Here is a 144179-nt window from a genome sequence, read left to right on the forward strand (position 1 = left end):
CCCCCGCTGTCCGTTAACTCCGCCAAGATGCTGCTCCAGGTGGTAGAGAGGATGAAGGCTCCCTTGTCTCTGTTCATGGTTTTTATGCCTCGCTTGCAGATCTCAATGGCCTCTCTGATCCAGCGCTGTTGTTTGTTCTCTTCGGTGCCGATGACCCTGCCCTTCTCCCGGTCCATGATGTGGTTTTCCCTTTTGCAGTGGTCAGTGATTGCTGATTTGTAATGTTCATGTTGTGCTTGTTCTTTTACTGCTCCGATTTTTCATTTTTTTGACAGGTAAGTCACACCCTCATGGAACATCAGCTGATAAAGACGGGTCTCAAGACACCATCATGCGACACTCTGAAGAAGGCGAAAGACTCGCCGAAACATGTCAGGTAAAAAATTTTACCGAAAACATAATTGTCTGCTTTTAATGAATCTGTCAAATATCAATAATAAGAAGACAAAATGAACCTAATACAAATAAATGAATGCTTAATAACTCCCCTGCACATGCTCCTAAAAATCCAAACATTCACCTGTAAATAAAATGTCCCGACCTGAAGACATCTTAATGTTATTATTTTGTTATACACACAGCGCCGCCAAGTGGAATCAAAAATTTGTTTTTATTTTAATTTTCACGTACTGCACGGTGCCCTTTTGACGAATCCGACTGAAAATTAGTCAGAAAAGACTCAAGACAATGATCTTACTCTCTGCCGAGTTTTGTGACGTTTTGGCAAAAGGCGTGGCAATTACGGTGCTGAAAAGTCCGATTGTACTTTGTGGCAACAAAAGCTCCGGCAACATGACTCAGATGATCCTATCTTCTCGAAGTTGTACACATTTGAGGATACTTCAGCCCTGAAGACATCTACCAACTTATTTTTCATCGTAGTAGTAGCGCCACCAACTGGTAAAAGCTAATACAAGTTATTTTCTTGGATGTTTTTCTCCGTGCAACTCAACAAGGTCGCCCTCATATATGCTCGGAGGACTGTTTCGGCCATGAGGATGTCACAATACGAAATTCATCCTTTTTCGTGAAAAGTTGTGGGAGTGGCATTGCACTTTTTGGCAATAAAACAACGCTGATTATGAGGTTCTAAATATGAACGACAACTCGTGAAACTTGACACACACATCAGGCAGAGCAAATTTATCAATATTTTATACGTTAGTTGTGCAGCTTTTTTGAAATGGCTCGCCATGGCCCTCGAGAAATGTTCAAAAAAGCAGCCCTGGTTGAGTGTTTCACCTCGCTTTTTGTAAATTTTATGGAGTACAGTGAACCCTCGGTTATCGCGGTTAATGGGGACCGAGACCACCCGCGGAAACTGAAAATCCGCGAAGTAGCGGCGCACCTTCAAAAATGCTTAAAAGAAAATACAATATATATATAATAAATATATATATATATATATATATATATATGTATATATATTTATATATATATGTATATATATATATATATATATATGTATATATATATACGGGGAGAGAGAGAGAGAGAGAGAGTGAAATTCATGTTATAACAAAAAAAACAAATTATTATTAAAACGTATTATTTTTTTATTCCCCAGCCATTCTTTTTGTATTTATTTAATTACTCCGACTTTTACCTGCTGGTACGCCGTCCGGTGTTCCCTGTGAAATGAAAGGTGGCATTCTTTATTTATTTATTTATTTATTCATTTATTCATTCATAACTGACAGCTTCGCGCTCCGTTCGTGCCCGGGCGGAAGAGGTGTTCCAATTCGGCTTAACTGTGACACACGCCCGCCCTCCTCCCCCGGAGCTTCCATTCGGTTAAACTTAGGGGCCGCTTGGCACCGCCCGTGCCCGGGGAAGGTGCTCCTCTTCGGCTTACTGTGACGCGAGCATGCCCGCCTCCTCCGGAGCTTCAATTCGGTTAAACTTAGGGGCCGCTTGGAACCGCCCGTGCCCGGCGAAGGTGCTCCTCTTCGGCTTACTGTGACGCGAGCATGCCCTCCTCCTCCAGAGCTTCCATTCGGTTAAACTTAGGGGCCGCTTGGCACCGCCCGTGCCCGGGGACGGTGCTCCTCTACGGCTTAACTGCCACGCACGCCGGCCGGAGCCCTGGTACGGTCCGAACCGCGCGAAACGTCGCCACCGATCGTGTCCGGGGGAACGTGCTCTTCTTCGTCCACTCTCCTCTTCGCCCACGCTCTTCTTCGGCGCACGCCGGCCGTCTAACCGCTCCAGCGCCCGTCGTGCCGCTCGGCGAAACTACAATGCCCCCGAATATTTTTTAGACCCGCGAAGAACTGAACCCGCGAAAGGTGAACCGCGAAGTAGCGAGGGTTCACTGTATGTATAAGACCAAGACCTACAAAAAAGTCTCTTGGAGCAATGAGCTAGGTTTTACAGGAAGTCGGCCATTTTGAATTTACTTAAAAGGGGCGGGTCACCACAATGGACTTTGTGTAGAAATTATTATTGGGGCCCGAGCAGCGACCGCGGCGAGGTCCCTATTGTTTATGTAGAAATTATTATTAGGGCCCGAGCAGCAACCGCTACGAGGTCCCCATTGTTTTTGTGGAAATTATTATTATTATTATTATTAGGGCCCGAGCAGTGACCGCTGCGAGGTCCCTATCGTTTTTCTAGAAATTGTTATTAGGGCCCGAGCTGCGACGGCTGCGAAGTCCCTAATGTTTTTGTAGAAAATATTATTACTTTTATTATTATTATTATTATTATTATTAGGGCCTGAGCAGCGACCGCTGCGAAGTCGCTATTGTTTTTGTTGAAATTATTATTATTATTATTTTTCCGATTGTTCGATCGCATTTTTGACCCCCGAAACATGCACAAAAACTCACCAAACTTGGCAGTCTCATCGGGCATGGCGAAAAATTTGATATTTTAACGTCTAATATGAACAGGAAGTGAGTTATGAATTTTTGAAAGTCCGACTTTTGCCCTTTTTTGCATGTTTACAGGGGTCATTCTTTTGCACCCTGATCCTAAAGGCTTCATCTGATTGCCTTAAAATTCTGTCTGTAGCATCTTAAGACCTGGGACAAACACTGGGGCTAAAATCTTTTGTTTCCGAAATACTATATGACGGGGGCGGGGCTTCAAAGTTTTCACTTAAGATTTCCTTCGCCGCAATGGACAAAATGCTTAATAACTCTCATGCACATGCTGCTAAAAATCCAAAACTTCACATGTACATAAAGAGTCGGTACCTGAAGACATCTATATGTTTATATTCTGTTATACACCTTGCGCCAATCAATATCATTTTTTACATTTTGACGTACTGCACGGTGCCCTTTTAACGAATCCGATTGAAAATTGGCTAGAAAAGACTCAAGACATTGATCTTACGCTATCCCTATTTTTGTGACTTTCCTTCGAAGGGCGTGGCTATTGCGGTGCCGCAGAGTCTGATTATTCTCCGTGGCAACAAAAGTTCCTGCAAAATGATTCAGATGATCCATCTTCTCGAAATTTTTCACATTTGAGGATATTCAGGCCCTGAAGACGGCTGCCAACTTATTTTTGATCGCAGTGGTAGCGCCACCAACTGGTTAAAACAAATACAAATTATTTTCGTTGATGTTTTTCTCCGGGCAGGTTCACAAAATCTACCTTATATTTGCTCGGATGAGTGTTTAGGCCTTGAGGATGTCACAATACGAAAGTCTTTCGCCTTCTTCAGAGTGTCACATGATGGTGTATTGTGACCCGTCTTTATCAGCTGATGTTCAATGAGGGCGTGACTTACCTGTCACAAGAATGAAGGCAAGTCACACCCCCCGCTGTCCGTTCACTCCGCCAAGATGCTGCTCCAGGTGGTCGAGAGGATAAAGGCTCCCTTGTCTCTGTTCATGGTTTTTATGCCTCGCTTGCAGATCTCAATGGCCTCTCTGATCCAGCGCTGTTGTTTGTTCTCTTCGGTGCGGATGACCCTGCCCTTCTCCCGGTCCATGATGTGGTTTTCCCTTTTGCAGTGGTCAGTGATTGCTGATTTGTAATGTTCATGTTGTGCTTATTCTTTTACTGCTCTGATTTTTAATTTTTTTGACAGGTAAGTCACACCCTCATGGAACATCAGCTGATAAAGACGGGTCTCAAGACACCATCATGCGACACTCTGAAGAAGGCGAAAGACTCGCCGAAACATGTCAGGTAAAAAATTTACCTAAAACATAATTGTCTGCTTTTAATGAATCAGTCAAATATCAATAATAAGAAGACAAAATGAACCTAATACAAATAAATGAATGCTTAATAACTCCCCTGCACATGCTCCTAAAAATCCAAACCTTCACCTGTAAATAAAATGTCCCGACCTGAAGACATCTTAATGTTATTATTTTGTTATACACACAGCGCCGCCAAGTGGAATCAAAAATTTGTTTTTATTTTAATTTTCACGTACTGCACGGTGCCCTTTTGACGAATCCGACTGAAAATTAGTCAGAAAAGACTCAAGACAATGATCTTACTCTCTGCCGAATTTGTGACGTTTTGGCAAAAGGCGTGGCTATTACGGTGCTGAAAAGTCCGATTGTACTTTGTGGCAACAAAAGCTCCGGCAACATGACTCAGATGATCCTATCTTCTCGAAGTTGTACACATTTGAGGATACTTCAGCCCTGAAGACATCTACCAACTTATTTTTCATCGTAGTAGTAGCGCCACCAACTGGTAAAAGCTAATACAAGTTATTTTCTTGGATGTTTTTCTCCGTGCAACTCAACAAGGTCGCCCTCATATATGCTCGGAGGACTGTTTCGGCCATGAGGATGTCACAATACGAAATTCATCCTTTTTCGTGAAAAGTTGTGGGAGTGGCATTGCACGGTTCGGCAATAAAACAACGCTGATTATGAGGTTCTAAATATGAACGACAACTCGTGAAACTTGACACACACATCAGGCAGAGCAAATTTATCAATATTTTATACGTTAGTTGTGCAGCTTTTTTGAAATGGCTCGCCATGGCCCTCGAGAAATGTTCAAAAAAGCAGCCCTGGTTGAGTGTTTCACCTCGCTTTTTGTAAATTTTATGGAGTACAGTGAACCCTCGGTTATCGCGGTTAATGGGGACCGAGACCACCCGCAAAAACTGAAAATCCGCGAAGTAGCGGCGCACCTTCAAAAATGCTTAAAAAAATATACAATATATATAATAAATATATAAATATTTATATTTATATATATATATATATATATATACGGGGAGAGAGAGAGAGAGAGAGAGTGAAATTCATGTTATAACAAAAAAACCAAATTATTATTAAAACGTATTTTTTTTTTATTCCCCAGCCATTCTTTTTGTATTTATTTAATTACTCCGACTTTAACCTGATGGTACGCCGTCCGGTGTGCCCTGTGAAAAAAAGGTGGCATTCTTTATTTATTTATTCTTTCATAACGGACAGCCTCGCGCTCCGCTCGTGCCCGGGCGGAAGAGGTGCTCCAATTCGGCTTAACTGTGACACACGCCCGACCTCCTCCCCCGGAACTTCCATTCGGTTAAACTTAGGGGCCGCTTGGCACCGCCCGTGCCCGGGGAAGGTGCTCCTCTTCGGCTTACTGTGACGCGAGCATGCCCTCCTCCTCCGGAGCTTCCATTCAGTTAAACGTAGGGGCCGCTTGGAACCGCCCGTGCCCGGGGAAGGTGCTCCTCTTCGGCTTACTGTGACGCGAGCATGCCCTCCTCCTCCGGAGCTTCCATTCGGTTAAACTTAGGGGCCGCTTGGAACCGCCCGTGCCCGGGGAAGGTGCTCCTCTTCGGCTTACTGTGACGCGAGCATGCCCTCCTCCTCCGGAGCTTCCATTTGGTTAAACTTAGGGGTCGCTTGGCACCGCCCGTGCCCGGGGAAGTGTTAAAGAAATTTAAGTTTGTATGTTCATCTGTTAGTTTTGTTGTTTAGTTTGTCATCTTAGCAAGTTTCAAACTATAACTAATCTTACAGGCCCCCTTTGTTGCACATGCATTCGTATCTTTCTGGCCTCTAATTAAACTTTCGACAGCTACGGGTGCCAGGTACGGCCTCATCGCGAATGTGACTCCCCAACGCCAGAACCCTTTTCTGTAAACACCTCCCTTGGGGTGTTGATGACCCCTTTAACCCTTCGTAGATAATGTTGGGGCCCGAGGCCTCTTAAGGCTGTAACTTATGCATTTAGGGAGGTCCAACACAAGGCTTGGTATTTCTAAAGCAACAATATCGTCATGGCCATAAAATAAGTTCAACATGTTAAGCCTTGTGAAAATACACTACACAGGTCAAATGAAGTTCAGAGTGAACATGCTCCCTTTTGCTGTTAGAATAAGCAGAAGTATGAACAAAAGGTGTCTTGTAAGCTGAAACCGTTAGAATAGGCAGGAAGAGGGTGGGCAAGTGGGATGGAGTCAAATGTCAAGTTTTCCATTCTGTATGTATTGCATATTCAAATTGCTTATGCTGATGCAAATAAAAACCATGTGTGCAGTCGAACACGCTGGCTTCGCCTCGGAGTTCGAGGGCTGCCCAGCGCGGAAATGACAGACAATCTTGGCTGGTTGATTCATTTGTTCAGGCTTGTTTTGATAGAAACATCCTTAACATTACTTGGTCCTTCGAATGCCGGATGAAAACGTGTGATCTGCGGTGGACGATTGACGACGACTGAAAACGGCGCCATCGTGAAAAGTCCTCTCTTCCAGGAGGCCGGTCCTCGGCCATCCTCCACCGGAGAGAACACAGACTTCATCCATGAACCGCGAGTGTCTCGACCAGCGGAGAGATTGTCACAGGTCAGTGGTTGTATACAACAGATAGTAAAAAACTTTTTGGGGTTTTTGAAGGATAGTAGGGTTTCAGGGAGTTCCTTTACCCGAAGAGATAGTACATCTTAGCTTAGCTATTTTCTGGAAGAAATACAGATTTAACTTTGCTATTTTGGAAGACTTGTTGGAAGACTCGGACAGTACAGAATTAACTGTTGTTTATTCTGGAAGGCAGATTAAGGCATTCCTTGTCTGGTAGAGAGTACAAGTGTAGTTGATTATATCTGCTCGGATAGTACAGAATTAACTGTTGTTTTTTCTGGAAGACAGATTTAGGGGTCCTTATTTCTGGTAGAGTACAGATGTAATTATTACTATATTTGGAAGTGATAGTACAACGTTTGTTATTTATAGAAGACGAAAATAGTTTATCTATTTTCACAGACACAGAACTGATCAATCTGTGAGTGTGTATGTGTATTGTATGAATGTCCAACGTTTGAGAAATCTAAAACTGACCGAGGGTTGTGAGTAAAAACACCCAGGAATACCCGCTCCAAATTGGGAGTAGAAGCTTGGTATTCAACCCAAAGTCAGGCAATTTGAATTTTTCTCAACACTGAGGAACCATAACTAGACACCATAACAATTAAGACTGTCAGAAATGGCGGCAGAATTGATGAAGGAAGTTAACTGTCAACTTTCCGAATTTGAAATAAAGGAAAAATGTAGGTTAGTTGAAATTGAAAAATATTGATTAGCTTCTCGTTTGTAGCTGTTCAATGTTGAGAACTGTGTGTGTTGTTTTGTGGGCCCGTGTATATGTCTGAGTCTGACTATGTGTGTGTGTGAGAACAAAGAAGAGAAAGGGTGGGGGTTGAGTCAGTGAGCTGGAGTGTGTGCGATTGGGGATTACTAATACCACTTGGTATTTTATCCCATGTAATACAGTAGGATTATAAACAGCAGACTGTTGTGGATGTAATAGACAAGAAATCTCCACCTGAAAAAGTTGAAGTGAGAATTGCCACAACAGGAAAATTGAGTTGCTGTCCTACTGATGAGAAACCAGTTTTTAGAACACCCTAGGTGTTGACAAACTGGTCCAATTTTCTAAAATTGGGGTATTGGGTAGTATAGTAAAGTCCAGGGAAACTTTGCAGTGTAGAGATTGGAAGTTAATAAGAAAAGAAAAGGAATGTGTAAAGAAAGAAAAAGAATGTGTAGAAAAGGGAAAGGAACAATTAATGTTCCATAGAAAGGATTGATGAAGTCCAAATGATAGGGCAAGTGAGAAAGGTGTCATAGGCAGATTTGCAAGTGGAAAACTGTATAGAGTAACAGAATTAGAACCTATGTGGTTGAGGGATGTAAGACACTGAGTTGGTTGCATGAATTGAAAGAGAGAAGTAGGTGTTATGAAAGATGGAATGAAGGTTTTGAAAGTGAACATGAGGAATCTTTGCAAAAGCATAGGTGTTTCCTGATTTTGAATTTTAAGTGGTGTCAAACCTGAGGTGCGGGGGCAGAATTTGGTTCTCTAACTGAGAGGCAAGGTAGGTTGAGAAGGAAAAGCGTAAGTGAAATAGGATGAGCGGAAAGTTAAGAGGGGGTTGGAGATGACTGAGAGGTAAAGTAGGTTGGGCAGATGCCAGAAGGAAAGCGTAAGTGAATTGGAACGAGCGGAAAGTTTAGGGGGAAGGAGCTGTTGCCATTGGCTTGAGATTGCCTGCTCGTAAATTGGCAGGGAGGAGTGGCCAGTAAACTGGAGCCTTTGGTAGGGGGCGTAACCCCTGGCAGCTTGGTTGCCTGGGGACCGCGTGATTGGCGTATGAACAGTGAGGCCCCCCCCCTCCCTTCTTTTTCTGCTGTGAGCGTCTAGGATAGGCTTGCACACGAGGGCGGCCAAGGAGAAGACGAGTAATTTACATAATGAATGAAGGGTTTGAGAACTTGTTTTAAGGAAGTGTACGATTGGGAAAATGAATGACTAGGCCGGGACCCCAGTGGGGCTTCGGACTGCGAGTTGATGTCCAAACCTCTGGATTCCCCCTCTGACAGTGACAACAGTGAGGACATTGAGGAAGATATTAAACATATGTTTGACCTCGAGAATTACTTAATGCGTCATCAAACTGAACCGATGAGATGCAGCTGTTAAAAAAGGAAGTCACATATTTAGGCCGCATTTTGACTGAAAAGGGGCGCATTTTTGGTGACAAGCAAAAAGAAGGCGTTGCCCGAGCCCTAAAACCAATAACAAAGAAGTAAATGATGTCCCTTATAGGTGTACGCAATTATTGCCAGGCATGGATTGCAAAGTACTTAGAAATCACACGACTATTGCTGGACATCATTTATGACAAGCCAATGACATTTGAGGAAAAAAAAAATGTTTGAACACTTGAGGTTGACAAGCTTTTGAACTTGTCAAGTGTGAACTCATTGATTAAGATGTATTAGCACTACCAAATTACTATGAGCCATTTGAGCAAACAGTGACTGCAAAAAATGGTTTCATGACCTTGTGTGGCTGCAGACGCGCAGGGCTCATGAAATCACTTGCATATTAGTCACAACAATTGGATCAAGCAGCCTTCACCCACCACATTCACATTGCACGGCGACCTAATTGTCACATTACACTGATAAGGTGCGCTCAGCCCAGCGTCACTTTTTCCCGCACCAGTAGAAGGCACACCACACGACTGTGGAAGCCGAGTCCAAATTACCACCAAACAGCGACCTGACCTCTTGGACACCTTTCTCCCGACTGGAGAGTCAGTTTTTTGACGGCCGCAAAGGGGTGGGAATTTTTTTTTTAACAAAGCATTTTGTTTCAAGGGATATTAAAATCTGTATGTGCAGGACAAGCAGCAGAAACTTCTGTGCTGATCCAGAATTGTAAGATGTTTTCTAAAAAACATTTTACAATTTGGACTGACTGCCAAGATATATGTTTATGTGTTCTGTCGACATTGGGCAAACGGCGTTTTAAAAAATCACAAAAGATGAAAGAAAAGTTGTGCATAAAGCACGTCTAAATAAGTATTTGTAAATGCAAAATTTTCTGAACAGAAAATGAAACGATTACAATTGAATACTGCCTCGCAGACAATGCAGCAAGGGGTAATGCACACACACACACACACACACACGCAGCAAATCAACTTGACAATTTGATCTCACGCCAGGGAAAAATACACCACTAATTGAATGCACACATTGGGAGAAAAAAGGTGCAAACATTGCTGAGGAGTAGAGGAGTAACATGAGTGACACATGTGTGTCAACAGGGGGAAGTATGATATGAAATTGTTCCCACATATAGACTTTTCAACAAAAAACTTTTTTTTAGACAAAGTGTTAGTTGTTTGGGTTGCAATATTGTTTGGTTATAATTAATGTGTTTTCAAAATGGATTACGTTGTTTCCAACAACACATGATGATGTTAAAACAGTTGGAAAAAGTGTTGTGTAATCGAATTATCCTGACATTTGGAATTTCAAGAGTGATTTAAAGTGAAAATGATGCATTTTGTGAATAATGTTTGTAACAAGTGGGACAGTTGTTGCAAAATTGACTCAAAGCGTCATTTTGCATACAGTCTGCAGGACTTGTGGAACGCACGAATGGAACTGACTTATCAAGACAAAGAAAAAAAAAAGAGACAATGGCCAGACTGTGTTTCAATCACAGCAATGAGGATAGTGCCAGCCGAAGGAAGGACACTATCCCCTTTTTATCCTATATGGCCTCACACATAGACTCTCAGGTTCATCAGAACCACCAGCGACTGGCACATCTGTCCCAGTCCACATGAAAGACATGTTTGACCACAATTACTGGCCAGTGTGTTTTGATCCACAGATAAACCACGTCCATGTGGGAGACCAACTCTTCCTCAAGGTGCTGAAACGACCTCGTTGGGACAGTGAACGCTGGGACGGCCCTCATCAGGTGATTGCAGTGACCCCGACGGCAGCAAAGGTCGAGGGGCGTGGCGGCTGGAACCATCAGTCGCAGTGCAAGCTTCTCCGGTCCCTGCTGAAGGCTGAGCGACGCAAGTCCCTTGGAGAGGATCTCCACCACGTACACTCCAATGTACCAACAAAAGACCACAGTTGGAAAGAGGGTTTTCCGTGGCAAACACACCCCTCTCGGAAGGATGGAGCAAGCCGCCGAACAGCAACTGGGCACTGCCCTGTCGACCAGATGCATCATCTACTTCCTTGCAGGGCTGTGCCTGGTCAGCGCACAACCTCGAGACCAGGACAACGTCAAACGCAGACGAGTTGCACAGGCGCAGACTGCTGACTACACGCACATCAAATAAAACCTGCAGCCTCTGAAAAAACGCTCAAGGTCACTGATTCATGTAACTTGCATCACAGAAAAGAGTTGCAGTTGTGAATGTTTGATGTTCCGGGTTTATTTTGTACATACATGTATTGGACCAAAAACTGCATTAGCTTTGCTTTATTATCTTTTAATTGTTATTATTTTTTTGGGCTTCTCGTTCGGGGCATGGGTTTCTACCCTTTTCTCCAAGAATTTTTGAGTTTTTGGGTAGTTTTTCTCCCCCCTCAAGCGACAGCCTTTGATGATGAGATTTGAAACTTGATAAACAGGAGGGATATGTTAAAGAAATTTAAGTTTGTATGTTCATCTGTTAGTTTTGTTGTTTAGTTTGTCATCTTAGCAAGTTTCAAACTATAACTAATCTTACAGGCCCCCTTTGTTGCACATGCATTCGTATCTTTCTGGCCTCTAATTAAACTTTCGACAGCTACGGGTGCCAGGTACGGCCTCCTCGCGAATGTGACTCCCCAACGCCAGAACCCTTTTCTGTAAACACCTCCCTTGGGGTGTTGATGACCTCTTTAACCCTTCGTAGATAATGTTGGGGCCCGAGGCCTCTTAAGGCTGTAACTTCTGCATTTAGGGAGGTCCAACACAAGGCTTGGTATTTCTAAAGCAACAATATCGTCATGGCCATAAAATAAGTTCAACACGTTAAGCCTTGTGAAAATACACTACACAGGTCAAATGAAGTTCAGAGTGAACTTTTGCTGTTAGAATAAGCAGAAGTATGAACAAAAGGTGTCTTGTAAGCTGAAACCGTTAGAATAGGCAGGAAGAGGGTGGGCAAGTGGGATGGAGTCAAATGTCAAGTTTTCCATTCTGTATGTATTGCATATTCAAATTGCTTATGCTGATGCAAATAAAAACCATGTGTGCAGTCGAACACGCTGGCTTCGCCTCGGAGTTCGAGGGCTGCCCCGCGCGTAAATGACAGACAATCTTGGCTGGTTGATTCATTTGTTCAGGCTTGTTTTGATAGAAACATCCTTAACAGGAAGGTGCTCCTCTACGGCTTAACTGCCACGCACGCCGGCCGGAGCTCTGGTACGGTCCGAACCGCGCGAAACGTCGCCACCGATCGTGTCCGGGGGAACGTGCTCTTCTTCGTCCACTCTCCTCTTCGCCCACGCTCTTCTTCGGCGCACGCCGGCCGTCTAACCGCTCCAGCGCCCTGTCGTGCCGCTCGGCGAAACTACAATGCCCCCGAATATTTTTTAGACCCGCGAAGCACTGAACCCACGAAAGGTGAACCGCGAAGTAGCGAGGGTTCACTGTATGTATAAGACCAAGACCTACAAAAAAGTCTCTTGGAGCAATGAGCTAGGTTTTACAGGAAGTCGGCCACTTTGAATTTACTTAAAAGGGGGCGGGTCACCACAATGGACTTTGTGTAGAAATTATTATTGGGGCCCGAGCAGCGACCGCGGCAAGGTCCCTATTGTTTTTGTAGAAATTATTATTAGGGCCCGAGCAGCGACCGCTACGAGGTCCCCATTGTTTTTGTGGAAATCATTATTATTTTTATTATTATTATTAGGGCCCGAGCAGTGGCCGCTGCGATGTCCCTATTGTTTTTCTAGAAATTGTTATTAGGGCCCGAGCTGCGACGGCGGCGAGGTCCCTATTGTTTTTGTAGAAATTATTATTAGGGCCCGAGCAGCAACCGCTACGAGGTCCCCATTAACCGCGATAACCGAGGGTTCACTGTATTACTCTTACTCGATCTTGGCGCCGCTTTTGACACTTGATCATAACATATTATTAAAACGCCTTGAAACTTGTGTTGGCATTTCAGGTTCAGCGCTTTCTTGGATTAATTCGTATCTGTCGGAGCCGACGCACCGTGTAATTCATGGCAATGCGTCTTCTGATCTTTGTAAGATCACACGCGGAGTTCCGCAGGGATTGGTACTAGATGCTACCGCTTGGTGATATTATACGGAAATATCACATTAGTTTTCATTGTTATGCTGATGATACGCAATTATACATGCCGTTGGATATAACGAATCCGTGTGATTGCTATAAATTAGAGGCATGCCTTGCCGAAATTAAACTATGAATGTCTTTCAATTTTTTGCGTCTTAACTCAGATAAAACCGAGATGCTGATCATTGGACCAGCGCGTCATCTGTACCTTTTTCAAAGACACCACTATGAGTATCGATAAATTGCCCAAAAGGATTCAACAAAAAATCTCGGTCTTATATTTGACACAACTATGTCGTTTCAAATGCACATTAAAAATATTACCGTATTTTTGGACCCATAAGGCGCACTTTAAAGTCCGGAAAGCCGTCCAAAAAAGCCAGGGCGCCCTTTGAGGTGGAGCGCCCATTGCGTCGACCAAGTGCGCCGCTGGGCTGACGGCGAACATCAACTGCCTGCACACCGCTTATATAGAGAGAAGGCGGGTGTGGCTTACGACAAGCAGGGGGGCGTGAGAGGGGATCGATGGGTGTGGACAACAGGCGGACGTGAGAGGGGAGATGGGTGTGAATGACAACAGGCGGGAGAGGGGAGACAAAACAACACAAAGGCACGCCCCCAGTGCAAAGCAGCGCGATGCCCCTATCGTCGCTGTTGGTCTGTGACTCCATGCGTGCCCATCTGACAGCCGCTGTGAAAAGTCAAGTCACGCATATGAACTCAGAGCTTGCCATCATCCCGGGAGGCTTGACAAAGGAACTCCAACCACTCGACTTAAGTATAAACAGAGCGTTCAAAGTGAAGTTGCGTGCTGCGTGGGAGCGATGGATGGCGGAGGGCGAACACAGCTTCACAAAGGCTGGGAGACAGCGAAGAGCAAGTTATGCCACAATTTGCGAGTGGATTGTAGCTGCTTGGACGAACGTGTCTGCTAGCTCTATTGCAAGAGCTTTCGCGAAAGCCGGCATTACATCCGGGGAGACGCTCAGCAGCGACACAGACTCGGACAATGACGAGAGGGAACCTGGCGTGTTTGAGGGAGAATTTGCCCAACTATTTCTGTCTGATACGGAAGACGATGATTTTGAAGGATTTGTGGATGACTGATAACTCTTAATGTGAGTACCTTGTTAAATAAAATACAACCAAACGCAGTTTTGCTCCTGTTGCCGTTTTTTCAAAACAGCTAGCCATGCTATCGTCTGTTTTAGTGTGCATGCATGTAAACTAAGGTAATGTATGGTAGGCTGGGAGGCAGAATTTTGCTGGGCCTACACTTTTATGCTTTTCAGTTGATTTGGGATGATAGTTTTAGTTTTGATGTAACACCGTGACCGCACATCGTTTGTTGACAAGTGACTTGCTCACACCGGCATTGTGTCGGCATCCCACCTGAGGGGCTGCGCCGCAGCGAGACGGCGAAGCAGCGAGATGGCGAGGCAGACTGATAATGACTCGTGTTGTTTATCTTGGATACAGAAGACAAGGACTTGGTGCATTTTTGGATGAGGACAACTTCAGCACGTTGTTAAAAGCTAAAATAAAGTACCACTGAACTCCCGCTGCCATTTTAAAAACACGCTAGCGCGACTGAGCAGCCAGCGAGACTGCTCGATTGGTCGGTTGTGTTAGCGCCCGATGAGTCGGCGCGTTCTATCTATGTAACAAATACAGAAATAGCGCCCCCAACAGGTGTTGCGCCCTTTGACACGGCGCGTCTTTTGAGTCCAAAAATACGGTACTAGAACTGCATTTGTTCATCTGCGTAACATTGCTAAAATTCGCCCAATTCTATCAACCTGTGATGCAAAAATCTTAATCCATGCGTTTGTTACGTCTCGCCTCGACTATTGTAACGTTTTGCTCTCGGGTCTCCCCATGTCTAGTATTAAAAGTTAGTTCAAAATGCAGCAGCTAGACTCTTGACTAGAACGAGAAAGTTTGATCATATTACCCCGATACTTGCCAATTTGAATTGGCTTCCGGTCCACTTGAGATGTGATTTTAAAGTTCTGCTACTTGCCTATAAAATATTGCATGGCTTAGCACCTTCCTATCTCGTTGACCTCGTGGTACCATATGTTCCGTCCCGAAACCTTCGCTCACAAAATGCTGGTCTTTTAGTGATCCCGCGAGCCAAAAAGAAGTCCACAGGTTCTAGAGCGTTCTCTATTCGGGCACCAATGCTTTGGAATGTACTACCCTCAGGTATTAGAGGCGCCACCTCAGTAGAAATGTTCAAAACACTATTAAAGACGCATTTATACTCTTGTGCATTTAGTTGAACTATTTGTTGGCCTGTTTACTGCCGCTTTTTCTCTTATCTTCTCTTTTCTGCCCCCTTTTCCCCGGCTGGGGGATTAGGTGACGGTCACCCACTAGGAAGTTTAAGGCATTGACAAACTGGGCATGCACCTGTTCCAGTGATGTCGTCTTCCTGCAGCGCGACATTTATTTATATACTTTAGCATCTAATTTAATTATTTGTTGGCCTGTTTACTGCGGCTTCTCCTCTTTTCTGCCCCCTCTTCCCCTGCTTGGGAATTAGGTGATGGTGACCTGCTATGAAGATTACGGCACTGACCAACCGGGGAGGGACCTTCTCTGCCGAAGTCGTCTTCATGCAGCACCTCTTCTGATTTCCCTATATTTCAGCACTTCGTTGAACTACTTGTTGGCCTGTTTACTATTTCTGTTCTTTTTTTTCTGTTCCCAATTCCACGGCTTGGGAATTAGGTGATGGTGATTCACTTGGAAGTGGCTGTTCTGAATTTACCCCAAACTGACTATTTCAAGATCAAAGGCTCAACCTCGGATATGCTGCCATGGCGATTACGGTCCTTGATGAGGACCCACTCCACTAAAGTCATCTTCCTGCAGCACTTCATTTAATTGACTCTCACATTATCTCATCTAACATTGTATAGCATCATTGTATGTGTCAAATGTTGCCCACTTGGCATCCAAAGCAGCCTGGTCATCCTGGAAGGGGGTTTCCCCCCCATCTGTGGTCCCTTCTCAAGTTTTCTCACTTTTCCCCCAATGGGGTTTTGAGTTTTTCCTTGCCCTCCTGGGGGTTAAGATCAGTGGATGTTGATTGTGGTTATGTAAAGCCCTTTGAGACTGTCTGTGATTAAGGGCTATACACATAAAATTGACTTGACTCGACTTGGACCAGAATAGAAGTGGATGAGGGAAAAAGGGAGGGGCGGTGTTGACTGATATTGTGCAGATGGAAGTAGGCTGACCGGGTTGTGTTATTATGCTTATGGAAAGATAGAGTGCTGTCAAGGATGACACCCAGACTCTTGACCTGAGGGGATGGGAAAACAATGGAGGGGCCAACAGGAATGGGAAAACTGCCAACTTTGGATTGTATTGATTTTGTACTGAAAAGAATAACTTCTGTTTTGTCGCTGTTAAGCCTCATGAAATTATTAGAAAACCAGTCATTGATTTCAGATAGACAGGAGGTGACGGAGGTGGGAGGGAGTGATATGCTGGGTTTGCAGGAGAACTAGAGCTGGGTGTCATCCGCGAAGCAATGGAAAGCGATATTGAATTTTCGGAAAATGCTGCCAAGGGGAAGGAGGTATATGATAAATAATAGGGGGGCCAGGACCGAGCCTTGGGGCAAACCTGAGGTGACTGGGAGGGACTTTGATGAGAAATATTTAAGCTGGATGAACTGAGTGCGGTCTTTGAAGTATGAATGGAACCAGTTGAGGGCGGTGTGGGTGATGCCGATGGAAGAAAGTCTTTTGAGAAGGATGGTGTGTGAGATGGTGTCAAAGGCCGCAGTCAGGTTAAGAAGGATGACAATGGAGAATGAATCTGAGTCAGCTGCAATGAGGAGAGCAGAGGTGACCTTGAGTAGAGTTGATTCAGTGCTGTGAAGTGCACGGAAACCGGACTGAAAGGGTTATTGCAGGTGAGATGAGAGTGGAGTTGAGTGGCGACTACATTATCTAGGACTTTTGAAATGAATGGTAGGTAGGAAATAGGGCGGAGGTTCAGGAAATAGTACTGAGCGGCTTTTTCTTAATCTCATGAGAAAATGTACTTGGGCAAGCACAGTCGAAAAGAGTCGTGCGTTATCTCAGCCCAGCCTCACATTCTTCCCCCGGCACGGGTCTACGTCCAAGGGAAGGTCCTCTCCAGATTAATCATTGTCTGGATGGTTGATTCCCAGCTGGTCCCCAAGACTGGTATTCCACGGCTGGCCTTCTCCGGCGGGCAGTCTCTCCGTCTCTTCTGCTGGTATTCCCCTGTAATCTTGTCAGTGTGCATGTATGTGTGCTCCAAAATCAAATTATGTCTTTCAGAATGTGTTTTTGCAATGGCGTCCCCTTGAACCCTCCAATCAATCAATCAAATTTTATTTATAAGAGCACTTTTCATACATAAAATGCGGCTCAAAGTGCTGTACAATAAAAACATCCAAATTACAACGAAAAACTAAAACCCATTCCACCCACTCAACATAAACACAAGACACATCCACATACACGCCTGAACTCGCACACACACAGAACACTCGCATTCACACAACTTAATAAACCATCTTAGTAGAAAGACAGGGTAAGGCACAGAGAAACCATATGAGAAAATGTACCCAGGGTAGGTCATCCGCGCTGAGAGGGATGACGGCTCACGCCCACAGGGAGCTGCGCCAACACACAGACCCCTAGCCCAGACTGACCGGGGTAGACCCTACACATAGTGCAGAGGGCCCCGGTCCGCCGGGCCTAAGGAGCCTCCGGGATGAAGCCCCCTGTGAGAAGGCCAGCCACACCTCCCAGCGCGGAGGCCCCCCTTGAGGAAACACTGGAGCTAAAATATATAAAAGAAAATGATAATGCTAAACAAAAAAGAAGCTAAAAATTAAAGGACAATAATATAAAAAGACGAAGCTAAAATATATAAGAAAAATTATGATACTAAAAGACAGAGAAGAAGCTAAAAATTAAAAGACAATAATATAAAACGACGCAGCTAAAATATATAAGAAAAATGATGATACTAAAAGACAAAGAAGCTAAAAAAAATTAAAGACAATGATAATATATAAAATGACAATCCTGAATTAAAAGACTAAGATAAATTATTTAAAAGCCAAACAAAAAAGGTGAGTCTTGAGCAGGGGTGGGCAATTATTTTTTCCATGGGGCCACATAAGAAACATTAAATATTGTGGAGGGCCGGGCCAAAAGGCTGAACTCAATTCTGCATAATATTAATTGTATTTCTTTTTTAAAAAGCAGTAAATAGCACTGTTTTGACAAGCTGGCATTAAAGTTAAGCAATGAAACTAAATACCAAATAAACTGAAAAAATGAGGTTGCCTTACAAAAATGTATTCATTCAAATTTCTCAACACAATGGTAGACATAATATTAACATTTTTTACTATTTGTGACTCATATTAGTAAACATATTCTGTCACATTCACTTCAAAACACATTTTGAGTTCCATATACTGTTGGATAGTTGTGTAAAGGTTCTGAGCATTTTAAAGACATCACAATATTGTCTTTTTGCACCAAACATTAAGCAAGATACAACATATTGACTGTCACTGAACTGTGATTTTGAGAAAAAGTGTCCCAGTTCATTGTTATCTGGTGCCGTTTTTATATTTCTCTGCATGTTTCGTCTGGTAATGCCGACTCAAATTGTAGTCCTTCAACACGGCGATCTGCTCCCCGCAAACTAAACACACAGCTTTACCTCTAACTTCAGTAAATAAATACTTCGCTGTCCAATTTTTGTTGAAAATTCTACATTCGGCATCTACCTTTCTTTTTGTAGCCTGAGCGGACATTTTTGAGGACGAACGTTGTCTTGTTGTGATTCAATCGCGCGCATGTCTTGATAAACGCATTACGTCATTATGTGCGACGCACATTGTGCGGGAATAAAAAAAAAAAACAATTTCAGAATAAAAGCAGTGCAGCTTTCGCCCATGAATGAGGTGAAATTAAAAAGTATGTTTATTTTGAAATTTCCAATTAACCTTCCACTCGCGGTCAGAGTCAACCAAAGGTATGTGGCCCGGGCCATACAATGCCCAGGTCTGTCATACGGGCCAGTCAGTGCCACCCGGCGGGCCGGATGTGGCCCGCGGGCCGTGCAATGCCCAGGTCTGGTCTTGAGCCTCCTTTTAAAGATATCAACAGTCTCTGCGGACCTGATGTCCTCCGGCAGGCTATTCCATCGACGAGGACCAGAATGGCTGAATGCAGCCTCGCCATGTGTTCCAGTCCTCACCCGAGGAATAATTAACAGGCCGGTGCCAGAGGACCTCAGGGTCCGCGAGGATGGCCCAAGACCGTTAAGGCATTTAAAAACTAATTGAAGAACCTTAAAATCAATCCTGAAACACACGGGGAGCCAATGCAGCGATTTTAAAACTAAATCCAGTGCCCAATTTGGTATGTTTGCATCTCTATGTCCTATGTGGAGAATGTGCTTTGTCATATTTGTCCATGAAGTGCTGTCTGGCTTGTCATCAGTTTGTAATGTGCAGACTGAATATGTATGATGTGAATGTGAGTGTAGGTCATGAAAATACTATGTTCACACATTTATAAACTAAGTAATATAACTTTAGCATGTGAAAATAATATCATAAATCAGTAAAGACCATGACTACAATCAGTCATTCCTATGCGTAGTAGAATTAGAATTAGAATTAGAAATCCCTTTATTGTCATTGTACTCAAGTGTGCAACGAGATTAGAAGGCTCCCCTCTCCAGTGCAATACAACAATAAGACAGACAAATATATAAATTAGATTAATAAATAAGAGAGTGCAATGGAATTTAGTACAGAATAGGGTATATAAAAACACATCACGATGCTGTTCTGCAAGGTAAGGGTGTTCTCGTGTGTGTGTGAGAGTTCAGAATGGAGATGGCTCTCGGAAAGCAACTGTTTCTCAGTCTATTGGTCCTCGATTTGATGCATCTGTAGCGCCTGCCAGAGGGCAACAGGTCGAACAGGTGTGAGTTTGGGTGGGTATTGTCTTTGACGATGTTGAGAGCCCTTCTGAGGCACCGGGCGGTGTAGATGTCCGACAGTGAGGGGAGAGGGCAGCCAATAATCCTTTGCGCTGTTTTGACTGTCCTCTGGAGCCTCACTCTGTCGGCCTCAGTGCAGCCGCTGTACCAGGTGGAGACACAGTACGTCAACAGGCTCTCAATGGACGAGTGGTAGAAGGCTAGCAGCAGCTTCCTGTCCAGGTTGAATTTCCTGAGGACTCTCAGGAAGTGCAGACGCTGGTGGACCTTCTTTACCACTGCTGTGGTGTTGTGAGTCCAAGAAAGGTCGTCGGAGATCTGTACTCCCAGGAACTTGAACGTGTGGACCCTCTCCACACACACGCCTTCGATGCAGAGGGGGGGCGGCACCGTCTTGTTCCTCCTGAAGTCGACGACAATCTCCTTTGTTTTTGCAGTGTTAAGGTGCAGTCTGTTGTCCTTGCACCAAGCTGTCAGTCTCTTTACCTCCTCTCTGTAGGCTGTCTCGTCACCTTCCGAGATCAGACCGACCACTGTCGCGTCGTCAGCAAACTTGACGATGGTGTTGTTGCCATGGGCCGGGCTGCAGTCGTAGGTGTAGAGGGCGTATAGGAGAGGGCTCAGCACGCATCCTTGAGGGGAACCGGTGCTCAGCATGCAGGTGGAGGACGTGTAGGGGCCGAGCAACACAGTCTGGGGTCTGTTGGTCAGAAAGTCCTTAATCCAGATGCGTGTGAGGGCAGGGAGGCCGAGAATGTCAAGTTTGGCGACGTGGATGTCTGGGATGATTGTGTTGAATGCCAAGCTGTAGTCCACAAAGAGCATCCTTGCATAGCTCTGCTGTTGTTCCAGGTGGCCCAGCACAACATGCAGAGCAGTGTTGATGGCGTCCTCAGTGGATCTGTTAGCCCAGTATGCAAACTGGTAGGGGTCCAGAGTGGGAGGAAGGCAGTCCCTGATGTGCTGGAGAACCAGCCTCTCGAAGCACTTCATGATGACTGGTGTGAGAGCAACAGGACGGTAGTCATTCAGGTGGACGGCTGGTGACTTTTTGGGGACAGGAATAATGATGGAAGTTTTCAAGCAGGAGGGGATGACTGCTTGAGCCAGGGAGCGGTTGAAGATCCTGCAGAATACATGTGACAGTTGGTGGGCACATGTTTTGAGGACCTTGCCTGGTATTCCGTCGGGTCCAGTAGCTTTCCTGGGGTTAACAGCCAGGAGCGCGCGCCTCACATCGTGTTCCTCTACGGTGAGTGGGGGGGAGTTGGAGCATGAAGTGCGGGGGTGTGACGGTTGGGGCGAGTCAAAGCGAGCAAAGAAGCAGTTAAGCTCCTCTGCCAGCGATGCACTCGGGTCTGCAGAGGTCGTGCTGCTGCCACGGAAGTTGGTGATGCTCCGTAGACCCTGCCACACCTCCCGTGGTCTGTTACTGGCAAGGTGGGCCTCCAGCCTCCCCTTGTAGGTTGCCTTGGCTAGCTTGATGCCTTTGCTCAGGTCAGCACGAGCCACCCTGTACTGGGCTTTGTCGCCTGACCTGAAGGCAGCGTCACGGGCCTTGAGGAGAGAGCGAACCCTGCTGGACATCCAGGGCTTCGCATTTGGGAAGGTCCGTATAGTCCTGTGTAGGGACACAGTTTCCATGCAGAACTTGATGTAGTCCACTACACAATGTGTGTAGACATCAAGGTCCTGATGATCAAAGAGGCCCCAGTTTGTGTCTTGAAAGCAGTCCTGTAATTCACTCATGGCGCCGTCACGCCAGGTTTTCACAGTCTTTGTGGTGGGCCTGAATCTGCGCCTGAGAGGGATGTATGCAGGTGCGAGCTGCAAGGACAGGTGGTCTGACTGGCCGAGGGGGGCGAGTGGGAGGGCCCTGTATGCGTGCTTGATGTTCGAGTACACATGGTCGAGAGTGTTGTCTCCCCTCGTTGGGCACTTGACATGCTGGTGAAACTCTGGGAGTACAGTCTTTAAATTGGCCTTATTAAAGTCTCCCGCTACTACGTGAACGCCATCAGGGTGAGCCCACTGATGTTTATTGATGACGCACGCGAGTAGCGAGAGCGCTGTGCTAGTGCTAGCGTCGGGAGGGATGTAAACAGCTGTGACAATCACGACCGTTAGCTCCCTCGGGAGAAAATAAGGCCGGCATTTAACGGACATGAACTCGATGTCGGGGGAAGAGTGCTTCTCGACGATCGTGCTATCGCCGCACCAGTTCTCATGCACGTAAACACAGAGCCACCCCGCCCCGTCTCTTACCGGTGTCCCTTGTCCGATCCGCGCGATGTAGCGAGCGCCCGGCCAGCTGGATGCTAGCATCGGGGACGTCTGCGTGCAGCCAGGATTCCGTGACGACGATCACACTGCTGTCTCGCACATAGCGGTTTCCCAGGATTTGTAATCCCAGGTCGTCGATTTTGTGGACCACGGATCTGGCGTTGGTGAGGTACAGACTCGGCAGTGGTTGCCTATGGGGCTGCCGTCGCAGCCGTTGCAAGACACCGGACCTGCAGCCCCGCTTCTGCTTCCTCTCTCTGCGTCGCCTGCGCCGCCTCCCGGTCCCGATGACAAGCCACGGTGAGCCGGGCAGCCTCGCCAGTTCGTCCGGAATTTTGCGATCATAGCATATTCAGTAAATATAAACCTGCTAAATTAAATAATTGACATTCTGTCCCATAAATGTTTAAAATGCCGGTAATTGCCATACAATCCTTCAAGGGTCGACGAGCGATGTTCGGGAGGAGGAGCAGTGGTGGTGGTGCGTTTCCCTCGGGCATGTGTCGGTAAATCCAGCGGAGTTCAGCGGCAGTGGATTGAAGTTGTCCTGACACAGGTTGATGACATGACAGGAACAGGCAGAAGTGCGAGAAGCAGACTGGCCTGCGGGTCCACATGGCAGACAGGTGCTAACTTTGATAGGTAAGCTAAACTTTAGCCACAGTAGACGCGTCAGCGACTATGCAATCGGTGGGTGGCATTCATGAGAATCGGGATCGCTCAACATACAGATAATAATAAATAAAATCACTGTAACTGGAGGGATTGTAAACTGCTAAAGCAGGTACAACAAGCGGATCCAAAAAATTTCTGAGAGTTACCGGTGAGCAGTGGCAGCCAAACGTGCCAGCGTCCACTCAACCGGGAGTTGATTCAATATTCACAATATTTTATTATTTTGTCGTACAGTTGTTTAAAAATGGCTCGCTATCGCCCCCTAGAAAAAAAAAAACAACAAAAAAAAACAGCCCCATATCTCTGTTTCACCAAACTGAAAATTTGATGAAGTGTGTACAAAGCCAAGACCTAATAAAAAGTCTCATGGAGCCGTATGCTAAATTGAACAGGAAGTCGGCCATTCTAAATTTATCAGAATCCGAAATCCTTTTATTGTCATTGTACAGTGTGCAACAAGATTAGGGAGCTCCCCTCTCCAGTGCAATACAACAATAATTTAATCAAATATATAAATTAGATAAATAAGAGAATAAATATTGTGATGGAAAATAGTATGAAATTGGAGAAATACAACACAATACGTCGCTGTTCAGCAAGGTAAGGGTGGTCGTGTGTGTGTGCATGTGTGTGAGAGTTCAGAATGGTGATGGCTCTCGGAAAGAAAATGTTTTTCAGTCTATTAGTCTTTGATTTGATGCACCTGTAGTGCCTGCCAACAAATTTACTTCAAACATTGACGAGGCTTTGAAAACAAAAGCTGCTCTAACTTTAACTACAAGCAAATTCCTCTTGAAGATTCCTCACGTTATTTCTCGGAAATATTTCACATTTCCAACGTGCCAGTACCCCAACGTTGTCCGGGTGGCGAGGGCTCTTTATAGCTGCTCGCAGCTCTAGTTTTTAATTAATTTTTTTAAATCAATGGTGATGACAGTGAAATATGTCTTGTCTGGTATCATGATAGCTAGAGGATATTTTGTCATGATATTTTAGTCAGGCCTGATAACAGTGATGTATGCTGATTTAAGGCTACTTTTATTTTGAAATGCCGTATCACATTTTGGTGGGACCGCATTTGATGGACAACTGGGGTTGTCTTGTGTCCCCCAAAATGGTTCTGATATCACGATAGCTCGAGGGTATTTTGAAATGATTATTTTAAAATCAGTGTTGATGACAATGAAATGTGCATATTTCAGGTGGGTTTTTTTTTTATTGTGAAATTACACATCAGATTTTGATGGGACCATTTTTGATGAACAGCTGGGGTCGTCTAGTGTCCAACAAAACTAGTCTGGTATTACGACAGCTCCAGCTCTTTTATTTTAAAATGCCTCCTTACATTTTGATGGGACTACTTTTGGTGGAAAGCTGTGTTGTCTTGTGTCCTCCAAACCTGGTTTGGTATTACCATAGCTAGAGGATATTTTTTAATGAAATTTTAAAGTCAGGCATGATGACAGTGAAATGTGCAGATTTCAGGCAACTTTTAGTTTGAAATTACAAATTAGATTTCGATGGGACCACTTTTTATGGACAGCTGGGGTAGTCTCGTGTCCCACAAAACTGGTCTGGTATCACGATAGCTCGAGCTATTTTTTTTTTAACTCAGTGGTGATGACCGTGAAATAAGCGAATTTCAGGCTACTTTTATTTTGAAGTGCCACATCACATTTTGATGTGACCACTTTTGGTGGACAGCTGGTGTGGTCTAGTATCCCCAATCCTGGTTTGGTATCACGATAGTTTGAGGATATTTTTTAAAGATTTTTCTTTTAAATCAGTGTTGATCACAGTGCATATTTCAGGTGATTTTTTTATTTTTAAATGCCACATCAAATTTTGAAGTGACCACTTTTTGTGGACAACTGGGGTGGTCTGGTGTCCCGCAGAACTTGTCTGGTATCACGATAGCTTGAGGATTTTGTAATGATTTTAATTTTTTTAATCATTGGTGACGACAGACAAATAAGCAAATTTTCACGCTTTTATTTTTAAATATCCCATCAGATTTTGATGGGACCACATTTGTTTTTACGGTTCCGTCACCACGCGAGTGGCTACCTGCTAAAGCAGCACGGCTCACTATTTGAGCCTTTTTCGCGTGTTTTTTCCTTTACCCAGTTTTATTTATTTTACCTCATCGCAGCAATGGACATCCAAATTGCGGTGGTTTTATTGCTGCTGGGGGCTGTTTTTTGCGTGATCGTGTCCGGAGATGTCACTGGGAGCTACGGATCAATCGTTTACACAAGAGATCAGCTGTTAGCACTTCGTGCTAACCCCGTGCCGACTCCCGGAGCGAGACCCGATATCCCCCACGAGTTGAGGAGGAAGAGACGGGGGATGTCGCGCGGGGGCGAAACGCCAGGCAAAGAGGAGGCGTGACCACCCCGTCCTCCTGTCCGTTTTTATGGGAAATGTTAGATACCTTCCCAAGAAAATGGACGCGGCACGAGAGGAACTTCCAATGAGCTAGCTTGCTGATGTTCACGGATTCATGGCTAACAGACCTAACGCCGGACACCGTCGTGGAATTTGACGGCTTCCAAATACTACTTGCGGACAGGACACTGGAAAGCGGTAAGAGGAAAGAGGAGGGCTGGCTGTGTTTGTTAATGATAGATAGTGTAACCCTAGGCACATCACAGCTAAGGAGCAACTTTCCAGTCGGGACAATGAGCTGCTAGCTGTTAGCATGCGTCCATACTTGACAAGCATCGCGAGTTAACAAGGACGTGCACGTAACAGGTGCGTGAGTAAACTGCTTAAAACTTTGATCGTCATTCAGCTGACCTACAAATTGAGACGCTACAGTCAGTTTGACGTTTTTGTTTGCTTGATTGTGGATTGACATGGAGGAACAAGACAGTGGAAAGCGGACATTAAAAATGACGGAGAAAAGCTGTAGAAGATCACAAGCCTAAACGGATGCAGGCACGCAGGTGCAAATTTGCTCAATTGACCTCCATGCAACGTCAAATTGAACAATTGATGGAGGATGATGCAAATGTTGACGCTGTAAAAAACTGAGCTTCGTGTTTGCTTTAGCGGCATGGAGCAAGAATTTGTGGACCTCAATTCCGGTGTGCAAAATTTAAAGACTGAAGAGGATTTTGCCGATGACCAAAATAACTGGTTTGATCCAAAAAATGTAATTAATGGAAATGTGAGCAATGGAAGAAGGACGTTTTGAAACGTGCAGAGGAAGGATGCAATAAACAAATATCACCTGATGATAGTAGATCTGCATCAACTAACTACACCCATAGAAGTAGAAGTAAAGAATCTAACAGACAGAAGCTCACTTCTGTCAACGTCTTCAATTAAATTAAAGGCTCAAATGGAACGAGCATGTTTAAAGGCAAAGGCTGCTGATTTACAACAAAGGTTGGCACTTGAGCAAGAAGAAGCTGCAATTAAGGCAAAGAAGCAAATGCATGCAATGCAAACGGCACTCCCTGAGTCTGATGCTAAATTGGATGTCTTGAGAAGATATGAAAATACCCAGGAGGATGGTATCCACATTCCTGATGAGTGTGTTACAATTTAAACAAGGAAAAACATTCAATTACCATCACAGCCTATCAGAGCAACAAGCAGTGTTGACCTGAAATGCTCCCACTTCGACTATTCCAATGGCTAGATTTCCACATCAGACAGAAAGTAGAGAACAACAGGGACATGTGCTTGATGGCCTTTGCCAAGCAATCTCACAGCAAGCCAGTGTCGCAGAATACTTAGCAAAGAGTCAAAAAGCATCGCTACTTCCCGAACTTTCCATTCCTACGTTTAAAGGCGACCCTCTGCATTATAAAACCTGTATAGGTGCCATTGAACATGGGATTGAAGGCCGTACAAGTGATAACCGTGATCATCTTCAATTTTAGCTGCAGTATACTAGTGAACAACCACATGAGTTGGTGAAGAGCTGCATCCATATGGAACCTCTGACAGGATATACCAAAGCAAAACAAATCTTGAAGGAGTTTTATGGTGATGACTTCATGATAGCAGAAGCATATTTAAAGGAAGCCATGGATTGGCCAACAATCAAGTCTGAAGATGGTGTTGCACTTCAGTCTTTCACATTATTCCTTATGGGCTGTTTGAACATAATGGCAGATGTTAATTACATGGAGGACTTGGACAACATGGCTAATATAAAGGCATTGGCAAACAAACTTCCATACAGACTTATAGAATCTTGGAGAAAATTTGCCTGCAATCTCCAAGAAAGAACAAATAGAAGAGTGAAGTTTAAGGATTTTGTTGACTTTGTTGACAAGCACGAAAGATTCTATAAAACAGAAAACAAAATCACAACACACAGAAACACCAAAATCAAAGAAAGTCTTCACAACAGTCATTGTGCCCGCCAAGATGGAAAACAACAAAACCACCACGCCAAAGGCAGAACCTGTTTCAGTGGATGCTATTGCCAAACCATGTGCTAATTGTAATGGAGAGCAACAGTCTCACAATTTGTAAGGAATTTAGGAGAAAGCATCACAAGGATAAGATTGACTTCTTGAGGAGCAAGGGTCTGTGTTTTGCATGTTTGATGCACGGTCGCATTAGCAGTTGCTGGAAACAAAAGCTTCAATGTCAAGAATGCTCTAGACTGCATCCTACAGCACTACACATTGTCCATAAACTTCTGCAAAGAAACAGCCTAAGACGATTGTGAATAGCAGTACCTATTAAGCGCCCTCGTACAAACAACAGAAACCTGGGGTGTCACTGGGGCCTGTAAATAGGACTGCATCCTTTCAATAATTCCGGGATGGGTCAAGGCACAAAAAGGAACCAAGACAGTGACGACTTACTGTCCGGTTTAAAAATGCCCTGACGCCTTTTTTTAGACTGAAATAACTTACTAAAGTTTTCGTTTTGTGCCATTCAGAATGGGAGAGGGAGCCAGGAGGCGAAACAGCCGTCTTGCCAGTTCAATCCCGCACACCCTCTGACTCTCACCCTCCGTTCTGCCTTTTTATTGAAACTAACTCATCAATAACTAATCACCAGAAGACAGAAAAGCATCAACAACTAATCACCAAGAGACAGAAAACATCAATAACTCACGGTATAAAGGTCAGTTTAACTAAAGCATCAATAACTAATCACCAGGGACTCCAGCAGGCAGAAAATCATAACCCAAGGTCAGTTTAACTAAACACATCTTCAGGATACGGTGTCTGTGTGTGTGTGTGTTAAAATAACAAGTAAGTGTCTCTGTGTGTGTTAAACATTAATGAGTGTATAAAAACATGATTATGAATACACAAACTGATTACCTATCCTCATCCCATTTTACATTTCCCCCCTGTTGTGGATTTAAAAATCATGTCCTTACGGCTTTAAGACAGATCATCATAATGAAATCATACAACAGTGTGATCATCAGTGGAGGAGCGAAAACCTCACATTAGGGAAAAATTCCCCTCCTCCCTTCCGGCGTAGAATGAGATCCTCATAATTTGATGACCATCAGGGAATAAAACTTGTCCCTGGGGTGACTTGGTGGAGGCCCTTGCCTCGTTGTAGGAGAGGACAGCCGTCCTTACCTCCCGGATCTTCGTGTATGGTGTGTGTGTGTGTGCACGTGTGTGGACAGGGGCAAGAAGTCCATGTGTTTTTACGTTTTAGTGTCCAGTTTGAGTTCGTCATTCTCAACATTAATCAGGTTGTAACGGTACATTTGGGCAACAAACCTACGATTAACCATCATCTTTGTCATAAAAATAATGCAACATGAACAGACTAAACATAACAAAATGAAAACTATAATTATCCCTATATATTGTTTTTTTAAATTCTTCATAGTGGTCATAACATCAATAATTGTTTCATTTTTATTAAAAATTTAAATGCAGTAATGTACTCCAATCAAGGCTGATATTCCTTTGTTATGTACGTCATTAATTTCCAAACAATATCTAATCTTTTTGTTCTGTGGCTTCAACATATTTATCATCTCATCAATATTAGCACCACAGAGTACTGAGTTTCGAGATCCTCACAATAGTCGTTCTCAAAATGATATATTTTTTTATCAATTTAGCTTTGTTAAGGTAAGATATTTTATTGACAATCTAACATTAATATGCAAAGAACATGTACATTAGTACGAAATGTAAAAAAAAATTGTGGTGGGGGGGGTGCGAATTGTTTTCTTCTTGGTAGGGGGGGCATGACAGGAAATAATTGAGAACCACTGGTCTAGTCACACACCAGCTCGGGTTCATTCCCTACCAGAGAAATGACATTCCATGTCCCCAGAGCTAGGCGCTTTATGTTGCCGGGGATTGGACTGCCTTTGACTGCCTCCTAGCTCAAAGGAAACCCAAATTCTTTGGTCCCGCCCACTGGTAGTGAGCCGAAGCCCTTGTATTAAATAATAAATAAATACATAAAATAAAAAAATTAATAAATTTAAAAAACGGACCGATCCACTGCTTGGGTTAGTTTGACCCACCTTGAGATCCGTTCCCACTCAGTGACAGTGTCTACAAGCCACTGCCACCAGGCCAGTGAACCGACGTCCAGGCAGTGACAAAAAACGTGATCAAATTACATTGCTCATCATAAGGTGTTTGTGAGACGCTCTTTGTATGTTTCCTCAATTAAGACCTGTTTTCCATTGGTGTATTTGAAAAAAGTGGTGAACCTGTTAAATTCACTACAAAACGTTAAGAAGATGAAAGTAATGTTTGAAGGAATATTATTTTTCTATCGACATGCCGGCGGGCGGGCACAGATAGAGAGTGATAAAGCAGCACCACCCGCGCGGGGCGTGCTGACGAAAAGGCAAGCGCTCCTCCTCTCATCGCTTCCTTATTAAGACAGAAAAAAGACGCTGTTGAATTTGACCTATTCGCAGTTCGAGCAGGTGCTTAACGCTGGAGAATATCACCACTTCGAAGTTCGAACTGCTGTTGAAACGGAGAGGTAAGTGTTTTTCGTTTGTTTTTATTCAAAACATGCCTCGAGTGCATTTGTTCATGGTTAGAGATAGTTGTGTGGAAAACACTATACAAAGTAGCACCATGGATGTGGGCCTACAACACTGGCCTAGCAAACATGTGCTCCTACATCGACATAATTGACGAGCTCCAGTTAAGCATTGAATAATTATAAAACGTCATGGTGCTTTTACTCATTTAAAGAACTAAACCGACGCGTATTTTCATCCGGTGGTCAGGTTTGCATTGAATGTGAGCACGAGGGACGCTAGCTTGTTGCGTTAGCTTTGCGGAGCTAACAGCTTGCACTTTTGTTATAGAACAACAGAATGCAAGTACCATGATAATTTCTGTCATTAATTTTTGTGTAAGACACGATGTTCACTGGTTAATTACATGATTCTTAAAGCAAAGGTTACTGTGAATGCAATTTTGGTAAGATTTTTGTAGTCACACTGCATAAATCTGTCTGTCTGTTGTTTAAACTTCAATATAAACTATTATGGTTGAAATCATTAATTGGGATGGAGGGATTGATATTTTTTTAATTTATAATTTATTTTTCTTACACTGATATTGTTAAAACTCCATTTAGCCTATAGTATTAATAATTCTCAACACAAAACTGTCTTTTTTCTTTATAGAATAAACAATGCCTTCCCTGAGATGCAGGAAGTCCCCAAAGCAGGATACTATTGAACATGCAGTCAAGGGTCTGGACAAGACTGCAGAGTTAGAAGCGAAGTATATAAACTCATTTAAAGGTATGATGTTAACGCTTTTGCTAAGATATATTATTGTTTTCTGATAACCAAGCTGACATCGTTTTTTAAGTGGTTATTTTACATTAAGAGTGTCTTGACCTTTTCTTTTGTCAGTTTCAAGTTATTTCAGTGAGCGTGAAACCTGATGGTAGGAGTTCTACCTAAATTAAGGCTGTACTTGATGACGCCCTCCGGCATTTTTATACCACAATAGACCAGTGAACAAGTCCGATATTGATAGTCTAGTGTAAAGCACGTTATACGTCACAGAGATCACGTGACGCGATCCAATATGACTGTGTATACAGTGTATGTCATTGTTATGAAACTAAATAATCTTAAAGTTTTTTTTTTACGTAACCAGGTGCCATTGACATTTGTACTTTCAGTCCTAATACATACTGGCTAATGCAATGCTGGAAAATGAATTTTGGCTGGTCTGTTCCTTTAAAATCATAAAGAAGGGCTCTGCTCTATCCCTCACAAGAAGCAATGTTTCAAACCACCCTACATTAGTATAGTGGCCCAAATGAATATGATGACTCCTTATTTGTGTGCTTAAAAATATGACGAAGCTATCTTGATTTCCCTGTTAACTAGGTCGAGGAGTATTTACCAAGGCCCCTTTCAGGAAAGACGACTTTATTCTTTATTATGGAGTACAGAGGAAAATTGATAGATTCTGATAAATCTCAACGCAGGAAGATGGATGGAAGAGGCACTGTCTTTTTGTTTGACTTCCGCCGGCAAGAAAAAACTTGGAGGTGAGGCAAAGATTGAGATGTTATCTTATTTTTGTTTTTATTTAAAAAAATAAACACATACTCATCCCATAAGTGTTAGGGGAAAAATCATTCTCTAAGCAAAAATGTATACCGTATTTTCGCACCCAAAAGACGCGCCGTGTCAAAGGGCGCAACACCTGTTGAGGCCGCTATTTCTGTCTTTGTAACATATACTGGACGCACCGCCTGACAAGACGATAGCACAGCTGCTGTTAGCATAGCATGAACTTGGCAGAGCTGCCCACACTGACACAGCCGATAGCAGCCTACTATGCCCCAATAACATGAGCAATCACCCCATTGTTGCAGCAGACGCCAAGTCTCTATTGACAATAGCTGACAATGGCTCAGGCCAATATTAGGTGCATTGGCAATAGCCTACAAAGCAACGTCAGGGGAGGGACTTGGCTGCTCACCACACTCCTTAGAGTCACGGTTTCAAAAAAAAATAAAAAACTCATCATACAAGCAAACAATGAAACATAGAAATAAGATTAACACAAACATGTATCTCTCATGCCATCAATATACCCAAAAAAAATGAAAATAATACAAAAGCCACTCAGCCTTAGCTAATTCAAGCAATGCATTCTGGGAGCAGAGACCCACAATCCCATAGCTGTTTAGAGAGATTTGCATGGCTGTTTAAAGAGATGTGCTGTTATGCTTTGGACTTTTTGTCTGTTGTCTAAACCTGGGACGTTTCTTGCTTGCAATAACATAAATGATAAGACAGACTAAAACATTGTGGACAGCTGCCCTTTGTCCAGCTTTTTCCAACACCATCACCCAAACATTATAGTCAGATGGTGTATTTGTCACGGTCGATTGTAAGCATGGACAACTCACTCTTTGCCCAGCAGGGTGTGCTAACATGCACTTCCAACAGCTCGTTGATGACAAGGGCTGATGGACGTGAGTGGTACTTTGTCCATTTAATGGACGCATCGACTGACAAGCTTTGTTTGCTTATGACTGCGAAAATACGGTAATTACTTTTATTCATGCGTTGAATCTGTACAAATGAAAATATAGACCATGAAGTCTCAAAGACAAGCTGTTAATAGGGTCTGATTCCAATAGAAATTTCTTGTATGATTTGATTTAGAAGATTTAAAAATTGTGGATTTCCTATTTTTATGTTTTGTGTACACAAGATTGTCTCAAAGATTAATTTCTGACATTGATTGAATAATTGTTTTTTTTTTTTTTTTAAATCTATTTTAAGTGTTGATGCCGCTCAAGAAGATGGCAGTCTGGGAAGACTGGTTAATGATGACCACATGCACCCCAACTGTAAAATGAAGAAGAAGACAACAGAGGACAGACCACACCTCTGTCTGTTTGCGCTCCGAGACATTGATGTTGGCGAAGAAATAACTTAAGACTATGGACCAGCTGGCCTTGGAGAACACAGGTTTGTAAGATGCATCTTTAAGTACAATAACAGAGCCCACTTGTGGTGTTCTGGTGATGTAGTTTCCAATTAGTTTGGCAATCTAATAAATGTATGTTGAGGTTTCTATGGAAGTTGAACATGCTGACTGACTGGGGGAGTTCTCCATTGTCCACTATCTGTAATTCAAATTTGTGGGTCTGAGTCAAAGTTTGGCTCTTCAGGAACAACGAACTGGTCAGGGAGTGACAGTATTACAAAGTTCTGCGTTACTCTTTTCTGGGCGGTGGCCCTGTTAGGCCATCATATGCCATATTGCAAATATCCCCATTGTGGGACTAATTAAGGACATCTTTATGTTGTGGTTTCCCTACCAGAACCAGCACCAACCCTGTATATTCATGATATAAAACACTGTTTCAATTTGATATTTAGCCTTTCTATACTGTAAAAATAGAAGACCCCAGGCTTTCCTGCGCCCCCTTGCCCAATTGGTGGTGTTCAGGAGACAACCTGGGACTGAAATATCAGTCACAACCAGTGTTGTTTTCGTCACTGATGACTATGACGAAAATACTTCGTTAACGCCCCTTTTTTAATGACGATGACAAGCTAAACGAGGTTCTTTTATGACGAAAACATGACGTGATGTACATGAATTTTTTTCGTTGACGAGACAAAATTGTTAGCATGTGGTTCATAAATTATTTTATGTTGCTTTTAGTGAAATAAAGCCACAACAGTTGCCCAACAAAATGTTTTGCTTCTCTGCTTATTTTGGAGCAGTGAGCATTGATTCCACTGTTGCCACTTTTTTCTGTTTGTAATGAAGAATCCTTTGTAGTCCATCCAAAAGTCTTTGTTATTGGGTGGAAACCTTGAATGCCTTGTTTTAACTCAAATGGACTTAAACCCATCCATCCATCCGTTATCTGTACCGCTTCTCCTCACTAGGGTCGCGGGGGGTGTTGGAGCCGATCCCAGCTGTCTTCGGCAGTAGGCGAGGTACACCCTTGAATTGGTGTCCAGCCAATCGCAGGGCATACATAGACGAACAACCATCCACGCTCACACTCATGCCTAGGGGCAATTAGAGTGTCCAAGCAACTTGCCATGCATGTTTTAAGAATATGGGAGGAAACCGAATTACCCAGAGGAAACCCACGCAGGAAGGCCGGAGCCAGAATCGTACCTACGACCTCAATATTGTGAGGCCATCCTGCTAACCAGTTGGGCCACCGTGCCGCTTGGACTAAAACCTTTGTGAATAAATTGACGAAAACTAGGGTAAAACTTTTTTTGCGTTTCCGTCGATTAAAACTGGACTAAAACCCTTTTTTTAGTTTTCGTTGACTAAAACTGGACTAAAACTATAACGAATTGGGATGACTAAATGTGATGTAAACAAATCAGCACTTTGTCCAAATGACTTGGACAAAATCTAAAATGCCTGCCAAAAACAACACTGGTCACAACACGCGTCTACAGAAGATTAATTGGCATGGGCGAAATTAATTAGTTTTATTTCATTCATGAGCTTATGTTTTGTTTTGGGTGGCTAAGGCTTAAAATGTGTAAAAATCTTATCCAACCTCAAATATAATTAATTCAATAAATTTATGATGCTACTAAAACATCGAAGCAGCCTCCTCCAGGCTTTACAGACTCAGAAATGGAGGTATGCGTATCGTGTACTCATCCTGTCGTGTCTCGAGATGTTAAAATTGCAGTTAGATAGACGTGTGCTGATTAGACAAGACTTCTAATATATCTGGTGTCACAGGATATTTGTCAGTGAATGTGTATGTCTGGTTTGAGGCTCACTCAGCTTTTTCTTGTGTTGTGGGGTCCAGTTGAGTTGAATTGCGTGTCAGGTATGTTGGCCATCTGACACCCAACTGTCAGGTTTGTGTTTGTGGGGACCCCGTAGAGCCATTTTTATTGTTGACATAAATCATAGCTAATCATCTTTTCCTTCATTATCATATGAAATACAGTTAGGAGTTGTATGTGCCTTTACTATGTTATAATCTTAGAACCTACCAGCCACTACAGGTGTCCGACAAGAAGACTTTTGGCTGTCCTGTGCTCCATTGCGCCCCTGGTGGCGTTCAAAAGACAACCTGTGACTGAAATATCAGTCACAACATATCTCTACTGAAGATTAATTGTCATGCGCTAAAGTAATTGGTTTTGTTTCATTCGTGAACTTGTTAGTTTTTGTTTTGGGTGGCCAAAGCCTAAAATGTGTAAAATTCTGATCCATTTTCTTTTTTTAATTCATTAAATTAATATTCAACTTGTTCATTAGGATGGAGGACAACCGACAATGACTGAATCGGCTGAGGTTGATGCCACCAGAACATCGAAGCAGCCTTCTCAAGTTTTGACAGACTCTGAAAAGGAGGTATGCGTATCATGTGGTCATCCTGTCGTGTCTTGAGATGTTAAAATTACAGTTAGATAGACCTGTGCTGGTTGGACAAGTTTTCTAATATATCTGGACATAAATCGTAGCTAATAATATTTTCCCTCATCATCATATGATATACAGTTATGCCTAGTATATGTCTTTACTATGTTACAATCTAAGAACCTACCAGCCCCTACAGTTCTCTCATTGGGAGACTTAAGCTTTCGTCAGGTTGTCGACTGCTGCATTGCCCTCTTATTGGCTTTAAGTACACAACCTGTAACTGAATTATCTGTCAGAACAGAACCTATGTGTCTACAGCAGGTGATTTGGCATGTGGATTCTTCAGATTTTTAGAAAATAGGTAAAATTGTGATCAAAAGTTTAAAATGTCTAAAATTCTGGTATAGTTTGCAATAGTATATCTATTAAATCATTTCAAAACTTCTTAACAAGGATGGAGAACATTGGCTGTGACCGAATTGGTTGAGGTTTAGATTACCAGGACCATTGAGCAGCCTCCTCGGGATCTACAAATTTAGGAATGAAGATATGCATCCCATGTTACAATCCTGTTATGGCCCGAGGTTTTGAAGTTGCAGTTACATATTGGGCTGGGCGATATGGCTGATAAGTACATAGCGATATAAGTATTTCATATGGGTCCATCGATACACATTGAATTCTTTTTTTATATTATTTTATTTATTATCGTTTTTATTTTCCAATATTTTCACTGCCCTGTTAAAAAAACATTTAATGTAGTTTTCCTCCCGGGAGCTTTTTGTTACGGTCAATTAATTTTGTTATTACATTATTTTGTCATATCATTCATCAATATTTTAGTTTTTTTTTTTTTTCAAATAGAATTAAGACCTTTTTCTGTGCAGATTCCTCTGGGGATTAAGTATTTAATGGGTTCTCAATTTTCTCTTGGACTCTGATGCAACCCAGTCTCCTCCCTTGGACAAAAAATATGGGCTGAATCTTCCTTGGAATAACGACACAGATTCTGACGAATCATTGTCAAATCCTGCCCCTGAACTTTGCGCCTCAGACCCAGACCATATTACTATCCCAAGGCTCAGGAGGACCAAAAGTATACAGGTAAACAACCCATATAGATTTCAGGGAATCTTACAAGCAAATTGCATATATTTTATTGGTCTCCTGCCTTCTATCCTTTATATTTCGTTGTTGTTGTTTTTTAGATTAAAAAAACAGGCTGACTTTGGAATGGATAAGCATTATTACTCCAACTCAGATGACAGTGGAGATGAATATATTCCGGATACAAGTGAGGCCTCTGATTCAGACGGAAGTGAATCTTTGAAAATTGTGGACCCTCTCTTGAAGTCTAAGAATGCCTTCAGAGATTTTTCTCCCACACCACGAATCTCAAAAGCCACCTCAACGCAGGTTGTTAATCAAGGGCGTTCACCCGTTCGGAGGAGTAGCAGCACTGGTGTGATTCTTGAATTCTATGGCTCTTCAAATATTTGTGCAGTTTAACACAAATCATCCAAAATAGAATTCAAGCACATCTGTGACAGAAATTCAAATTCAGAAGTCAAAGAGAGAGAACAAAAAAAAAAATCTAATGCTGCGCTTCTTCCGAAGACATATACTGTAAACATTAAATGTATGTTAGGACAATCTTGAAAAAAGTATTAGAACACCCTTTACTTTTATTTCTTGTTAATTTTATTAACCAAAATATGTCCATTTTTATTACAGATTAATGAATACAAAATTAAAACTCTAATCAGCTACTTTTTAATCGTTATATTTGTATAAACAAATGTTATACATCTGTGTGTTAACTTATACAAGAAATGACGGAAAAGCAAGGGTGGTTTAGTATTTTTTTATCGTATATAGTCTGTATAATATCTTTAACCTATGCTGATGCTGTTTAATACTGATTTAAATAATAATAATAATGTCATAATCTGTTGGTTTTACATGAACAAAACCTTTCAAGCACTTTTTAAAATTCTAAATACTACCTCTTGTCAGTAAGTTGGTTCACAGCACTGCCTTGGAGTGAAAGTGTGTAGTGCTGAGACAGTCGGTATGTGCTGAGTCGTCTGACGTTTGTGTGACTGGTACCCAGGAAGGTAGCAAAACCAGGCAGTGTGTATGTCGTACCCAGGAAGGCAGAGAAACCAAGCAATATGTATGTGGTACCCACGAAGGCAGAGAAACTAAGCAGTGTGTATGTGGTACCCGGGAAGGTAGCAAAACCAGGGAGTGTGCATAGATACAGACCCCAAAAGTGATTAAAACCAAATAAAGTCCCCAGAAGATCATCTGTAGTCAGGTGAAGGACCCTGTACTTTGTTCAACTCATTTACTCCCTTAGACGTACAAAGACGTCTTTTAATGCAATGGCGCCCTCTACCAAAGACGTATAAGTACGTTTCCTGTCTTTTTTACGTCATAGTGTACATAAGGGTCTGATGCAACCTCTGACTGAGAATCAGCCTTGTCCGCATTGTGAATCATGTAAAAATCACCCAGCAGGGGGCAGAGGTGCAAAAGATCCGCCTTGAATCTGCGCCAGAGGTACAAATGGGGGGCGGGATCCTGGGGTAGACTTATAAGTGTGGAGAGCAGCGTGGGTAGCAGCAGCATCGGCAGCACTAGCAGCAGTCGCATTAGTAGCGTTAGCAATGAAATCCTCCAAGCAAATGACGATCGAGGAATGCGTTTTTGTAAAAAAAAGCTTCCTAAAAGCATCAAGGCGATGGAGACGCTTTGGTTGAGAGGATGACGCTTCGTCGTCGTCACAACAAACGGGCGTCTAAAGAGGGTGCGCGTGCCTTGCGGCCTGCATCGCCTGCCTTCGGACAATAGCCAAAGCAGCTGAGAGTCCTCACCAGATCCCCCCGAACGAGGAGGTAAGCGCTCGCAAGTTACCATTGAACATGTGGTTTTACCCCTCATGCTTTTATTGTACATATCATGCATCTTGCGGGCAGAAAATGTCGCATAAATGTGCAGTTAGACGCGAGCGTACCTCCTCCCCGACGAGGAAACAACAATACTGAATGGTGTGGTAATCATGCATACTTTCTAAAATTCACAGATTGTGCATCCCGCGGCAAGAAAGTTCCTCCTCGTCTTGTTGGTGTAAAGAAAGGTAAATTATAATATGAAACTTCACACGCCAGCAATAAAATGCAGCAATAAATATATATTTCCAATTGTTTATATTTCTGTAATTTACAGGTTGTGCATCAGGAAGCAGTGGTTCCGGATGGCGTCACACTGGATGGCAACCGAGGAAAATCGACTTTACAGCAACCCCTGGACCACTGAATGCCGCTGCCCATTTGGAGTCTGAGGAGCCAGCTGATTTCCTGCAGCTGTTTCTCACGGATGAGCTTCTGCAGCACATCGCGGATGCCAGCAATCACTTCCCAGACAATTATTTTCACACAAACCCCAGTGGACAAACACAAGCTCGCCTATTTTCCACGGACCAGCAAAGCCAGACCACAACGAAAGTGTCGGGTCTGTTTGCGCAAAGGCAAACGGAGTGAAACAAGAATGTGGTGTGAACTATGTTGTGTGCCCTTGCATCAAGGCAACTGTTTTATTTTATATCACACAAAAAAAAAGTATGTATGACACTGATGTATTTCATTTTTGTACATAGTTCAACAGTTCAGTCGTTTAGTGTTATGTGCAAATAAATTTATTTTATCAAAAACATATTTTTTGTGCTTTTTTTTGTTATTTTATAGAAGGCATGCATTATTTAGATGTTAGAGGTGTCATAAAAGCCATAAATAATAGTGTCAAAGTTCAAATTATGGTCAAAATGCATCAGTTTACAAAAAGCTCATTTTCTCAGTTTTTTCCCCAGGGATTGGAGTTTTCATGAAATTTAGCTATTTTCAAATGCCGATTGTTCAAGAATGGAAAAAGATAGGAACAAACATTTTTTTTCTGTTGAAAGAAGAGAGTCTCATCTTTCTTCGGGTGTGCTCCATGTCTATATAGCATTAGAATACAATATTCTGTGGGCCTTGCAATATTAGTCAAAACCCAGGAAAACTCTGGGATTGAGTGGGTTGCTCCAGTGAAAATGGCTGGTATTTAATGAGTTAAGACTGGTTAGGACATCCGGCTCGCAGTCCCAAGGTGCAGGGTTCGATCCCGGGACCCAGCTTTCCTGTGTGGAGGTTGCATTTGTGAGTGAGTTTGAGCGCAGATGGTTGTTCGTCTTTGCGTGCCCTGCGATTGGCTGGCAACCACTTCAGGGTGTGCCCCGCCTACTGCCCGTTGACAGCTGGGTAGGCTCCAGCACGCTATCCTTGTGAGAATAAGCGGATTGGATATTACATGTATGTGTTTATGCCCTAGGCCAGGCGAGGGCAAACTACGGCCCGGGGGCCACATGCGGCCCGTTAAAAGTTTTAATCCGGGCCGCCGAACTTGAAAAAAATTTAATGAATAAACCTTGTTAATGTTTTATTTTCTAAACACTGTGGTTTTCAAAGACAAATATTATTGTTGGAATGCTTTTATTCACTTTCATATAAAATTAAATGTATTTTTTTTCTCAGATGAGGTGAGGTTTCCAAAACACTCCATCCATCTGCTCCTGGTCCGGCCCCTCTGTCATATTTTAGAACCCATTGTGGTCCTCCAATCAAAAAGTTTGCCCGCCCCTGCCCTAGGCTTTGTGTCTTTGCTTGGTTGACTGTGTAATGAGTGTATGAATGCATTTCTTTCTACCAGACACCTTGGACTTCCCATGGCAGATTAATAATCTATTTTATCTATCCATCAGGGTCACGAATGTCATTTGATGAGTAGAGAATTTAGAGTCTCCAATTAACCTAATATACATGGATTTGCGCATGGAAACCTGAGAAAAAGCCCTTAGTCCTACTTTTCCATCTGAACCACTTTATCCTCACGAGGGTCACAGCCGTGACATCCCAGCTGACTTCAGAAAGTAAGTGGGCGACGACTCATGATCTCTTGGTTGAATAATATTGTTAGGGGCTCAAAATGGCCCTCTACAATAAAATGGCAGAAGAATATTACATACTCTCTGGCAGAAGAATATTGCGTTTTTTTGTTTTGTCCAATTAACTTAAATAAAACTTGGGAAAATTTAATGATTACATGTAAACCAGCTGGTCTTCCCCATACCAAGCCCTGGCTAAAACTGACTGAAAAATGCATGATGTGTGCCTTTTAAACTCCTCGGCCCATCCACTATGCCAGGGATGGGCAAACTTTTTGATTGGGAGGGGGGGGGGGGGCACAATGAGTCCTAAAATACATTTAATTTTAAACGAAAGTGAACAAAAGCATTACAACAATATATATGTCTTTGAAAAACCACAGTATTTAGAAAATAAACCATTAACAAGGCTTATTCATTTAATTTTTTTCAAGTTTGGGGGGCTGGGTTGAAACGTTTAACGGGCCACAAGTGGCCCCCGGGCCGTAGTTTGCCCAAGTGCCCTAAGCCAATTGATTCTAAAAAATAACAGTTTTCTTCATCAAAACAACATTTTATGATCAACATAAATGTTAGTGAGTACATAAAGGTATACTCATTCGATCTATCATAACCCCATGCACTTAGACTGTACAAAAAAAAGAAAATTTTTATTTTAAAACCTAGTATTTCGCCATGACGTCACACGCTAGCGTCAAGTGCTTGGCGCTAAAAACCCGGAAGTAACAGCGGCGCTCGGTTTGAAAGTGGAGAGTTGTGCATGGTAGGCGAGTTCGGGAGAAATGTTTGTTGAACACGAGGACTGTGGCGTAGAAGATGGTTTAACAGCGATCTAGTGCGCACCCAACCGTGATGGCTGACCAACGAAATAAATGTGGACCGACGGAGTGGACTGACAGGACGTGGAAAACAGGTGTGTGGCATGTGTGCGTGTGCACGAATGTGGTAGCGCGTTCACTATGGTGGCAGCGATCGCAAAGCAGCAGCACCACTCCTTGACAAAAGTATTGTACTTTCTCTGATGTTTTGGGTTTGCTCTGCTTTGGGGTTTGTAGTTCTGGCTACGCAAAAGTAACAAAGCAAGTTCTTGGATGTCTGCTTTTTTCTTGAACTGTTAATTGGTTAACATCGTGGCTCTTATTTTTATCTAATGTATGGAGTTTGGTGGCTATCTATATGCATATCTTTAAAAGTGGTCTTCTCAAATCTGTTACTAATGGCCTCTAAATCGGTTGTGGTAGAGAAGGGGCAAATTAGACCTTATGGCATCTTAATTTGGTCAAGTCTTGTACCCATTTTCAAGGCCAGCGACTATTGCTTTAGCTATATACAAGAAAAGGATTACTCTGAATATACACAACAACAAATCCCAGATGTCCATCCCAAATGTTGTTTCAAAATAATCCAGTTCAGATGATAAACAAATGTATTGGTATGTTGAGGTCATTATTTCAAATCAAAATATACACTTCTTTTTCAGACAATGGGGAGGATCGAAGAAGTGGAAAAGTTGCAGGAGTAACTTCAAAACAATGCAAAGAGACAGAATCTGGAAGAATGTCAAGTTTGTCCATGTTTATATTTCTGGAATTTAGTGGGCGTGCATCTCGAAATGTTTGGGGATGGTTCGGGCTGCCAGACAAGACTTTCACTGCGAGCGCTGGACCACTGGATGCTGCGGCAAACAGCGGACTTCTTGCAGCTATTTATTACCAACAAGCTACTCCTGCACATCAATGATGCGGATGGCACAGACTGCTTTGCAGACAATTATTTTGAGGCAAAACCAAGAGGTCTGTAAGCACTCTGAAAACAAAGTAAAATATTTGACACCCACGGCAAAGAAAGCCATGCTACAGCATAGGGCTGGGCGATAAACCGAAAATTTACCGTTACCGAAATTTATTACAATGACCGAAATCATTTTGCCCATGTCGGAAAATTCGATGAATAAAAAAAGAAAAGCCTTTTGTCTGCGGCAATGTTCATGCCCCTTTAAGACCGCTACAGCGCCTCTAGTCATGTGACTCCACCCGTCTGTCGCTCTCGTTGCTGGCGATTCAAATCCAGAAGCTTTCTCACCACCCACAACACAACCATGCTGTGCTGAAAGTTCAAAGTGAGAAGCAAGGTTCGACAAGTGACAACAGCCCATGAACGGAGGCGACACCATACGAGAGAACGTCTCAGAGGTGGACGCGATAGCCTAGCACATAGCTAAAGATAAAGCTCGTCTAGTTACGTGGCGCGCACAGGATTTAAACGCTTCATGAAAGCCGTATTTCCCGATATGGACTACATCGGGCCGGGAGCTTAGACATGTCAAGCATTTTGCATCTACATCCGACTTGTGGTCGGGTCGCAACATGGATCCCTGATTGAGCCTAACTGTGCATTCCATAGATGACAAGTGGCGACTGCGCAGCAGAGTACTCGAGACGGCACATTTTCCCCGATAATACCCACTTGTTTATTTGGCTTGCATTGACATTTTCTTTCATTTTATTTCGCGTTTTTTTATTTGCCATTATTTACATCATGAGAGCATCTTGGCGCAATCTATTTGCAGAAAAAGATTTCGCAAGAGGTACCCTTTTTCTTTGTGACATTGTTCAAGTCATGCAAAGCAAGCTCAGGGTTCGCGGTTAACCGCTTCCCGATTGCCCGGGGCAAGTGAAATTTGGCCACGGGCAAGGTAAAATTATGGGCAACTTGCCCGACCGGGCAAGCATTTTTTAAAGCAGCCAAATATCTTTAATTTTGACGAAAACGGTGGTGTGATCTGTTTGTGTGCACTGTATGGTGATGGTTTAACCCAGACAACCCCTTATGTTTTGGTATGGTCCATTGGCCTTATCGGGGGTAATGGGCGGGCGCTACGGGGATCAGTTAGTTCAGTGAATGTCGAGTTAAAGTGGACGTCAATAAATCCCGCAGTATTGGAACTCGCTGTCGTAGCATCCTCATTTGAAGTTTGAAAAACACAACAAAAACCTACGATATTTTGGCCGAAAATTGACAGCCGGAAGTTTTCTTACCTTCTGCGCATGTTTACGAGTGGCGACGAGTTCGTTCAAATCCGAACATTTCGGATTCCTCTGACATGACTAAAATAGCTCGAATATTTTTAAGTAGACAATTCAGTTGTGAGTAAGGAAGGGAGTAATATTTGATTATTGGCTGTTAATTCATTAGCTCCATGATGTGACCTGACATAGTGTCAGTGACTGTGTTCTGTTTATGCTATGAAACTTATGGAGGCAGCACCACAGGCACTGGTCTTAAAGGAATACACAACTTTGCCACACTCATAATTTACTCATGTGATTCCTCAATTAATACGCTCTCCTGGACTTAAAATTGATCATCTGGATTGCTGTAATATCATTTTCCCAATTTAACATGCAGATTTGTTAATTATTAAAACTACAATTAACATTTTCAATAACTGCACAGGATGATACATTTGCTCTTGTGAGTAGGGTTTCATGGTTGATGATGAAAACAAGATTAATTTATGCTTATCAGATTATATGTTTATTTACATTTGTGGCGCACATTTTACAACCATAAACATTTTATTCTTAGAGAAAAAAAATTGTCACTTGCCCAAGTCGGGCAAGTAATTTGGCCACTCGGGCAAGGCAAATTTTAGTGGCACTTGCCCTATGGGCAAGCAGTTTTTAAAGTTAACCGCGAACCCTGCAAGCTATTTGGAATGTTCATACAAATGATTTTTGTACTTTTATTTTTCATTGAAAGTAAAGTGTACCAGTTGGTCAATAAAAAAAACAGTCAATATGCAATTCCTGCATTTATTTTGATTTTAGTCCACGTGGGAATTTATTGTGCATTTATCGTTATTGAGGTAAAATTGCTCGATTTCTCGCGATATTGATTTGAGGTCATATCGCCCAGCCCTTCTACAGCATGTATACAGTGTGAGACGTGTTGTGTTCACTTGCTCCAAGGCAATTGTTTTTAAGTGTATACCACATACCCAACGAATTGTGTAATTTGTATGGCGGGGTGTACACATGCGTTGCAAAAACACATGCACACACTGTCACTCACGCACTTCCGTATATAGTTTATTTCAGCACCTTTTGTCATGCTGTTTTTATTTTATAGAAGGAAAGCATTATTTTGATGTCTGAGCTGTCACGAAAGAAAAAATAGAACTGTTGAAGTCAAGTCAAGCTTGTGCTTGAAATGTTTGTTCTTAGTTTCTCAGTTTTTCGTGAGCAATGGGAATTCAGTTATATTCAAACGCTGTCAGGTAAAGGCTCCATATTTTTATAGCATTATAGCACACTATTCTGTGGCCGCTAGAATTGAAGGGTTTGCGTTAGTAAAAATAGGTGGGATTAAATGAGCTGAAGTGTATCTCTTGAGTGCTCCTTAAATATTTGCCTGTGTTGGTATATTTTATTTTGGTCGTGTCATGTTTATTCTTACGCTGAAAGAGACATGAGGTGTTCGAAAAAAATAAATGATTTTTTTTTTCCCGGTCAAAACTACCAATGGTGTCTGGTTTTTTTCCCTCCGTGAAATGTACGAGTTATCACTTTGACGCACATGATGTCACGTGGCTGGAGGACTGGAAACTTGCACGAACAACATTTACGTTGAAATGTAACAATGACACATATATCGACATCTAACAAACATGCATGGGCATCTAACATTGACACTTACATTGACGTCTATAACATAAACCATTACAATCACATCTAACAAACACGGACATCTAACAGACACATCGACATCCATCATAAACATTTACATAGACATCGACATCTAACCAACCTCTACATAGACATCTTACACACATCGACATCTAACAAACATTTACATAGACATCTAACATAAACACATCTAATATAGACACATAGATTGACATCTAACATCGACACATTGAGATCTAACATAGACATACATTGACATCTAACATAAGACTGTTACATCGACAACTAACATCGACACAAGGCTTTGTCAAATGACACGTCATGACGACATATACAGAGACACAAGGCACAACAGCATATTTTTGGTACAAATTGAACCCGATATGTTAGCTACCTCGTTCGACTTAAAGGGTTAGCGAACTTGTTATGGTGGTTGAGGCGTGGTGGCTACCCAGCTCGTGTAGTGTATATTAAACTTAAGTTAATAATTTATGACCAGTAAACACGGATGTTGTAACGCAAAACAATGTTCAAATGTTAGTTTTTTTTCAACACATTTCATGAGAAAAAGCTCTACTTGTCTGTGAGAAATGTATGTTGTAGACCCATTATATAACACAATATTACACAATTTTACATTGGAATTTCATTTAATAAAACATTGACAATTATCTTTACAAACACTGTGTATGATTCATCTTTTCATTTGTTGTTCAATGAGCAAAACAGTGGCGATCAAAACAGTGCAAATTAAATGACATTTTATAGGTATCTGGTTGCAATACAGTGAACCCTCGCTACTTCGCGGTTCACCTTTCGCGGGTTCAGTGCTTCGCGGGTCTAAAAAATATTCGGGGGCATTGTAGTTTCGCCGAGCGGCACGACGGGGCGCTGGAGTGGTTAGACGGCCGGCGTCCGCCGAAGAAGAACGTGGGCGAAGAGGAGAGTGGACAAAGAAGAGCACGTTCCCCCGGGCACGATTTGGGGCGACGTTTCGCGCGGTTCGGACCGTACCAGAGCTCCGGCCAGCGTGCGTGGCAGTTAAGCCGAAGAGGAACAACTTCCGCCCGGGCACTAGCGGGGCGACATTTCGCTCCGTTCGGGACCGTGCGAGAGCTCCGGAGGAGACCGGCCGGCGTGCGTGGTTGTTAAGCCGAAGAGGAACACCTTCCGCCCGGGCATGAGCGGAGCGCGAGGCTGTCAGTTATGAATGAATAAATGAATAAATAAATGAAGAATGCCAGGGCACACCGGACGGCGTACCAGCAGGTAAAAGTCGAAGTAATTAAATAAATACAAAAAGAAGTAATTGAATAAATACAAAAATAATGGCTGGGGAATAAAAAAATGTTTTAATAATTTTTTTTTTTTGTTATAACATGAATTTCACCCTCTCTCTCTCTACCCGTATATATATATATATATATATATATATATTATTATTTTATTTATTTATTTTTTTAAGCATTTTTGAAGCTGCGCCGCTACTTCGCACTTTTTTTTTAAAGCATTTTTGAAGGTGCGCCGCTACTTCGCACTTTTTTTTTTTTAAGCATTTTTGAAGGTGCGCCGCTACTTCGCGGATTTTCAGTTTTCGCGGGTGGTCTCGGTCCCCATTAACCGCGATAACCGAGGGTTCACTGTAGTAAGTTACATTCTAATTTACATTGACAGGTAATGGAAATGACTACTGGTAACCTCAATTGAACTGTATTTCAGTCAGAATGCCTCAAACATCATAAAAAAATAAAACGTTGAGTATTATTTCTCCTTCAAAATGTCAGAAGAAATACTCTATAATGGCCTGACGACATTAACATAGCTTATAGTATATAGCAGGGGTGGGAAAACTTTTTTATTGGCGGGCCACAATGGGTTCTAAAATTTGACAGAGGGGCTGGACCAGGAGCAGATGGATGGAGTGTTTTGGTAACCTCATCTCATCTGAGAAAAAAAATACATTTAATTTTAAATGAAAGTGAACAAAAGCTTGTCTTTGAAAAACCACACTATTTTGAAAATAAAACATTAACAAGGTTTTTTTTTTTTTTTTTCAAATTCGGCGGGCCGGATTAAAACGTTTAACGGGCCGCATGTGGCCCCCGGGCCGTAGTTTTCTCACGCCGGTATATAGCATAGCGGCATAGGTTCCCTCGTCAACATCAAGTGAGTTACCCTCTTACCAAGACCAAAATACGGGGCTCTCCATCTCCCGGTCACTTCTCCAGACCCCAACAGTCACCCTCGTTGCGAGAACTTGGAGATTCGATGTTTATTTTTTTTCCGCTTCTTCAACTTCGTGTCTGATTCTTTTCTCTTCTCTGGCTCCAGGATTCCGCTGTCAATCAGATGACGATTGAGGCGGGACTTCCGGTTCAAAGTCACCCTCAGAGTTTGCAACCATTTGAGATGGCTTCTGTGGTAATAACAACTGTCATAGGTGCAATTTGCTCTATAAAGCATTAAAAAATAAATAAATAAATAAATTACAAAAAATAGTCAAGTACAGCACTCGTCTCATAAACTAGGTAAGAATTTAGCGTTACTAACGTTGCTACACTATAAAGAGTGTTTTACTGACTAGCTAAACCCAGTTTGCTTAAACTGATCGTACACTGGACGAAATCTTACCGTTGTCTTTTTACAAATGGATTATGAAATTGTTGCAGAAATTGTTTTGCTGTGACGGAGGGCAAGTTTTATAAGGTTCGTTCATCGGGAAGGTTTTATATTAGACGAGGATGGTCTTGTTCTTCGGATTTTTTTTTTATTTATAAAAGGCCGAGCATTTGTATTTGCGCTCAGACTGTGTTGCACAGTGCACACGAACCAAAAGCTCTAAAGAAAACACAATACCCGATCCAAACGGAGGGACGTGTTATCTTTATCTTCCACACCGCCTATCTTGTACTGGCTTGCGGGGAGGTGCTGCCGCCTATCCCGTCTGACTTTGGGCGAAATGCGGGAGGGACGACCTGAACAGAGAAATACAAAAAGAAGCAGTACAGCGTCAGTGTAACTCCTTACGGGATAATATCCTCGTCGCATAAACAAGGTAAGAATTTCACGGTATGCATTTTGGTGAACTATAAAGCGTGCTTTACTGACTGGAGCGACGTCGAGTTAGCCTAAATGTATCGTGCATTGGACTAAATCTAGCAAGTTAGAATTATACGATTTGTTCTTCGGGAAGGTTTTATATTAGAGGAGGAATTAAGATCTTGCCCTTCGGACATTTTTTGTGATAAAAGGCCGAGCATTTGCATTTGCGCACAGTATTAGTCCACGAAACAAGAAATACCCATGTACAAATAACTTGCAATTATAATAGTTGGAGCTGTAACAAAGTGTTTTTCATACGGTGTTGTATAAATTAGCAGGAAATTAGAACACAAATTAAAACACGTACAGTAGATACAAGAAGAACAACGACAGTCACATGTTGAGTCGAAAGCTAAAGAATAAAAATGTGTCTTCAAAACGTTTTAAAAGTGGACAGAGAGGGGGCTTGCCTAACATTCAATGGAGAGTCAGGGAATGGACTCCGAGTGCAAGTTTCAGGCCATCTATCTCAAGAAAGAGCTTCTGATGCACCTCAAACGGGTACTGCAAATTTAGTAAGTTCAGCGCATAGTTAATTCCCATGAGCAGGAGACTGGCAACATTTCCACAACCTCATTTTCTTAAGCAACAATGGAAACAGAGGCATGGGATGTGTCTTCTTGTCCCTCACTTGCTTGGAAGACATAGAGTACGTGTGTCAAACTCAAGGCCCGGGGCCAGATCTGGCCCACAACCTAATTTTATGTTGCCCGCAAAGGGCAAATCATCTGCATCAACTTCCTGTTTCTAGCATATTTTCTTCACAACAACACTGAGATATGAGATATTGCCAATTATTTGTTACCAATCCTCCCCTTTTAAAATAAATTGAAAAATTGTTGAACAATTACTTACTAGCTTCTGATTTCAAAACTGGCTTTCCAATCAATTTATATGGGTTCACAGTCCCTCTGAGGGAAACCACAACTACGATGTGGCCCGTCCATAAAAATGAGTTTGACACCCCTGACATAGACCTTCAGTATTTGCTTGGCCTGGTCCTCTTTTGCTTGTTCTCTGCTGACTTCCTGAAAGAGCATATACATCCATGGTTAGGTGCATAATGTCCCAAATTTGTGTTTGCTTTTTATAGTTCTGAATATCGCTGTCTTCAGGCAGTATCCAAGAAGCTCCAGAATCTTCACCTTGCAGGAGACTTCCAATGGCACGTTTTTGCAATCATTAACACTGCATCATCCAAAGAGAGCAAACCATTTTCAACATTTGAGATTGGTCAGTAATATTTACAAGTAACACCCACTCGTGTGGATTGACCAATAGATTAGATCTAGAAAAACATGAAATTACTCAAATTATGACAACATGTTTCAGCCGGACACCAGTGATATGTGACAGTATTTGCAATCTGCATTACATGTTTATAACAGCATATATGAGAATCAAAAAATAAATAAAAAGGGCAATGAAAACGGAAATTAAAATAGAAACCTCAACCTCAAGGATAGGATTTTTGTAGAAATCTCAAAATCGAAACTTTGGACCTTCTGATTTATTTTGTCAATTACCCGAAAGTAACCTTTGCCAAATGCCAACCCTTTAGCCAGAGCAGGTCACATACTGGCAGCAATTAATTTATTTGAATATTGTGACAAATAAAAATGTTTGCTGCACAGTCTATGAGTTAATTGCAGCTTTAAAAACGTAATACTGTTGTAATTTACCTGGTAGTCCGTGATGAGTTCCTCTGCAGACTGTCCGAGGAATTTCATCAAGGAATGGATTATGCCCTCCCTTCCAGCTTCAACGTTTTGCTATTTAAAAAGACACAAGATGATTAAGTGTCTTAAATAAATAAAAGCTCACATATGCATTGCTTACATCCCAAAAAGTGCATCTCAACTTTAAATAAAAAAAATAGCAAGATATCCATAAGCTCTAACAGATCTTTTATTGTTTTATTCTGTTAATGCTTATGATGGACTTATCCAAAATAGTTTGATGCAAATTCTATTTGCAGTAATAAAACACAACCCTCTTACATGACTGAGTGAACTGAGCATAGGTCTTATTTCAGTGCCAGTAACTCGGCCTTTTTTTCCAAGTATCTCCTTCAATTCCAGGGTGTAAAGTTCCATCTTGGTTAGCCAGGTTCTCTCAAATTGAACATATGTAATTTGTTTGAACTCTTTCTTAATCTGAAACATTTTTCCCTCAATTAGAACATTTTCAAAATTAAGAAATCTAAATCACGATTTAAATTTTGATTAATCGTCCAGCACTAGAAGATACAGCAGCAGGTATTACTCCTCCTCTAAAATAATAAAGGCAGTACAATCATCACTTAATTTGACACAGAGTTTGGATTAATTGCTGGACTATGGTCTGATATTTGTCCCACTTGAAACTAAATCTGAATATTGGTTATTTGAATGTGAATATCTTAACTTTGATATTTGAATTGAAACCTGAATGTTTTGAATTGAACACTGAATTATTGAATTGAAAAACTGAATTCGAATTACATAAATTGTATATTTTTAAAATTTGATTCTGAATTTTTCGATCATAATGTTTTTGTTGAGAACTATATCCCAATAAACTTGAATGTAGGACTTTAAAATGCGTTTTTAATTCCTCAAAAAAAAGGTCTCCTCACCAAAAATTCAATACTGCATATGCTCAAATTCAGTTTACTAAGTAAAAATTCAAGACTCAGTGACAGACATACGGGAGCTTTAGGGTGCCTCAAGGATGTGCAATGGATTCCAATCACCTTCCACCTATCACATCAACCCCCCATCCTTCAGCAGATCCACTGGCTTCCAGTCAATCAACAAATCATTTTCAAAATTCTTCTATATATTTTCAAATCTATGGCTGGCGACCAGTTCAGGGTGTAGTGCGCCTTTCGCCCGTAGTCAGCTGGGATAGGCTCCAGCACCCTCCCGTGACCCTGTACCGGATAAGCGGAGTGGATAATGACATGACACATGACTTTCAAATCTCTTCACAACCTCGCCCCTCCCTACCTTTCAGACATCATCCATATTCCCACTCCATCCCGCGCTCTCCGGTCTTCATCCTCCTCACTCCACCCCTTGCCTGCCACCATGGGGGACAGAGCCTTCAGCGATTCGGTTCTCCAGCTCTGGAACTCTCTCCACCTGACCTCTGTAATTGCACCACCCTCCCTGTGTTTAAAACTAAACTCAAAACCAATCTGTTCCGCCTTAATTACTCTCTCCAATTCCAGATATGTCCCTCATCCACTTTATTGTATTTTATCCTGCTTGATTTACGTGTTGGTGTTTCTACCCGTATTTGTGTTTTTACTTTCGTATTTTACTCTGTACAGCGGCCTTGAGTGTCCTGAAAGATGCTTCCAAAAAAAAAAAAAATATATATATATATATATATATATAAACACACACACACACACACACACACACACACACACACACACACATATATATGTTGTTTGTTTTTTTTTCATGGTGGAAAAAAATTTAATCTAAATAACTCTAATGAATTTGTCTTTTATCATGGTGGTCTGTAGGATGAATTGGATCAAGAGCCTGCCAAGTGCACCATGGTGGTGTTTGTTGTCCGGGAGGAAGAGGATCTTCAGCCACCACATTACATCGGGGCAGTTATTGTAGGTGTGAAGGTTCTTTGTCAGTTGCCATCTCTTGCACATAGATGTGTGATGCTGTTTGGCCTCATCTCTCCACTAAACCTGTCTTACCTAAGTAAGTTAAAACACGCTTTTGATGCACCACAAAAAAATACTCATGGAGATAGAACCAAACAAATTGACACGAATAGTGTGCGGTTTGAGTGTCAAACTAAATATTTGATAGCCCAAAAAAAAAACATTTCAGAATGTCCTTTTTAACCGTTTGTAGGTTGTATTCAGAGAAAAAAACTACAGCATTTTTCTAAAACAAAATTACATCAATTTAATGTCTTTATTCCAAAGTAACAATATATATATATATATATATATATATATATATATATATATATATATATGTATATATATGTGTATATATATATATATACACAGACCAGTTGTCCTTTCATTTTACCATGAAGAGTCCTGAGACCTCTATGGCCCTGGTTAGACGACCACCCACCGCTGTGTTGTTGGGAATAAATGTGCAACATTGTTCACCGAACATAGCACAAACACCACCTCTCTCATCCAACAATACATCAACAGTCATCCTGTTTCGGAATGCCATTAGAGATTGGTTGATAGCCGTTCATGCACAGTTTCAAACCCACTTTGCGTCCAATTACCTAATTTTTGCACGTTGTGATGATGCAGTTGACCTGTCTGCGTTCTTTGTTCTTCGTTCGAGGACTCAAATCCTGTTACTTGATCTGTTAATTTACACTTACTTACTTACTTACACTAAGGAGAACACCGATGGCTTCCATGTATGTTGAATCATTTTTTTTTTTTTTTTTGCCGTGATACTCTGCTTTCTCTTTTTTAACGTCACCGATGTCCTGTCATGACATTGGACAGTTCACACAGTTTATTAACAAACAATATAAAACATACCATTTACGATCAATCAATTACATTTTGTGAAATGGCACTCTCCAGAAACTACCAATAATCTATAAGCAGGGCCTAGTTATGAAAAACACATACAGATATGCACTAAGTCTCAAAACCTTTTACATTTTTGGGTGATTTATCAAATGATCTATCATATCCACACCACCACCAGATTTCCCCTCTTGATAGTGGATTGAAGTTTATTTCAACCACTATCAAAACCAGACACAGTGGTGGTGAAAAGATTCCTAACCGCTTAGCTCTGTCAGCAACATTAATGCTATTTAAATTTTCAAGAGCAACTATCATAGAAAACATGTTCATCTACATCAACTCTAGTCACAGGATACACGCTGACCCAATCCATACATGTATTATCAAGATAAGCATTAATATAATATCAATAATACAATTTCATTTGCTTATTTTGGATATCTCGTTGTCCAATTGCTATCTTTTCACGAAAGTACAGACTTTCTCCTGTAACTTTGTTCTGTGGACCAATAGTTGCCCACTTGAGTATTACTCATGGTTCCAACTCAAATCTATCAACATGTCGTCCAAGCTCCACAAATATGTCCCATCACTTTTTTTTTTTCAATTATCTGCTTGGTGTTTGCAAATCCATTTTGATTAGTAATTGGGATTCTTACTGTTGGTATTGTACTATAGTCACATCATAGTTTGTTTATGTAACTCTGGGTTGTTCCCACATATAACACAACAACAAAAATATCAGAATAAAATTGTATACATCCAACATAGAACAGCTGCTTTTAACCACTTCAGGGTCATTTTGTCTGAAATATCCCCTCTACTTAGTCTGGTGTCTTATGAAATAAGACCACCCTATCATCAGACTTCCGCTCATCTCCTTTGTAGGAGATTTCAACCAAAATGACCTTTTTACATGTGTCAAATGAACCAATGTTGACTCTTCTACTATATTTACAGCTGTGAGAGCTGTCAATAAAACTAAACATGGCATTCCCCCTTGGGTAATTACATATGTCTTATCTTCAAACGTCTTTCAAGCATCCAGTCTCCTGGCTCCACTAGTTTAGTGCCCTGCTAGGAGACAGAAAGATCCTCACCACTCTAAATTTGTGCCTGTCTTTGTTTTTCTAACACTTTTCACATGTAGTCAGCTAAAGTTGCTTCAGCATCTATTTCCCATTTGTTCTTAAATTTGAGGTATTCTATAAGGCCTTCCAAACAATGTTTTACAACGTCTCGGTCCTAAATACAATGAAATACAATACAGTGCAACTCTCTGTATATAACTCAAATTAACTCACATAAACACATTTACAGTAGATACCAGAAAAACAACAGAACAGCAACAGTCTCATGCTGAGTCAAAGGCCCGAATATTCATCTTCAAGCGAGGTTTAAAAGTGGACAGAGAGGCGACTCGCATAACATTCAATGGAAAGTCACAGTGCTTGTCGTTTTTACAAACAGTTTTACTAATTTCCATACACTGTGTCCACTGCCTCCCCGTTTCCTCAATGCATAGCCTTTTCACTTTTTTTTTTTTTGTTCATTCTTTTCACCAATCCAGAGCTTTGAGGGTGGTAAGCACAATTATCTTTCAAATCAACGTGAAACATTCCTATCTCTTTCACAAGTTAGTTAACAAAATGGGTACTATTATCACTGTTTATTATTTTCAGGAATACCATATCTCGGAATGATATCCTTACAAAGTACTTTTGCCACTGTCAATGCATCTGGATTTGTTGGTTAGAAAGAGTTCTAACCATTTCGAATTCACATCTATGATGACCAAACATTTATTTTATTTTTTTTCTTCACTTTGGTTTTTATCAAATAAGTCCATATGAATAATTTGAAATGGATATTGTGGTGTAGGAAAGCGTCCTCTGCGTGGACTCAAATTACCTTGTGAATTGTGTTTCGCACACGTTAAACATGCCCTACAAAAATGTTTCGAATAAGCATTAAAGCCGTAAGCCGTATAATAACGTAATATCTGATGCACCATTTCCCCTGTTGAGACATGTGTTATCCCATGACTCAATATAGCAGCCCATTTGTAAAGATTATTGTTTGGTCATACAGAGATCACGTAGCGATGTTACACCATTTTCCTCCAAAGCCTTTGTTTAACTTTGGGACTTCTATCACTAAAACGTGTATGTCCGCAACAGCTTCTTTAGCTGTATTGTCTGCAATGTGTATTCAAGGAAAACACTTATGCAATGTATGCGCTACACATTTTAAGACGACTATATGTGTAAATAGTAACACAATTTACTCTCTTTAGTTTACACGCTTTTGTTTAAGATACTAATTCTGTTGCATGAGCTGAGTAATTTGAGGAGTAACTGCTAAGTTCTTTTTCCCAGTGTCATTTGATACAACTACAGTATTTTATTTATTTATTTATTTATTTATTTCCATCTACAAATAGCACTTCTCCGTTTTCTGAAGGCGAATCTTTTTGATGCCTTTACTTTTGGTTACTTTTTTCTACTAACTCATAACAATCTAGTTTTGTACCATCCTCCTGACATAATAATGACAGCCGGGTTTAATGTTGTACATCTCTCTATAATCAGATGTGGTTTTGATAACAATGTATTCATACACTATAAATGTCCCGCCGGTGACAAAAACGTCATGTTCATCAGCAAAAGCAATGCAGAAACCGCACGTGGTACTCTCAAAACCAGAGGATGGAACAAAACTATGGTTGCACTTGTTTCTGCAATTTCCAGATTGTGGGACTAATAAAAGACCATCTTTATCTTAATCTTATATCTACAGCAATAGATACTGCATTAACTGTTCTCATGCAGTGCTTCAATGCACATTCTACGTTGTCTAGTTTGGAATAGAAGTATGCGATTGGTTTCATCTTATCTCCATGTTTCTACACTAAAACTAAGGCCTTTTGCATCTGGACAAAGGGTCAGTGCCATACTTAATACGAACACTTGTTTCCTTTCACAAAAGCTGAATATGCTTTATCAGTCCAGTGTAAGGACAATGTCATTTAGAGGTTTTCCTCATTCATCATTTTACTCAGTGGCACAGTAATTTCTGCATAATTTGGAACTCAGACTTTACAATAATTTGTTAATCTTAAGCATGTTAATTTTATTTTTATTTCCTATTTTTCTAACTTTATGACTCATTTTACTTCAACCAGTTCTACCTCAAAGTGAACAAGTACACATCAATGTTATTTGTAGTCTCTAATTTCTTCTCTGCTTTAATTCCTTGGATGTTAAGATGGCGGCGCGCATGGACGCAGCGGCTAACAGCTCCCCCTCACAGTGCTCCTTATTACTTTTTATTAGTGTTTGCTTGCTCTTATTGGCATCAACTGAGGCACAACATCGATATACCCGCCAGGACATCGTGAACATTGGATATCGATGCGAAATAACCATCACAGAGGAATTTTGCTATGATCGCAAAATTCCGAACGAACTGGCGAGGCTGCCCGGCTCACCGTGGCTGGTCATCGGGACCGGGAGGCGGCGCAGGCGACGCAGAGAGAGGAAGCAGAAGCGAGGCTGCAGGTCCGGTGTCTTGCAACGGCTGCGACGGCAGCCCCATAGGCAACCACTACTGAGTCTGCACCTCACCAACGCCAGATCCGTGGTCCACAAAATCGACGACCTGGGATTACAAATCCTGGGAAACCGCTATGTGCGCGATAGCAGTGTGATCGTCGTCACGGAAACCTGGCTGCACGCAGACGTCCCCGACGCTAGCATCCAGCTGGCCGGGCGCTCGCTACATCGCGCGGATCGGACGAGGGACACCGGTAAGAGGAGGGGCGGGGGGCTCTGTGTTTACGTGCATGAGAACTGGTGCGGCGATAGCACGATCGTCGAGAAGCACTCTTCCCCCGACATCGAGTTCATGTCCGTTAAATGCCGGCCTTATTTTCTCCCGAGGGAGCTAACGGTAGTGATTCTCGCAGCTGTTTACATCCCTCCCGACGCTAGCACTAGCACGGCGCTCTCGCTACTCGCGTGCGTCATCAATAAACATCAGCGGGCGCACCCTGATGGCGGTCACATTGTAGCGGGAGACTTTAATAAGGCCAATTTAAAGACTGTACTCCCAGAGTTTCACCAGCATGTCAAGTGCCCGACGAGGGGAGACAACACTCTCGACCATGTGTACTCGAACATCAAGCACGCATACAGAGCCCTCCCACTCGCCCCCCTCGGCCAGTCAGACCACCTGTCCTTGCAGCTCGCACCTGCGTACACCCCTCTCAGGCGCAGATTCAGGCCTACCACAAAGACTGTGAAAACCTGGCGTGACGACGCCATGAGTGAATTACAGGACTGCTTTCATGACACAAACTGGGACCTCTTTGATCATCAGGACCTTGATGTCTACACGCATTGTGTACTGGACTACATCAAGTTCTGCATGGAAACTGTGTCCCAACAAAAGACTATACGGACCTTCCCAAATGCGAAGCCCTGGATGTCCAGCAGGGTTCGCGCTCTCCTCAAGGCCCGTGACGCTGCCTTCAGGTCAGGCGACAAAGCCCAGTACAGGGTGGCTCGTGCTGACCTGAGCAAAGGCATCAAGCTAGCAAAGGCAACCTACAAGGGGAGGCTGGAGGCCCACCTTGCCAGTAACAGACCACGGGAGGTGTGGCAGGGTCTACGGAGCATCACCAACTTCCGTGGCAGCAGCACGACCTCTGCAGACCCGAGTGCATCGCTGGCAGAGGAGCTTAACTGCTTCTTCGCTCGCTTTGACTCGCCCCAACCATCACACCCCCGCACTTCAAGCTCCAACTCCCCCCCACTCATCGTAGAGGAACACGGTCAACCCCAGGAAAAGCTACTGGACCCGACGGAATACCAGGCAAGGTCCTCAGAGCATGTGCCCACCAACTGTCACATGTTTTCTGCAGGATCTTCAACCGCTCCCTGGCTCAGGCAGTCATCCCCTCCTGCTTGAAAACCTCCACCATTATTCCTGTCCCCAAAAAGTCACCAGCCGTCCACCTGAATGACTACCGTCCTGTTGCTCTCACACCAGTCATTATGAAGTGCTTCGAGAGGCTGGTTCTCCAGCACATCAGGGACTGCCTTCCTCCCACTCTGGACCCCTACCAGTTTGCATACCGGGCTAACAGATCCACTGAGGACGCCATCGACACTGCTCTGCATGTTGTACTGGGCCACCTGGAACAACAGCGGAGCTATGCAAGGATGCTCTTTGTGGACTACAGCTCGGCATTCAACACGATCATCCCAGACATCCTCGTCGCCAAACTGGACACTCTCGGCCTCCCTGCCCTCACACGCATCTGGATTAAGGACTTTCTGACCAACAGACCCCAGACTGTGTTGCTCGGCCCCTACACGTCCTCCACCCTCATGCTGAGCACCGGTTCCCCCCAAGGATGCGTGCTGAGCCCTCTCCTGTACGCCCTCTACACCTACGACTGCAGCCCGGCCCACGGCAACAACACCATCGTCAAGTTTGCTGACGACACGACAGTGGTCGGTCTGATCTCGGAAGGTTACGAGACAGCCTACAGAGAGGAGGTAAAGAGACTGACAACTTGGTGCAAGGACAACAGACTGCACCTTAACTCTGCTAAAACAAAGGAGATTGTCGTCGACTTCAGGAGGAACAAGACGCTGCCGCCCCCCCTCTGCATCGAAGGCGTGTGTGTGGAGAGGGTCCACACGTTCAAGTTCCTGGGAGTACAGATCTCCGATGACCTTTCTTGGAGTCACAACACCACAGCAGTGGTAAAGAAGGTCCGCCAACGTCTGCACTTCCTGAGAGTCCTCAGGAAATTCAACCTGGACAGGAAGCTGCTGCTGGCCTTCTACCACTCGTCCATCGAGAGCCTGCTGACGTACTCTGTCTCCACCTGGTACAGCGGCTGCACTGAGGCGGACAGAGTGAGGCTCCAGAGGACAGTCAAAACAGCGCAAAGGATTATTGGCTGCCCTCTCCCCTCGCTGTCGGACATCTACACCGCCCGGTGCCTCAGAAGGGCTCTCAACATCGTCAAAGACAATACCCACCCAAACTCACACCTGTTCGACCTGTTGCCCTCTGGCAGGCGCTACAGATGCATCAAATCAAGGACCAATAGACTGAGAAACAGTTTCTTTCCGAGAGCCATCTCCATACTGAACTCTCACACACACACGAGACCACCCTAACCTTGCAAAACAGCATTGTGATGTGTTTCTATATGCCCTATTCAGTCTTATTTATTTATCTAATTTATATATTTGTCTGTATTATTGTTGTATTGCACTGGAGAGGGGAGCCCTCTAATCTCGTTGCACACTTGAGTACAATGACAATAAAGGGATTTCTATTTCTATTTCTATTTCTATTTCTAATGTAAATACTAGCCCTTCTTATCAAATTACCATCTTTTTTTTCCGTGTCATTTCCATCTGTGCATTTCATTCCAGTTACTAACTACAGTTACCTTAATAGAAAGATCATCAACTGAAGTATGAAACATAACATATTTATTTCTTCAAATCATCCTTACAGCAGAACCTAATTCTTATCCTTATTCATTTGTTCAAGTCACACCTTCTTCAATCACCAAACTCTCTCTCTGACTTCCTCCCCCTACTTGGGAACGAGCATCTAACTTCAAAGAGCTGTTAACTCTTTGTTACAGCACACTCATGAGTTACGATTACACCAATACCCATTGCCCTCTGTCAAACTTTCCTCACTCCTTTTTTTTTTTAAATTTTCCAAATTCACTGTAGCCTTACCAAAGCCACTCAAAACTATCAAGGTATCAAATCAAAAACTACAAAATCAGGAAACACCTATGCTCCTACAAGGGTTTCTCATGCTCACTTCTTCATTCAATTAAGATTTCACAACACCTACTCCTCTCTTTCTGAAAAAGACACAAGTATACAATTAAGTAAAACCCATCATCAGAATGATATACCTTGTCTGTCGGATCATGTAAGTATAAATTGTGCCATCAATAATCTTTTTCTGTAAATTAATCACATCCCCACAACTTGGGCTCTCATTGTTCTGTAAAAGTAAACCTAATTTCAATTCATGCAACCAACTCAGTGTCCTTCTGGGTCCCTCAACCACACAGGTTCTAATTCTTTTACTCTAGACAGTTTTCCACTTGCAAATCTGACTATGACACATTTCTCTTGCTCTATCATTTGGAATTAATTTATTACAAGCAATCCTACATGCACCAGTGTCACATAAAAAGGTAATTGGTGACCCATTTACCAATAAGGTTATTTCAGCTCAGTTATTTCATCAAAGGCCAATATCTCTTGTAAATTTAGGAGGACCTCTTCATCTAGAAACTCATCTGTTCCTTGATCAGCCTCTAAATCCTGTTTAGATGCTTCCTATCCTAGTCATGCTGAAGGTTGCTTTTTCTCAGGGCAATCTCTTGCTATATGGCCTTCTTTACCACAACGCCAGCAGCCTGATGTATTTTGCCTGTTTGCTCCTCTTCCTATTCTTCCTCCTCTCTGTCGTCTGCCCCTTTGTCCTCTAAAGCTACCGGCCCTTTCCACCTCGATAAAAGACCTCCTGTCCTACCTGTCCTACCTGACCTGTCCTGTCTATAGACCTCTGCTTCTTTTTATTTTCTATCTTCTCAGCATGGAGGGCGTGATTTACATACTCCTCCAGGGTACCTGTTGGCAGGCAAATGAAATGTTTATTTACCCACTTATGAATTACCTCTCTTGAGCCTGCATGTAAAGCATTCTTCAACTGCTGTTGAAATGGCCCATTTACATTACCATTTTCCTGTAGCCCGCTGTGATTTTTAAACACAGCTGTCATTCTCACTTTGTGTTGCTCAAAAGTCTCATCATCCTTTTGTTTTACTCTTCCTATTTCAGTGTAATTTGCTCTATCTGACTTTTCGCATTCCTTTCCTTTGCTTATTTTGTTTTCATTCTCTTTTTGTTTCCTGTATCCCTCTTCTCTTTTTAAGGCTACCCTCATCCAATATTCTGTTTCCTCAAAGCCATTTTTCTTCATCTTTTTGGGGTCTTTTTCGTCTTTCCTATGATTGATCCCTGCAATGCGGCTATTTTTTGTGTATTTAACTGACCATTAAAGCCATGTTCAGTTATCCATGTATCTAAATACTGAGTTTTATCAGGATCCTGTTTTTCGATGAACTTCCAATCTCTACACTGCAGCGTATCCCTGGGTTTTATTTTACTACCTAATATCCCCATTTTAGAAAATTTGGACCAGTTTGTCAACACCTAAGGTGTTCTAAAAACTGGTTTCTCATCAGTAGGACAGCAACTCAAATTTCCTGTTGTGGTAATTCTCAATTCAACCTTTTCAGGTGGAGAATTATTGCCTTTGCATCCACACCAGTCTGCTGTGTACAACCCTACTGTATTACATCGGATAAAATACCAAGTGGTATTTGTAATCCCCAATCACACCGTTCACTCACTTTACATACGGTTTGCGCAAACATTCACACACGGAATTTAAGTGTACACACAGACTCCGCCGTCCTACTTTCTCCACGGAATTTCTCGGACTCCGCCGTCATATACCTGCCATTGACTAGTATTCACAGGGTTTTTTTATTTCTCACTCCACTGTCCTTCATGGACCTGCCATCGACTAGTATGCACAGGATTTCTTATCTATACACAATTTCTTTCTCTTTTCTCTATCTTTCTTTCTTTCTCTTTTCTTATTTCATCTCTACTTCATGTCTTTCTTTGCTTTTTTTTCTTTTTTATGTTTTATTTTTATTTATTTATTCTTAATGCTCATTTATTTATTCTGAACACTTATTTATTTATTCTTAACGCGCAATGACCTCCAGTCAGTCACTTCCCCCCTAAAAAAAAATATCTCACCACTGTTGTCTTCCCTCCATTGGATCGCCGTCAACCGTCAGATCCCAGCTGGTGGGGTGAGGTCCAGTCCTGGAAAAGGATTTTTAGGCTCTCTCTAGTGAGCCTGCCATGGCCATGGTCTTTCTGGAGTTCACCACACCCGCTGGAATCCTCAGGTATCTTGGCTTCCCGCTCGAAGGACCAAAATAATGTCAGGTTCAATCACCTAAGCATTCACTGAACAAAGGCAAAATGAATGAAAGGAAGACAAGAGTTGATCTTTTACTCGCGAGGAGAACGAACGGAGGTGTGCTCAGTTACATCTCCAACTTCGTTCTGGAGCACACTCCGCCGAGCCCTCTATTTTATTTGGGAAGTCCCTAAACAATACAATGTATTTGCACTAAGGAACGAAGGGGGGAGCACCAGCAGGAACATGTAAACATTTCAGACACAAGAGGAAAGACAGACATCAATGGCAGTCATTTACTGATTGAAAAGGCAGATATGCCTTTTAGTGCTCTGGCACTAAAGTCTCAGTCCTTTTGGTTCAGAGGTGTGTCTCGGCACACCTCCTTTGATGTTGTAGACGTTGATCCTGTCTTCAGGCATCCGCTTCTCTTGAAGTCTTCTCATCCATATGGTCAAACATAGGTCACACTGTGGAACAATTCTTTTGCAATACTAATAGAGTAAAATATGGGATAAAATATATCTTCAACCTAACAATAGTGTAAACTGACATACTGAAGACTGGACAGTCATTAATTTGATTGTCCAGTCTTTCCCTCATGAGATAATGCTTCACTTAGAAAATGTGTACAGCGCGAGCTGAAAATGCATTTGCAGTACTAAACTACCACATTTCTATAACAGCTTAATTCAACGTTTCCAATGTAAATTTCTTCCTTTATATAGTGTAAACTGACATACTGAAGACTGGACAGTCATTAATTTGATTGTCCAGTATTTCCCTTATGAGATATTGCCTCACTTTGCAAATGTGCACAGCGCAAGCTGAAAATGCATTTGCAGCACAATAAAAACCCAAACTTCTATAACAGCTAAACCAAACGTTTCCAATGAAAGATTCCACCTTTATATCGTGGAAAAAGACATCCTGAAGCCTGGACAGTCATTAATTTGATTGTCCAGTATTTCCCTTATGAGATAATGCCTCACATAGCAGAATCATAAAAACATGGACGTGATGGTAAACTGTCCATTGTGCCGATAGATGGTATTCTCATGAGGTTAGGCTTGCTATGGAGAGTGGCATGGGGGTTGTGTCTCATGGTTGGAATGGGAAAGATGTCAATTTGGGACACATCGTCAGTAGTGTTCCATCAAATCACTGGGTGTTTCGGCCTTTATCACTAGACACCCTCATCGATGGTGGCCAGCGGCCGGTTGATCACGCCCGCGCTTATGTCCCATGCCCAATTAACTGTGGTGGATGGTTCTGCCCTGGGTACTCAAGTGGGATGACGCAGATTAGTGGTGGGATGGGGAGGGGGGACGGGGGTCATGTTGCTGATCTATGAGCCCAGTAGGGGTCCTTCCTCTTCATCCAGATCCACTGGCTGCTTCTTTCAGCCGCTTTAGAGAGCGATCTGACTGTGTGCCGCAGAGCCTGTCCATGGATTCCCAGGTCTTTCAGCAGCTTGATGGTTGATGAGGCCAGAAACCCTCTGCATCCAACTTCGACGGGATAGACCTTGGCTTTCCACCCTCGTTGTTGTGCGTCCGCCGCCAGTTCAGTGTAGCGCAACTTCTTACGCTCATAGGCCTCTTCAACTGCATTTTCCCACGGGACTGTGAGCTCTGCAATGTAGACAGTCTTCAATGAATGGGACCACAGCACTAAGTCTGGCCTTAGGGTGGTGGTTGCAATCTCTGCTGGGAAGATTAGTTGCTGACCTATATCGACCAGCATCTTCCAATCCCGAGCCTTGGTTAGCTGACCAACTTCTGGCTTGAGAAAAGGATGGTTGGGCTTTTCCTGTCCCTCTCGGACAAATTTTGGTGCTGTAATGGTAGTGGTGGCTCTTAAGGGCAAGGAGTTGATGGTAGTTCTCCTGCTTTCAAGCACTGCTGCCAAGCTCTTGAGGACCTGGTTGTGCCTCCAGGTATAGCGGCCTTGTGTGAGGCTGGTCTTACAACCAGTCAGGATGTGTTTGAGAGTTGCTGGTGTTGGGCAGAGGGCACAGGTTGGATCTTCGCCATACCACTGGTGGAGGTTTTTTGGGGATGGCAGCACGTCATTGGTAGCTCTGATGATGAAGCTGATGTTGCTAGCTTCCATCTCCCAGAGATCCCTCCAGCCAAGCTTTCTTTTCTCCAGGCCTTCCCACCTCATCCACTGTCCCTGCTTGGCAAGCGAGACAGCCTTTGCAGACCTTTCAGCCTCTTCCTGGCGGCGCACCTCCTCCACGACCATTTTTTTCCTCTCTGCGGTTGAGGCCTTACACCAAGTTGGTTTGCTTGCTGTAAGGCCAAAGCCTCCTCTTCCCCTCTGGACGTGTCCCACAATATCGCTGTGCCTCAGGGCTGCTGTGGCATGCTGCACTGCACTGGATGGTGTCCATTTCCGTGCAGTTGACAGGGGTGGTGCCGTTTCACTGATGGTCCGGTCTCTGGAGTCCGTCAGCGTCATCTGTAGTCTCACTTTAGAGCACTTGTATTCTTCAGTGAGACTTGTGATGGGCAGTTCGAGGACTCCTTTGCCATAGAGGCTGATGTTATTCAGACAGCGTGGGACACCAAGCCACTGTTTCACATATACTGTGATGGCTCGCTCCATCTTCTCCACAGTTGTTAGTGGGACCTCGTAGACAGTGAGTGGCCACATCACGAGAGGGAGAAGCCCAAATTGCAGACACCAGAGCTTGAGCTTCCCTGGTAGTGGAGTCTTGTTGATGTTGTTCAGGTCGTTGATGATATCCTGTCTTAGCTGCTGCACCTGGTTTTTATCCTTAAGACTTGAGTCATACCATCTGCCCAGGCTTTTGACAGGTTGTTCTGCCACCGTTGGTATTGGTTCGTCACCAATGCAGAACTTCACGTCTTTTAGCTCTCCCTTGATTATCGAGATGCTACGTGACTTGTTCGGCTTGATTTTCATCCGGGCCCAGCTGATGTTTTCCTGCAGCTTACCAAGTAGCCGCCTGGTGCAAGCTGCAGTGGTGGTCAGAGTGGTCATGTCGTCCATATATACTCGGACGGTGGAAGGCGGATCCCGTTCCTGGTTCGCTCACCCCGCCACCCATTTTGAGGCCCTGATGATGACCTCCATGGCCATTGTAAAGGCCAGGGGTGAGATCGTGCAACCTGCCATGATGCCTACTTCTACTTGCTGCCATGATGTTTTGAAGTCGGGTGTTGTGAAGCACAGCTGCAGGTCTTCAAAGTAGAATTTTACCAAGGTAGTGATGGATGTTGGAACGCGGAAGAAGTTGAAGGACTCCCAGAGAAGGCTATGCGGAACTGAACCAAAGGCATTGGCTAGGTCGAGAAAGATGACATGAAGATCCCCTTTGTTCTTCTTCGCTGCTTGAATCTGATGCCAGATCATACTGGTGTGCTCCAAGCAGCCAGAGAATCCAGAAATTCCAGCCTTTTGTACGGATGTGTCAATGTACTCGTTTTTTCTCCAGGTAGGTGGTGTGTGTCAAGACGCTGAAAAAGATTTTCCCTTCAACGTTGAGAAGGCTGATTGGCCGAAATTGACTGATATCTGCGTCCTTCTCTTTTGGAATTAGTACACCTCCAGCCCTTCGCCATGCCTTTGGTATTATCCCCTTCTGCCAGACGATTCTCATTAGCCTCCAAAGATAGCGTAGGACATCTGGTGAGTTCTTGTAGAGCTTATATGACACTCCATTTGGTCCTGGTGCAGATCCTGATCTTGCACGCCCACCATGTTCTCCACTTCTTTCCATTTTGGAGGGCCGGTCTCGATGTTGACCTCTGGTGGTCGAATGGGGGGGATATCATGTGGGATGGCTAGCTGTTCATGCCTTTTCGTGTCTTGGTAGACCTTTTCCAGGTGCTCTTCAAGTTCCTTCTTTGAAGTTTGCAGGAACCCGCTTTTGTCCTTAGCGAAGAGATCTTTGACAAACTTGAAGGGATTTTTATAGAACAGGGTTCTTGTGTGTTCCTTCTTCCTGCGAAGTTTCCTCAAGTTCTCTGCTCTTCGTAAGGTTTTCAACCGGAGCTTGATGTCCCCATGGAGCAGCATGAGACCTTCTCTCTCTGGATCAGAGGCTTTTCTCCACTGTTTCCGCAGGTCCCTTCTTTCCCTGATCAGTCTCTCTATCTCTTGTTGCCTCCTAGGTTTGGTTGGTGGTGGTATTTTGTTGGTGGTTTTCCAGCTGTTCACTCCAAAGCGCTCCTCTCCATAGTGGTAGATGATGTCACCGATGTGTTCCAGCTTTCTCTCTGCAGTGCCCACTTGTTGCTCCAACATTTTCACCAGGTCGTTATTGACGGTTTCCCACTCTCTCTTCTCAATAGTTTTGGGCCACCTCACACTCTGTCTGTGCCCTTTGATCTTGTTCTCTTTGGGAGGTCTCTGTGGCTGGGTGGGTTCTACCTCCTGCAATTCTGTGTTTATAATACCCTCCTCAGTGACAGGGGGGCTGATGCTCTGCGAACTTTGGGTTTTTTCCCGTCGCTGTGCTTCACTCGACTGATTTGACGCATTACTTCGTAAGAAGTATTGGTCAATGCGAGGCCCTTGACTCGGCTTTCCCAAACACCGCTTCTTTCCTTGGTGGATCTTCAACCCTGTAACTGATGTTACTTTTGCCCAGCCACAGGTGCAGACCTGAAGTGAGTGTCCTGCTGCCATTGTCTCATGCACCGTGTTCTTGCTCGTAGTCATGTTTGTTCCTAGGTCTGTAGCCGTGTGGTCAGTCATTGAGCCATCTTGCGCCCCCGCTCTCGCAGGCTGTAGGGGTGTCATTCTTTGTAGACTTTCTGTAGCACTTGGCGGGTGTCTCCAACAAACTGAACACAGTGTCAGAGACTGCCAGCATGGGTAGCTAGCCCATGTCAGCCCCAGTGGGGTCTATTCCCTCCTGTCAGCAGTCTCTCCAGGCTGTCACACAGACTTTTTCTAAGTGTTGCTGTATCTCATGAAGGAAATACTGGACAAAGAAATTAATGACTTCCCAGGCTTCAGGATGCATTTTTACACTATATAAATGTGGAAATTTACATTGGAAACGTTTGGTTTAGCTGTTAATGAAGTTTCGTTTTTTTAGTGCTGCAAATTCATTGTCTGCTGGCGCTGTACACTTTTTCTAAGTGTTGCAATATCTCATGAAGGAAATACTGGACAATCAAATTAATGACTTCCCAGGCTTCAGGATGCCTTTTTACACTATATAAATGTGGAAATTTACATTGGAAACGTTTGGTTTAGCTGTTAATGAAGTTTCGTTTTTTTAGTGCTGCAAATTCATTGTCTGCTGGCGCTGTACGCTTTTTCTAAGTGTTGCAATATCTCATGAAGGAAATACTGGACAATCAAATTAATGACTTTCCAGGCTTCAGGATGCCTTTCTACACTGTATAAAGGTGGAAATTTACATTGGAAACGTTTGGTTTAGCTGTTATAAAAGTTTGGTTTTTTAGTGCTGTAAATGCATTTTCAGCTCGCGCTGTACACATTTGCTATGTGAGGCATTATCTCAAAAGGGAAATACTGGACAATCAAATTAATGACTTCCCAGGCTTCAGGATGCCTTTTTACACTATATAAAGGTGGAAATTTACATTGGAAACGTTTGGTTTAGCTGTTATAAAAGTTTGGTTTTTTAGTGCTGTAAATGCATTTTCAGCTCGCGCTGTACACATTTGCTATGGTGAGGCATTATCTCATAAGGGAAATACTGGACAATCAAATTAATGACTTCCCAGGCTTCAGGATGTCTTTTTACACTATATAAAGGTGGAAATTTACATTGGAAACGTTTGGTTTAGCTGTTATAAAAGTTTGTTTTTTTTGTGCTGTAAATGCATTTTCAGCTCACGCTGTACACATTTGCTATGAGAGGCATTATCTCATAAGGGAAATATTGGACAATCAAATTAATGACTGCCCAGGCTTCAGGATGCCTTTCTACACTATATAAAGGTGGAAATTTACATTGGAAACGTTTGGTTTAGCTGTTAATGAAGTTTCGTTTTTTTAGTGCTGCAAATTCATTGTCTGCTGGCGCTGTACACTTTTTCTAAGTGTTGCAATATCTCATGAAGGAAATACTGGACAATCAAATTAATGACTTTCCAGGCTTCAGGATGCCTTTCTACACTATATAAAGGTGGAAATTTACATTGGAAACGTTTGGTTTAGCTGTTATAAAAGTTTGGTTTTTTAGTGCTGTAAATGCATTTTCAGCTCGCGCTGTACACATTTGCTATGAGAGGCATTATCTCATAAGGGAAATATTGGACAATCAAATTAATGACTGCCCAGGCTTCAGGATGTCTTTTTACACTATATAAAGGTGAAAATTTACATTGGAAACGTTTAGTTTAGCTGTTATAAAAGTTTGTTTTTTTAGTGCTGTAAATGCATTTTCAGCTCGCGCTGTACACATTTGCTATGTGAGGCATTATCTCATAAGGGAAATACTGGACAATCAAATTAATGACTTCCCAGGCTTCAGGATGCCTTTTTACACTATATAAATGTGGAAATTTACATTGGAAACGTTTGGTTTAGCTGGAAATGAAGTTTCGTTTTTTTAGTGCTGCAAATTCATTGTCTGCTGGCGCTGTACACTTTTTCTAAGTGTTGCAATATCTCATGAAGGAAATACTGGACAATCAAATTCATGACTTTCCAGGCTTCAGGATGCCTTTCTACACTATATAAAGGTGGAAATTTACATTGGACACGTTTGGTTTAGCTGTTATAAAAGTTTGGTTTTTTAGTGCTGTAAATGCATTTTCAGCTCGCGCTGTACACATTTGCTATGTGAGGCATTATCTCATAAGGGAAATACTGGACAATCAAATTAATGACTTCCCAGGCTTCAGGATGCCTTTTTACACTATATAAATGTGGAAATTTACATTGGAAACGTTTGGTTTAGCTGTTATAAAAGTTTGTTTTTTTCGTGCTGTAAATGCATTTTCAGCTCGCACTGTACACATTTGCTATGTGAGGCATTATCTCATAAGGGAAATACTGGACAATCAAATTAATGACTTCCCAGGCTTCAGGATGCCTTTTTACACTATATAAAGGTGGAAATGTACATTGGAAACGTTTGGTTTAGCTGTTATAAAAGTTTGGTTTTTTAGTGCTGTAAATGCATTTTCAGCTCGCGCTGTACTCATTTGCTATGTGAGGCATTATCTCATAAGGGAAATACTGGACAATCAAATTAATGACTTCCCAGGGTTCAGGATGCCTTTTTACACTATATAAATGTGGAAATTTACATTGGAAACGTTTGGTTTAGCTGTTAATGAAGTTTCGTTTTTTTAGTGCTGAAAATTCATTGTCTGCTGGCGCTGTACACTTTTTCTAAGTGTTGCAATATCTCATGAAGGAAATACTGGACAATCAAATTAATGACTTTCCAGGCTTCAGGATGCCTTTCTACACTATATAAAGGTGGAAATTTACATTGGAAACGTTTGGTTTAGCTGTTATAAAAGTTTGGTTTTTTAGTGCTGTAAATGCTATGTGAGGCATTATCTCATAAGGGAAATATTGGACAATCAAATTAATGACTGCCCAGGCTTCAGGATGTCTTTTTTACACTATATAAAGGTGGAAATTTACATTGGAAACGTTTAGTTTAGCTGTTATAAAAGTTAGTTTTTTTAGTGCTGTAAATGCATTTTCAGCTCGCGCTGTACACATTTGCTATGTGAGGCATTATCTCATAAGGGAAATACTGGACAATCAAATTAATGACTTCCCAGGCTTCAGGATGCCTTTTTACACTATATAAATGTGGAAATTTACATTGGAAACGTTTGGTTTAGCTGTTAATGAAGTTTCGTTTTTTTAGTGCTGCAAATTCATTGTCTGCTGGCGCTGTACACTTTTTCTAAGTGTTGCAATATCTCATGAAGGAAATACTGGACAATCAAATTAATGACTTCCCAGGCTTCAGGATGCCTTTTTACACTATATAAATGTGGAAATTTACATTGGAAACGTTTGGTTTAGCTGTTAATGAAGTTTCGTTTTTTTAGTGCTGCAAATTCATTGTCTAATGATAATAATAATATAATAATAATGCCTTTATTAGTCCCACAATGGGGAAATTCGAGATTCGAACCCAGGCCTCCTGGGGAGACTGGGTCCGGAACGCGGCGCCTTAGACCACTCGGCCATCCTGGCAGCCAATTCGAGATTCGAACCCAGGCCTCTTGGGGAGACTGGGACCGGAACGCGGCGCCTTAGACCACTCGGCCATCCTGGCAGCCTGCTGTCTGCTGTCGCTGTACACTTTTTCTAAGTGTTGCAATATCTCATGAAGGAAATACTGGACAATCAAATTAATGACTTTCCAGGCTTCAGGATGCCTTTTTACACTATATAAAGGTGGAAATTTACATTGGAAACGTTTGGTTTAGCTGTTATAAACGTTTGTTTTTTTAGTGCTGTAAATGCATTTTCAGCTCGCGCTGTACACATTTGCTATGTGAGGCATTATCCCATAAGGGAAATACTGGACAATCAAATTAATGACTTACCAGGCTTCAGGAGACCTTTTTACACTATATAGAGGTGGAAATTTACATTGGAAACGTTTAGTTTAGCTGTTATAAAAGTTTGTTTTTTTAGTGCTGTAAATGCATTTTCAGCTCGCGCTGTACACATTTGCTATGTGAGGCATTATCTCATAAGGGAAATAATGGACAATCAAATTAATGACTTCCCAGGCTTCAGGATGCCTTTTTACACTATATAAATGTGGAAATTTACATTGGAAACGTTTGGTTTAGCTGTTAATGAAGTTTTTTTTTTTTAGTGCTGCAAATTCATTGTCTGCTGGCGCTGTACACTTTTTCTAAGTGTTGCATTTTCTCATGAAGGAAATACTGGACAATCAAATTAATGACTTTCCAGGCTTCAGGATGCCTTTTTACACTATATAAAGGTGGAAATTTACATTGTAAACGTTTGGTTTAGCTGTTATAAAAGTTTGTTTTTTTAGTGCTGTAAATGCATTTTCAGCTCGCGCTGTACACATTTGCTATGTGAGACATTATCTCATAATGGAAATGCTGGACAATCAAATTAATGACTTCCCAGGCTTCAGGAGACCTTTTTACACTATATAATTGTGGAAATTTACATTGGAAACGTTTGGTTTAGCTGTTATAAAAGTTTGGTTTTTTAGTGCTGTAAATGCATTTTCAGCTCGCGCTGTACACATTTGCTATGAGAGGCATTATCTCATAAGGAAAATATTGGACAATCAAATTAATGACTGCCCAGGCTTCAGGATATCTTTTTACACGACATAAAGGTGGAAATTTACATTGGAAACGTTTGGTTTAGCTGTTAATGAAGTTTCGTTTTTTTAGTGCTGCAAATTCATTGTCTGCTGGCGCTGTACACTTTTTCTAAGTGTTGCAATATCTCATGAAGGAAATACTGGACAATCAAATTAATGACTTTCCAGGCTTCAGGATGCCTTTCTACACTATATAAAGGTGGAAATTTACATTGGAAACGTTTGGTTTAGCTGTTATAAAAGTTTGGTTTTTTAGTGCTGTAAATGCATTTTCAGCTCGCGCTGTACACATTTGCTATGAGAGGCATTATCTCATAAGGGAAATATTGGACAATCAAATTAATGACTGCCCAGGCTTCAGGATGTCTTTTTACACTATATAAAGGTGAAAATTTACATTGGAAACGTTTAGTTTAGCTGTTATAAAAGTTTGTTTTTTTAGTGCTGTAAATGCATTTTCAGCTCGCGCTGTACACATTTGCTATGTGAGGCATTATCTCATAAGGGAAATACTGGACAATCAAATTAATGACTTCCCAGGCTTCAGGATGCCTTTTTACACTATATAAATGTGGAAATTTACATTGGAAACGTTTGGTTTAGCTGTAAATGAAGTTTCGTTTTTTTAGTGCTGCAAATTCATTGTCTGCTGGCGTTGTACACTTTTTCTAAGTGTTGCAATATCTCATGTAGGAAATACTGGACAATCAAATTAATGACTTTCCAGGCTTCAGGATGCCTTTCTACACTATATAAAGGTGGAAATTTACATTGGAAACGTTTGGTTTAGCTGTTATAAAAGTTTGGTTTTTTAGTGCTGTAAATGCATTTTCAGCTCGCGCTGTACACATTTGCTATGAGAGGCATTATCTCATAAGGGAAATATTGGACAATCAAATTAATGACTGCCCAGGCTTCAGGATGTTTTTTTTACACTATATAAAGGTGGAAATTTACATTGGAAACGTTTGGTTTAGCTGTTATAAAAGTTTGGTTTTTTAGTGCTGTAAATGCATTTTCAGCTCGCGCTGTACACATTTTCTATGAGAGGCATTATCTCATAAGGGAAATATTGGACAATCAAATTAATGACTGCCCAGGCTTCAGGATGTCTTTTTACACTATATAAAGGTGGAAATTTACATTGGAAACGTTTAGTTTAGCTGTTATAAAAGTTTGTTTTTTTAGTGCTGTAAATGCATTTTCAGCTCGCGCTGTACACATTTGCTATGTGAGGCATTATCTCATAAGGGAAATACTGGACAATCAAATTAATGACTTCCCAGGCTTCAGGATGCCTTTTTACACTATATAAATGTGGAAATTTACATTGGAAACGTTTGGTTTAGCTGTTATAAAAGTTTGTTTTTTTCGTGCTGTAAATGCATTTTCAGCACTAAAAAACCATACTTTTATAACAGCTAAACCAAACGTTTCCAATGTAAATTTCCACCTTTATATAGTGTAAAAAGACATCCTGAAGCCTGGGCAGTCATTAATTTGATTGTCCAATATTTCCCTTATGAGATAATGCCTCTCATAGCAAATGTGTACAGCGCGAGCTGAAAATGCATTTACAGCACTAAAAAACCTAACTTTTATTACAGCTAAACCAAACGTTTCCAATGTAAATTTCCACCTTTATATAGTGTAAAAAGGCATCCTGAAGCCTGGAAAGTCATTAATTTGATTGTCCAGTATTTCCTTCATGAGATATTGCAACACTTAGAAAAAGTGTACAGCGCCAGCAGACAATGAATTTTCAGCACTAAAAAACGAAACTTCATTAACAGCTAAACCAAACGTTTCCAATGTAAATTTCCACATTTATAGAGTGTAAAAAGGCATCCTGAAGCCTGGGAAGTCATTAATTTGATTGTCCAGTATTTCCCTTATGAGATAATGCCTCACATAGCAAATGTGTTCAGTGCGAGCTGAAAATGCATTTTCAGCACTAAAAAACCAAACTTTTATAACAGCTAAACCAAACGTTTCCAATGTAAATTTCCACCTTTATATAGTGTAAAAAGACATCCTGAAGCCTGGGCAGTCATTCATTTGATTGTCCAATATTTCCCTTATGAGATAATGCCTCTCATAGCAAATGTGTACAGCGCGAGCTGAAAATGCATTTACAGCACTAAAAAACCAAACTTTTATAACAGCTAAACCAAACGTTTCCAATGTACATTTCCACCTTTATATAGTGTAGAAAGGCATCCTGAAGCCTGGAAAGTCATTAATTTGATTGTCCAGTATTTCCTTCATGAGATATTGCAACACTTAGAAAAAGTGTACAGCGCCAGCAGACAATGAATTTTCAGCACTAAAAAAACGAAACTTCATTAACAGCTAAACTAAACGTTTCCAATGTAAATTTCCACCTTTATATAGTGTAAAAAGACATCCTGAAGCCTGGGCAGTCATTAATTTGATTGTCCAATATTTCCCTTATGAGATAATGCCTCTCATAGCAAATGTGTACAGCGCGAGCTGAAAATGCATATACAGCACTAAAAAACCAAACTTTTATAACAGCTAAACCAAACGTTTCCAATGTAAATTTCCACCTTTATATAGTGTAGAAAGGCATCCTGAAGCCTGGAAAGTCATTAAATTGATTGTCCAGTATTTCCTTCATGAGAAATTGCAACACTTAGAAAAAGTGTACAGCGCCAGCAGACAATGAATTTTCAGCACTAAAAAAACGAAACTTCATTAACAGCTAAACCAAACGTTTCCAATGTAAATTTCCACATTTATAGAGTGTAAAAAGGCATCCTGAAGCCTGGAAAGTCATTAATTTGATTGTCCAGTATTTCCCTTATGAGATAATGCCTCACATAGCAAATGTGTACAGTGCGAGCTGAAAATGCATTTTCAGCACTAAAAAACCAAACTTTTATAACAGCTAAACCAAACGTTTCCAATGTAAATTTCCACCTTTATATAGTGTAAAAAGACATCCTGAAGCCTGGGCAGTCATTAATTTGATTGTCCAATATTTCCCTTATGAGATAATGCCTCTCATAGCAAATGTGTACAGCGCGAGCTGAAAATGCATTTACAGCACTAAAAAACCAAACTTTTATAACAGCTAAACCAAACGTTTCCAATGTAAATTTCCACCTTTATATAGTGTAGAAAGGCATCATGAAGCCTGGAAAGTCATTAATTTGATTGTCCAGTATTTCCTTCATGAGATATTGCAACACTTAGAAAAAGTGTACAGCGCCAGCAGACAATGAATTTTCAGCACTAAAAAAACGAAACTTCATTAACAGCTAAACCAAACGTTTCCAATGTAAATTTCCACATTTATAGAGTGTAAAAAGGCATCCTGAAGCCTGGGAAGTCATTAATTTGATTGTCCAGTATTTCCCTTATGAGATAATGCCTCACATAGCAAATGTGTACAGTGCGAGCTGAAAATGCATTTTCAGCACTAAAAAACCAAACTTTTATAACAGCTAAACCAAACGTTTCCAATGTAAATTTCCACCTTTATATAGTGTAAAAAGACATCCTGAAGCCTGGGCAGTCATTAATTTGATTGTCCAGTATTTCCCTTATGAGATAATGCCTCACATAGCAAATGTGTACAGCGCGAGCTGAAAATGCATTTACAGCACTAAAAAAACAAACTTTTATAACAGCTAAACCAAACGTTTCCAATGTAAATTTCCACCTTTATATAGTGTAGAAAGGCATCCTGAAGCCTGGGCAGTCATTAATTTGATTGTCCAATATTTCCCTTCTGAGATAAAGCCTCTCATAGCAAATGTGTACAGCGCGAGCTGAAAATGCATTTACAGCACTAAAAAACCAAACTTTTATAACAGCTAAACCAAACGTTTCCAATGTAAATTTCCACCTTTATAAAGTGTAGAAAGGCATCCTGAAGCCTGGAAAGTCATTAATTTGATTGTCCAGTATTTCCTACATGAGATATTGCAAAACTTAGAAAAAGTGTACAGCGCCAGCAGACAATGAATTTTCAGCAATAAAAAAACGAAACTTCATTAACAGCTAAACCAAACGTTTCCAATGTAAATTTCCACATTTATAGAGTGTAAAAAGGCATCCTGAAGCCTGGGAAGTCATTAATTTGATTGTCCAGTATTTCCCTTATGAGATAATGCCTCACATAGCAAATGTGTACAGTGCGAGCTGAAAATGCATTTTCAGCACTAAAAAACCAAACTTTTATAACACCTAAACCAAACGTTTCCAATGTAAATTTCCACCTTTATATAGTGTAAAAAGACATCCTGAAGCCTGGGCAGTCATTAATTTGATTGTCCAATATTTCCCTTATGAGATAATGCCTCTCATAGCAAATGTGTACAGCGCGAGCTGAAAATGCATTTACAGCACAAAAAAAACAAACTTTTATAACAGCTAAACCAAACGTTTCCAATGTAAATTTCCACCTTTATATAGTGTAGAAAGGCATCCTGAAGCCTGGAAAGTCATTAATTTGATTGTCCAGTATTTCCTTCATGAGATATTGCAACACTTAGAAAAGGTGTACAGCGCCAGCAGACAATGAATTTTCAGCACTAAAAAAACGAAACTTCATTAACAGCTAAACCAAACGTTTCCAATGTACATTTCCACCTTTATATAGTGTAGAAAGGCATCCTGAAGCCTGAAAAGTCATTAATTTGATTGTCCAGTATTTCCCTTATGAGATAATGCCTCACATAGCAAATGTGTACAGCGCGAGCTGAAAATGCATTTACAGCACTAAAAAACCAAACTTTTATAACAGCTAAACCAAACGTTTCCAATGTAAATTTCCACCTTTATATAGTGTAAAAAGACATCCTGAAGCCTGGGCAGTCATTAATTTGATTGTCCAATATTTCCCTTATGAGATAATGCCTCTCATAGCAAATGTGTACAGCGCGAGCTGAAAATGCATTTACAGCACTAAAAAAACAAACTTTTATAACAGCTAAACCAAACGTTTCCAATGTAAATTTCCACCTTTATATAGTGTAGAAAGGCATCCTGAAGCCTGGAAAGTCATTAATTTGATTGTCCAGTATTTCCTTCATGAGATATTGCAACACTTAGAAAAAGTGTACAGCGCCAGCAGACAATGAATTTTCAGCACTAAAAAAACGAAACTTCATTAACAGCTAAACTAAACGTTTCCAATGTATATTTCCACCTTTATATAGTGTAAAAAGACATCCTGAAGCCTGGGCAGTCATTAATTTGATTGTCCAATATTTCCCTTATGAGATAATGCCTCTCATAGCAAATGTGTACAGCGCGAGCTGAAAATGCATTTACAGCACTAAAAAACCAAACTTTTATAACAGCTAAACCAAACGTTTCAAATGTAAATTTCCACCTTTATATAGTGTAGAAAGGCATCCTGAAGCCTGGAAAGTCATTAATTTGATTGTCCAGTATTTCCTTCATGAGATATTGCAACACTTAGAAAAAGTGTACAGCGCCAGCAGACAATGAATTTTCAGCACTAAAAAAACGAAACTTCATTAACAGCTAAACCAAACGTTTCCAATATAAATTTCCACATTTATAGAGTGTAAAAAGGCATCCTGAAGCCTGGGAAGTCATTAATTTGATTGTCCAGTATTTCCCTTATGAGATAATGCCTCACATAGCAAATGTGTACAGTGCGAGCTGAAAATGCATTTTCAGCACTAAAAAACCAAACTTTTATAACAGCTAAACCAAACGTTTCCAATGTAAATTTCCACCTTTAGATAGTGTAAAAAGACATCCTGAAGCCTGGGCAGTCATTAATTTGATTGTCCAGTATTTCCCTTATGAGATAATGCCTCACATAGCAAATGTGTACAGTGCGAGCTGAAAATGCATTTTCAGCACTAAAAAAACCAAACTTTTATAACAGCTAAACCAAACGTTTCCAATGTAAATTTCCACCTTTATATAGTGTAAAAAGACATCCTGAAGCCTGGGCAGTCATTAATTTGATTGTCCAATATTTCCCTTATGAGATAATGCCTCTCATAGCAAATGTGTACAGCGCGAGCTGAAAATGCATTTACAGCACTAAAAAACCAAACTTTTATAACAGCTAAACCAAACGTTTCCAATGTAAATTTCCACCTTTATATAGTGTAGAAAGGCATCCTGAAGCCTGGAAAGTCATTAATTTGATTGTCCAGTATTTCCTTCATGAGATATTGCAACACTTAGAAAAAGTGTACAGCGCCAGCAGACAATGAATTTTCAGCACTAAAAAAACGAAACTTCATTAACAGCTAAACCAAACGTTTCCAATGTAAATTTCCACATTTATAGAGTGTAAAAAGGCATCCTGAAGCCTGGGAAGTCATTAATTTGATTGTCCAGTATTTCCCTTATGAGATAATGCCTCACATAGCAAATGTGTACAGTGCGAGCTGAAAATGCATTTTCAGCACTAAAAAAACAAACTTTTATAACAGCTAAACCAAACGTTTCCAATGTAAATTTCCACCTTTATATAGTGTAAAAAGACATCCTGAAGCCTGGGCAGTCATTAATTTGATTGTCCAGTATTTCCCTTATGAGATAATGCCTCACATAGCAAATGTGTACAGTGCGAGCTGAAAATGCATTTTCAGCACTAAAAAAACCAAACTTTTATAACAGCTAAACCAAACGTTTCCAATGTAAATTTCCACCTTTATATAGTGTAAAAAGACATCCTGAAGCCTAGGCAGTCATTAATTTGATTGTCCAATATTTCCCTTATGAGACAATGCCTCTCATAGCAAATGTGTACAGCGCGAGCTGAAAATGCATTTTCAGCACTAAAAAAACAAACTTTTATAACAGCTAAACCAAACGTTTCCAATGTACATTTCCACCTTTATATAGTGTAGAAAGGCATCCTGAAGCCTGGAAAGTCATTGATTTGATTGTCCAGTATTTCCTTCATGAGATATTGCAACACTTAGAAAAAGTGTACAGCGCCAGCAGACAATGAATTTTCAGCACTAAAAAAACGAAACTTCATTAACAGCTAAACTAAACGTTTCCAATGTAAATTTCCAACTTTATATAGAGTAAAAAGACATCCTGAAGCCTGGGCAGCCATTAATTTGATTGTCCAATATTTCCCTTATGAGATAATGCCTCTCATAGCAAATGTGTACAGCGCGAGCTGAAAATGCATTTACAGCACTAAAAAAACAAACTTTTATAACAGCTAAACCAAACGTTTCCAATGTAAATTTCCACCTTTAAATAGTGTAAAAAGACATCCTGAAGCCTGGGCAGTCATTAATTTGATTGTCCAATATTTCCCTTATGAGATAATGCCTCTCATAGCAAATGTGTACAGCGCGAGCTGAAAATGCATTTACAGCACTAAAAAACCAAACTTTTATAACAGCTAAACCAAACGTTTCCAAAGTAAATTTCCACCTTTATATAGTGTAGAAAGGCATCCTGAAGCCTGGAAAGTCATTAATTTGATTGTCCAGTATTTCCTTCATGAGATATTGCAACACTTAGAAAAAGTGTACAGCGCCAGCAGACAATGAATTTTCAGCACTAAAAAAAACGAAACTTCATTAACAGCTAAACTAAACGTTTCCAATGTAAATTTCCACCTTTATATAGTGTAAAAAGACATCCTGAATCCTGGGCAGTCATTAATTTGATTGTCCAATATTTCCCTTATGAGATAATGCCTCTCATAGCAAATGTGTACAGCGCGAGCTGAAAATGCATTTACAGCACTAAAAAACCAAACTTTTATAACAGCTAAACCAAACGTTTCCAATGTAAATTTCCACCTTTATATAGTGTAGAAAGGCATCCTGAAGCCTGGAAAGTCATTAATTTGATTGTCCAGTATTTCCTTCATGAGATATTGCAACACTTAGAAAAAGTGTACAGCGCCAGCAGACAATGAATTTTCAGCACTAAAAAAACGAAACTTCATTAACAGCTAAACCAAACGTTTCCAATGTAAATTTCCACATTTATAGAGTGTAAAAAGGCATCCTGAAGCCTGGGAAGTCATTAATTTGATTGTCCAGTATTTCCCTTATGAGATAATGCCTCACATAGCAAATGTGTACAGTGCGAGCTGAAAATGCATTTTCAGCACTAAAAAACCAAACTTTTATAACAGCTAAACCAAACGTTTCCAATGTAAATTTCCACCTTTATATAGTGTAAAAAGACATCCTGAAGCCTGGGCAGTCATTAATTTGATTGTCCAATATTTCCCTTTTGAGATAATGCCTCTCATAGCAAATGTGTACAGCGCGAGCTGAAAATGCATTTACAGCACTAAAAAACCAAACTTTTATAACAGCTAAACCAAACGTTTCCAATGTACATTTCCACCTTTATATAGTGTAGAAAGGCATCCTGAAGCCTGGAAAGTCATTAATTTGATTGTCCAGTATTTCCTTCATGAGATATTGCAACACTTAGAAAAAGTGTACAGCGCCAGCAGACAATGAATTTTCAGCACTAAAAAAACGAAACTTCATTAACAGCTAAACTAAACGTTTCCGATGTAAATTTCCACCCTTATATAGTGTAAAAAGACATCCTGAAGCCTGGGCAGTCATTAATTTGATTGTCTAATATTTCCCTTATGAGATAATGCCTCTCATAGCAAATGTGTACAGCGCGAGCTGAAAATGCATTTACAGCACTAAAAAACCAAACTTTTATAACAGCTAAACCAAACGTTTCCAATGTACATTTCCACCTTTATATAGTGTAGAAAGGCATCCTGAAGCCTGGAAAGTCATTAATTTGATTGTCCAGTATTTCCTTCATGAGATATTGCAACACTTAGAAAAAGTGTACAGCGCCAGCAGACAATGAATTTTCAGCACTAAAAAAACGAAACTTCATTAACAGCTAAACTAAACGTTTCCAATGTATATTTCCACCTTTATATAGTGTAAAAAGACATCCTGAAGCCTGGGCAGTCATTAATTTGATTGTCCAATATTTCCCTTATGAGATAATGCCTCTCATAGCAAATGTGTACAGCGCGAGCTGAAAATGCATTTACAGCACTAAAAAAAAAAATTTTTATAACAGCTAAACCAAACGTTTCCAATGTAAATTTCCACCTTTATATAGTGTAAAAAGACATCCTGAAGCCTGGGCAGTCATTAATTTGATTGTCCAGTATTTCCCTTATGAGATAATGCCTCACATAGCAAATGTGGACAGTGCGAGCTGAAAATGCATTTTCAGCACTAAAAAAACCAAACTTTTATAACAGCTAAACCAAACGTTTCCAATGTAAATTTCCACCTTTATATAGTGTAAAAAGACATCCTGAAGCCTGGGCAGTCATTAATTTGATTGTCCAGTATTTCCCTTATGAGATAATGCCTCACACAGCAAATGTGTACAGTGCGAGCTGAAAATGCATTTTCAGCACTAAAAAAACCAAACTTTTATAACAGCTAAACCAAACGTTTCCAATGTAAATCTCCACCTTTATATAGTGTAAAAAGACATCCTGAAGCCTGGGCAGTCATTAATTTGATTGTCCAATATTTCCCTTCTGAGATAATGCCTCTCATAGCAAATGTGTACAGCGCGAGCTGAAAATGCATTTACAGCACTAAAAAACCAAACTTTTATAACAGCTAAACCAAACGTTTCCAATGTACATTTCCACCTTTATATAGTGTAGAAAGGCATCCTGAAGCCTGGAAAGTAATTAATTTGATTGTCCAGTATTTCCTTCATGAGATATTGCAACACATAGAAAAAATGTACAGCGCCAGCAGACAATGAATTTTCAGCACTAAAAAAACGAAACTTCATTAACAGCTAAACTAAATGTTTCCAATGTAAATTTCCACCTTTATATAGTGTAGAAAGGCATCCTGAAGCCTGGAAAGTCATTAATTTGATTGTCCAGTATTTCCTTCATGAGATATTGCAACACTTAGAAAAAGTGTACAGCGCCAGCAGACAATGAATTTTCAGCACTAAAAAAACGAAACTTCATTAACAGCTAAACTAAACGTTTCCAATGTAAATTTCCACCCTTATATAGTGTAAAAAGACATCCTGAAGCCTGGGCAGTCATTAATTTGATTGTCCAATATTTCCCTTATGAGATAATGCTTCTCATAGCAAATGTGTACAGCGCGAGCTGAAAATGCATTTACAGCACTAAAAAACCAAACTTTTATAACAGCTAAACCAAACGTTTCCAATGTAAATTTCCACCTTTATATAGTGTAGAAAGGCATCCTGAAGCCTGGAAAGTCATTAATTTGATTGTCCAGTATTTCCTTCATGAGATATTGCAACACTTAGAAAAAGTGTACAGCGCCAGCAGACAATGAATTTTCAGCACTAAAAAAACGAAACTTCATTAACAGCTAAACCAAACGTTTCCAATGTAAATTTCCACATTTATAGAGTGTAAAAAGGCATCCTGAAGCCTGGGAAGTCATTAATTTGATTGTCCAGTATTTCCCTTATGAGATAATGCCTCACATAGCAAATGTGTACAGTGCGAGCTGAAAATGCATTTTCAGCACTAAAAAACCAAACTTTTATAACAGCTAAACCAAACGTTTCCAATGTAAATTTCCACCTTTATATAGTGTAAAAAGACATCCTGAAGCCTGGGCAGTCATTAATTTGATTGTCCAGTATTTCCCTTATGAGATAATGCCTCACACAGCAAATGTGTACAGTGCGAGCTGAAAATGCATTTTCAGCACTAAAAAAACCAAACTTTTATAACAGCTAAACCAAACGTTTCCAATGTAAATTTCCACCTTTATATAGTGTAAAAAGACATCCTGAAGCCTGGGCAGTCATTAATTTGATTGTCCAATATTTCCCTTCTGAGATAATGCCTCTCATAGCAAATGTGTACAGCGCGAGCTGAAAATGCATTTACAGCACTAAAAAACCAAACTTTTATAACAGCTAAACCAAACGTTTCCAATGTACATTTCCACCTTTATATAGTGTAGAAAGGCATCCTGAAGCCTGGAAAGTCATTAATTTGATTGTCCAGTATTTCCTTCATGAGATATTGCAACACATAGAAAAAGTGTACAGCGCCAGCAGACAATGAATTTTCAGCACTAAAAAAACGAAACTTCATTAACAGCTAAACTAAACGTTTCCAATGTAAATTTCCACCCTTATATAGTGTAAAAATACATCCTGAAGCCTGGGCAGTCATTAATTTGATTGTCCAATATTTCCCTTATGAGATAATGCCTCTCATAGCAAATGTGTACAGCGCGAGCTGAAAATGCATTTACAGCACTAAAAAACCAAACTTTTATAACAGCTAAACCAAACGTTTCCAATGTAAATTTCCACCTTTATATAGTGTAGAAAGGCATCCTGAAGCCTGGAAAGTCATTAATTTGATTGTCCAGTATTTCCTTCATGAGATATTGCAACACTTAGAAAAAGTGTACAGCGCCAGCAGACAATGAATTTTCAGCACTAAAAAAACGAAACTTCATTAACAGCTAAACCAAACGTTTCCAATGTAAATTTCCACATTTATAGAGTGTAAAAAGGGATCCTGAAGCCTGGGAAGTCATTAATTTGATTGTCCAGTATTTCCCTTATGAGATAATGCCTCACATAGCAAATGTGTACAGTGCCAGCTGAAAATGCATTTTCAGCACTAAAAAAACAAACTTTTATAACAGCTAAACCAAACGTTTCCAATGTAAATTTCCACCTTTATATAGTGTAAAAAGACATCCTGAAGCCTGGGCAGTCATTAATTTGATTGTCCAGTATTTCCCTTATGAGATAATGCCTCACATAGCAAATGTGTACAGCGCGAGCTGAAAATGCATTTTCAGCACTAAAAAAACCAAACTTTTATAACAGCTAAACCAAACGTTTCCAATGTAAATTTCCACCTTTATATAGTGTAAAAAGACATCCCGAAGCCTAGGCAGTCATTAATTTGATTGTCCAATATTTCCCTTATGAGACAATGCCTCTCATAGCAAATGTGTACAGCGCGAGCTGAAAATGCATTTTCAGCACTAAAAAAACAAACTTTTATAACAGCTAAACCAAACGTTTCCAATGTACATTTCCACCTTTATATAGTGTAGAAAGGCATCCTGAAGCCTGGAAAGTCATTGATTTGATTGTCCAGTATTTCCTTCATGAGATATTGCAACACTTAGAAAAAGTGTACAGCGCCAGCAGACAATGAATTTTCAGCACTAAAAAAACGAAACTTCATTAACAGCTAAACTAAACGTTTCCAATGTAAATTTCCAACTTTATATAGAGTAAAAAGACATCCTGAAGCCTGGGCAGCCATTAATTTGATTGTCCAATATTTCCCTTATGAGATAATGCCTCTCGTAGCAAATGTGTACAGCGCGAGCTGAAAATGCATTTACAGCACTAAAAAACCAAACTTTTATAACAGCTAAACCAAACGTTTCCAATGTAAATTTCCACCTTTATATAGTGTAAAAAGACATCCTGAAGCCTGGGCAGTCATTAATTTGATTGTCCAATATTTCCCTTATGAGATAATGCCTCTCATAGCAAATGTGTACAGCGCGAGCTGAAAATGCATTTACAGCACTAAAAAACCAAACTTTTATAACAGCTAAACCAAACGTTTCCAATGTAAATTTCCACCTTTATATAGTGTAGAAAGGCATCCTGAAGCCTGGAAAGTCATTAATTTGATTGTCCAGTATTTCCTTCATGAGATATTGCAACACTTAGAAAAAGTGTACAGCGCCAGCAGACAATGAATTTTCAGCACTAAAAAAAACGAAACTTCATTAACAGCTAAACTAAACGTTTCCAATGTAAATTTCCACCTTTATATAGTGTAAAAAGACATCCTGAAGCCTGGGCAGTCATTAATTTGATTGTCCAATATTTCCCTTATGAGATAATGCCTCTCATAGCAAATGTGTACAGCGCGAGCTGAAAATGCATTTACAGCACTAAAAAACCAAACTTTTATAACAGCTAAACCAAACGTTTCCAATGTAAATTTCCACCTTTATATAGTGTAGAAAGGCATCCTGAAGCCTGGAAAGTCATTAATTTGATTGTCCAGTATTTCCTTCATGAGATATTGCAACACTTAGAAAAAGTGTACAGCGCCAGCAGACAATGAATTTTCAGCACTAAAAAAACGAAACTTCATTAACAGCTAAACCAAACGTTTCCAATGTAAATTTCCACATTTATAGAGTGTAAAAAGGCATCCTGAAGCCTGGGAAGTCATTAATTTGATTGTCCAGTATTTCCCTTATGAGATAATGCCTCACATAGCAAATGTGTACAGTGCGAGCTGAAAATGCATTTTCAGCACTAAAAAACCAAACTTTTATAACAGCTAAACCAAACGTTTCCAATGTAAATTTCCACCTTTTTATAGTGTAAAAAGACATCCTGAAGCCTGGGCAGTCATTAATTTGATTGTCCAATATTTCCCTTTTGAGATAATGCCTCTCATAGCAAATGTGTACAGCGCGAGCTGAAAATGCATTTACAGCACTAAAAAACCAAACTTTTATAACAGCTAAACCAAACGTTTCCAATGTACATTTCCACCTTTATATAGTGTAGAAAGGCATCCTGAAGCCTGGAAAGTCATTAATTTGATTGTCCAGTATTTCCTTCATGAGATATTGCAACACTTAGAAAAAGTGTACAGCGCCAGCAGACAATGAATTTTCAGCACTAAAAAAACGAAACTTCATTAACAGCTAAACTAAACGTTTCCGATGTAAATTTCCACCCTTATATAGTGTAAAAAGACATCCTGAAGCCTGGGCAGTCATTAATTTGATTGTCTAATATTTCCCTTATGAGATAATGCCTCTCATAGCAAATGTGTACAGCGCGAGCTGAAAATGCATTTTCAGCACTAAAAAAACAAACTTTTATAACAGCTAAACCAAACGTTTCCAATGTACATTTCCACCTTTATATAGTGTAAAAAGACATCCTGAAGCCTGGGCAGTCATTAATTTGATTGTCCAGTATTTCCCTTATGAGATAATGCCTCACACAGCAAATGTGTACAGTGCGAGCTGAAAATGCATTTTCAGCACTAAAAAAACCAAACTTTTATAACAGCTAAACCAAACGTTTCCAATGTAAATTTCCACCTTTATAGAGTGTAAAAAGACATCCTGAAGCCTGGGCAGTCATTAATTTGATTGTCCAATATTTCCCTTCTGAGATAATGCCTCTCATAGCAAATGTGTACAGCGCGAGCTGAAAATGCATTTACAGCACTAAAAAACCAAACTTTTATAACAGCTAAACCAAACGTTTCCAATGTACATTTCCACCTTTATATAGTGTAGAAAGGCATCCTGAAGCCTGGAAAGTCATTAATTTGATTGTCCAGTATTTCCTTCATGAGATATTGCAACACTTAGAAAAAGTGTACAGCGCCAGCAGACAATGAATTTTCAGCACTAAAAAAACGAAACTTCATTAACAGCTAAACTAAACGTTTCCAATGTAAATTTCCACCCTTATATAGTGTAAAAAGACATCCTGAAGCCTGGGCAGTCATTAATTTGATTGTCCAATATTTCCCTTATGAGATAATGCCTCTCATAGCAAATGTGTACAGCGCGAGCTGAAAATGCATTTACAGCACTAAAAAACCAAACTTTTATAACAGCTAAACCAAACGTTTCCAATGTAAATTTCCACCTTTATATAGTGTAGAAAGGCATCCTGAAGCCTGGAAAGTCATTAATTTGATTGTCCAGTATTTCCTTCATGAGATATTGCAACACTTAGAAAAAGTGTACAGCGCCAGCAGACAATGAATTTTCAGCACTAAAAAAACGAAACTTCATTAACAGCTAAACCAAACGTTTCCAATGTAAATTTCCACATTCATAGAGTGTAAAAAGGCATCCTGAAGCCTGGGAAGTCATTAATTTGATTGTCCAGTATTTCCCTTATGAGATAATGCCTCACATAGCAAATGTGTACAGTGCGAGCTGAAAATGCATTTTCAGCACTAAAAAACCAAACTTTTATAACAGCTAAACCAAACGTTTCCAATGTAAATTTCCACCTTTATATAGTGTAAAAAGACATCCTGAAGCCTGGGCAGTCATTAATTTGATTGTCCAGTATTTCCCTTATGAGATAATGCCTCACACAGCAAATGTGTACAGTGCGAGCTGAAAATGCATTTTCAGCACTAAAAAAAACAAACTTTTATAACAGCTAAACCAAACGTTTCCAATGTAAATTTCCACCTTTATATAGTGTAAAAAGACATCCTGAAGCCTGGGCAGTCATTAATTTGATTGTCCAATATTTCCCTTCTGAGATAATGCCTCTCATAGCAAATGTGTACAGCGCGAGCTGAAAATGCATTTACAGCACTAAAAAACCAAACTTTTATAACAGCTAAACCAAACGTTTCCAATGTACATTTCCACCTTTATATAGTGTAGAAAGGCATCCTGAAGCCTGGAAAGTCATTAATTTGATTGTCCAGTATTTCCTTCATGAGATATTGCAACACTTAGAAAAAGTGTACAGCGCCAGCAGACAATGAATTTTCAGCACTAAAAAAACGAAACTTCATTAACAGCTAAACTAAACGTTTCCAATGTAAATTTCCACCCTTATATAGTGTAAAAAGACATCCTGAAGCCTGGGCAGTCATTAATTTGATTGTCCAATATTTCCCTTATGAGATAATGCCTCTCATAGCAAATGTGTACAGCGCGAGCTGAAAATGCATTTACAGCACTAAAAAACCAAACTTTTATAACAGCTAAACCAAACGTTTCCAATGTAAATTTCCACCTTTATATAGTGTAGAAAGGCATCCTGAAGCCTGGAAAGTCATTAATTTGATTGTCCAGTATTTCCTTCATGAGATATTGCAACACTTAGAAAAAGTGTAACAGCGCCAGCAGACAATGAATTTTCAGCACTAAAAAAACGAAACTTCATTAACAGCTAAACCAAACGTTTCCAATGTAAATTTCCACATTTATAGAGTGTAAAAAGGCATCCTGAAGCCTGGGAAGTCATTAATTTGATTGTCCAGTATTTCCCTTATGAGATAATGCCTCACATAGCAAATGTGTACAGTGCGAGCTGAAAATGCATTTTCAGCACTAAAAAAACAAACTTTTATAACAGCTAAACCAAACGTTTCCAATGTAAATTTCCACCTTTATATAGTGTAAAAAGACATCCTGAAGCCTGGGCAGTCATTAATTTGATTGTCCAGTATTTCCCTTATGAGATAATGCCTCACACAGCAAATGTGTACAGTGCGAGCTGAAAATGCATTTTCAGCACTAAAAAAACCAAACTTTTATAACAGCTAAACCAAACGTTTCCAATGTAAATTTCCACCTTTATATAGTGTAAAAAGACATCCTGAAGCCTGGGCAGTCATTAATTTGATTGTCCAATATTTCCCTTCTGAGATAATGCCTCTCATAGCAAATGTGTACAGCGCGAGCTGAAAATGCATTTACAGCACTAAAAAACCAAACTTTTATAACAGCTAAACCAAACGTTTCCAATGTACATTTCCACCTTTATATAGTGTAGAAGGCATCCTGAAGCCTGGAAAGTCATTAATTTGATTGTCCAGTATTTCCTTCATGAGATATTGCAACACTTAGAAAAAGTGTACAGCGCCAGCAGACAATGAATTTTCAGCACTAAAAAAACGAAACTTCATTAACAGCTAAACTAAACGTTTCCAATGTAAATTTCCACCCTTATATAGTGTAAAAAGACATCCTGAAGCCTGGGCAGTCATTAATTTGATTGTCCAATATTTCCCTTATGAGATAATGCCTCTCATAGCAAATGTGTACAGCGCGAGCTGAAAATGCATTTTCAGCACTAAAAAACCAAACTTTTATAACAGCTAAACCAAACGTTTCCAATGTAAATTTCCACCTTTATATAGTGTAGAAAGGCATCCTGAAGCCTGGAAAGTCATTAATTTGATTGTCCAGTATTTCCTTCATGAGATATTGCAACACTTAGAAAAAGTGTACAGCGCCAGCAGACAATGAATTTTCAGCACTAAAAAAACGAAACTTCATTAACAGCTAAACCAAACGTTTCCAATGTAAATTTCCACATTTATAGAGTGTCAGACAATGAATTTTCAGCACTAAATAAACGAAACTTCATTAACAGCTAAAGTAAACGTTTCCAATGTAAATTTCCACCTTTATATAGTGTAAAAAGACATCCTGAAGCCTGGGCAGTCATTAATTTGATTGTCCAATATTTCCCTTATGAGATAATGCCTCTCATAGCAAATGTGTACAGCGCGAGCTGAAAATGCATTTACAGCACTAAAAAAACAAACTTTTATTACAGCTAAACCAAACGTTTCCAATGTAAATTTCCACCTTTATATAGTGTAAAAAGACATCCTGAAGCCTGGGCAGTCATTAATTTGATTGTCCAGTATTTCCCTTATGAGATAATGCCTCACATAGCAAATGTGGACAGTGCGAGCTGAAAATGCATTTTCAGCACTAAAAAAACCAAACTTTTATAACAGCTAAACCAAACGTTTCCAATGTAAATTTCCACCTTTATATAGTGTAAAAAGACATCCTGAAGCCTGGGCAGTCATTAATTTGATTGTCCAATATTTCCCTTATGAGATAATGCCTCTCATAGCAAATGTGTACAGTGCGAGCTGAAAATGCATTTACAGCACTAAAAAAACAAACTTTTATAACAGCTAAACCAAACGTTTCCAATGTAAATTTCCACCTTTATATAGTGTAAAAAGACATCCTGAAGCCTGGGCAGTCATTAATTTGATTGTCCAATATTTCCCTTATGAGATAATGCCTCTCATAGCAAATGTGTACAGCGCGAGCTGAAAATGCATTTACAGCACTAAAAAACCAAACTTTTATAACAGCTAAACCAAACGTTTCCAATGTAAATTTCCACCTTTATATAGTGTAAAAAGACATCCTGAAGCCTGGGCAGTCATTAATTTGATTGTCCAATATTTCCCTTCTGAGATAATGCCTCTCATAGCAAATGTGTACAGCGCGAGCTGAAAATGCATTTACAGCACTAAAAAACCAAACTTTTATAACAGCTAAACCAAACGTTTCCAATGTACATTTCCACCTTTATATAGTGTAGAAGGCATCCTGAAGCCTGGAAAGTCATTAATTTGATTGTCCAGTATTTCCTTCATGAGATATTGCAACACTTAGAAAAAGTGTACAGCGCCAGCAGACAATGAATTTTCAACACTAAAAAAACGAAACTTCATTAACAGCTAAACTAAACGTTTCCAATGTAAATTTCCACCCTTATATAGTGTAAAAAGACATCCTGAAGCCTGGGCAGTCATTAATTTGATTGTCCAATATTTCCCTTATGAGATAATGCCTCTCATAGCAAATGTGTACAGCGCGAGCTGAGAATGCATTTTCAGCACTAAAAAACCAAACTTTTATAACAGCTAAACCAAACGTTTCCAATGTAAATTTCCACCTTTATATAGTGTAGAAAGGCATCCTGAAGCCTGGAAAGTCATTAATTTGATTGTCCAGTATTTCCTTCATGAGATATTGCAACACTTAGAAAAAGTGTACAGCGCCAGCAGACAATGAATTTTCAGCACTAAAAAAACGAAACTTCATTAACAGCTAAACCAAACGTTTCCAATGTAAATTTCCACATTTATAGAGTGTCAGACAATGAATTTTCAGCACTAAATAAACGAAACTTCATTAACAGCTAAAGTAAACGTTTCCAATGTAAATTTCCACCTTTATATAGTGTAAAAAGACATCCTGAAGCCTGGGCAGTCATTAATTTGATTGTCCAATATTTCCCTTATGAGATAATGCCTCTCATAGCAAATGTGTACAGCGCGAGCTGAAAATGCATTTTCAGCACTAAAAAACCAAACTTTTATAACAGCTAAACCAAACGTTTCAAATGTAAATTTCCACCTTTATATAGTGTAAAAAGACATCCTGAAGCCTGGGCAGTCATTAATTTGATTGTCCAATATTTCCCTTATGAGATAATGCCTCTCATAGCAAATGTGTACAGTGCGAGCTGAAAATGCATTTACAGCACTAAAAAAACAAACTTTTATAACAGCTAAACCAAACGTTTCCAATGTAAATTTCCACCTTTATATAGTGTAAAAAGACATCCTGAAGCCTGGGCAGTCATTAATTTGATTGTCCAATATTTCCCTTATGAGATAATGCCTCTCATAGCAAATGTGTACAGTGCGAGCTTAAAATGCATTTACAGCACTAAAAAAACAAACTTTTATAACAGCTAAACCAAACGTTTCCAATGTAAATTTCCACCTTTATATAGTGTAAAAAGACATCCTGAAGCCTGGGCAGTCATTAATTTGATTGTCCAATATTTCCCTTATGAGATAATGCCTCTCATAGCAAATGTGTACAGCGCGAGCTGAAAATGCATTTACAGCACTAAAAAACCAAACTTTTATAACAGCTAAACCAAACGTTTCCAATGTAAATTTCCACCTTTATATAGTGTAGAAAGGCATCCTGAAGCCTGGAAAGTCATTAATTTGATTGTCCAGTATTTCCTTCATGAGATATTGCAACACTTAGAAAAAGTGTACAGCGCCAGCAGACAATGAATTTTCAGCACTAAAAAAACGAAACTTCATTAACAGCTAAACCAAACGTTTCCAATGTAAATTTCCACATTTATAGAGTGTAAAAAGGCATCCTGAAGCCTGGGAAGTCATTAATTTGATTGTCCAGTATTTCCCTTATGAGATAATGCCTCACATAGCAAATGTGTACAGTGCGAGCTGAAAATGCATTTACAGCACTAAAAAAACAAACTTTTATAACAGCTAAACCAAACGTTTCCAATGTAAATTTCCACCTTTATATAGTGTAGTAAGGCATCCTGAAGCCTGGAAAGTCATTAATTTGATTGTCCAGTATTTCCTTCATGAGATATTGCAACACTTAGAAAAAGTGTACAGCGCCAGCAGACAATGAATTTTCAGCACTAAATAAACGAAACTTCATTAACAGCTAAAGTAAACGTTTCCAATGTAAATTTCCACCTTTATATAGTGTAAAAAGACATCCTGAAGCCTGGGCAGTCATTAATTTGATTGTCCAATATTTCCCTTATGAGATAATGCCTCTCATAGCAAATGTGTACAGTGCGAGCTGAAAATGCATTTACAGCACTAAAAAAACAAACTTTTATAACAGCTAAACCAAACGTTTCCAATGTAAATTTCCACCTTTATATAGTGTAAAAAGACATCCTGAAGCCTGGGCAGTCATTAATTTGATTGTCCAATATTTCCCTTATGAGATAATGCCTCTCATAGCAAATGTGTACAGTGCGAGCTGAAAATGCATTTACAGCACTAAAAAAACAAACTTTTATAACAGCTAAACCAAACGTTTCCAATGTAAATTTCCACCTTTATATAGTGTAAAAAGACATCCTGAAGCCTGGGCAGTCATTAATTTGATTGTCCAATATTTCCCTTATGAGATAATGCCTCTCATAGCAAATGTGTACAGTGCGAGCTTAAAATGCATTTACAGCACTAAAAAAACAAACTTTTATAACAGCTAAACCAAACGTTTCCAATGTAAATTTCCACCTTTATATAGTGTAAAAAGACATCCTGAAGCCTGGGCAGTCATTAATTTGATTGTCCAATATTTCCCTTATGAGATAATGCCTCTCATAGCAAATGTGTACAGCGCGAGCTGAAAATGCATTTACAGCACTAAAAAACCAAACTTTTATAACAGCTAAACCAAACGTTTCCAATGTAAATTTCCACCTTTATATAGTGTAGAAAGGCATCCTGAAGCCTGGAAAGTCATTAATTTGATTGTCCAGTATTTCCTTCATGAGATATTGCAACACTTAGAAAAAGTGTACAGCGCCAGCAGACAATGAATTTTCAGCACTAAAAAAACGAAACTTCATTAACAGCTAAACCAAACGTTTCCAATGTAAATTTCCACATTTATAGAGTGTAAAAAGGCATCCTGAAGCCTGGGAAGTCATTAATTTGATTGTCCAGTATTTCCCTTATGAGATAATGCCTCACATAGCAAATGTGTACAGTGCGAGCTGAAAATGCATTTACAGCACTAAAAAAACAAACTTTTATAACAGCTAAACCAAACGTTTCCAATGTAAATTTCCACCTTTATATAGTGTAGTAAGGCATCCTGAAGCCTGGAAAGTCATTAATTTGATTGTCCAGTATTTCCTTCATGAGATATTGCAACACTTAGAAAAAGTGTACAGCGCCAGCAGACAATGAATTTTCAGCACTAAATAAACGAAACTTCATTAACAGCTAAAGTAAACGTTTCCAATGTAAATTTCCACCTTTATATAGTGTAAAAAGACATCCTGAAGCCTGGGCAGTCATTAATTTGATTGTCCAATATTTCCCTTATGAGATAATGCCTCTCATAGCAAATGTGTACAGTGCGAGCTGAAAATGCATTTACAGCACTAAAAAAACAAACTTTTATAACAGCTAAACCAAACGTTTCCAATGTAAATTTCCACCTTTATATAGTGTAGAAAGGCATCCTGAAGCCTGGAAAGTCATTAATTTGATTGTCCAGTATTTCCTTCATGAGATATTGCAACACTTAGAAAAAGTGTACAGCGCCAGCAGACAATGAATTTTCAGCACTAAATAAACGAAACTTCATTAACAGCTAAAGTAAACGTTTCCAATGTAAATTTCCACCTTTATATAGTGTAAAAGGACATCCTGAAGCCTGGGCAGTCATTAATTTGATTGTCCAATATTTCCCTTATGAGATATTGCCTCTCATAGCAAATGTGTACAGTGCGAGCTGAAAATGCATTTACAGCACTAAAAAAACAAACTTTTATAACAGCTAAACCAAACGTTTCCAATGTAAATTTCCACCTTTATATAGTGTAAAAAGACATCCTGAAGCCTGGGCAGTCATTAATTTGATTGTCCAATATTTCCCTTATGAGATAATGCCTCTCATAGCAAATGTGTACAGCGCGAGCTGAAAATGCATTTACAGCACTAAAAAACCAAACTTTTATAACAGCTAAACCAAACGTTTCCAATGTAAATTTCCACCTTTATATAGTGTAGAAAGGCATCCTGAAGCCTGGAAAGTCATTAATTTGATTGTCCAGTATTTCCTTCATGAGATATTGCAACACTTAGAAAAAGTGTACAGCGCCAGCAGACAATGAATTTTCAGCACTAAAAAAAACGAAACTTCATTAACAGCTAAACCAAACGTTTCCAATGTAAATTTCCACATTTATAGAGTGTAAAAAGGCATCCTGAAGCCTGGGAAGTCATTAATTTGATTGTCCAGTATTTCCCTTATGAGATAATGCCTCTCATTGCAAATGTGTACAGCGCGAGCTGAAAATGCATTTTCAGCACTAAAAAACCAAACTTTTATAACACCTAAACCAAACGTTTCCAATGTAAATTTCCTCCTTTATATAGTGTAAAAAGACATCCTGAAGCCTGGGCAGTCATTAATTTGATTGTCCAATATTTCCCTTATGAGATAATGCCTCTCATAGCAAATGTGTACAGCGCGAGCTGAAAATGCATTTACAGCACTAAAAAACCAAACTTTTATAACAGCTAAACCAAACGTTTCCAATGTAAATTTCCACCTTTATATAGTGTAGAAAGGCATCCTGAAGCCTGGAAAGTCATTAATTTGATTGTCCAGTATTTCCTTCATGAGATATTGCAACATTTAGAAAAAGTGTACAGCGCCAGCAGACAATGAATTTTCAGCACTAAAAAAACGAAACTTCATTAACAGCTAAACTAAACGTTTCCAATGTAAATTTCCACCTTTATATAGTGTAAAAAGACATCCTGAAGCCCGGGCAGCCATTAATTTGATTGTCCAATATTTCCCTTATGAGATAATGCCTCTCATAGCAAATGTGTACAGCGCGAGCTGAAAATGCATTTACAGCACTAAAAAACCAAACTTTTATAACAGCTAAACCAAACGTTTCCAATGTAAATTTCCACCTTTATATAGTGTAAAAAGACATCCTGAAGCCTGGGCAGTCATTAATTTGATTGTCCAATATTTCCCTTATGAGATAATGCCTCTCATAGCAAATGTGTACAGCGCGAGCTGAAAATGCATTTACAGCACTAAAAAAACAAACTTTTATAACAGCTAAACCAAACGTTTCCAATGTAAATTTCCACCTTTATATAGTGTAGAAAGGCATCCTGAAGCCTGGAAAGTCATTAATTTGATTGTCCAGTATTTCCTTCATGAGATATTGCAACACTTAGAAAAAGTGTACAGCGCCAGCAGACAATGAATTTCCAGCACTAAAAAAACGAAACTTCATTAACAGCTAAACTAAACGTTTCCAATGTAAATTTCCACCTTTATATAGTGTAAAAAGACATCCTGAAGCCTGGGCAGTCATTAATTTGATTGTCCAATATTTCCCTTATGAGATAATGCCTCTCATAGCAAATGTGTACAGCGCGAGCTGAAAATGCATTTACAGCACTAAAAAACCAAACTTTTATAACAGCTAAACCAAACGTTTCCAATGTAAATTTCCACCTTTATATAGTGTAGAAAGGCATCCTGAAGCCTGGAAAGTCATTAATTTGATTGTCCAGTATTTCCTTCATGAGATATTGCAACACTTAGAAAAAGTGTACAGCGCCAGCAGACAATGAATTTTCAGCACTAAAAAAACGAAACTTCATTAACAGCTAAACCAAACGTTTCCAATGTAAATTTCCACATTTATAGAGTGTAAAAAGGCATCCTGAAGCCTGGGAAGTCATTAATTTGATTGTCCAGTATTTCCCTTATGAGATAATGCCTCACATAGCAAATGTGTACAGTGCGAGCTGAAAATGCATTTTCAGCACTAAAAAACCAAACTTTTATAACAGCTAAACCAAACGTTTCCAATGTAAATTTCCACCTTTATATAGTGTAAAAAGACATCCTGAAGCCTGGGCAGTCATTAATTTGATTGTCCAGTATTTCCCTTATGAGATAATGCCTCACATAGCAAATGTGTACAGCGCGAGCTGAAAATGCATTTACAGCACTAAAAAAACAAACTTTTATAACAGCTAAACCAAACGTTTCCAATGTAAATTTCCACATTTATAGAGTGTAAAAATGCATCCTGAAGCCTGGGAAGTCATTAATTTGATTGTCCAGTATTTCCCTTATGAGATAATGCCTCACATAGCAAATGTGTACAGTGCGAGCTGAAAATGCATTTTCAGCACTAAAAAACCAAACTTCATTAACAGCTAAACTAAACGTTTCCAATGTAAATTTCCACCTTTATATAGTGTAAAAAGACATCCTGAAGCCCGGGCAGCCATTAATTTGATTGTCCAATATTTCCCTTATGAGATAATGCCTCTCATAGCAAATGTGTACAGCGCGAGCTGAAAATGCATTTACAGCACTAAAAAACCAAACTTTTATAACAGCTAAACCAAACGTTTCCAATGTAAATTTCCACCTTTATATAGTGTAAAAAGACATCCTGAAGCCTGGGCAGTCATTAATTTGATTGTCCAATATTTCCCTTATGAGATAATGCCTCTCATAGCAAATGTGTACAGCGCGAGCTGAAAATGCATTTACAGCACTAAAAAAACAAACTTTTATAACAGCTAAACCAAACGTTTCCAATGTAAATTTCCACCTTTATATAGTGTAGAAAGGCATCCTGAAGCCTGGAAAGTCATTAATTTGATTGTCCAGTATTTCCTTCATGAGATATTGCAACACTTAGAAAAAGTGTACAGCGCCAGCAGACAATGAATTTCCAGCACTAAAAAAACGAAACTTCATTAACAGCTAAACTAAACGTTTCCAATGTAAATTTCCACCTTTATATAGTGTAAAAAGACATCCTGAAGCCTGGGCAGTCATTAATTTGATTGTCCAATATTTCCCTTATGAGATAATGCCTCTCATAGCAAATGTGTACAGCGCGAGCTGAAAATGCATTTACAGCACTAAAAAACCAAACTTTTATAACAGCTAAACCAAACGTTTCCAATGTAAATTTCCACCTTTATATAGTGTAGAAAGGCATCCTGAAGCCTGGAAAGTCATTAATTTGATTGTCCAGTATTTCCTTCATGAGATATTGCAACATTTAGAAAAAGTGTACAGCGCCAGCAGACAATGAATTTTCAGCACTAAAAAAACGAAACTTCATTAACAGCTAAACTAAACGTTTCCAATGTAAATTTCCACCTTTATATAGTGTAAAAAGACATCCTGAAGCCCGGGCAGCCATTAATTTGATTGTCCAATATTTCCCTTATGAGATAATGCCTCTCATAGCAAATGTGTACAGCGCGAGCTGAAAATGCATTTACAGCACTAAAAAACCAAACTTTTATAACAGCTAAACCAAACGTTTCCAATGTAAATTTCCACCTTTATATAGTGTAAAAAGACATCCTGAAGCCTGGGCAGTCATTAATTTGATTGTCCAATATTTCCCTTATGAGATAATGCCTCTCATAGCAAATGTGTACAGCGCGAGCTGAAAATGCATTTACAGCACTAAAAAAACAAACTTTTATAACAGCTAAACCAAACGTTTCCAATGTAAATTTCCACCTTTATATAGTGTAGAAAGGCATCCTGAAGCCTGGAAAGTCATTAATTTGATTGTCCAGTATTTCCTTCATCAGATATTGCAACACTTAGAAAAAGTGTACAGCGCCAGCAGACAATGAATTTTCAGCACTAAAAAACCGAAACTTCATTAACAGCTAAACTAAACGTTTCCAATGTAAATTTCCACATTTATAGAGTGTAAAAAGGCATCCTGAAGCCTGGGAAGTCATTAATTTGATTGTCCAGTATTTCCCTTATGATATAATGCCTCACATAGCAAATGTGTACAGCGCGAGCTGAAAATGCATTTACAGCACTAAAAAACCAAACTTTTATAACAGCTAAACCAAACGTTTCCAATGTAAATTTCCACCTTTATATAGTGTAGAAAGGCATCCTGAAGCCTGGAAAGTGATTAATTTGATTGTCCAGTATTTCCTTCATGAGATATTGCAACACTTAGAAAAAGTGTACAGCGCCAGCAGACAATGAATTTTCAGCACTAAAAAACCGAAACTTCATTAACAGCTAAACTAAACGTTTCCAATGTAAATTTCCACCTTTATATAGTGTAAAAAGACATCCTGAAGCCTGGGCAGTCATTAATTTGATTGTCCAATATTTCCCTTATGAGATAATGCCTCTCATAGCAAATGTGTACAGCGCGAGCTGAAAATGCATTTACAGCACTAAAAAAACAAACTTTTATAATAGCTAAACCAAACGTTTCCAATGTAAATTTCCACCTTTATATAGTGTAGAAAGGCATCCTGAAGCCTGGAAAGTCATTAATTTGATTGTCCAGTATTTCCTTCATGAGATATTGCAACACTTAGAAAAAGTGTACAGCGCCAGCAGACAATGAATTTTCAGCACTAAAAAAAACGAAACTTCATTAACAGCTAAACCAAACGTTTCCAATGTAAATTTCCACATTTATAGAGTGTAAAAAGGCATCCTGAAGCCTGGGAAGTCATTAATTTGATTGTCCAGTATTTCCCTTATGAGATAATGCCTCACATAGCAAATGTGTACAGTGCGAGCTGAAAATGCATTTACAGCACTAAAAAAACAAACTTTTATAACAGCTAAACCAAACGTTTCCAATGTAAATTTCCACCTTTATATAGTGTAGAAAGGCATCCTGAAGCCTGGAAAGTCATTAATTTGATTGTCCAGTATTTCCTTCATGAGATATTGCAACACTTAGAAAAAGTGTACAGCGCCAGCAGACAATGAATTTTCAGCACTAAATAAACGAAACTTCATTAACAGCTAAAGTAAACGTTTCCAATGTAAATTTCCACCTTTATATAGTGTAAAAGGACATCCTGAAGCCTGGGCAGTCATTAATTTGATTGTCCAATATTTCCCTTATGAGATATTGCCTCTCATAGCAAATGTGTACAGTGCGAGCTGAAAATGCATTTACAGCACTAAAAAAACAAACTTTTATAACAGCTAAACCAAACGTTTCCAATGTAAATTTCCACCTTTATATAGTGTAAAAAGACATCCTGAAGCCTGGGCAGTCATTAATTTGATTGTCCAATATTTCCCTTATGAGATAATGCCTCTCATAGCAAATGTGTACAGCGCGAGCTGAAAATGCATTTACAGCACTAAAAAACCAAACTTTTATAACAGCTAAACCAAACGTTTCCAATGTAAATTTCCACCTTTATATAGTGTAGAAAGGCATCCTGAAGCCTGGAAAGTCATTAATTTGATTGTCCAGTATTTCCTTCATGAGATATTGCAACATTTAGAAAAAGTGTACAGCGCCAGCAGACAATGAATTTTCAGCACTAAAAAAACGAAACTTCATTAACAGCTAAACTAAACGTTTCCAATGTAAATTTCCACCTTTATATAGTGTAAAAAGACATCCTGAAGCCCGGGCAGCCATTAATTTGATTGTCCAATATTTCCCTTATGAGATAATGCCTCTCATAGCAAATGTGTACAGCGCGAGCTGAAAATGCATTTACAGCACTAAAAAACCAAACTTTTATAACAGCTAAACCAAACGTTTCCAATGTAAATTTCCACCTTTATATAGTGTAAAAAGACATCCTGAAGCCTGGGCAGTCATTAATTTGATTGTCCAATATTTCCCTTATGAGATAATGCCTCTCATAGCAAATGTGTACAGCGCGAGCTGAAAATGCATTTACAGCACTAAAAAAACAAACTTTTATAACAGCTAAACCAAACGTTTCCAATGTAAATTTCCACCTTTATATAGTGTAGAAAGGCATCCTGAAGCCTGGAAAGTCATTAATTTGATTGTCCAGTATTTCCTTCATGAGATATTGCAACACTTAGAAAAAGTGTACAGCGCCAGCAGACAATGAATTTTCAGCACTAAAAAAACGAAACTTCATTAACAGCTAAACTAAATGTTTCCAATGTAAATTTCCACCTTTATATAGTGTAAAAAGACATCCTGAAGCCTGGGCAGTCATTAATTTGATTGTCCAATATTTCCCTTATGAGATAATGCCTCTCATAGCAAATGTGTACAGCGCGAGCTGAAAATGCATTTACAGCACTAAAAAACCAAACTTTTATAACAGCTAAACCAAACGTTTCCAATGTAAATTTCCACCTTTATATAGTGTAAAAAGGCATCCTGAAGCCTGGAAAGTCTTTAATTTGATTGTCCAGTATTTCCTTCATGAGATATTGCAACACTTAGAAAAAGTGTACAGCGCCAGCAGACAATGAATTTCCAGCACTAAAAAAACGAAACTTCATTAACAGCTAAACTAAACGTTTCCAATGTAAATTTCCACCTTTATATAGTGTAAAAAGACATCCTGAAGCCTGGGCAGTCATTAATTTGATTGTCCAATATTTCCCTTATGAGATAATGCCTCTCATAGCAAATGTGTACAGCGCGAGCTGAAAATGCATTTACAGCACTAAAAAACCAAACTTTTATAACAGCTAAACCAAACGTTTCCAATGTAAATTTCCACCTTTATATAGTGTAGAAAGGCATCCTGAAGCCTGGAAAGTCATTAATTTGATTGTCCAGTATTTCCTTCATGAGATATTGCAACACTTAGAAAAAGTGTACAGCGCCAGCAGACAATGAATTTTCAGCACTAAAAAAACGAAACTTCATTAACAGCTAAACCAAACGTTTCCAATGTAAATTTCCACATTTATAGAGTGTAAAAAGGCATCCTGAAGCCTGGGAAGTCATTAATTTGATTGTCCAGTATTTCCCTTATGAGATAATGCCTCACATAGCAAATGTGTACAGTGCGAGCTGAAAATGCATTTTCAGCACTAAAAAACCAAACTTTTATAACAGCTAAACCAAACGTTTCCAATGTAAATTTCCACCTTTATATAGTGTAAAAAGACATCCTGAAGCCTGGGCAGTCATTAATTTGATTGTCCAGTATTTCCCTTATGAGATAATGCCTCACATAGCAAATGTGTACAGCGCGAGCTGAAAATGCATTTACAGCACTAAAAAAACAAACTTTTATAACAGCTAAACCAAACGTTTCCAATGTAAATTTCCACATTTATAGAGTGTAAAAATGCATCCTGAAGCCTGGGAAGTCATTAATTTGATTGTCCAGTATTTCCCTTATGAGATAATGCCTCACATAGCAAATGTGTACAGTGCGAGCTGAAAATGCATTTTCAGCACTAAAAAACCAAACTTTTATAACAGCTAAACCAAACGTTTCCAATGTAAATTTCCACCTTTATATAGTGTAAAAAGACATCCTGAAGCCTGGGCAGTCATTAATTTGATTGTCCAATATTTCCCTTATGAGATAATGCCTCTCATAGCAAATGTGTACAGCGCGAGCTGAAAATGCATTTACAGCACTAAAAAACCAAACTTTTATAACAGCTAAACCAAACGTTTCCAATGTAAATTTCCACCTTTATATAGTGTAGAAAGGCATCCTGAAGCCTGGGCAGTCATTAATTTGATTGTCCAATATTTCCCTTATGAGATAATGCCTCTCATAGCAAATGTGTACAGCGCGAGCTGAAAATGCATTTACAGCACTAAAAAACAAACTTTTATAACAGCTAAACCAAACGTTTCCAATGTAAATTTCCACCTTTATATAGTGTAGAAAGGCATCCTGAAGCCTGGAAAGTCATTAATTTGATTGTCCAGTATTTCCTTCATGAGATATTGCAACACTTAGAAAAAGTGTACAGCGCCAGCAGACAATGAATTTTCAGCACTAAAAAAACGAAACTTCATTAACAGCTAAACTAAATGTTTCCAATGTAAATTTCCACCTTTATATAGTGTAAAAAGACATCCTGAAGCCTGGGCAGTCATTAATTTGATTGTCCAATATTTCCCTTATGAGATAATGCCTCTCATAGCAAATGTGTACAGCGCGAGCTGAAAATGCATTTACAGCACTAAAAAACCAAACTTTTATAACAGCTAAACCAAACGTTTCCAATGTAAATTTCCACCTTTATATAGTGTAAAAAGGCATCCTGAAGCCTGGAAAGTCTTTAATTTGATTGTCCAGTATTTCCTTCATGAGATATTGCAACACTTAGAAAAAGTGTACAGCGCCAGCAGACAATGAATTTCCAGCACTAAAAAAACGAAACTTCATTAACAGCTAAACTAAACGTTTCCAATGTAAATTTCCACCTTTATATAGTGTAAAAAGACATCCTGAAGCCTGGGCAGTCATTAATTTGATTGTCCAATATTTCCCTTATGAGATAATGCCTCTCATAGCAAATGTGTACAGCGCGAGCTGAAAATGCATTTACAGCACTAAAAAACCAAACTTTTATAACAGCTAAACCAAACGTTTCCAATGTAAATTTCCACCTTTATATAGTGTAGAAAGGCATCCTGAAGCCTGGAAAGTCATTAATTTGATTGTCCAGTATTTCCTTCATGAGATATTGCAACACTTAGAAAAAGTGTACAGCGCCAGCAGACAATGAATTTTCAGCACTAAAAAAACGAAACTTCATTAACAGCTAAACCAAACGTTTCCAATGTAAATTTCCACATTTATAGAGTGTAAAAAGGCATCCTGAAGCCTGGGAAGTCATTAATTTGATTGTCCAGTATTTCCCTTATGAGATAATGCCTCACATAGCAAATGTGTACAGTGCGAGCTGAAAATGCATTTTCAGCACTAAAAAACCAAACTTTTATAACAGCTAAACCAAACGTTTCCAATGTAAATTTCCACCTTTATATAGTGTAAAAAGACATCCTGAAGCCTGGGCAGTCATTAATTTGATTGTCCAGTATTTCCCTTATGAGATAATGCCTCACATAGCAAATGTGTACAGCGCGAGCTGAAAATGCATTTACAGCACTAAAAAAACAAACTTTTATAACAGCTAAACCAAACGTTTCCAATGTAAATTTCCACATTTATAGAGTGTAAAAATGCATCCTGAAGCCTGGGAAGTCATTAATTTGATTGTCCAGTATTTCCCTTATGAGATAATGCCTCACATAGCAAATGTGTACAGTGCGAGCTGAAAATGCATTTTCAGCACTAAAAAACCAAACTTTTATAACAGCTAAACCAAACGTTTCCAATGTAAATTTCCACCTTTATATAGTGTAAAAAGACATCCTGAAGCCTGGGCAGTCATTAATTTGATTGTCCAATATTTCCCTTATGAGATAATGCCTCTCATAGCAAATGTGTACAGCGCGAGCTGAAAATGCATTTACAGCACTAAAAAACCAAACTTTTATAACAGCTAAACCAAACGTTTCCAATGTAAATTTCCACCTTTATATAGTGTAGAAAGGCATCCTGAAGCCTGGAAAGTCATTAATTTGATTGTCCAGTATTTCCTTCATGAGATATTGCAACACTTAGAAAAAGTGTACAGCGCCAGTAGACAATGAATTTTCAGCACTAAAAAAACGATACTTCATTAACAGCTAAACTAAACGTTTCCAATGTAAATTTCCACCTTTATATAGTGTAAAAAGACATCCTGAAGCCTGGGCAGTCATTAATATGATTGTCCAATATTTCCCTTATGAGATAATGCCTCTCATAGCAAATGTGTACAGCGCGAGCTGAAAATGCATTTACAGCACTAAAAAACCAAACTTTTATAACAGCTAAACCAAACGTTTCCAATGTAAATTTCCACCTTTATATAGTGTAGGAAGGCATCCTGGAGCCTGGAAAGTCATTAATTTGATTGTCCAGTATTTCCTTCATGAGATATTGCAACACTTAGAAAAAGTGTACAGCGCCAGCAGACAATGAATTTTCAGCACTAAAAAAACCAAACTTTTATAACAGCTAAACCAAACGTTTCCAATGTAAATTTCCACCTTTATATAGTGTAAAAAGGCATCCTGAAGCCTGGGAAGTCATTAATTTGATTGTCCAGTATTTCCCTTATGAGATAATGCCTCACATAGCAAATGTGTACAGTGCGAGCTGAAAATGCATTTTCAGCACTAAAAAAACAAACTTATATAACACCTAAACCAAACGTTTCCAATGTAAATTTCCACCTTTATATAGTGTAAAAAGACATCCTGAAGCCTGGGCAGTCATTAATTTGATTGTCCAATATTTCCCTTATGAGATAATGCCTCTCATAGCAAATGTGTACAGCGCGAGCTGAAAATGCATTTACAGCACTAAAAAACCAAACTTTTATAACAGCTAAACCAAACGTTTCCAATGTAAATTTCCACCTTTATATAGTGTAAAAAGACATCCTGAAGCCTGGGCAGTCATTAATTTGATTGTCCAATATTTCCCTTATGAGATAATGCCTCTCATAGCAAATGTGTACAGCGCGAGCTGAAAATGCATTTTCAGCACTAAAAAACCAAACTTTTATAACAGCTAAACCAAACGTTTCAAATGTAAATTTCCACCTTTATATAGTGTAAAAAGACATCCTGAAGCCTGGGCAGTCATTAATTTGATTGTCCAATATTTCCCTTATGAGATAATGCCTCTCATAGCAAATGTGTACAGTGCGAGCTGAAAATGCATTTACAGCACTAAAAAAACAAACTTTTATAACAGCTAAACCAAACGTTTCCAATGTAAATTTCCACCTTTATATAGTGTAAAAAGACATCCTGAAGCCTGGGCAGTCATTAATTTGATTGTCCAATATTTCCCTTATGAGATAATGCCTCTCATAGCAAATGTGTACAGTGCGAGCTTAAAATGCATTTACAGCACTAAAAAAACAAACTTTTATAACAGCTAAACCAAACGTTTCCAATGTAAATTTCCACCTTTATATAGTGTAAAAAGACATCCTGAAGCCTGGGCAGTCATTAATTTGATTGTCCAATATTTCCCTTATGAGATAATGCCTCTCATAGCAAATGTGTACAGCGCGAGCTGAAAATGCATTTACAGCACTAAAAAACCAAACTTTTATAACAGCTAAACCAAACGTTTCCAATGTAAATTTCCACCTTTATATAGTGTAGAAAGGCATCCTGAAGCCTGGAAAGTCATTAATTTGATTGTCCAGTATTTCCTTCATGAGATATTGCAACACTTAGAAAAAGTGTACAGCGCCAGCAGACAATGAATTTTCAGCACTAAAAAAACGAAACTTCATTAACAGCTAAACCAAACGTTTCCAATGTAAATTTCCACATTTATAGAGTGTAAAAAGGCATCCTGAAGCCTGGGAAGTCATTAATTTGATTGTCCAGTATTTCCCTTATGAGATAATGCCTCACATAGCAAATGTGTACAGTGCGAGCTGAAAATGCATTTACAGCACTAAAAAAACAAACTTTTATAACAGCTAAACCAAACGTTTCCAATGTAAATTTCCACCTTTATATAGTGTAGTAAGGCATCCTGAAGCCTGGAAAGTCATTAATTTGATTGTCCAGTATTTCCTTCATGAGATATTGCAACACTTAGAAAAAGTGTACAGCGCCAGCAGACAATGAATTTTCAGCACTAAATAAACGAAACTTCATTAACAGCTAAAGTAAACGTTTCCAATGTAAATTTCCACCTTTATATAGTGTAAAAAGACATCCTGAAGCCTGGGCAGTCATTAATTTGATTGTCCAATATTTCCCTTATGAGATAATGCCTCTCATAGCAAATGTGTACAGTGCGAGCTGAAAATGCATTTACAGCACTAAAAAAACAAACTTTTATAACAGCTAAACCAAACGTTTCCAATGTAAATTTCCACCTTTATATAGTGTAAAAAGACATCCTGAAGCCTGGGCAGTCATTAATTTGATTGTCCAATATTTCCCTTATGAGATAATGCCTCTCATAGCAAATGTGTACAGCGCGAGCTGAAAATGCATTTACAGCACTAAAAAAACAAACTTTTATAATAGCTAAACCAAACGTTTCCAATGTAAATTTCCACCTTTATATAGTGTAGAAAGGCATCCTGAAGCCTGGAAAGTCATTAATTTGATTGTCCAGTATTTCCTTCATGAGATATTGCAACACTTAGAAAAAGTGTACAGCGCCAGCAGACAATGAATTTTCAGCACTAAAAAAAACGAAACTTCATTAACAGCTAAACCAAACGTTTCCAATGTAAATTTCCACATTTATAGAGTGTAAAAAGGCATCCTGAAGCCTGGGAAGTCATTAATTTGATTGTCCAGTATTTCCCTTATGAGATAATGCCTCACATAGCAAATGTGTACAGTGCGAGCTGAAAATGCATTTACAGCACTAAAAAAACAAACTTTTATAACAGCTAAACCAAACGTTTCCAATGTAAATTTCCACCTTTATATAGTGTAGAAAGGCATCCTGAAGCCTGGAAAGTCATTAATTTGATTGTCCAGTATTTCCTTCATGAGATATTGCAACACTTAGAAAAAGTGTACAGCGCCAGCAGACTGAATTTTCAGCACTAAATAAACGAAACTTCATTAACAGCTAAAGTAAACGTTTCCAATGTAAATTTCCACCTTTATATAGTGTAAAAGGACATCCTGAAGCCTGGGCAGTCATTAATTTGATTGTCCAATATTTCCCTTATGAGATAATGCCTCTCATAGCAAATGTGTACAGTGCGAGCTGAAAATGCATTTACAGCACTAAAAAAACAAACTTTTATAACAGCTAAACCAAACGTTTCCAATGTAAATTTCCACCTTTATATAGTGTAAAAAGACATCCTGAAGCCTGGGCAGTCATTAATTTGATTGTCCAATATTTCCCTTATGAGATAATGCCTCTCATAGCAAATGTGTACAGCGCGAGCTGAAAATGCATTTACAGCACTAAAAAACCAAACTTTTATAACAGCTAAACCAAACGTTTCCAATGTAAATTTCCACCTTTATATAGTGTAGAAAGGCATCCTGAAGCCTGGAAAGTCATTAATTTGATTGTCCAGTATTTCCTTCATGAGATATTGCAACACTTAGAAAAAGTGTACAGCGCCAGCAGACAATGAATTTTCAGCACTAAAAAAAACGAAACTTCATTAACAGCTAAACCAAACGTTTCCAATGTAAATTTCCACATTTATAGAGTGTAAAAAGGCATCCTGAAGCCTGGGAAGTCATTAATTTGATTGTCCAGTATTTCCCTTATGAGATAATGCCTCTCATTGCAAATGTGTACAGCGCGAGCTGAAAATGCATTTTCAGCACTAAAAAACCAAACTTTTATAACACCTAAACCAAACGTTTCCAATGTAAATTTCCTCCTTTATATAGTGTAAAAAGACATCCTGAAGCCTGGGCAGTCATTAATTTGATTGTCCAATATTTCCCTTATGAGATAATGCCTCTCATAGCAAATGTGTACAGCGCGAGCTGAAAATGCATTTACAGCACTAAAAAACCAAACTTTTATAACAGCTAAACCAAACGTTTCCAATGTAAATTTCCACCTTTATATAGTGTAGAAAGGCATCCTGAAGCCTGGAAAGTCATTAATTTGATTGTCCAGTATTTCCTTCATGAGATATTGCAACATTTAGAAAAAGTGTACAGCGCCAGCAGACAATGAATTTTCAGCACTAAAAAAACGAAACTTCATTAACAGCTAAACTAAACGTTTCCAATGTAAATTTCCACCTTTATATAGTGTAAAAAGACATCCTGAAGCCCGGGCAGCCATTAATTTGATTGTCCAATATTTCCCTTATGAGATAATGCCTCTCATAGCAAATGTGTACAGCGCGAGCTGAAAATGCATTTACAGCACTAAAAAACCAAACTTTTATAACAGCTAAACCAAACGTTTCCAATGTAAATTTCCACCTTTATATAGTGTAAAAAGACATCCTGAAGCCTGGGCAGTCATTAATTTGATTGTCCAATATTTCCCTTATGAGATAATGCCTCTCATAGCAAATGTGTACAGCGCGAGCTGAAAATGCATTTACAGCACTAAAAAAACAAACTTTTATAACAGCTAAACCAAACGTTTCCAATGTAAATTTCCACCTTTATATAGTGTAGAAAGGCATCCTGAAGCCTGGAAAGTCATTAATTTGATTGTCCAGTATTTCCTTCATGAGATATTGCAACACTTAGAAAAAGTGTACAGCGCCAGCAGACAATGAATTTTCAGCACTAAAAAAACGAAACTTCATTAACAGCTAAACTAAATGTTTCCAATGTAAATTTCCACCTTTATATAGTGTAAAAAGACATCCTGAAGCCTGGGCAGTCATTAATTTGATTGTCCAATATTTCCCTTATGAGATAATGCCTCTCATAGCAAATGTGTACAGCGCGAGCTGAAAATGCATTTACAGCACTAAAAAACCAAACTTTTATAACAGCTAAACCAAACGTTTCCAATGTAAATTTCCACCTTTATATAGTGTAAAAAGGCATCCTGAAGCCTGGAAAGTCTTTAATTTGATTGTCCAGTATTTCCTTCATGAGATATTGCAACACTTAGAAAAAGTGTACAGCGCCAGCAGACAATGAATTTCCAGCACTAAAAAAACGAAACTTCATTAACAGCTAAACTAAACGTTTCCAATGTAAATTTCCACCTTTATATAGTGTAAAAAGACATCCTGAAGCCTGGGCAGTCATTAATTTGATTGTCCAATATTTCCCTTATGAGATAATGCCTCTCATAGCAAATGTGTACAGCGCGAGCTGAAAATGCATTTACAGCACTAAAAAACCAAACTTTTATAACAGCTAAACCAAACGTTTCCAATGTAAATTTCCACCTTTATATAGTGTAGAAAGGCATCCTGAAGCCTGGAAAGTCATTAATTTGATTGTCCAGTATTTCCTTCATGAGATATTGCAACACTTAGAAAAAGTGTACAGCGCCAGCAGACAATGAATTTTCAGCACTAAAAAAACGAAACTTCATTAACAGCTAAACCAAACGTTTCCAATGTAAATTTCCACATTTATAGAGTGTAAAAAGGCATCCTGAAGCCTGGGAAGTCATTAATTTGATTGTCCAGTATTTCCCTTATGAGATAATGCCTCACATAGCAAATGTGTACAGTGCGAGCTGAAAATGCATTTTCAGCACTAAAAAACCAAACTTTTATAACAGCTAAACCAAACGTTTCCAATGTAAATTTCCACCTTTATATAGTGTAAAAAGACATCCTGAAGCCTGGGCAGTCATTAATTTGATTGTCCAGTATTTCCCTTATGAGATAATGCCTCACATAGCAAATGTGTACAGCGCGAGCTGAAAATGCATTTACAGCACTAAAAAAACAAACTTTTATAACAGCTAAACCAAACGTTTCCAATGTAAATTTCCACATTTATAGAGTGTAAAAATGCATCCTGAAGCCTGGGAAGTCATTAATTTGATTGTCCAGTATTTCCCTTATGAGATAATGCCTCACATAGCAAATGTGTACAGTGCGAGCTGAAAATGCATTTTCAGCACTAAAAAACCAAACTTTTATAACAGCTAAACCAAACGTTTCCAATGTAAATTTCCACCTTTATATAGTGTAAAAAGACATCCTGAAGCCTGGGCAGTCATTAATTTGATTGTCCAATATTTCCCTTATGAGATAATGCCTCTCATAGCAAATGTGTACAGCGCGAGCTGAAAATGCATTTACAGCACTAAAAAACCAAACTTTTATAACAGCTAAACCAAACGTTTCCAATGTAAATTTCCACCTTTATATAGTGTAAAAAGACATCCTGAAGCCTGGGCAGTCATTAATTTGATTGTCCAATATTTCCCTTATGAGATAATGCCTCTCATAGCAAATGTGTACAGCGCGAGCTGAAAATGCATTTACAGCACTAAAAAAACAAACTTTTATAACAGCTAAACCAAACGTTTCCAATGTAAATTTCCACCTTTATATAGTGTAGAAAGGCATCCTGAAGCCTGGAAAGTCATTAATTTGATTGTCCAGTATTTCCTTCATGAGATATTGCAACACTTAGAAAAAGTGTACAGCGCCAGCAGACAATGAATTTTCAGCACTAAAAAAACGAAACTTCATTAACAGCTAAACTAAATGTTTCCAATGTAAATTTCCACCTTTATATAGTGTAAAAAGACATCCTGAAGCCTGGGCAGTCATTAATTTGATTGTCCAATATTTCCCTTATGAGATAATGCCTCTCATAGCAAATGTGTACAGCGCGAGCTGAAAATGCATTTACAGCACTAAAAAACCAAACTTTTATAACAGCTAAACCAAACGTTTCCAATGTAAATTTCCACCTTTATATAGTGTAAAAAGGCATCCTGAAGCCTGGAAAGTCTTTAATTTGATTGTCCAGTATTTCCTTCATGAGATATTGCAACACTTAGAAAAAGTGTACAGCGCCAGCAGACAATGAATTTCCAGCACTAAAAAAACGAAACTTCATTAACAGCTAAACTAAACGTTTCCAATGTAAATTTCCACCTTTATATAGTGTAAAAAGACATCCTGAAGCCTGGGCAGTCATTAATTTGATTGTCCAATATTTCCCTTATGAGATAATGCCTCTCATAGCAAATGTGTACAGCGCGAGCTGAAAATGCATTTACAGCACTAAAAAACCAAACTTTTATAACAGCTAAACCAAACGTTTCCAATGTAAATTTCCACCTTTATATAGTGTAGAAAGGCATCCTGAAGCCTGGAAAGTCATTAATTTGATTGTCCAGTATTTCCTTCATGAGATATTGCAACACTTAGAAAAAGTGTACAGCGCCAGCAGACAATGAATTTTCAGCACTAAAAAAACGAAACTTCATTAACAGCTAAACCAAACGTTTCCAATGTAAATTTCCACATTTATAGAGTGTAAAAAGGCATCCTGAAGCCTGGGAAGTCATTAATTTGATTGTCCAGTATTTCCCTTATGAGATAATGCCTCACATAGCAAATGTGTACAGTGCGAGCTGAAAATGCATTTTCAGCACTAAAAAACCAAACTTTTATAACAGCTAAACCAAACGTTTCCAATGTAAATTTCCACCTTTATATAGTGTAAAAAGACATCCTGAAGCCTGGGCAGTCATTAATTTGATTGTCCAGTATTTCCCTTATGAGATAATGCCTCACATAGCAAATGTGTACAGCGCGAGCTGAAAATGCATTTACAGCACTAAAAAAACAAACTTTTATAACAGCTAAACCAAACGTTTCCAATGTAAATTTCCACATTTATAGAGTGTAAAAATGCATCCTGAAGCCTGGGAAGTCATTAATTTTTATTGTCCAGTATTTCCCTTATGAGATAATGCCTCACATAGCAAATGTGTACAGTGCGAGCTGAAAATGCATTTTCAGCACTAAAAAACCAAACTTTTATAACAGCTAAACCAAACGTTTCCAATGTAAATTTCCACCTTTATATAGTGTAAAAAGACATCCTGAAGCCTGGGCAGTCATTAATTTGATTGTCCAATATTTCCCTTATGAGATAATGCCTCTCATAGCAAATGTGTACAGCGCGAGCTGAAAATGCATTTACAGCACTAAAAAACCAAACTTTTATAACAGCTAAACCAAACGTTTCCAATGTAAATTTCCACCTTTATATAGTGTAGAAAGGCATCCTGAAGCCTGGAAAGTCATTAATTTGATTGTCCAGTATTTCCTTCATGAGATATTGCAACACTTAGAAAAAGTGTACAGCGCCAGCAGACAATGAATTTCCAGCACTAAAAAAACGAAACTTCATTAACAGCTAAACTAAACGTTTCCAATGTAAATTTCCACCTTTATATAGTGTAAAAAGACATCCTGAAGCCTGGGCAGTCATTAATTTGATTGTCCAATATTTCCCTTATGAGATAATGCCTCTCATAGCAAATGTGTACAGCGCGAGCTGAAAATGCATTTACAGCACTAAAAAAACAAACTTTTATAACAGCTAAACCAAACGTTTCCAATGTAAATTTCCACCTTTATATAGTGTAAAAAGACATCCTGAAGCCTGGGCAGTCATTAATTTGATTGTCCAATATTTCCCTTATGAGATAATGCCTCTCATAGCAAATGTGTACAGCGCGAGCTGAAAATGCATTTACAGCACTAAAAAACCAAACTTTTATAACAGCTAAACCAAACGTTTCCAATGTAAATTTCCACCTTTATATAGTGTAGAAAGGCATCCTGAAGCCTGGAAAGTCATTAATTTGATTGTCCAGTATTTCCTTCATGAGATATTGCAACACTTAGAAAAAGTGTACAGCGCCAGCAGACAATGAATTTTCAGCACTAAAAAAACGAAACTTCATTAACAGCTAAACCAAACGTTTCCAATGTAAATTTCCACATTTATAGAGTGTAAAAAGGCATCCTGAAGCCTGGGAAGTCATTAATTTGATTGTCCAGTATTTCCCTTATGATATAATGCCTCACATAGCAAATGTGTACAGCGCGAGCTGAAAATGCATTTACAGCACTAAAAAACCAAACTTTTATAACAGCTAAACCAAACGTTTCCAATGTAAATTTCCACCTTTATATAGTGTAGAAAGGCATCCTGAAGCCTGGAAAGTGATTAATTTGATTGTCCAGTATTTCCTTCATGAGATATTGCAACACTTAGAAAAAGTGTACAGCGCCAGCAGACAATGAATTTTCAGCACTAAAAAACCGAAACTTCATTAACAGCTAAACTAAACGTTTCCAATGTAAATTTCCACCTTTATATAGTGTAAAAAGACATCCTGAAGCCTGGGCAGTCATTAATTTGATTGTCCAATATTTCCCTTATGAGATAATGCCTCTCATAGCAAATGTGTACAGCGCGAGCTGAAAATGCATTTACAGCACTAAAAAAACAAACTTTTATAACAGCTAAACCAAACGTTTCCAATGTAAATTTCCACCTTTATATAGTGTAGAAAGGCATCCTGAAGCCTGGAAAGTCATTAATTTGATTGTCCAGTATTTCCTTCATGAGATATTGCAACACTTAGAAAAAGTGTACAGCGCCAGCAGACAATGAATTTCCAGCACTAAAAAAACGAAACTTCATTAACAGCTAAACTAAACGTTTCCAATGTAAATTTCCACCTTTATATAGTGTAAAAAGACATCCTGAAGCCTGGGCAGTCATTAATTTGATTGTCCAATATTTCCCTTATGAGATAATGCCTCTCATAGCAAATGTGTACAGCGCGAGCTGAAAATGCATTTACAGCACTAAAAAAACAAACTTTTATAACAGCTAAACCAAACGTTTCCAATGTAAATTTCCACCTTTATATAGTGTAGAAAGGCATCCTGAAGCCTGGAAAGTCATTAATTTGATTGTCCAGTATTTCCTTCATGAGATATTGCAACACTTAGAAAAAGTGTACAGCGCCAGCAGACAATGAATTTTCAGCACTAAAAAAACGAAACTTCATTAACAGCTAAACCAAACGTTTCCAATGTAAATTTCCACATTTATAGAGTGTAAAAAGGCATCCTGAAGCCTGGGAAGTCATTAATTTGATTGTCCAGTATTTCCCTTATGAGATAATGCCTCACATAGCAAATGTGTACAGTGCGAGCTGAAAATGCATTTTCAGCACTAAAAAACCAAACTTTTATAACAGCTAAACCAAACGTTTCCAATGTAAATTTCCACCTTTATATAGTGTAAAAAGACATCCTGAAGCCTGGGCAGTCATTAATTTGATTGTCCAGTATTTCCCTTATGAGATAATGCCTCACATAGCAAATGTGTACAGCGCGAGCTGAAAATGCATTTACAGCACTAAAAAAACAAACTTTTATAACAGCTAAACCAAACGTTTCCAATGTAAATTTCCACATTTATAGAGTGTAAAAATGCATCCTGAAGCCTGGGAAGTCATTAATTTGATTGTCCAGTATTTCCCTTATGAGATATTGCAACACTTAGAAAAAGTGTACAGCGCCAGTAGACAATGAATTTTCAGCACTAAAAAAACGATACTTCATTAACAGCTAAACTAAACGTTTCCAATGTAAATTTCCACCTTTATATAGTGTAAAAAGACATCCTGAAGCCTGGGCAGTCATTAATATGATTGTCCAATATTTCCCTTATGAGATAATGCCTCTCATAGCAAATGTGTACAGCGCGAGCTGAAAATGCATTTACAGCACTAAAAAACCAAACTTTTATAACAGCTAAACCAAACGTTTCCAATGTAAATTTCCACCTTTATATAGTGTAGAAAGGCATCCTGGAGCCTGGAAAGTCATTAATTTGATTGTCCAGTATTTCCTTCATGAGATATTGCAACACTTAGAAAAAGTGTACAGCGCCAGCAGACAATGAATTTTCAGCACTAAAAAAACCAAACTTTTATAACAGCTAAACCAAACGTTTCCAATGTAAATTTCCACCTTTATATAGTGTAAAAAGGCATCCTGAAGCCTGGGAAGTCATTAATTTGATTGTCCAGTATTTCCCTTATGAGATAATGCCTCACATAGCAAATGTGTACAGTGCGAGCTGAAAATGCATTTTCAGCACTAAAAAAACAAACTTATATAACACCTAAACCAAACGTTTCCAATGTAAATTTCCACCTTTATATAGTGTAAAAAGACATCCTGAAGCCTGGGCAGTCATTAATTTTATTGTCCAATATTTCCCTTATGAGATAATGCCTCTCATAGCAAATGTGTACAGCGCGAGCTGAAAATGCATTTACAGCACTAAAAAACCAAACTTTTATAACAGCTAAACCAAACGTTTCCAATGTAAATTTCCACCTTTATATAGTGTAAAAAGTCATCCTGAAGCCTGGGCAGTCATTAATTTGATTGTCCAATATTTCCCTTATGAGATAATGCCTCTCATAGCAAATGTGTACAGCGCGAGCTGAAAATGCATTTTCAGCACTAAAAAACCAAACTTTTATAACAGCTAAACCAAACGTTTCAAATGTAAATTTCCACCTTTATATAGTGTAAAAAGACATCCTGAAGCCTGGGCAGTCATTAATTTGATTGTCCAATATTTCCCTTATGAGATAATGCCTCTCATAGCAAATGTGTACAGTGCGAGCTGAAAATGCATTTACAGCACTAAAAAAACAAACTTTTATAACAGCTAAACCAAACGTTTCCAATGTAAATTTCCACCTTTATATAGTGTAAAAAGACATCCTGAAGCCTGGGCAGTCATTAATTTGATTGTCCAATATTTCCCTTATGAGATAATGCCTCTCATAGCAAATGTGTACAGTGCGAGCTGAAAATGCATTTACAGCACTAAAAAAACAAACTTTTATAACAGCTAAACCAAACGTTTCCAATGTAAATTTCCACCTTTATATAGTGTAAAAAGACATCCTGAAGCCTGGGCAGTCATTAATTTGATTGTCCAATATTTCCCTTATGAGATAATGCCTCTCATAGCAAATGTGTACAGCGCGAGCTGAAAATGCATTTACAGCACTAAAAAACCAAACTTTTATAACAGCTAAACCAAACGTTTCCAATGTAAATTTCCACCTTTATATAGTGTAGAAAGGCATCCTGAAGCCTGGAAAGTCATTAATTTGATTGTCCAGTATTTCCTTCATGAGATATTGCAACACTTAGAAAAAGTGTACAGCGCCAGCAGACAATGAATTTTCAGCACTAAAAAAACGAAACTTCATTAACAGCTAAACCAAACGTTTCCAATGTAAATTTCCACATTTATAGAGTGTAAAAAGGCATCCTGAAGCCTGGGAAGTCATTAATTTGATTGTCCAGTATTTCCCTTATGAGATAATGCCTCACATAGCAAATGTGTACAGTGCGAGCTGAAAATGCATTTACAGCACTAAAAAAACAAACTTTTATAACAGCTAAACCAAACGTTTCCAATGTAAATTTCCACCTTTATATAGTGTAGTAAGGCATCCTGAAGCCTGGAAAGTCATTAATTTGATTGTCCAGTATTTCCTTCATGAGATATTGCAACACTTAGAAAAAGTGTACAGCGCCAGCAGACAATGAATTTTCAGCACTAAATAAACGAAACTTCATTAACAGCTAAAGTAAACGTTTCCAATGTAAATTTCCACCTTTATATAGTGTAAAAAGACATCCTGAAGCCTGGGCAGTCATTAATTTGATTGTCCAATATTTCCCTTATGAGATAATGCCTCTCATAGCAAATGTGTACAGTGCGAGCTGAAAATGCATTTACAGCACTAAAAAAAACAAACTTTTATAACAGCTAAACCAAACGTTTCCAATGTAAATTTCCACCTTTATATAGTGTAAAAAGACATCCTGAAGCCTGGGCAGTCATTAATTTGATTGTCCAATATTTCCCTTATGAGATAATGCCTCTCATAGCAAATGTGTACAGCGCGAGCTGAAAATGCATTTACAGCACTAAAAAAACAAACTTTTATAATAGCTAAACCAAACGTTTCCAATGTAAATTTCCACCTTTATATAGTGTAGAAAGGCATCCTGAAGCCTGGAAAGTCATTAATTTGATTGTCCAGTATTTCCTTCATGAGATATTGCAACACTTAGAAAAAGTGTACAGCGCCAGCAGACAATGAATTTTCAGCACTAAAAAAAACGAAACTTCATTAACAGCTAAACCAAACGTTTCCAATGTAAATTTCCACATTTATAGAGTGTAAAAAGGCATCCTGAAGCCTGGGAAGTCATTAATTTGATTGTCCAGTATTTCCCTTATGAGATAATGCCTCACATAGCAAATGTGTACAGTGCGAGCTGAAAATGCATTTACAGCACTAAAAAAATAAACTTTTATAACAGCTAAACCAAACGTTTCCAATGTAAATTTCCACCTTTATATAGTGTAGAAAGGCATCCTGAAGCCTGGAAAGTCATTAATTTGATTGTCCAGTATTTCCTTCATGAGATATTGCAACACTTAGAAAAAGTGTACAGCGCCAGCAGACAATGAATTTTCAGCACTAAATAAACGAAACTTCATTAACAGCTAAAGTAAACGTTTCCAATGTAAATTTCCACCTTTATATAGTGTAAAAGGACATCCTGAAGCCTGGGCAGTCATTAATTTGATTGTCCAATATTTCCCTTATGAGATAATGCCTCTCATAGCAAATGTGTACAGTGCGAGCTGAAAATGCATTTACAGCACTAAAAAAACAAACTTTTATAACAGCTAAACCAAACGTTTCCAATGTAAATTTCCACCTTTATATAGTGTAAAAAGACATCCTGAAGCCTGGGCAGTCATTAATTTGATTGTCCAATATTTCCCTTATGAGATAATGCCTCTCATAGCAAATGTGTACAGCGCGAGCTGAAAATGCATTTACAGCACTAAAAAACCAAACTTTTATAACAGCTAAACCAAACGTTTCCAATGTAAATTTCCACCTTTATATAGTGTAGAAAGGCATCCTGAAGCCTGGAAAGTCATTAATTTGATTGTCCAGTATTTCCTTCATGAGATATTGCAACACTTAGAAAAAGTGTACAGCGCCAGCAGACAATGAATTTTCAGCACTAAAAAAAACGAAACTTCATTAACAGCTAAACCAAACGTTTCCAATGTAAATTTCCACATTTATAGAGTGTAAAAAGGCATCCTGAAGCCTGGGAAGTCATTAATTTGATTGTCCAGTATTTCCCTTATGAGATAATGCCTCTCATTGCAAATGTGTACAGCGCGAGCTGAAAATGCATTTTCAGCACTAAAAAACCAAACTTTTATAACACCTAAACCAAACGTTTCCAATGTAAATTTCCTCCTTTATATAGTGTAAAAAGACATCCTGAAGCCTGGGCAGTCATTAATTTGATTGTCCAATATTTCCCTTATGAGATAATGCCTCTCATAGCAAATGTGTACAGCGCGAGCTGAAAATGCATTTACAGCACTAAAAAACCAAACTTTTATAACAGCTAAACCAAACGTTTCCAATGTAAATTTCCACCTTTATATAGTGTAGAAAGGCATCCTGAAGCCTGGAAAGTCATTAATTTGATTGTCCAGTATTTCCTTCATGAGATATTGCAACATTTAGAAAAAGTGTACAGCGCCAGCAGACAATGAATTTTCAGCACTAAAAAAACGAAACTTCATTAACAGCTAAACTAAACGTTTCCAATGTAAATTTCCACCTTTATATAGTGTAAAAAGACATCCTGAAGCCCGGGCAGCCATTAATTTTATTGTCCAATATTTCCCTTATGAGATAATGCCTCTCATAGCAAATGTGTACAGCGCGAGCTGAAAATGCATTTACAGCACTAAAAAACCAAACTTTTATAACAGCTAAACCAAACGTTTCCAATGTAAATTTCCACCTTTATATAGTGTAAAAAGACATCCTGAAGCCTGGGCAGTCATTAATTTGATTGTCCAATATTTCCCTTATGAGATAATGCCTCTCATAGCAAATGTGTACAGCGCGAGCTGAAAATGCATTTACAGCACTAAAAAAACAAACTTTTATAACAGCTAAACCAAACGTTTCCAATGTAAATTTCCACCTTTATATAGTGTAGAAAGGCATCCTGAAGCCTGGAAAGTCATTAATTTGATTGTCCAGTATTTCCTTCATGAGATATTGCAACACTTAGAAAAAGTGTACAGCGCCAGCAGACAATGAATTTTCAGCACTAAAAAAACGAAACTTCATTAACAGCTAAACTAAATGTTTCCAATGTAAATTTCCACCTTTATATAGTGTAAAAAGACATCCTGAAGCCTGGGCAGTCATTAATTTGATTGTCCAATATTTCCCTTATGAGATAATGCCTCTCATAGCAAATGTGTACAGCGCGAGCTGAAAATGCATTTACAGCACTAAAAAACCAAACTTTTATAACAGCTAAACCAAACGTTTCCAATGTAAATTTCCACCTTTATATAGTGTAAAAAGGCATCCTGAAGCCTGGAAAGTCTTTAATTTGATTGTCCAGTATTTCCTTCATGAGATATTGCAACACTTAGAAAAAGTGTACAGCGCCAGCAGACAATGAATTTCCAGCACTAAAAAAACGAAACTTCATTAACAGCTAAACTAAACGTTTCCAATGTAAATTTCCACCTTTATATAGTGTAAAAAGACATCCTGAAGCCTGGGCAGTCATTAATTTGATTGTCCAATATTTCCCTTATGAGATAATGCCTCTCATAGCAAATGTGTACAGCGCGAGCTGAAAATGCATTTACAGCACTAAAAAACCAAACTTTTATAACAGCTAAACCAAACGTTTCCAATGTAAATTTCCACCTTTATATAGTGTAGAAAGGCATCCTGAAGCCTGGAAAGTCATTAATTTGATTGTCCAGTATTTCCTTCATGAGATATTGCAACACTTAGAAAAAGTGTACAGCGCCAGCAGACAATGAATTTTCAGCACTAAAAAAACGAAACTTCATTAACAGCTAAACCAAACGTTTCCAATGTAAATTTCCACATTTATAGAGTGTAAAAAGGCATCCTGAAGCCTGGGAAGTCATTAATTTGATTGTCCAGTATTTCCCTTATGAGATAATGCCTCACATAGCAAATGTGTACAGTGCGAGCTGAAAATGCATTTTCAGCACTAAAAAACCAAACTTTTATAACAGCTAAACCAAACGTTTCCAATGTAAATTTCCACCTTTATATAGTGTAAAAAGACATCCTGAAGCCTGGGCAGTCATTAATTTGATTGTTCAGTATTTCCCTTATGAGATAATGCCTCACATAGCAAATGTGTACAGCGCGAGCTGAAAATGCATTTACAGCACTAAAAAAACAAACTTTTATAACAGCTAAACCAAACGTTTCCAATGTAAATTTCCACATTTATAGAGTGTAAAAATGCATCCTGAAGCCTGGGAAGTCATTAATTTGATTGTCCAGTATTTCCCTTATGAGATAATGCCTCACATAGCAAATGTGTACAGTGCGAGCTGAAAATGCATTTTCAGCACTAAAAAACCAAACTTTTATAACAGCTAAACCAAACGTTTCCAATGTAAATTTCCACCTTTATATAGTGTAAAAAGACATCCTGAAGCCTGGGCAGTCATTAATTTGATTGTCCAATATTTCCCTTATGAGATAATGCCTCTCATAGCAAATGTGTACAGCGCGAGCTGAAAATGCATTTACAGCACTAAAAAACCAAACTTTTATAACAGCTAAACCAAACGTTTCCAATGTAAATTTCCACCTTTATATAGTGTAGAAAGGCATCCTGAAGCCTGGAAAGTCATTAATTTGATTGTCCAGTATTTCCTTCATGAGATATTGCAACACTTAGAAAAAGTGTACAGCGCCAGTAGACAATGAATTTTCAGCACTAAAAAAACGATACTTCATTAACAGCTAAACTAAACGTTTCCAATGTAAATTTCCACCTTTATATAGTGTAAAAAGACATCCTGAAGCCTGGGCAGTCATTAATATGATTGTCCAATATTTCCCTTATGAGATAATGCCTCTCATAGCAAATGTGTACAGCGCGAGCTGAAAATGCATTTACAGCACTAAAAAACCAAACTTTTATAACAGCTAAACCAAACGTTTCCAATGTAAATTTCCACCTTTATATAGTGTAGAAAGGCATCCTGGAGCCTGGAAAGTCATTAATTTGATTGTCCAGTATTTCCTTCATGAGATATTGCAACACTTAGAAAAAGTGTACAGCGCCAGCAGACAATGAATTTTCAGCACTAAAAAAACCAAACTTTTATAACAGCTAAACCAAACGTTTCCAATGTAAATTTCCACCTTTATATAGTGTAAAAAGGCATCCTGAAGCCTGGGAAGTCATTAATTTGATTGTCCAGTATTTCCCTTATGAGATAATGCCTCACATAGCAAATGTGTACAGTGCGAGCTGAAAATGCATTTTCAGCACTAAAAAAACAAACTTATATAACACCTAAACCAAACGTTTCCAATGTAAATTTCCACCTTTATATAGTGTAAAAAGACATCCTGAAGCCTGGGCAGTCATTAATTTTATTGTCCAATATTTCCCTTATGAGATAATGCCTCTCATAGCAAATGTGTACAGCGCGAGCTGAAAATGCATTTACAGCACTAAAAAACCAAACTTTTATAACAGCTAAACCAAACGTTTCCAATGTAAATTTCCACCTTTATATAGTGTAAAAAGACATCCTGAAGCCTGGGCAGTCATTAATTTGATTGTCCAATATTTCCCTTATGAGATAATGCCTCTCATAGCAAATGTGTACAGCGCGAGCTGAAAATGCATTTTCAGCACTAAAAAACCAAACTTTTATAACAGCTAAACCAAACGTTTCAAATGTAAATTTCCACCTTTATATAGTGTAAAAAGACATCCTGAAGCCTGGGCAGTCATTAATTTGATTGTCCAATATTTCCCTTATGAGATAATGCCTCTCATAGCAAATGTGTACAGTGCGAGCTGAAAATGCATTTACAGCACTAAAAAACCAAACTTTTATAACAGCTAAACCAAACGTTTCCAATGTAAATTTCCACCTTTATATAGTGTAAAAAGACATCCTGAAGCCTGGGCAGTCATTAATTTGATTGTCCAATATTTCCCTTATGAGATAATGCCTCTCATAGCAAATGTGTACAGTGCGAGCTGAAAATGCATTTACAGCACTAAAAAAACAAACTTTTATAACAGCTAAACCAAACGTTTCCAATGTAAATTTCCACCTTTATATAGTGTAAAAAGACATCCTGAAGCCTGGGCAGTCATTAATTTGATTGTCCAATATTTCCCTTATGAGATAATGCCTCTCATAGCAAATGTGTACAGCGCGAGCTGAAAATGCATTTACAGCACTAAAAAACCAAACTTTTATAACAGCTAAACCAAACGTTTCCAATGTAAATTTCCACCTTTATATAGTGTAGAAAGGCATCCTGAAGCCTGGAAAGTCATTAATTTGATTGTCCAGTATTTCCTTCATGAGATATTGCAACACTTAGAAAAAGTGTACAGCGCCAGCAGACAATGAATTTTCAGCACTAAAAAAACGAAACTTCATTAACAGCTAAACCAAACGTTTCCAATGTAAATTTCCACATTTATAGAGTGTAAAAAGGCATCCTGAAGCCTGGGAAGTCATTAATTTGATTGTCCAGTATTTCCCTTATGAGATAATGCCTCACATAGCAAATGTGTACAGTGCGAGCTGAAAATGCATTTACAGCACTAAAAAAACAAACTTTTATAACAGCTAAACCAAACGTTTCCAATGTAAATTTCCACCTTTATATAGTGTAGTAAGGCATCCTGAAGCCTGGAAAGTCATTAATTTGATTGTCCAGTATTTCCTTCATGAGATATTGCAACACTTAGAAAAAGTGTACAGCGCCAGCAGACAATGAATTTTCAGCACTAAATAAACGAAACTTCATTAACAGCTAAAGTAAACGTTTCCAATGTAAATTTCCACCTTTATATAGTGTAAAAAGACATCCTGAAGCCTGGGCAGTCATTAATTTGATTGTCCAATATTTCCCTTATGAGATAATGCCTCTCATAGCAAATGTGTACAGTGCGAGCTGAAAATGCATTTACAGCACTAAAAAAAACAAACTTTTATAACAGCTAAACCAAACGTTTCCAATGTAAATTTCCACCTTTATATAGTGTAAAAAGACATCCTGAAGCCTGGGCAGTCATTAATTTGATTGTCCAATATTTCCCTTATGAGATAATGCCTCTCATAGCAAATGTGTACAGCGCGAGCTGAAAATGCATTTACAGCACTAAAAAAACAAACTTTTATAATAGCTAAACCAAACGTTTCCAATGTAAATTTCCACCTTTATATAGTGTAGAAAGGCATCCTGAAGCCTGGAAAGTCATTAATTTGATTGTCCAGTATTTCCTTCATGAGATATTGCAACACTTAGAAAAAGTGTACAGCGCCAGCAGACAATGAATTTTCAGCACTTAAAAAAAACGAAACTTCATTAACAGCTAAACCAAACGTTTCCAATGTAAATTTCCACATTTATAGAGTGTAAAAAGGCATCCTGAAGCCTGGGAAGTCATTAATTTGATTGTCCAGTATTTCCCTTATGAGATAATGCCTCACATAGCAAATGTGTACAGTGCGAGCTGAAAATGCATTTACAGCACTAAAAAAACAAACTTTTATAACAGCTAAACCAAACGTTTCCAATGTAAATTTCCACCTTTATATAGTGTAGAAAGGCATCCTGAAGCCTGGAAAGTCATTAATTTGATTGTCCAGTATTTCCTTCATGAGATATTGCAACACTTAGAAAAAGTGTACAGCGCCAGCAGACAATGAATTTTCAGCACTAAATAAACGAAACTTCATTAACAGCTAAAGTAAACGTTTCCAATGTAAATTTCCACCTTTATATAGTGTAAAAGGACATCCTGAAGCCTGGGCAGTCATTAATTTGATTGTCCAATATTTCCCTTATGAGATAATGCCTCTCATAGCAAATGTGTACAGTGCGAGCTGAAAATGCATTTACAGCACTAAAAAAACAAACTTTTATAACAGCTAAACCAAACGTTTCCAATGTAAATTTCCACCTTTATATAGTGTAAAAAGACATCCTGAAGCCTGGGCAGTCATTAATTTGATTGTCCAATATTTCCCTTATGAGATAATGCCTCTCATAGAAAATGTGTACAGCGCGAGCTGAAAATGCATTTACAGCACTAAAAAACCAAACTTTTATAACAGCTAAACCAAACGTTTCCAATGTAAATTTCCACCTTTATATAGTGTAGAAAGGCATCCTGAAGCCTGGAAAGTCATTAATTTGATTGTCCAGTATTTCCTTCATGAGATATTGCAACACTTAGAAAAAGTGTACAGCGCCAGCAGACAATGAATTTTCAGCACTAAAAAAAACGAAACTTCATTAACAGCTAAACCAAACGTTTCCAATGTAAATTTCCACATTTATAGAGTGTAAAAAGGCATCCTGAAGCCTGGGAAGTCATTAATTTGATTGTCCAGTATTTCCCTTATGAGATAATGCCTCTCATTGCAAATGTGTACAGCGCGAGCTGAAAATGCATTTTCAGCACTAAAAAACCAAACTTTTATAACACCTAAACCAAACGTTTCCAATGTAAATTTCCTCCTTTATATAGTGTAAAAAGACATCCTGAAGCCTGGGCAGTCATTAATTTGATTGTCCAATATTTCCCTTATGAGATAATGCCTCTCATAGCAAATGTGTACAGCGCGAGCTGAAAATGCATTTACAGCACTAAAAAACCAAACTTTTATAACAGCTAAACCAAACGTTTCCAATGTAAATTTCCACCTTTATATAGTGTAGAAAGGCATCCTGAAGCCTGGAAAGTCATTAATTTGATTGTCCAGTATTTCCTTCATGAGATATTGCAACATTTAGAAAAAGTGTACAGCGCCAGCAGACAATGAATTTTCAGCACTAAAAAAACGAAACTTCATTAACAGCTAAACTAAACGTTTCCAATGTAAATTTCCACCTTTATATAGTGTAAAAAGACATCCTGAAGCCCGGGCAGCCATTAATTTTATTGTCCAATATTTCCCTTATGAGATAATGCCTCTCATAGCAAATGTGTACAGCGCGAGCTGAAAATGCATTTACAGCACTAAAAAACCAAACTTTTATAACAGCTAAACCAAACGTTTCCAATGTAAATTTCCACCTTTATATAGTGTAAAAAGACATCCTGAAGCCTGGGCAGTCATTAATTTGATTGTCCAATATTTCCCTTATGAGATAATGCCTCTCATAGCAAATGTGTACAGCGCGAGCTGAAAATGCATTTACAGCACTAAAAAAACAAACTTTTATAACAGCTAAACCAAACGTTTCCAATGTAAATTTCCACCTTTATATAGTGTAGAAAGGCATCCTGAAGCCTTGAAAGTCATTAATTTGATTGTCCAGTATTTCCTTCATGAGATATTGCAACACTTAGAAAAAGTGTACAGCGCCAGCAGACAATGAATTTTCAGCACTAAAAAAACGAAACTTCATTAACAGCTAAACTAAATGTTTCCAATGTAAATTTCCACCTTTATATAGTGTAAAAAGACATCCTGAAGCCTGGGCAGTCATTAATTTGATTGTCCAATATTTCCCTTATGAGATAATGCCTCTCATAGCAAATGTGTACAGCGCGAGCTGAAAATGCATTTACAGCACTAAAAAACCAAACTTTTATAACAGCTAAACCAAACGTTTCCAATGTAAATTTCCACCTTTATATAGTGTAAAAAGGCATCCTGAAGCCTGGAAAGTCTTTAATTTGATTGTCCAGTATTTCCTTCATGAGATATTGCAACACTTAGAAAAAGTGTACAGCGCCAGCAGACAATGAATTTCCAGCACTAAAAAAACGAAACTTCATTAACAGCTAAACTAAACGTTTCCAATGTAAATTTCCACCTTTATATAGTGTAAAAAGACATCCTGAAGCCTGGGCAGTCATTAATTTGATTGTCCAATATTTCCCTTATGAGATAATGCCTCTCATAGCAAATGTGTACAGCGCGAGCTGAAAATGCATTTACAGCACTAAAAAACCAAACTTTTATAACAGCTAAACCAAACGTTTCCAATGTAAATTTCCACCTTCATATAGTGTAGAAAGGCATCCTGAAGCCTGGAAAGTCATTAATTTGATTGTCCAGTATTTCCTTCATGAGATATTGCAACACTTAGAAAAAGTGTACAGCGCCAGCAGACAATGAATTTTCAGCACTAAAAAAACGAAACTTCATTAACAGCTAAACCAAACGTTTCCAATGTAAATTTCCACATTTATAGAGTGTAAAAAGGCATCCTGAAGCCTGGGAAGTCATTAATTTGATTGTCCAGTATTTCCCTTATGAGATAATGCCTCACATAGCAAATGTGTACAGTGCGAGCTGAAAATGCATTTTCAGCACTAAAAAACCAAACTTTTATAACAGCTAAACCAAACGTTTCCAATGTAAATTTCCACCTTTATATAGTGTAAAAAGACATCCTGAAGCCTGGGCAGTCATTAATTTGATTGTCCAGTATTTCCCTTATGAGATAATGCCTCACATAGCAAATGTGTACAGCGCGAGCTGAAAATGCATTTACAGCACTAAAAAAACAAACTTTTATAACAGCTAAACCAAACGTTTCCAATGTAAATTTCCACATTTATAGAGTGTAAAAATGCATCCTGAAGCCTGGGAAGTCATTAATTTGATTGTCCAGTATTTCCCTTATGAGATAATGCCTCACATAGCAAATGTGTACAGTGCGAGCTGAAAATGCATTTTCAGCACTAAAAAACCAAACTTTTATAACAGCTAAACCAAACGTTTCCAATGTAAATTTCCACCTTTATATAGTGTAAAAAGACATCCTGAAGCCTGGGCAGTCATTAATTTGATTGTCCAATATTTCCCTTATGAGATAATGCCTCTCATAGCAAATGTGTACAGCGCGAGCTGAAAATGCATTTACAGCACTAAAAAACCAAACTTTTATAACAGCTAAACCAAACGTTTCCAATGTAAATTTCCACCTTTATATAGTGTAAAAAGACATCCTGAAGCCTGGGCAGTCATTAATTTGATTGTCCAATATTTCCCTTATGAGATAATGCCTCTCATAGCAAATGTGTACAGCGCGAGCTGAAAATGCATTTACAGCACTAAAAAAACAAACTTTTATAACAGCTAAACCAAACGTTTCCAATGTAAATTTCCACCTTTATATAGTGTAGAAAGGCATCCTGAAGCCTGGAAAGTCATTAATTTGATTGTCCAGTATTTCCTTCATGAGATATTGCAACACTTAGAAAAAGTGTACAGCGCCAGCAGACAATGAATTTTCAGCACTAAAAAAACGAAACTTCATTAACAGCTAAACTAAATGTTTCCAATGTAAATTTCCACCTTTATATAGTGTAAAAAGACATCCTGAAGCCTGGGCAGTCATTAATTTGATTGTCCAATATTTCCCTTATGAGATAATGCCTCTCATAGCAAATGTGTACAGCGCGAGCTGAAAATGCATTTACAGCACTAAAAAACCAAACTTTTATAACAGCTAAACCAAACGTTTCCAATGTAAATTTCCACCTTTATATAGTGTAAAAAGGCATCCTGAAGCCTGGAAAGTCTTTAATTTGATTGTCCAGTATTTCCTTCATGAGATATTGCAACACTTAGAAAAAGTGTACAGCGCCAGCAGACAATGAATTTCCAGCACTAAAAAAACGAAACTTCATTAACAGCTAAACTAAACGTTTCCAATGTAAATTTCCACCTTTATATAGTGTAAAAAGACATCCTGAAGCCTGGGCAGTCATTAATTTGATTGTCCAATATTTCCCTTATGAGATAATGCCTCTCATAGCAAATGTGTACAGCGCGAGCTGAAAATGCATTTACAGCACTAAAAAACCAAACTTTTATAACAGCTAAACCAAACGTTTCCAATGTAAATTTCCACCTTTATATAGTGTAGAAAGGCATCCTGAAGCCTGGAAAGTCATTAATTTGATTGTCCAGTATTTCCTTCATGAGATATTGCAACACTTAGAAAAAGTGTACAGCGCCAGCAGACAATGAATTTTCAGCACTAAAAAAACGAAACTTCATTAACAGCTAAACCAAACGTTTCCAATGTAAATTTCCACATTTATAGAGTGTAAAAAGGCATCCTGAAGCCTGGGAAGTCATTAATTTGATTGTCCAGTATTTCCCTTATGAGATAATGCCTCACATAGCAAATGTGTACAGTGCGAGCTGAAAATGCATTTTCAGCACTAAAAAACCAAACTTTTATAACAGCTAAACCAAACGTTTCCAATGTAAATTTCCACCTTTATATAGTGTAAAAAGACATCCTGAAGCCTGGGCAGTCATTAATTTGATTGTCCAGTATTTCCCTTATGAGATAATGCCTCACATAGCAAATGTGTACAGCGCGAGCTGAAAATGCATTTACAGCACTAAAAAAACAAACTTTTATAACAGCTAAACCAAACGTTTCCAATGTAAATTTCCACATTTATAGAGTGTAAAAATGCATCCTGAAGCCTGGGAAGTCATTAATTTGATTGTCCAGTATTTCCCTTATGAGATAATGCCTCACATAGCAAATGTGTACAGTGCGAGCTGAAAATGCATTTTCAGCACTAAAAAACCAAACTTTTATAACAGCTAAACCAAACGTTTCCAATGTAAATTTCCACCTTTATATAGTGTAGAAAGGCATCCTGAAGCCTGGAAAGTCATTAATTTGATTGTCCAGTATTTCCTTCATGAGATATTGCAACATTTAGAAAAAGTGTACAGCGCCAGCAGACAATGAATTTTCAGCACTAAAAAAACGAAACTTCATTAACAGCTAAACTAAACGTTTCCAATGTAAATTTCCACCTTTATATAGTGTAAAAAGACATCCTGAAGCCCGGGCAGCCATTAATTTTATTGTCCAATATTTCCCTTATGAGATAATGCCTCTCATAGCAAATGTGTACAGCGCGAGCTGAAAATGCATTTACAGCACTAAAAAACCAAACTTTTATAACAGCTAAACCAAACGTTTCCAATGTAAATTTCCACCTTTATATAGTGTAAAAAGACATCCTGAAGCCTGGGCAGTCATTAATTTGATTGTCCAATATTTCCCTTATGAGATAATGCCTCTCATAGCAAATGTGTACAGCGCGAGCTGAAAATGCATTTACAGCACTAAAAAAACAAACTTTTATAACAGCTAAACCAAACGTTTCCAATGTAAATTTCCACCTTTATATAGTGTAGAAAGGCATCCTGAAGCCTTGAAAGTCATTAATTTGATTGTCCAGTATTTCCTTCATGAGATATTGCAACACTTAGAAAAAGTGTACAGCGCCAGCAGACAATGAATTTTCAGCACTAAAAAAACGAAACTTCATTAACAGCTAAACTAAATGTTTCCAATGTAAATTTCCACCTTTATATAGTGTAAAAAGACATCCTGAAGCCTGGGCAGTCATTAATTTGATTGTCCAATATTTCCCTTATGAGATAATGCCTCTCATAGCAAATGTGTACAGCGCGAGCTGAAAATGCATTTACAGCACTAAAAAACCAAACTTTTATAACAGCTAAACCAAACGTTTCCAATGTAAATTTCCACCTTTATATAGTGTAAAAAGGCATCCTGAAGCCTGGAAAGTCTTTAATTTGATTGTCCAGTATTTCCTTCATGAGATATTGCAACACTTAGAAAAAGTGTACAGCGCCAGCAGACAATGAATTTCCAGCACTAAAAAAACGAAACTTCATTAACAGCTAAACTAAACGTTTCCAATGTAAATTTCCACCTTTATATAGTGTAAAAAGACATCCTGAAGCCTGGGCAGTCATTAATTTGATTGTCCAATATTTCCCTTATGAGATAATGCCTCTCATAGCAAATGTGTACAGCGCGAGCTGAAAATGCATTTACAGCACTAAAAAACCAAACTTTTATAACAGCTAAACCAAACGTTTCCAATGTAAATTTCCACCTTCATATAGTGTAGAAAGGCATCCTGAAGCCTGGAAAGTCATTAATTTGATTGTCCAGTATTTCCTTCATGAGATATTGCAACACTTAGAAAAAGTGTACAGCGCCAGCAGACAATGAATTTTCAGCACTAAAAAAACGAAACTTCATTAACAGCTAAACCAAACGTTTCCAATGTAAATTTCCACATTTATAGAGTGTAAAAAGGCATCCTGAAGCCTGGGAAGTCATTAATTTGATTGTCCAGTATTTCCCTTATGAGATAATGCCTCACATAGCAAATGTGTACAGTGCGAGCTGAAAATGCATTTTCAGCACTAAAAAACCAAACTTTTATAACAGCTAAACCAAACGTTTCCAATGTAAATTTCCACCTTTATATAGTGTAAAAAGACATCCTGAAGCCTGGGCAGTCATTAATTTGATTGTCCAGTATTTCCCTTATGAGATAATGCCTCACATAGCAAATGTGTACAGCGCGAGCTGAAAATGCATTTACAGCACTAAAAAAACAAACTTTTATAACAGCTAAACCAAACGTTTCCAATGTAAATTTCCACATTTATAGAGTGTAAAAATGCATCCTGAAGCCTGGGAAGTCATTAATTTGATTGTCCAGTATTTCCCTTATGAGATAATGCCTCACATAGCAAATGTGTACAGTGCGAGCTGAAAATGCATTTTCAGCACTAAAAAACCAAACTTTTATAACAGCTAAACCAAACGTTTCCAATGTAAATTTCCACCTTTATATAGTGTAAAAAGACATCCTGAAGCCTGGGCAGTCATTAATTTGATTGTCCAATATTTCCCTTATGAGATAATGCCTCTCATAGCAAATGTGTACAGCGCGAGCTGAAAATGCATTTACAGCACTAAAAAACCAAACTTTTATAACAGCTAAACCAAACGTTTCCAATGTAAATTTCCACCTTTATATAGTGTAAAAAGACATCCTGAAGCCTGGGCAGTCATTAATTTGATTGTCCAATATTTCCCTTATGAGATAATGCCTCTCATAGCAAATGTGTACAGCGCGAGCTGAAAATGCATTTACAGCACTAAAAAAACAAACTTTTATAACAGCTAAACCAAACGTTTCCAATGTAAATTTCCACCTTTATATAGTGTAGAAAGGCATCCTGAAGCCTGGAAAGTCATTAATTTGATTGTCCAGTATTTCCTTCATGAGATATTGCAACACTTAGAAAAAGTGTACAGCGCCAGCAGACAATGAATTTTCAGCACTAAAAAAACGAAACTTCATTAACAGCTAAACTAAATGTTTCCAATGTAAATTTCCACCTTTATATAGTGTAAAAAGACATCCTGAAGCCTGGGCAGTCATTAATTTGATTGTCCAATATTTCCCTTATGAGATAATGCCTCTCATAGCAAATGTGTACAGCGCGAGCTGAAAATGCATTTACAGCACTAAAAAACCAAACTTTTATAACAGCTAAACCAAACGTTTCCAATGTAAATTTCCACCTTTATATAGTGTAAAAAGGCATCCTGAAGCCTGGAAAGTCTTTAATTTGATTGTCCAGTATTTCCTTCATGAGATATTGCAACACTTAGAAAAAGTGTACAGCGCCAGCAGACAATGAATTTCCAGCACTAAAAAAACGAAACTTCATTAACAGCTAAACTAAACGTTTCCAATGTAAATTTCCACCTTTATATAGTGTAAAAAGACATCCTGAAGCCTGGGCAGTCATTAATTTGATTGTCCAATATTTCCCTTATGAGATAATGCCTCTCATAGCAAATGTGTACAGCGCGAGCTGAAAATGCATTTACAGCACTAAAAAACCAAACTTTTATAACAGCTAAACCAAACGTTTCCAATGTAAATTTCCACCTTTATATAGTGTAGAAAGGCATCCTGAAGCCTGGAAAGTCATTAATTTGATTGTCCAGTATTTCCTTCATGAGATATTGCAACACTTAGAAAAAGTGTACAGCGCCAGCAGACAATGAATTTTCAGCACTAAAAAAACGAAACTTCATTAACAGCTAAACCAAACGTTTCCAATGTAAATTTCCACATTTATAGAGTGTAAAAAGGCATCCTGAAGCCTGGGAAGTCATTAATTTGATTGTCCAGTATTTCCCTTATGAGATAATGCCTCACATAGCAAATGTGTACAGTGCGAGCTGAAAATGCATTTTCAGCACTAAAAAACCAAACTTTTATAACAGCTAAACCAAACGTTTCCAATGTAAATTTCCACCTTTATATAGTGTAAAAAGACATCCTGAAGCCTGGGCAGTCATTAATTTGATTGTCCAGTATTTCCCTTATGAGATAATGCCTCACATAGCAAATGTGTACAGCGCGAGCTGAAAATGCATTTACAGCACTAAAAAAACAAACTTTTATAACAGCTAAACCAAACGTTTCCAATGTAAATTTCCACATTTATAGAGTGTAAAAATGCATCCTGAAGCCTGGGAAGTCATTAATTTGATTGTCCAGTATTTCCCTTATGAGATAATGCCTCACATAGCAAATGTGTACAGTGCGAGCTGAAAATGCATTTTCAGCACTAAAAAACCAAACTTTTATAACAGCTAAACCAAACGTTTCCAATGTAAATTTCCACCTTTATATAGTGTAAAAAGACATCCTGAAGCCTGGGCAGTCATTAATTTGATTGTCCAATATTTCCCTTATGAGATAATGCCTCTCATAGCAAATGTGTACAGCGCGAGCTGAAAATGCATTTACAGCACTAAAAAACCAAACTTTTATAACAGCTAAACCAAACGTTTTCAATGTAAATTTCCACCTTTATATAGTGTAGAAAGGCATCCTGAAGCCTGGAAAGTCATTAATTTGATTGTCCAGTATTTCCTTCATGAGATATTGCAACACTTAGAAAAAGTGTACAGCGCCAGCAGACAATGAATTTTCAGCACTAAAAAAACGAAACTTCATTAACAGCTAAACTAAATGTTTCCAATGTAAATTTCCACCTTTATATAGTGTAAAAAGACATCCTGAAGCCTGGGCAGTCATTAATTTGATTGTCCAATATTTCCCTTATGAGATAATGCCTCTCATAGCAAATGTGTACAGCGCGAGCTGAAAATGCATTTACAGCACTAAAAAACCAAACTTTTATAACAGCTAAACCAAACGTTTCCAATGTAAATTTCCACCTTTATATAGTGTAAAAAGGCATCCTGAAGCCTGGAAAGTCTTTAATTTGATTGTCCAGTATTTCCTTCATGAGATATTGCAACACTTAGAAAAAGTGTACAGCGCCAGCAGACAATGAATTTCCAGCACTAAAAAAACGAAACTTCATTAACAGCTAAACTAAACGTTTCCAATGTAAATTTCCACCTTTATATAGTGTAAAAAGACATCCTGAAGCCTGGGCAGTCATTAATTTGATTGTCCAATATTTCCCTTATGAGATAATGCCTCTCATAGCAAATGTGTACAGCGCGAGCTGAAAATGCATTTACAGCACTAAAAAACCAAACTTTTATAACAGCTAAACCAAACGTTTCCAATGTAAATTTCCACCTTTATATAGTGTAGAAAGGCATCCTGAAGCCTGGAAAGTCATTAATTTGATTGTCCAGTATTTCCTTCATGAGATATTGCAACACTTAGAAAAAGTGTACAGCGCCAGCAGACAATGAATTTTCAGCACTAAAAAAACGAAACTTCATTAACAGCTAAACCAAACGTTTCCAATGTAAATTTCCACATTTATAGAGTGTAAAAAGGCATCCTGAAGCCTGGGAAGTCATTAATTTGATTGTCCAGTATTTCCCTTATGAGATAATGCCTCACATAGCAAATGTGTACAGTGCGAGCTGAAAATGCATTTTCAGCACTAAAAAACCAAACTTTTATAACAGCTAAACCAAACGTTTCCAATGTAAATTTCCACCTTTATATAGTGTAAAAAGACATCCTGAAGCCTGGGCAGTCATTAATTTGATTGTTCAGTATTTCCCTTATGAGATAATGCCTCACATAGCAAATGTGTACAGCGCGAGCTGAAAATGCATTTACAGCACTAAAAAAACAAACTTTTATAACAGCTAAACCAAACGTTTCCAATGTAAATTTCCACATTTATAGAGTGTAAAAATGCATCCTGAAGCCTGGGAAGTCATTAATTTGATTGTCCAGTATTTCCCTTATGAGATAATGCCTCACATAGCAAATGTGTACAGTGCGAGCTGAAAATGCATTTTCAGCACTAAAAAACCAAACTTTTATAACAGCTAAACCAAACGTTTCCAATGTAAATTTCCACCTTTATATAGTGTAAAAAGACATCCTGAAGCCTGGGCAGTCATTAATTTGATTGTCCAATATTTCCCTTATGAGATAATGCCTCTCATAGCAAATGTGTACAGCGCGAGCTGAAAATGCATTTACAGCACTAAAAAACCAAACTTTTATAACAGCTAAACCAAACGTTTCCAATGTAAATTTCCACCTTTATATAGTGTAGAAAGGCATCCTGAAGCCTGGAAAGTCATTAATTTGATTGTCCAGTATTTCCTTCATGAGATATTGCAACACTTAGAAAAAGTGTACAGCGCCAGTAGACAATGAATTTTCAGCACTAAAAAAACGATACTTCATTAACAGCTAAACTAAACGTTTCCAATGTAAATTTCCACCTTTATATAGTGTAAAAAGACATCCTGAAGCCTGGGCAGTCATTAATATGATTGTCCAATATTTTCCTTATGAGATAATGCCTCTCATAGCAAATGTGTACAGCGCGAGCTGAAAATGCATTTACAGCACTAAAAAACCAAACTTTTATAACAGCTAAACCAAACGTTTCCAATGTAAATTTCCACCTTTATATAGTGTAGAAAGGCATCCTGGAGCCTGGAAAGTCATTAATTTGATTGTCCAGTATTTCCTTCATGAGATATTGCAACACTTAGAAAAAGTGTACAGCGCCAGCAGACAATGAATTTTCAGCACTAAAAAAACCAAACTTTTATAACAGCTAAACCAAACGTTTCCAATGTAAATTTCCACCTTTATATAGTGTAAAAAGGCATCCTGAAGCCTGGGAAGTCATTAATTTGATTGTCCAGTATTTCCCTTATGAGATAATGCCTCACATAGCAAATGTGTACAGTGCGAGCTGAAAATGCATTTTCAGCACTAAAAAAACAAACTTATATAACACCTAAACCAAACGTTTCCAATGTAAATTTCCACCTTTATATAGTGTAAAAAGACATCCTGAAGCCTGGGCAGTCATTAATTTTATTGTCCAATATTTCCCTTATGAGATAATGCCTCTCATAGCAAATGTGTACAGCGCGAGCTGAAAATGCATTTACAGCACTAAAAAACCAAACTTTTATAACAGCTAAACCAAACGTTTCCAATGTAAATTTCCACCTTTATATAGTGTAAAAAGACATCCTGAAGCCTGGGCAGTCATTAATTTGATTGTCCAATATTTCCCTTATGAGATAATGCCTCTCATAGCAAATGTGTACAGCGCGAGCTGAAAATGCATTTTCAGCACTAAAAAACCAAACTTTTATAACAGCTAAACCAAACGTTTCAAATGTAAATTTCCACCTTTATATAGTGTAAAAAGACATCCTGAAGCCTGGGCAGTCATTAATTTGATTGTCCAATATTTCCCTTATGAGATAATGCCTCTCATAGCAAATGTGTACAGTGCGAGCTGAAAATGCATTTACAGCACTAAAAAACCAAACTTTTATAACAGCTAAACCAAACGTTTCCAATGTAAATTTCCACCTTTATATAGTGTAAAAAGACATCCTGAAGCCTGGGCAGTCATTAATTTGATTGTCCAATATTTCCCTTATGAGATAATGCCTCTCATAGCAAATGTGTACAGTGCGAGCTGAAAATGCATTTACAGCACTAAAAAAACAAACTTTTATAACAGCTAAACCAAACGTTTCCAATGTAAATTTCCACCTTTATATAGTGTAAAAAGACATCCTGAAGCCTGGGCAGTCATTAATTTGATTGTCCAATATTTCCCTTATGAGATAATGCCTCTCATAGCAAATGTGTACAGCGCGAGCTGAAAATGCATTTACAGCACTAAAAAACCAAACTTTTATAACAGCTAAACCAAACGTTTCCAATGTAAATTTCCACCTTTATATAGTGTAGAAAGGCATCCTGAAGCCTGGAAAGTCATTAATTTGATTGTCCAGTATTTCCTTCATGAGATATTGCAACACTTAGAAAAAGTGTACAGCGCCAGCAGACAATGAATTTTCAGCACTAAAAAAACGAAACTTCATTAACAGCTAAACCAAACGTTTCCAATGTAAATTTCCACATTTATAGAGTGTAAAAAGGCATCCTGAAGCCTGGGAAGTCATTAATTTGATTGTCCAGTATTTCCCTTATGAGATAATGCCTCACATAGCAAATGTGTACAGTGCGAGCTGAAAATGCATTTACAGCACTAAAAAAACAAACTTTTATAACAGCTAAACCAAACGTTTCCAATGTAAATTTCCACCTTTATATAGTGTAGTAAGGCATCCTGAAGCCTGGAAAGTCATTAATTTGATTGTCCAGTATTTCCTTCATGAGATATTGCAACACTTAGAAAAAGTGTACAGCGCCAGCAGACAATGAATTTTCAGCACTAAATAAACGAAACTTCATTAACAGCTAAAGTAAACGTTTCCAATGTAAATTTCCACCTTTATATAGTGTAAAAAGACATCCTGAAGCCTGGGCAGTCATTAATTTGATTGTCCAATATTTCCCTTATGAGATAATGCCTCTCATAGCAAATGTGTACAGTGCGAGCTGAAAATGCATTTACAGCACTAAAAAAAACAAACTTTTATAACAGCTAAACCAAACGTTTCCAATGTAAATTTCCACCTTTATATAGTGTAAAAAGACATCCTGAAGCCTGGGCAGTCATTAATTTGATTGTCCAATATTTCCCTTATGAGATAATGCCTCTCATAGCAAATGTGTACAGCGCGAGCTGAAAATGCATTTACAGCACTAAAAAAACAAACTTTTATAATAGCTAAACCAAACGTTTCCAATGTAAATTTCCACCTTTATATAGTGTAGAAAGGCATCCTGAAGCCTGGAAAGTCATTAATTTGATTGTCCAGTATTTCCTTCATGAGATATTGCAACACTTAGAAAAAGTGTACAGCGCCAGCAGACAATGAATTTTCAGCACTTAAAAAAAACGAAACTTCATTAACAGCTAAACCAAACGTTTCCAATGTAAATTTCCACATTTATAGAGTGTAAAAAGGCATCCTGAAGCCTGGGAAGTCATTAATTTGATTGTCCAGTATTTCCCTTATGAGATAATGCCTCACATAGCAAATGTGTACAGTGCGAGCTGAAAATGCATTTACAGCACTAAAAAAACAAACTTTTATAACAGCTAAACCAAACGTTTCCAATGTAAATTTCCACCTTTATATAGTGTAGAAAGGCATCCTGAAGCCTGGAAAGTCATTAATTTGATTGTCCAGTATTTCCTTCATGAGATATTGCAACACTTAGAAAAAGTGTACAGCGCCAGCAGACAATGAATTTTCAGCACTAAATAAACGAAACTTCATTAACAGCTAAAGTAAACGTTTCCAATGTAAATTTCCACCTTTATATAGTGTAAAAGGACATCCTGAAGCCTGGGCAGTCATTAATTTGATTGTCCAATATTTCCCTTATGAGATAATGCCTCTCATAGCAAATGTGTACAGTGCGAGCTGAAAATGCATTTACAGCACTAAAAAAACAAACTTTTATAACAGCTAAACCAAACGTTTCCAATGTAAATTTCCACCTTTATATAGTGTAAAAAGACATCCTGAAGCCTGGGCAGTCATTAATTTGATTGTCCAATATTTCCCTTATGAGATAATGCCTCTCATAGAAAATGTGTACAGCGCGAGCTGAAAATGCATTTACAGCACTAAAAAACCAAACTTTTATAACAGCTAAACCAAACGTTTCCAATGTAAATTTCCACCTTTATATAGTGTAGAAAGGCATCCTGAAGCCTGGAAAGTCATTAATTTGATTGTCCAGTATTTCCTTCATGAGATATTGCAACACTTAGAAAAAGTGTACAGCGCCAGCAGACAATGAATTTTCAGCACTAAAAAAAACGAAACTTCATTAACAGCTAAACCAAACGTTTCCAATGTAAATTTCCACATTTATAGAGTGTAAAAAGGCATCCTGAAGCCTGGGAAGTCATTAATTTGATTGTCCAGTATTTCCCTTATGAGATAATGCCTCTCATTGCAAATGTGTACAGCGCGAGCTGAAAATGCATTTTCAGCACTAAAAAACCAAACTTTTATAACACCTAAACCAAACGTTTCCAATGTAAATTTCCTCCTTTATATAGTGTAAAAAGACATCCTGAAGCCTGGGCAGTCATTAATTTGATTGTCCAATATTTCCCTTATGAGATAATGCCTCTCATAGCAAATGTGTACAGCGCGAGCTGAAAATGCATTTACAGCACTAAAAAACCAAACTTTTATAACAGCTAAACCAAACGTTTCCAATGTAAATTTCCACCTTTATATAGTGTAGAAAGGCATCCTGAAGCCTGGAAAGTCATTAATTTGATTGTCCAGTATTTCCTTCATGAGATATTGCAACATTTAGAAAAAGTGTACAGCGCCAGCAGACAATGAATTTTCAGCACTAAAAAAACGAAACTTCATTAACAGCTAAACTAAACGTTTCCAATGTAAATTTCCACCTTTATATAGTGTAAAAAGACATCCTGAAGCCCGGGCAGCCATTAATTTTATTGTCCAATATTTCCCTTATGAGATAATGCCTCTCATAGCAAATGTGTACAGCGCGAGCTGAAAATGCATTTACAGCACTAAAAAACCAAACTTTTATAACAGCTAAACCAAACGTTTCCAATGTAAATTTCCACCTTTATATAGTGTAAAAAGACATCCTGAAGCCTGGGCAGTCATTAATTTGATTGTCCAATATTTCCCTTATGAGATAATGCCTCTCATAGCAAATGTGTACAGCGCGAGCTGAAAATGCATTTACAGCACTAAAAAAACAAACTTTTATAACAGCTAAACCAAACGTTTCCAATGTAAATTTCCACCTTTATATAGTGTAGAAAGGCATCCTGAAGCCTGGAAAGTCATTAATTTGATTGTCCAGTATTTCCTTCATGAGATATTGCAACACTTAGAAAAAGTGTACAGCGCCAGCAGACAATGAATTTTCAGCACTAAAAAAACGAAACTTCATTAACAGCTAAACTAAATGTTTCCAATGTAAATTTCCACCTTTATATAGTGTAAAAAGACATCCTGAAGCCTGGGCAGTCATTAATTTGATTGTCCAATATTTCCCTTATGAGATAATGCCTCTCATAGCAAATGTGTACAGCGCGAGCTGAAAATGCATTTACAGCACTAAAAAACCAAACTTTTATAACAGCTAAACCAAACGTTTCCAATGTAAATTTACACCTTTATATAGTGTAAAAAGGCATCCTGAAGCCTGGAAAGTCTTTAATTTGATTGTCCAGTATTTCCTTCATGAGATATTGCAACACTTAGAAAAAGTGTACAGCGCCAGCAGACAATGAATTTCCAGCACTAAAAAAACGAAACTTCATTAACAGCTAAACTAAACGTTTCCAATGTAAATTTCCACCTTTATATAGTGTAAAAAGACATCCTGAAGCCTGGGCAGTCATTAATTTGATTGTCCAATATTTCCCTTATGAGATAATGCCTCTCATAGCAAATGTGTACAGCGCGAGCTGAAAATGCATTTACAGCACTAAAAAACCAAACTTTTATAACAGCTAAACCAAACGTTTCCAATGTAAATTTCCACCTTCATATAGTGTAGAAAGGCATCCTGAAGCCTGGAAAGTCATTAATTTGATTGTCCAGTATTTCCTTCATGAGATATTGCAACACTTAGAAAAAGTGTACAGCGCCAGCAGACAATGAATTTTCAGCACTAAAAAAACGAAACTTCATTAACAGCTAAACCAAACGTTTCCAATGTAAATTTCCACATTTATAGAGTGTAAAAAGGCATCCTGAAGCCTGGGAAGTCATTAATTTGATTGTCCAGTATTTCCCTTATGAGATAATGCCTCACATAGCAAATGTGTACAGTGCGAGCTGAAAATGCATTTTCAGCACTAAAAAACCAAACTTTTATAACAGCTAAACCAAACGTTTCCAATGTAAATTTCCACCTTTATATAGTGTAAAAAGACATCCTGAAGCCTGGGCAGTCATTAATTTGATTGTCCAGTATTTCCCTTATGAGATAATGCCTCACATAGCAAATGTGTACAGCGCGAGCTGAAAATGCATTTACAGCACTAAAAAAACAAACTTTTATAACAGCTAAACCAAACGTTTCCAATGTAAATTTCCACATTTATAGAGTGTAAAAATGCATCCTGAAGCCTGGGAAGTCATTAATTTGATTGTCCAGTATTTCCCTTATGAGATAATGCCTCACATAGCAAATGTGTACAGTGCGAGCTGAAAATGCATTTTCAGCACTAAAAAACCAAACTTTTATAACAGCTAAACCAAACGTTTCCAATGTAAATTTCCACCTTTATATAGTGTAAAAAGACATCCTGAAGCCTGGGCAGTCATTAATTTGATTGTCCAATATTTCCCTTATGAGATAATGCCTCTCATAGCAAATGTGTACAGCGCGAGCTGAAAATGCATTTACAGCACTAAAAAACCAAACTTTTATAACAGCTAAACCAAACGTTTCCAATGTAAATTTCCACCTTTATATAGTGTAAAAAGACATCCTGAAGCCTGGGCAGTCATTAATTTGATTGTCCAATATTTCCCTTATGAGATAATGCCTCTCATAGCAAATGTGTACAGCGCGAGCTGAAAATGCATTTACAGCACTAAAAAAACAAACTTTTATAACAGCTAAACCAAACGTTTCCAATGTAAATTTCCACCTTTATATAGTGTAGAAAGGCATCCTGAAGCCTGGAAAGTCATTAATTTGATTGTCCAGTATTTCCTTCATGAGATATTGCAACACTTAGAAAAAGTGTACAGCGCCAGCAGACAATGAATTTTCAGCACTAAAAAAACGAAACTTCATTAACAGCTAAACTAAATGTTTCCAATGTAAATTTCCACCTTTATATAGTGTAAAAAGACATCCTGAAGCCTGGGCAGTCATTAATTTGATTGTCCAATATTTCCCTTATGAGATAATGCCTCTCATAGCAAATGTGTACAGCGCGAGCTGAAAATGCATTTACAGCACTAAAAAACCAAACTTTTATAACAGCTAAACCAAACGTTTCCAATGTAAATTTCCACCTTTATATAGTGTAAAAAGGCATCCTGAAGCCTGGAAAGTCTTTAATTTGATTGTCCAGTATTTCCTTCATGAGATATTGCAACACTTAGAAAAAGTGTACAGCGCCAGCAGACAATGAATTTCCAGCACTAAAAAAACGAAACTTCATTAACAGCTAAACTAAACGTTTCCAATGTAAATTTCCACCTTTATATAGTGTAAAAAGACATCCTGAAGCCTGGGCAGTCATTAATTTGATTGTCCAATATTTCCCTTATGAGATAATGCCTCTCATAGCAAATGTGTACAGCGCGAGCTGAAAATGCATTTACAGCACTAAAAAACCAAACTTTTATAACAGCTAAACCAAACGTTTCCAATGTAAATTTCCACCTTTATATAGTGTAGAAAGGCATCCTGAAGCCTGGAAAGTCATTAATTTGATTGTCCAGTATTTCCTTCATGAGATATTGCAACACTTAGAAAAAGTGTACAGCGCCAGCAGACAATGAATTTTCAGCACTAAAAAAACGAAACTTCATTAACAGCTAAACCAAACGTTTCCAATGTAAATTTCCACATTTATAGAGTGTAAAAAGGCATCCTGAAGCCTGGGAAGTCATTAATTTGATTGTCCAGTATTTCCCTTATGAGATAATGCCTCACATAGCAAATGTGTACAGTGCGAGCTGAAAATGCATTTTCAGCACTAAAAAACCAAACTTTTATAACAGCTAAACCAAACGTTTCCAATGTAAATTTCCACCTTTATATAGTGTAAAAAGACATCCTGAAGCCTGGGCAGTCATTAATTTGATTGTCCAGTATTTCCCTTATGAGATAATGCCTCACATAGCAAATGTGTACAGCGCGAGCTGAAAATGCATTTACAGCACTAAAAAAACAAACTTTTATAACAGCTAAACCAAACGTTTCCAATGTAAATTTCCACATTTATAGAGTGTAAAAATGCATCCTGAAGCCTGGGAAGTCATTAATTTGATTGTCCAGTATTTCCCTTATGAGATAATGCCTCACATAGCAAATGTGTACAGTGCGAGCTGAAAATGCATTTTCAGCACTAAAAAACCAAACTTTTATAACAGCTAAACCAAACGTTTCCAATGTAAATTTCCACCTTTATATAGTGTAAAAAGACATCCTGAAGCCTGGGCAGTCATTAATTTGATTGTCCAATATTTCCCTTATGAGATAATGCCTCTCATAGCAAATGTGTACAGCGCGAGCTGAAAATGCATTTACAGCACTAAAAAACCAAACTTTTATAACAGCTAAACCAAACGTTTTCAATGTAAATTTCCACCTTTATATAGTGTAGAAAGGCATCCTGAAGCCTGGAAAGTCATTAATTTGATTGTCCAGTATTTCCTTCATGAGATATTGCAACACTTAGAAAAAGTGTACAGCGCCAGCAGACAATGAATTTCCAGCACTAAAAAAACGAAACTTCATTAACAGCTAAACTAAACGTTTCCAATGTAAATTTCCACCTTTATATAGTGTAAAAAGACATCCTGAAGCCTGGGCAGTCATTAATTTGATTGTCCAATATTTCCCTTATGAGATAATGCCTCTCATAGCAAATGTGTACAGCGCGAGCTGAAAATGCATTTACAGCACTAAAAAAACAAACTTTTATAACAGCTAAACCAAACGTTTCCAATGTAAATTTCCACCTTTATATAGTGTAAAAAGACATCCTGAAGCCTGGGCAGTCATTAATTTGATTGTCCAATATTTCCCTTATGAGATAATGCCTCTCATAGCAAATGTGTACAGCGCGAGCTGAAAATGCATTTACAGCACTAAAAAACCAAACTTTTATAACAGCTAAACCAAACGTTTCCAATGTAAATTTCCACCTTTATATAGTGTAGAAAGGCATCCTGAAGCCTGGAAAGTCATTAATTTGATTGTCCAGTATTTCCTTCATGAGATATTGCAACACTTAGAAAAAGTGTACAGCGCCAGCAGACAATGAATTTTCAGCACTAAAAAAACGAAACTTCATTAACAGCTAAACCAAACGTTTCCAATGTAAATTTCCACATTTATAGAGTGTAAAAAGGCATCCTGAAGCCTGGGAAGTCATTAATTTGATTGTCCAGTATTTCCCTTATGATATAATGCCTCACATAGCAAATGTGTACAGCGCGAGCTGAAAATGCATTTACAGCACTAAAAAACCAAACTTTTATAACAGCTAAACCAAACGTTTCCAATGTAAATTTCCACCTTTATATAGTGTAGAAAGGCATCCTGAAGCCTGGAAAGTGATTAATTTGATTGTCCAGTATTTCCTTCATGAGATATTGCAACACTTAGAAAAAGTGTACAGCGCCAGCAGACAATGAATTTTCAGCACTAAAAAACCGAAACTTCATTAACAGCTAAACTAAACGTTTCCAATGTAAATTTCCACCTTTATATAGTGTAAAAAGACATCCTGAAGCCTGGGCAGTCATTAATTTGATTGTCCAATATTTCCCTTATGAGATAATGCCTCTCATAGCAAATGTGTACAGCGCGAGCTGAAAATGCATTTACAGCACTAAAAAAACAAACTTTTATAACAGCTAAACCAAACGTTTCCAATGTAAATTTCCACCTTTATATAGTGTAGAAAGGCATCCTGAAGCCTGGAAAGTCATTAATTTGATTGTCCAGTATTTCCTTCATGAGATATTGCAACACTTAGAAAAAGTGTACAGCGCCAGCAGACAATGAATTTCCAGCACTAAAAAAACGAAACTTCATTAACAGCTAAACTAAACGTTTCCAATGTAAATTTCCACCTTTATATAGTGTAAAAAGACATCCTGAAGCCTGGGCAGTCATTAATTTGATTGTCCAATATTTCCCTTATGAGATAATGCCTCTCATAGCAAATGTGTACAGCGCGAGCTGAAAATGCATTTACAGCACTAAAAAAACAAACTTTTATAACAGCTAAACCAAACGTTTCCAATGTAAATTTCCACCTTTATATAGTGTAGAAAGGCATCCTGAAGCCTGGAAAGTCATTAATTTGATTGTCCAGTATTTCCTTCATGAGATATTGCAACACTTAGAAAAAGTGTACAGCGCCAGCAGACAATGAATTTTCAGCACTAAAAAAACGAAACTTCATTAACAGCTAAACCAAACGTTTCCAATGTAAATTTCCACATTTATAGAGTGTAAAAAGGCATCCTGAAGCCTGGGAAGTCATTAATTTGATTGTCCAGTATTTCCCTTATGAGATAATGCCTCACATAGCAAATGTGTACAGTGCGAGCTGAAAATGCATTTTCAGCACTAAAAAAACAAACTTTTATAACAGCTAAACCAAACGTTTCCAATGTAAATTTCCACCTTTATATAGTGTAAAAAGACATCCTGAAGCCTGGGCAGTCATTAATTTGATTGTCCAGTATTTCCCTTATGAGATAATGCCTCACATAGCAAATGTGTACAGCGCGAGCTGAAAATGCATTTACAGCACTAAAAAAACAAACTTTTATAACAGCTAAACCAAACGTTTCCAATGTAAATTTCCACATTTATAGAGTGTAAAAATGCATCCTGAAGCCTGGGAAGTCATTAATTTGATTGTCCAGTATTTCCCTTATGAGATAATGCCTCACATAGCAAATGTGTACAGTGCGAGCTGAAAATGCATTTTCAGCACTAAAAAACCAAACTTTTATAACAGCTAAACCAAACGTTTCCAATGTAAATTTCCACCTTTATATAGTGTAAAAAGACATCCTGAAGCCTGGGCAGTCATTAATTTGATTGTCCAATATTTCCCTTATGAGATAATGCCTCTCATAGCAAATGTGTACAGCGCGAGCTGAAAATGCATTTACAGCACTAAAAAACCAAACTTTTATAACAGCTAAACCAAACGTTTCCAATGTAAATTTCCACCTTTATATAGTGTAGAAAGGCATCCTGAAGCCTGGAAAGTCATTAATTTGATTGTCCAGTATTTCCTTCATGAGATATTGCAACACTTAGAAAAAGTGTACAGCGCCAGTAGACAATGAATTTTCAGCACTAAAAAAACGATACTTCATTAACAGCTAAACTAAACGTTTCCAATGTAAATTTCCACCTTTATATAGTGTAAAAAGACATCCTGAAGCCTGGGCAGTCATTAATATGATTGTCCAATATTTCCCTTATGAGATAATGCCTCTCATAGCAAATGTGTACAGCGCGAGCTGAAAATGCATTTACAGCACTAAAAAACCAAACTTTTAT

This window comes from Idiotropiscis lumnitzeri, unplaced genomic scaffold, assembly GCF_059441095.1.
Source record: "Idiotropiscis lumnitzeri isolate Australia: NSW breed Sydney's pygmy pipehorse unplaced genomic scaffold, RoL_Ilum_1.0 HiC_scaffold_83, whole genome shotgun sequence".
Lineage (NCBI taxonomy): Eukaryota > Metazoa > Chordata > Actinopteri > Syngnathiformes > Syngnathidae > Idiotropiscis > Idiotropiscis lumnitzeri.